General features: G+C 37.4%; 6 protein-coding genes across 8 annotated transcripts; 4 read left to right on the plus strand and 2 right to left on the minus strand.

Moving 5' to 3' along the window:
- The first annotated feature begins 5,034 nt into the window (after positions 1-5,034).
- On the plus strand, positions 5,035-17,506 carry LOC103724247 (amidase 1). Its single transcript, XM_039132854.1, has 9 exons — positions 5,035-5,265; positions 5,656-5,808; positions 6,094-6,218; positions 9,579-9,704; positions 11,620-11,802; positions 11,907-12,054; positions 14,509-14,677; positions 16,614-16,748; positions 16,888-17,506. The coding sequence occupies exons 1-9, from the start codon at positions 5,147-5,149 to the stop codon at positions 17,038-17,040; spliced, it is 1,311 nt and encodes a 436-aa protein (XP_038988782.1). The 5' UTR covers positions 5,035-5,146; the 3' UTR covers positions 17,041-17,506.
- On the plus strand, positions 17,293-23,271 carry LOC103698415 (exocyst complex component EXO70B1-like). The gene is made up of 2 exons (XM_026801582.2): positions 17,293-17,372; positions 17,563-23,271. The coding sequence occupies exon 2, from the start codon at positions 20,883-20,885 to the stop codon at positions 22,923-22,925; it is 2,043 nt and encodes a 680-aa protein (XP_026657383.2). The 5' UTR covers positions 17,293-17,372; positions 17,563-20,882; the 3' UTR covers positions 22,926-23,271.
- A 2,123-nt stretch (positions 23,272-25,394) lies between these two features.
- On the minus strand, positions 25,395-63,125 carry LOC103723615 (preprotein translocase subunit SCY2, chloroplastic). Of its 3 annotated transcripts, none has more exons than XM_008814578.4 (15): positions 62,997-63,125; positions 62,363-62,464; positions 61,785-62,282; positions 55,066-55,154; positions 50,380-50,459; positions 50,169-50,258; positions 46,342-46,433; positions 38,224-38,307; positions 34,533-34,674; positions 29,932-30,051; positions 29,667-29,796; positions 26,699-26,822; positions 26,472-26,578; positions 25,963-26,083; positions 25,395-25,844 (listed from the first exon to the last, which is right to left on the minus strand). In XM_008814578.4, the coding sequence occupies exons 2-14, from the start codon at positions 62,424-62,426 to the stop codon at positions 25,994-25,996; spliced, it is 1,710 nt and encodes a 569-aa protein (XP_008812800.2). In that variant the 5' UTR covers positions 62,427-62,464; positions 62,997-63,125; the 3' UTR covers positions 25,395-25,844; positions 25,963-25,993. The 3 variants fall into 3 exon arrangements, with proteins under 3 accessions (XP_008812800.2, XP_026655968.2, XP_008812801.2); XM_026800167.2 differs by having other exon boundaries at positions 25,953-26,083; XM_008814579.4 differs by having other exon boundaries at positions 62,363-62,475; positions 62,997-63,107.
- Positions 40,703-43,260, minus strand: LOC120112875. The gene is made up of 3 exons (XM_039132855.1): positions 41,257-43,260; positions 41,050-41,180; positions 40,703-40,971 (listed from the first exon to the last, which is right to left on the minus strand). The coding sequence occupies exons 1-3, from the start codon at positions 42,986-42,988 to the stop codon at positions 40,843-40,845; spliced, it is 1,992 nt and encodes a 663-aa protein (XP_038988783.1). The 5' UTR covers positions 42,989-43,260; the 3' UTR covers positions 40,703-40,842.
- A 3,962-nt stretch (positions 63,126-67,087) lies between the features above and the next one.
- On the plus strand, positions 67,088-90,589 carry LOC103723614 (ARM REPEAT PROTEIN INTERACTING WITH ABF2-like). The gene is made up of 19 exons (XM_008814576.4): positions 67,088-67,453; positions 67,650-67,819; positions 75,286-75,458; positions 75,542-75,662; positions 75,751-75,825; positions 79,039-79,133; positions 83,340-83,415; positions 83,533-83,640; positions 86,739-86,867; positions 87,031-87,099; positions 87,204-87,263; positions 87,398-87,521; positions 87,647-87,786; positions 88,203-88,266; positions 88,427-88,506; positions 89,608-89,672; positions 89,749-89,866; positions 89,947-90,071; positions 90,228-90,589. The coding sequence occupies exons 1-19, from the start codon at positions 67,156-67,158 to the stop codon at positions 90,310-90,312; spliced, it is 2,175 nt and encodes a 724-aa protein (XP_008812798.2). The 5' UTR covers positions 67,088-67,155; the 3' UTR covers positions 90,313-90,589.
- Positions 90,590-96,163: 5,574 nt separating this feature from the next.
- LOC103723613 (peroxisomal adenine nucleotide carrier 1-like) lies at positions 96,164-111,786 on the plus strand. The gene is made up of 5 exons (XM_008814575.4): positions 96,164-96,501; positions 101,964-102,195; positions 102,333-102,479; positions 110,711-110,880; positions 111,112-111,786. Exons 1-5 carry the CDS (start codon positions 96,356-96,358, stop codon positions 111,389-111,391), a joined length of 975 nt encoding a protein of 324 aa, XP_008812797.1. The 5' UTR covers positions 96,164-96,355; the 3' UTR covers positions 111,392-111,786.
- Positions 111,787-113,448: the final 1,662 nt, after the last annotated feature.

Below are 113,448 nucleotides of genomic sequence, written 5' to 3' on the forward strand. Positions count from 1 at the left end.
GGCTAAATGTGAACCCAATTAAACTCAATTCAGCTGGGTCCGAACCATGTTCATAACAGGTTGACCCCAGCAGGCCCAATTAGCCCTAAAACAGGCCCAGACCAGGCCCAATTAAATTGGCAGAAGGCCAAATTGGCTAGGAAAAAGTGGACTTAACCACAAATCAGGCCCAACCTTTCCCTTAGAGGCCCAATCAGGCCTGGTAGACTCAAATTTACTTAAATTGAGCTAAAATTTAGGATAAATAGAGGATAATGCAGGTCTTATATGGTTCTAGGAATTAAAGACCCGCCGTCTGGACTCAAGAATTGACAACAACTTATTGTAAGTAATCTGTCTTAATCCTATCGTAGATCTTGTATTACGTTTTATAAGATGAACCAGTGTTTTTTTTTTATACAATTTGAATTACATACATGATTTGTGAAGAAAGTAAGTAACCTGTCCTAATCCTGTTATGGATCATGTCATTAATGTTTCCTACGCATTTATTTTAAGTATATATGTACAATGCATAAGTAACTTGCATGATCCCAGAAGCTATGTCTATGTATGCAACATGATGATACTGATATTTTAATCATGCATGTAAGTTTATAAAGTCTTAGCTAGCCCAGAGGCACTATAATGGGCTCAAAGATGCTACTGAGAATGACTGAGCCGCCAGTGGCTGAATAGTAACTGAGCTTGCCCCGCCAGTGGCTGAATAGTAACTGAGCTGCCCCGCCAGTGGCTGAATAGTAACTGAGCCTGCCCCGCCAGTGGCTGAATTGGAATTGGGCCTGCCCCGCCAGTGGCTGAATAGTAACTGAGCTTGCCCCGCCAGTGGCTGAATAGTAACTGAGCCTGCCCCGCCAGTGGCTGAATAGTAACTGAGCTGGCCCCGCCAGTGGTCGAGTCTGACTTCGCAGTAGCATCCGAGAGAAAAAAGACCACGGCATGCCGGGGGCACGGTTTTATATGCATATATTATGAAAATTTTGTGATTTGCACTACTACCTTGTTTAAATTGCATACATATTATACCATAATGATTATTAGATAAACATGCATGTCAGCTTCTCAAACCCTGATTTACATGTTTAGCCTACTGGTTGATCCGGTAGGATTATGCAGGATTACTTACTGAGCCGTGTAGCTCACATCTGTTTATGCTTCGTTTTCTTTCAGATCCTCATCAGTGATCGCCACCAGATATGTTTTTATTTTGTTACAGAGCTTCGTATTTTTGGAGAAGCTTATATACTTTTGTACATTTGAATAGCATAGAAGTTCTGTATTTTTGGTTTCAAACTTGAAGGTTGTACTGCAAAACTTTTAATATATATATATAAGTTTGAATCCTTTTGGCTACCTGTTACCCCTGTATGAGGCTGCGTGCTACTGTGGGCGATAGTCGGCAATAGCACGGCCGTGTCACGGATCCGGGTCCGGGGCGTGACAACATATGTTGCAGTCAAAGATGCAAATTGGTGTGGTAGAGAAAACTGTCCTTGTAGCTTTTGGACAAGCAGCTGTGTATTCAGAAACATGTCCGCCACAAGCCGAGCAGGGCACAAGATATCTCAGGGCTTAGCAGGAATCATTATTTCTAAGACTAGTTTTGAATTATTTTGTTGGTCTTTCTGGGAAACTTGTATTCTTCATCAAATTTATCTTCTGGCACAAAGCATATGTTGCTTTGTGGTGGATCCTTGGGGTTCTAATGAAGCTCAACCAACAAGAGACCAGCAAGAGACCAATACATGGTCCTTGATTCTGGTAGCGACATTACCTGGGTCCAGTGAGAGCTTGCAGCCAGTGCTACCACCAGGCCGGCTAAACTGCAAGTCACAACGTCTCTTATGGGGACGGGTCCCACACCAAGGGCACCGTTGATATCTGGGCCCACGGAGGTCCGGAGCGTCAAATTAGGTGGCGTTACTGCAGCCATAGGCCCTTCATTGGGGCCGCAGGTTTTATTAGGCCTTGGTAGAGGTCCAGTGTCCTTTATCAGCCTGCTCAGCAGGCAAACCGATGGTGCAATCTAGTTGGGCCTCATTTTGGGAAACTTCTGAAGGTTAAATAGTACTTTTTCACCTTCAAAAAATACTTTCTCCTCCTTCAAAAGTAATTTTTAGATGAAATAAGGATGTCTAGTAAGAATTTTGGAAAACTGTTTTAGCTTTTCTAGAAAGCTAAAAATAACTTTTTGGGAGAAGCTTCATTTTGGAGCTTTCCGGACAAGTTTTTTTAGACCCCATCGGAAAACTATTTTTTCGACCAAAATACCCGTGATAAAATATAACAATTACACAAAATGTCCATTTATAATTCTGAAAATCTACAAAAGAGTGAAAAATTAATTTATACTAATAATTATAATATTTTATACTTTATTATCGTATTATACTATAAATATAATATTATATTACATTATATCATAATACATTGATATGTTATATTAAACAATTTAATATTATATTAAATTATTATGCTATAGTATACAATATTATATTACTATATTATAATAATATTATATTATATTATAGTAATATTATACTATATTATATATTTATGTATTAATGGATATTATATTTTATTATACTCTGTTGTATAATACTATGCAATATCCGGTCGGAGCAACGTGCCATCGGACGTTCAACAGGCAGTCTCACGATTGGGCATGGTCATTTTGTCATACCAAAAGTACTTTCTCAGTTTGTTTATCAAATACATGTTAAAGTGTCACAAGACTTTAGTAATGTAGTTACCAAACAATAAACAGCTTTTTATAAAAGCTCTACTTCAAAAAGCTTTATTTTTAAAAGCTCTACTTTCAAAAGCTCTACTGCCAACAACTTCTGAAACGGGACCTTATTATCCCAAGTTTGTACTCCATTGAGTTCGGGGGGGATTCACTTGTCGGAGAAGGAGAGGTTTTTGAGCTTTTGGAGTTGGGGAAGAGGAAGCCGCTTGGAGGACATGATGTGCTAGTCTTTGAGTTTGGTCATGGGAAAGGCATCGTCGGAAGGACCAAGGCCCTATTTTTTTTTTTTTTTTTTGGTAAAAACGGCTACTCATTCAAATAGATCTAATATGAGTACAACCCGCCATGTCCGAAGAAATAAAAGACAACAAAGGAGAAGGAGCGTCTATAGTAGACGTCCACAAAACATCCCCGGAATGCCGGGCCACAAAAGAGGCGACCCAGTCGGCGGCCCTGTTCGCCTCTCTAAACACATGACCAATCTGGAAACCGACCATCATCTGAGCCATCCTCCGAGTCTCCCGAATAAGGGGGTGACCGTCACCGTACCTGTCCATCCCCCGGATCCAATCGATCACCACCGCAGAGTCTCCCTCGAGGAACACTCGCTCGGCTCCAAGGACCTGCCTGGCATAGGATAAGCCCTCCCAAGCAGCCCGCAGCTCCGCACCAACAACTGTGATCCCAGGAGTCCGACGCCCACCTGCAGCCACCAACCTACCACCGTGATCCCTGATCACAAAGCCGACCCCTCCAGTCAAACCGTCTAGTGACCTACTGCCATCGAAATTTATTTTGAGATAGCCAAGGGGTGGGGGTACCCAAGAGACAGTAACGAAAAGGGGCGCTGAAACAGCGTAAGAAGTACCCCAGGTGTCCCTGACCATCCCAGAAGAAAACTCAGTGGCAGCCGCCATAACCTCCCTCGCATGTCGTGCCGCTCTGTCCACCACCATCCTCGGAGGCACCCGCCTCCCCTCAAATATGCCTGCGTTCCTATCCAACCAAATGTGATAAGACAGGTACGCCCTCAGTATACCCTCCGCTGCCAGCCTGACCAAGGCCCTATTTGGGGGAGCTTTTGGAGGGCCAAAAAGCACTTTATGACCCTCCAAAAGTACTTTTAGATAAAAAATGGTGTTTGGTAAAATTTCCGAAAAGCTGTTTCAGCTTTTGCGGGAAGCTGAAAACAGCTTTTGGGAGGAAGCTCCAATTTGGAGCTTTCCGAAAATGTTGTTTTCAGCATTGTCGAAAAGTTATATTTTTGACAAAAATGCCCATATTAAAATATAATAATTACATAATTTGTCCCTTTATAAATCTAAAAATCTGCTGGAGCCAAAAACCCTAGCTGTCAAACTCCCTTCCGCAAGAAAAATTGTTAAAGAGATAAATGGTCATTCGGAGGATGAAAAATTAATTTACACTAATAATTATAATATTTTATACCTTTATTATTGTATTATACTATAAATATAATATATATTACATTATATCATAATACATTAATATGTTATGTTAAATAATTTAATATTATGTTATATTATCAAAAATTAATTTACTCTAATAATTATATTACTATTATGCTATATTATAATAATATTATACTATATCGTATATTTATTAATTAATATATGTTATGTTTTATTATGTTCTGTTGTATAATACTATGCAATGTCTTTTATGGTAATTTTGTCATACAAAAGTACTTTCTCAGTTTATTTACCAAACATATGTTAAAGTGTCACAGCACTTTACAAATGTATTTACCAAACAGCAAACAGCTTTTTATAACAGCTCTACTTCAGACAGCTCTACTGCCCACAGCTCCCCCAAACAGGGCCCAAGTGGGATAAGATCGGAAACATCGAAAGAATCAACTTACTTATAATATTTTTTTTCAAAATAATATTATTTTTAAAAATATTTAACTAACTATTTTTTAAAAATATTTAAAAAAGCACCTCTCATTTTGTATCAGACGAAACCTTCTCTCCGAAAAAAAAAAAAGAGGCACTCGCTGCCTAATAACATTTGCAGGCTGGTAAGACTGTAAGAGATTGTGGCTGTTCATACGTGCCCAAAGACCTTCTTTTATCACTCAATATTTGAAAGAGCTCTTTTGGATATGCTACGTAGCTGCCCATTTACCTTCATGTCATCTTCTTTCTTTCAATTCTATTGATTGCATTCATGCCGGAGTGGAGCTGTGCAACCATTGTAATAAAAAAAAATAAATAAATAAACAAATAATAAAAGAAAAAGAAAAGAGAGAGAGAGAGCGACAGAGACCACTTATCGCCACCGCGCATCGCGCCAAAGGGTGACGGTCTGGGAACCAGAAATCGGAGATAATACGAAGTTGGGGGAACCAGAAATTCGAGTGCTGGGACGAGGATGGAGGTGAAAGGAGACGATGATTACGGAGCCTTCATCGAAAGATTTGAACTTCGCCCTCCGAATCACTCTCCTCCTAACCAACCTCTGCAGGGCCTCACCTTCGCCGTCAAAGATATGTGCGCTCCTCTCTCTCTCTCTGGGGTTTATCCGATTTTTCTGAACCACATTAGAATCTTAATTTGTGTTAAACTTACAAACATCCAGGTTTTTACTTCAAATTACATCGTGTTATTCCCTTGTTTTTTTTTTTTTTGTAATAATTACTTTCTGGTACCGCTTCGAAAAGTATCAGTCATGATTTCACTTCTGTAAATCACTATGGCAATGAACAGCACGAACATAGCCCTTGGATCAACTAACTAGTTTCACTAATTACTGTGGAAATGGGAGAGTTTATTTGCTAAAGAGCTCAAGTTCGAGTTGTTTCTGATTGTTAGTCCCGTTGCAACACTCTGGTTTTGTTCCATAGTATTTCAGTTTTATTCAATGTTATCTTTAATTTGCAGATTTGATATCAGTGGTCATGTCACGGGCTTTGGCAATCCTGACTGGGCAAGGACACATGGTCCAGCTACATCCACATCTCCTGTTGTTTTGGCAGCCATTGATGCCGGCGCAATCTGTGTTGGTAAAACTGTTATGGATGAGATGGCATACAGGTTGTAATTGTTGATCATAATGCTTTCTCTTGTTCATTTATCGATAATTTCATAAGTTGCAATCTTATCTCATCATTTTTGCCACGAGTTTAACCTGTTTCCTAGCTTCTCATACTGCACCCTTTGTAAGAGGGGCACAGTTTAATGTGCCCTTGCTATATTATTATTCAAATCAGTCTTGTAGGTTGATGTTTTAGTCTTGGGAATTTTTGTTGAGTAATAGATTTTTAATACTATCGTACCATGGGAAAAGCATGCAATTTATTATTATAATTTTTGTGACAGTATAAATGGAGAAAACGTGCATTATGGTACCCCTACTAATCCATGCGTTCCTGATCGAGTACCTGGAGGATCATCTAGTGGGTCCGCTGTGGCAGTTGCTGCGAAGCTTGTTGATTTTTCTCTAGGTAGTCTTGTGTTACTAAAATTCTTAAAGCTTGATGAATTTCATGTTCTTTATGTAGTTTGTTGCCTCATGATAATATTTTTATAAATCTCAAATTCTAGCTTCTATATCTTTGAGGAGTTATAGCTTCATATATTTTCCAGTAAAATTAACTACAATGTAGAATTTCTTCTTTTCACCGTCAAGCATTTGGACCCATCTACATTCTTTCTTTGCTGGAATGGTGCGGTGTTTCATTGACCATTGTCTTCCCATTTGTGTTAGTTCTTTACAAAGTTTAACATCGATTAAAGTTAGGGTGGTTGCATAACACCGCAATAGTCGACTAGAGAAGGTGCCCATTATAAACAAAAAATGGAAAAAGGTACCATATGGATAGTATGCGAAATACATAAATGATGTATACTTATACAAGATGATAAGCATGTCTTAGAGGATCGAGAAGTTTCTGAAGAAGATAGGCAAGCCTATCGTAGAACGCTTATTTAGTATTATTGTAGGTTTCGATTTTAAGGTACGGGTAGGCAAGAAGTAAGATGAGATATCAAATTCACCCTTGGAAGAACACACGGACAGTGTATGGCATGCATACCATAGACACCAGTGAATTGTCTTGCCATATGTACTGCATGTTGGAGTTGGTCAAACAGATGAAGCAGCCCATGAAGTACTTAAATTAATTTATATTTTCATGTTTGAGAATAAGGCACAGACGCAAATTAACATGTGTTTTGAACAACTTCAAATAATTTATCATAGAAATTAATTTTACATAATTATTTTGCAAATTAACAAAATGAATAATTGCAAAACTCATGACAACTACATGAGTACATGTAGCAATGTTTACATATCTAAAACAAAATTTAAGTGTTATATACATACTGTTGGTACTATCAGAAGGTCATATTATTGGTAGTATCATGGGAAACTTGTTTGTTGTGGATAAGCTTTAACTCAAATCTTCTTTTTGATGCAAAACGTGTTACTGCTTGGCTGCCTATATCAATTTACGTCAAAGTGATGCCCATAAGTAAGAGCTAATAAACATCAGTACATTCTGGCTCACACTATATGTAAGGACACACCCTCTACTGTATCAATAACCTAACTACACATTTCCTAGATATGATATAGTGTGTGTGGGTAACTTCATCCTTGGGGGAGCTCATATAAGATTGTTTGAGTTTATCAAACTCAATTGTATGCCTCTTTAAAGTTCACCATGAAGAATTGCATTCTTCAGATCCATTAGATTCAAAGGACAACCCGGGATAACTGCAATGGTGTAACACACAATGGTGTCTAACCTCATCAATGAAGGTCTTATCATATAAGCCTCACAATGTTAAGTTAATTCATTGGTTAATTGAGTCTTGCATTGCTTACTTAGGCCATCGGACTGAACTTGATTTACTTGTGAACAATAGGACTTTTCCCCAAGGAAGAGAAGATAATTGAAAAATATATACACCAAATATTTTAAAGCTCCCTAACCATGGCAACTTGCAAATTTAGATGGTTGATGGGTATGAATGACTAAAAAAAGAAGTAAAAATGAAAACTTTTGCTATCTAAATCCATATACATGACAATGTTAGTAATAAGAGGTGACCAGAATGACCTTGGTTGTGTCGAAGTATTAGTAATATCTATGAAAAGTGCTTTTGTGAATAACATTAGTGCAGTACCCTTTCAAAAAGATGTCATCTGATAGGTTACTAAATGCTTAGGTGGGGGCCATAACAATGTAGGATTGGCTCTCCAGTCACGGTCATCTGTCATGGGGGTGACAGCCAAGATTTGATGGGGCCGACACAGTTGCATAAGACATGCTGTCCTGTGTACTATGTGGGAACCATCCAATTACGGCCTTTGCACCAATCACAGACAGCAGTGTTTGGAAGACTGCCTCCCTGATCCAGGTTTAGGTGTGATAATGAAAACCACTACAATTATATGTGCAATCAATGCAAAATGCGCTTAATATATTCAGGGGAAAGCTTAACTTGTTTCAAAGTGGTGATATGAATGAAAAAGCATGTAAACCTATTGGAAGTTTGCAATAAATTGGAGTGCAGCAGAGCCACTTATTAAGGAGCAACCATGTAAAACATTAATAGGGTAGGCAATTTTTGAGATCAATGTTATCAAGCATGAACGCTTTAAAAATGCAAGCAGAACAGGGGGTTCTCAGATAAAGAACACCTGAAAATTTGATGATATTTATACCATTTTACATGTTTTTAAGAGGAAGCATTTAATAAAGGGAAACTATTTAGGAGAAAATACATCAACAACCATGGTTAAAAAAAATCCGTGAGCAATACAAGAACAAAGTTTTCACCTTCCAAACTGTTTACTAATAATGCTTCTTGTCAGGCAGAGGCAAGAGATGCCAGTTATTTTACTCATAGAATACCTCTTGATTTACTGGGAATCCTCATTGATGAAGTACACGTAGTAATAAGTAATACTGCAAAAGTGGAAATGGAAGCCCTGATCATGCCACCTGCCCCCCAAAAAAATTCACATTTGACTTGGTTAAAAAACCAAAGAACTATAGTTTATCACATGAAAAATAGATGCTGAAGTGCCTTGCCAACAAGCAACTTACGTAGCTTAATAAACTAGAGAAGGAGATAGTATACGTAAACCTGATCGCAGGAAAAGTAACATGCAATTAATAACCTGAGATTTAATTAGGATACCAAGGAGCTGTTACAGAAATTTGATGACTGACTGTCAACTAGTTATCCTATAATTAACAATGTTCACATTAATTGCTTTCCTTATTATGCTTTTCCCTTTAAAATAAAACATTTGATGTAATTAAATAAGTATAACATACTATTAAAACCAAATTCTATGAGTTGTATTATCAGCAAAATTTAGTATTTTAATTTTTTGCTTTTATTTTCTGAAATTTCAACCTTCAGTGGCAGGATAACTTCTGGAACTTATTCGGGTGTCTCTTTTATTTTGATAAAATTAGCAAAAGAAGAAAGGTTTCATTATATGTTTTACTATGTAAAAGTAAAACGTTTAGAATTTGATTCGACTTCATATTTAAGAAACATCTCATTTAGCAGTATCCTTACTCCATCTTTTCTATTATGAATACATATTATCATCCTTTAGAGAATACATATGCAAATGACATAGATTGTTAGTTAATGTCAATGAGAAGTTTAATACATAAAAAAAATACATGCATACACGTGCACAGCACATGTTAGTTGAACCATCTTCAGGGATACATTGACACATTCAAATAATCCTCTTGCATAATCCCAATTTAGATAAACTTCGATCTTTGTTCTAATGTCTCTCCTGTTTGGTTTATGAATGATTTCAATAGGTACTGACACGGGTGGAAGTGTTAGAGTTCCTGCAGCATACTGTGCTATTTTTGGGTTTCGTCCTTCACATGGCATTGTATCTACAACCAATGTCATTCCTATGGCTCAAAGCTTTGATACCATTGGTAAGGAAGAATTTTGATTCCTAGTTATCAACTGATTGATAAATTTGTAAAACTTCCCTAGTGACTTCAGTTTAGACTAGATTGTACTTTGAACTGCAGCATCCACTTACATCAAAAAAATTTGGTAGCATAATGCTTAACCAAAATTCTTAAGCAACAATTTTGTGGTAGCCTTTTAGGGACATCAAGTAAGGATTTATTTCATATTCTTTTCACTTGGTGCCAAGTTGTAGGGTGGTAACAGGTATAAATGGGTTAAGTGGGATTGCTCCAACAATTAAGTGGACTTGGACTTGAGCGACTTGTCAACTATGTTGGTCCTTAAATTGGCTCATTATTAGGTTGGTTTTGAGTCTAGCAATCTAACCTAATTCAAATTTTACATGTGGAGTATTGGTTCTCTAATTTGCAATTCAAGCATGTGTATAGGTGGAATGGGTTCTTGCATCTATATGGGTGTTAGTGTTACAAACTTACAATGGACAATATCTTGGAACAATTAAAGGGTTATTTCTCTACCCATTAGAGGGAGACTCTCTTTAACATGAGGTTAAGTTTCATGCTGTATGGTTAAGATGGAGAACCCACATCATTGAAACAATAATATCATTATTCTTTAAGTATAACGTATATGTGGTCCTTGGAGATGCGAGCATGATCATCAACAAATCTTTCCATGTGATTCACTTTGAATCCATTTATAGCATTATCCATAACATATAATGATGGGCACATTGTGTGGATATCAAGTAGAAATGGGATATTCACCAAAGGATTCTTCGGTGTGATTTATTTATATTAGGCCAATGACATGATAAGACATGTCAATCTTTGATCCAAGTTTTTGGACTTTCTTGACATATCTCAGAGATACATTTTAGAAATAATTACTTATGTGAAGTTTTCTTTCAATTTTTAAATTTAAAATTCAGGATCCAATCTAATCATATTGTCCTAATAACCATTTGTATTTGGAAAATTATGAAAGGCATGAAAAGAAAAATGGAATTTGCTGGTTAGATGCTGCTCCTTAACTTTGACAGTTTATTGAAGTTAGGTGTCAAGATTTCATTTTATGTTTGATATTGGCATTTTTCTAGATAATGGAATATCAGTTATAGTGTTATGAAAATAACTGATTCATTTAAAGAAAAAGAAAAAGAAATTTAGTTCTTAAAATGGTTCCAGAGCCTTTTTTGTGTCTTAACTTTTGTTGGATTGTTGATTGTAACATTAATGAATTTTATTATTTGGCCAGTCTTTTCTTCTTCTTACAAGATTAGTAATAATGATGATACCTAAATTCATATGAGACTCTGCCATAGGTAATAACATAACAAAGCCATATACTGTTGTCATCTTTCATAAATAGTTGAGAAATTTCAGGTTTTGATGGAGTTCATGCTCTTACTGTAGTCCAAGCTGATTATTTTTGTCTCCTATGAAGTAATTTGATACCACTTGGATCGATTTGCAATCCAATGGAAGTGGGAGAAAAGACGAACATTTTTTTTGCAAAGGAGGAAGATAACTTTTATTCAAAGCTTGGATGCCTCCTTATTACAATTCATGACTATTTATAGGCAAGTTAAGGGTAACATGAAAAGACAGAAGAAAATGACATGTCAAGAGTGACCTTAATATGGGTAACTCACACAATAAAAGACGTCAAAGCCAAAACCAAATTTTCTTACAGAATTTGAAAGGTCAAAAGACACCTGCCTCTTAAAATACCTATAACTAACTCTGATTCTAATGTTCTTGGGCTTGTTGGAAAGAAGAGAAAGAGACCTGAAACTTTCATTTTAATAACGTTTTCAAATTCGGCCATTTAATATCCTGAAAATGGCATGCAAATTGTATGGCGTCCATGCACATGCACCTGCATCATAATTGACAGAAGCATTTTATCCAGGTTGGTTTGCTAGAGACCCCTTTACCCTAACTCGAGTAGGCCACGTATTGTTGAAAGTACCAATTGAAGCTACCAAGCAACCAACTCGCGTTGTTATTCCCGAAGACTGCTTCCAATGCTTAACTTCTCTGAGTGACCAAATTTCTCATATCCTCAAAAAAACTATGGAGAAATTATTCGGGAGTAAGTAATTACATCTTTATTATATCTATAGATACATTGAGTACTTTGTTCTCATATTCTCGAAGTTGGTTTGTTTCTGACATATGGTTTTGATTTTTCTACAGGCCATATTATAAACCATGAAAACCTTGGTGACTATATTCACCATAAAGTTCCAAGTTTAGGAAAGTTCATGAGTAGCATATCTGTAAATCAAACATCTGCAATACCATCCTTGGCAGCTCTTTCACATTCCATGCGGCTGCTTCAAAGGTCTGGCTTGTTCAGTTGATTTCGGTATATTGACTGCTGTTGATTTCATTAGTTACTTTTTCTTTTTCCTCTAAAATTTGAATTTGAGGAGGAAATGGGAGACTGCGAAATAATGTCACGGCAATTCCCAAATATATTGATTGAATTAATGACTAAGGAGAGGTAATGTGCCGTGATGGAGGCACATCACTATTGTCCCTTCCCTGGTGTTGGGGCTGGGGAGGGAGCTATCAGCAGCTAGGGAGAGATAATTGTGTAGAAAGTTAGTTATCTAACAAAATATATCAGCTTTGGAACTTTATAGTAGAAATTATGATGTTCTTTCCTTTCCGGTTACCAACTATTAGGACACTGGTTTACTTTGTTATCATAATTTCTTATTACATTCTCAGTAAGTCATACACATTCTTATGGTGTTCCGGGGCTCTGGGCGATTGCTTACGAACCATGTTGCTAAATTTTACTTTGCACTATTTCTTCTCTTATCACTTTGCTTACATTTTTCAAATGTACCATTTTTTCCTAACTTCAGCTGTATTACTTTGTACTAACAGCGAACTACGTAGTAACTTCATACTACCTAGAATCATCTATGTGCAAAACCTTGTATTGCATGGCAATCTTTCTTAAATTTGAACTCCTAGTTGTAAACTCAACAAAGAAAAACCATTGTCAAGGCCCACTCCTTATTTTCCTATCCATTTGGATGATGTAGTACTGCTGGCAGTCGGGACAATTCCCATTGCTTGATTTCATGCTTTCTTTCTCTTAGTCACAATGTACTCATAAATAAGGTTGATATTGAAAAAGATTTTAAAACGAAGTCTTTTACATATATCTTTTGCATAAAGGAGAGAGAAATACAATGACAACTTTAAACTCACTATATAGTTTGGTCTTTGTTAAGTATCTAGGAAGAACAAATATTCCAAAACACCAATCATGGCTGTATGGGATACATATCAGATATTGATACATGTTGGATATGGCCCCAGTGTGTCCAATATGGCAAATATCCTGAATTATTTTATAATTATAATGAGGTTTGGATACATCTACACATATATAGATGTATCCATAACTCAATATAATTATATATATATATATAATGTATCCTTGTTAAGATTTGTTTCAAGATTTGTTGCTTCAGCATATGTTTATCAAGTTGTATCTATGTCCAGTATATCCTTGTCAACCACATAAGCAATGTAGCAAACATGAGTGGGAAAAATTGATGGTCAGTCTCAATGACTAACTTCTCATGCTTTTCCCGTATCTTGCAGAATGACTATTCATTTGACATTCTGAATCAAGATAAACCTGGTTAAATCAATCCAATACTTGATAATTGTTTCTATTTGAATAAATTAATATCTTTAGTTAAGTGTGATGCATATTTTTCATATTTGTACTTTCTCAGGAGCACATGCAGAATTCAATATCTGAGGCCTGAAGTATTGGTGACACATATTGCGCTAAATCATGCATTATAGCACATCTCTATACACATCTTGCATGGATGCTTGTATGAATGGATGCATGTACAAATTTGTTGGTGCATGTTGACATGTGTAGACAAACACCCATGCATCTGCCAATGCTTGTTACATGATCACCTATATTGAAGCTTATGTTTGTTCCAGATGGTGAGACCATACATTTTATAGCACTAGCTATAATGCATGTCTGAATGCCTGTGGCTACTACTAAAGATTTTAGATATAAGATAAATTTTAAAAATATTTTAACATAGATTAGATGCTAACACACCTTTCTTGTAAAATTATTTAGAACTTACTTGGTATGTTATGTTCTTACTCTAAATAAGTTTAAGCTTTTGCTACAACTGGTCACTATGAATTTAGATTTTCGACTTGGAATTCTTATCATGCATATAATCATGGAACTCCTCCCTCAAGGAGAGTTCCTCCTTTGGACTATCTGTCACAGTCCACCCCCTTGGACTATTTGGAGTCCATAATTGCTTGGAAAGGGTTTAAACACCTAAGAGAGATATAACTAATTGGGGTCATTATGGAAATTGAAAAGTGGGAAACCAAGCTGCTTTTATATAGTATTAGTATTTAGTATAACTCACCAGTGGTTTATCCATATTGTTTTAAAAGGTTACTTAGTGAAAGACAGATGCCATTTTGACCATTCCCTTCTCTGGTTTCCTATAAACATTTTAATTGCACAAATTTATTAACTTTTCTTAGCAGGTCACATAGTTTTTATTGATTGTTCTTTTTTTGAGAATTTATAAATCCTTTGTATCTCCAACATTATCATAACTACCATATAATGGTCAAGTCCATCCTCATAAAAGTTACTGCAGAAAAATTCTCTTTTTAGTTTTGCTAGACTTTGTAAATATTTATTATACTTTGATTGTACTATACTACTACTATTAAGTTTTTAATGTAAATGCTAAAGTTTCAGTTTTATGTGTAGGTCTGAGTTCAAAGCTAATCATGGGGAATGGGTCAATACTATCAAACCCAATTTAGGTCCAGGGATATCAGAAAGAGTCTCAGAAGCCCTTTCAACGACATATGAAAACATAGAATGGTGTCATGCTGTAAGGACTGAACTTCATGCTGCCCTGTGTGCTCTTTTGGAGGTATTGCTTTTCTCTCCGTTTTATTCCTAGCATTACTTTTGCTTTATTATTTTATTGTTCCATGTATGAATTTCTTATCTTTTCTTTTTCTCCATTATTTCTGCTTCTCTGTGGATTGTGGAAGCTACTATTTTATAGCCATAGATAGATGCACAAATTGATCTAGCCACCTTGACCTTCCCAATACTTTTCTGGTGAGTAGAATCCAGGTCTAAATCCTACCAATTTTCCAAATATTATCCTGTTTAATGCCTAGAAAAGAGCCATCCGGACTTCAGTAGCTTAGAGTTGAATTTCTTGTCAGAAAATGTAGCCATGGGCTCCCTAAATTCAGAACCAAAAACTAGACCAAAATGAAATTTACAAACCTATTAACAGATGAAATAGCTTGAAGACAAATTTCATGTACAATATGTCAAGATGTTATGAATTTACTTAAAATATTTTCCGAGACATTAACTTTCCTACCAATATTGTTATCAATTTGTTGAAAATATTTTCCGAGACACTAACTTCGGTGCCATATATGTCCATATCTTGAGAGACTTATTGGCTCATTGATTACCATGCCAAATGTTAAATGCTGATTCTCCTGCTTTTGTGAAATCACTATACCTCTTAAAGATGATTGTTTGTGCAAAGGTAACAACTTTTGTTTTTTTTGAGAGACAGAAGCTATTAAAAATTCAAATTTTGTTCAAAACATAACAAAAAATTGTAAGGAAACAAAGCATATTAATCTTAATTCAGTGTCATCAAGACAGGACTGCATGTATCTATGCAGGTGGTTGATCTTCAAATTATCTTCCCTCATAGATACATTTAACTGACAAAATAACTGGACTTTGTGCCCAGATCAAACTTTTACATGCAGGACCCATTAAAGCTCTTGATTGATCTTTTATAAACACAACTGCCTTCATTTGAGAATATATCAAATCACATTTTCTTAGTCTTCCATATGTTCAGTTGTCCACATTGGCCCAGCTGTTGATGGTAATGTGATGAAGAGCAAGAAGCTTTGGCCTACAATGTAGTTAATTTTCATGCAACTTTGTCTTTGTGATTATGGAAAAAGAAGAAAGAGAAGAGTCTCTTTTTTTTGAAAGGTAAGAAGAAAGAGAAGGGTCAAGACTACTTTGTTGATCATTTACAAAATATAACATCTAAAAGAGGATTTCTTTAAAAAAAATAAAGAACATCTGAAGCAGGAAATAATATCCAGCAGAGGTGCCGCATTATCTTGGCATTGAAAGAGAGAAGTGGCAAAAAATCATTTACGATGGCAAAGCTATCTTTTTGCAATGTACGTCTTGAAGTAAAATATATATTTGTGTCGATTTAGATTTGTAAGTAAGTTATGCAATGTGGGATATATAGATTAAACCTTTTTTTCTTTTAGGGTAAGAAGATACTGAATGAACCTCGATAAATTTCCTTTGATTATTCATACAATATTTTCCACTTAAAGCATGGGAGGTTTATTTCATATGCAGAAAAATAAGTATGGATTTTTTTACTTATGAACTAAACCTTTAGCATCCCTTTACTGTGAGTTTTCATATTTACCGGACTCATTTGATAGCCAAACAAGCACTTCAGTAAAAGTGATTAATTTTGTACCAGGGTCCGACAAGTTCATGAACAAGCTATAATTTGCTGCTTGCGATCTCTCCACTTCTAATTTCTTGTAAACAGACCTGCTTGACTCTATCTAATGATATTTAAGCTAACAGGAGATTCAAATAAATTGAGATATCTTTTGAAAGATGCAATAGCTTCAGAGAAAGTTGATGAAGAATTTGATATCTAGACTTCCTATTTTCTACCTCTGTCAATTTGAGTACTCAAATTTTCATATCTAACTGGTTACGGTCTCTCTTTCTATTGTATCTAAAGTTTGCGACCTTCAATTTCTTTTCTTATGTTTCTGTAGGATCATGGGGTCCTTGCAATTCCTACAGTTCCTGGACCTCCACCAAAACTACATGTGGAGGCTCGTACATTGGAACTTTATCGTGCTAAAGCTTTTAGCTTGCTCTCTATTGCTGGAATGTCCGGGTTTTGCCAGGTATTCATTTTGTTGTTGTTCTTCTTGTTGTTGTTGTTGTACTGGTATTTTGTAATGTATAATTGTCTATACCAATTTATGTTCAGTCACAAATTGATTGCCTATATTTCTTATACTCTACATACTGTATTGTTTACAGATTAATATACCACTTGGAATGCATGATAATCTTCCCGTGTCAGTTTCTCTCTTAGCAAGACATGGCGCAGATCATTTTCTTCTTAATCTTGCCCAGACTCTTTATCCTACCCTTAAAGAACAAGCAATCATTGCCTGGGAATTGGGTAACTGAAATAAACCTTAGTAGTGTGTTTCGTACATATTAATGCTTTATCTTTTCCTTAATAATTGGTCTCTTCCCTGTTCTCATTGTAAATTGAATATAACACTTTTAAGTGCACCATGGAGCTCAAGGGTTTAAATAAACTCTACATGAAAAGCTAATGCTCTTGTGGAATGGTAAATAGAAAAATTGCACAAATCAGCCAGTCCAGAAGCTCAGATGAGATATTTCTTTGCTGATTAAGCTTGTTTTCTTGGAACGCTGGAATGGTGAAAAGGATTAGGTGAGAAATGACTTCGCTGGTTAAGCTGGCTCTCTTTGATTGCTGGAGTAATGAAAAGGTAGCTTGATTATACTTTGCTATTGTTTCACTAATGTACAAAATGGGCTAGCTGAATTAGCTGAAAAAGCTGCTAGTGCTAGTTTCCACACTGACATAAAAGATATGTTTCATTGTGCTGCTTATTAGTTGTGATTCCTTATGTTACTTTTACAAAATCACTCCCACATGTGCTTTCTTTTGTCCTACAGTAATTGATTGCTCTTGTGATCATTTAACAAATAACGAGGGTCATCAAACAAAATTTTTACCTGAGATACCAAAAGGTGATGCGTTCTTTTCTTCTTTTTTCTTTTCTATTTGCATGTACATAAGTATGTCAGAAACTAATTACATGACCAACCTAGGGTATTTAGAAGAGCATATCCATTTTCACCAGCTTGCACAGTTCTTAAATGGATCTCAGGCTCTACTGGCTTCGTCTATGTTCTTGACCATTTTTAGGCTAGTCTTAGAAGACCCATGTACTCTTTGTTGTATACTTCTCTCTGTATTTGGTCAAGCTAGTCTTCTTAATAGAACTCTTATGTCTAATGAATGTCAATAATTTGATAGAATCAAGGATTTGATGGATGGCTATTATGATACTAAATAAAGAAATTGCCATTACCATGTATAAACTTGCTCTTCCCATTCCTAACTAGATAGCAGCATTTTTGCCATGGCTCATGCATCCTCTTGTGGCTGCTGCATTTTGTTTATTTTCCTCATTATCTACCTTGTAATTGTGAAGGGGGTGTATGTCTTTCTATTCCATCTTGAAGTAATATTCATCTTTATACCATTATAGCTACTCTTATTTTTGATAAACATGTATGTATAACCTGAGCATTAGCTCAGTGGTCATACCTCTCTGTGTTAGACCAGCCTAGGAACTTAAATATGAGTAGGAGATTTCTCTTAATGGAGCAGCCCATGGCCCCCCTTCCTCGGAGTTTGATATATCTGAGCCCCAGCTTACTTCTGATGGTGCAATTCGATGGTTATCTGTGTCCGTTAATCTTGTGATCTCTAGCTTACATGAAATGGTTTAAAACCACTTGTGGTTTCCTGTATTGCTGCCATAAACATGACCCTTTCTTGTAAACTCTTCTATAATTGGTGGATGAGTTCTCAGGAAAAATTTGCCTACGTACCATGATCTCCTTTCTTTTTAAATTTGAACTTCCAGATCTTGTAGGACTCTCTCTTTCTATTGAAAATAAGATCAGATTAATAGGAACATTTATTACCTTATTTATCTCCTGTATCTCGATTTTATATTGTAAATCCATTAGCACCTACAGGTTCTTTCCTTTTAGCTCTCAGAACATGCTCATATGGTTCTGTAATAAATATGAAAATTGATTATTTCTAAAGGAATAAAAGTAATAGCGCACCGAGATTTCTCTTAAAAAAATTGTGAGATTGTTTGGAAATTCCCAGTGCTCGGATCATGAAGACTAAAGTTTGAATCATGTAATGGTTACGTTGTATGCACATTATTTGTCAGATTAATAAGGTCCAGGGGGCATGTATCGTAATTACGATCGAGATGAATGAGAGGGATGGCATCGGTAAACTATTTCACTAAATTAGAAAATATTATATTTCACTTTATATTCTTTCGCTCGATTAGTGATATTGATAGATCCCCACAACAAATCAAATCAGTGAATCAATCTCTAACAGCAGCAAACGGGGGGAGGTCCTCAGGTAGATCTATTGTATGGGGAGGGATTTATCCTGCTGAGTTGAGGCAGTTGTTAGAGACCTTGCTCCAAAAAAGTGAAAAAAAAAGAGGTTTTTGTAAAAAAGAAACCAGAAGCAGGAAAATAATGTTTGCCCTAAACTTCATTTTGTTTATAAGTTGCGTGAAGCCATACATTGTGCTGCATTCTGTAAACCTGTGCCTAGCTGCACTTTGTTGCTTGCATTAACTAATCTCAGGCCAACAAGAACTAGCCACCAACATTACTCATCATTGGATCTCTAGGGTACCAGTGGGGGATTCAAATGCAGTACCTCCTATACTGCAAGGAGGTGTTCTAAGAGGATTTTGAGGTGCCCACATCATGAGAAAGTTGAATATCTACAAATACCTCAGCAATTGACAGACACTAGATCTCTCTTTGCTCCTAGGCAGGAGTTTTACAAAATTGATTAACGTGACAAAATTGGTTAACATGACAAATTTTTGCGAGCTCATGATCCAAAACTTGTTCATAATATTGCATATGAAATCCCATAAGCACCCTGTTCAGGGAGCAACGAGCATATAACGTAGCTTCAGATGACAATCGACAATGTTTGCTATATCATGCACTCTCTCCATAGATTATGAAATATGAAAGTCCTTTCATATTTAGATGCAGAAGTTGATACCAACAATTCTGCTTTGCTCCTACACTTTGGAGGATAGAGTGCGTTGCGCTTAATCACCTAACCTTCGTATAAGTAGATAACCCAATCATCTTTTTTATCTATCCTTAGAATCGTATTTCTTCATCCTTTTTAAATGATGAAACCATATGAACTCTTACGTGCTCAGCGCCCACCACATTATTCTTCTTCAAAGCGGCTGAGCTTTTGAAACCGAAAAAAGCAGTCAAAGTTTTGTGATGAGGTCTGTTTTTTCCATATGGTATTGGGAGAATGTGAGTGTTTCTACGGAATGGTTTGAGACATTTGTGAATGTATTACAGGTGAAAAGTTATTGTAAGAAGATCACAGATGTATATGTGAGGATCGTTGCCAGCATTTGTTTAGTCCCATATCGACTATGCACTAGATTGATTTTGGGTGCTTATATAGGCTAAAGAATCCAAATAATACCTTTTGGCAGATTTTTTTTGGTGAGGTCCTAAGTTGTTAGAAATTATATTAAAGTAGATCCGACTCATGGCTTGTATAGATTAGGGGACACTACAACACAAGCCTGTTGGGCTGACAATGGGCTAATCATGGTCCGTTTGTAATTAGATTTTAATGTATTAGAACTCTTAACCTGGAGAAGACATCAAAATTTAAATGGAGGGAGAATGTTCGGATTTGTGCATGCATGTATTTAGTCCCACATCAACTATGTACTGGGTAGCTTGTACAGGGTAAATAAATTTAAATATTACCTTCCGATTATAAGGTCATTAGTTGCTGCTATACATGATTTGTAGTGACGCCTGAAAGATAGGCATGGGTCAATATTTCAAGCCATAAAGTTCCAGAAGGGCTACTGCTAAACCAGCTTTGGTTCGCATCCCGCTGGTCATCCAGTTGACTATATTCCAACGGCACGTGTCTGCAACTCCTAACCCTGAATCCCGAAATAGCTTCTTCATGCCATGCAACGACCGTTTCAATCCCCCCTCCCTCCTCCCCACCTGCATTTCCGCCATCCCTCTCCCTCTGTCTCTCCTTCTCTCTCCGTCTCCCATCTCTTTCCTCGGTCTGTCCTCTTCTTCATCTCTCCTCCCCCATTTTGCTTCCACATTCCTGACGAAGAGATCCACAAACACAAAAGAGAGAAATTTGAATGGAGAAAGGCGAATCTCCTCTTGTTGAGGAGAAGAGCAGGGAAGAGAACCTCGAGGAGGCCAACAGAAACCTCAAACAAGAGGAAGAAGATAAGGAGGACCAAATAAATCAGGGCGGAAAAGAAGAGAAACCATATAAAGAAGCAACAAAGGAAGGAGAGCAAGGTGACAAGAGCCGAGCCTCCCATTCAGATGCCACTATCATCTTTGCCGACATTGACCGTTTCCTTTCGGTCACCAGCATCGACAGAGATGGCCAGAATCAGAGTCATCATGATCCCCCTGAAATCCCGGAAGCTGCCGTCGGGCGATTGGTATCACTGGTGGAGGAGGAGATCACCAGGTACGAGTCCATCGCCGGCGAATGGTCACGTAAAAGTGACGAGCTCTCGCTCCTGGACGCCATCGATCGGATCTCCAAGCTTTCTGCCACAATCGCTACCATCTTTCCATCGGAGACAAAGTATGGGAAGGCCAAGAACCGTGCCGGCGCCATCGTCGAGCGAGCCATGTCATTCCTCGAAGAGGAATTCCGATCGCTCCTCGAGGATTCACGAACCAAACCAGAGCCAAGGAGCAAACTTTCCAAGTCCAAGAAGCCACACTCGCTGCCGGGGCCTAATCACGACCATGGCAGCTCCACCTCATCGGAGACAACATCCGGCTCAACTGAAACCGATCCAATTTACCCGCCTGCTGTCGTCGAGAAGCTAAGAAAGATCGCCGGGGCGATGATTGCCGCGGGGTACGAGACCGAGTGCTGCCAGGCGTTCATCATCACCCGCCGCGATGCCTTCGACGAGAACCTGACCAAGATCGGATTCCAAAAGATGAGCGTCAGTGATGTTCAGAGGATGCAGTGGGAGTTGCTGGAAGGGGAGATCGCTGCATGGATAAAAGCCTTCAAGCATTCCGTCGCCATCTCCTTCTCCTACGAGCGGGAACTCGCCGGCTCGGTCTTCTCCGGCCATCAAGCCATCGCCGGCAGCCTTTTCAGCAACCTTGCACGAGGAGTCATCATTCATCTACTCAATTTCGCCGAGGCCGTCGCCACGGGCAAGTGCTCGGCGGAGAAGCTCTTCAACGTGCTCGACATGTACGAGGCTCTGAGGGACATGACTGCGGAGATGGACAGCCTTTTCCCTGCTGAGCCCGAAGGCTCCTCCTCCTCCTCTCTTCGCACCGATCTCCAGTCAGAGATCTCCTCCGCCCGGTCACGGCTCGGCGAGGCAGCAGTTGCTATCTTCTGTGACCTTGAGAGCTCTATCAAGGCTGACAGCAGCAAGATCCCGGTGCCGAGTGGGGATATCCATCCTCTCACTCGCTACGTCATGAACTACCTGGAGTATGCCTCCGAATACAAGAACACTCTGGAGCAAGTCTTCCAAGATCACCAAAAATCTGTCAACAAGAGCAGCAGCAACGACAAGAACAGCAGCAACAATAACAATGGAGGTAGAAATTTTAGTCCATTTGCTATGCAATTCATCGAGGCGATGGACTTGCTCGACTCGAACCTGGAGTTGAAGTCGAAGCTCTACAAGGACCCGGCATTGAGCTACATTTTCTTGATGAACAACGGGAGGTACATCATGAAGAAGATCAAGGGCTCGTCGGAGATTCGCGAGCTGCTCGGAGACTCTTTGATCAGGAAGCGGTCGTCGGAGCTGAGGCAGTACCACAAGAGCTACCAGCGGGAGGCGTGGTCGAAGGTGCTTGCATGCTTCAAGGATGAGGGGCTGCAGGTGAAGGGGAACGTGTCAAAGATGATGGTGAAGGAAAGGTTCAAGAACTTCAATGCCATGTTTGAGGAGATTCACAGGAGGCAGAGCTCATGGGTGGTGAACGATGAGCAGCTGCAGTCGGAGCTGAGGGTGTCGGTGTCGGCGGTGATAGTTCCGGCATACCGATCTTTCTTAGGGAGGTTCAGGCAGTACGTGAGTTCAGATAAGCATGTCAAGTATGGACCGGATGACTTGGAGAATTATATCGATGAGCTCTTCAGTGGAAACCCTTCAGTTGGGATGAAGAAGAGGACATGATGTTTTTGGAGTAATGGATGGCAGAAAAGTGGACGTAGGCTAATTTTTGAGTGGTGCTGCTCCGCTCTTCTGCACTGCTGCTGCTTGTTAATTGTTCTCTTATCAACGAAGGTGAAGAACGTATTCTGTTCCGGACGCTGTCTATAACCTTGTTCTTCTTGGTGCATATATCTATATAGATATATAGATATATATATATATAAAGATTTTACATGATTAGGATTTAGGATTCGTTAATTTGGATTATTTATTTCGTGTGATTTACCGTCTCAGAAGATTTTGGCATTTGGTGTTTGGCCAATCCAAGCTTTAACAAGTATTACAACATACTAAATGATTTTACTCTTATGCTGCTTGTTGATGTGCATGGTGTATAGAACTTCTATGAGATGGAAAGCAAAAGAAAGAGAACTAAGTACTTGAGGGGTGAATTGTGATGGAAGGAGCTATACATTGGTGAGTTAATTCTTCAAACCTCAAACTTAATATTGGGGTTACTAAAAGCTACAATTCTTGAAGCTTATGTTGGAGGTTTTTGAAACCATGAAACAAATTTCAGCTTCTGTTTCAGCTTCATGGAAACTGAACCATGTTACTTGTTCTGCCTTTTTGTATCCTTTTTGTTTAGACTTCATTGTGTTTAATTATTTAAGTATTTTCTTTTCTGCTGAAACTTTTGTTTAGTTACAATCAAGAAGACATAATATAGTTAAATTAAGTTGTAGAAGCCCCTCAACTGGCGCCTATAAATGGGGATTGCAAGAACTTTGCATGAGGACGTGAGTTCAAGTTGTGAAGGTGTGCTCCACCTGTGAAAGTAGCACCTAGCAGCCTTGTTTCCAGCATTTATTGAGTTTGGGAACTGTGTTATTCACCGTTGAGTGAATTGTAACCATGTATCGGTCGGTGCTTTAATGGTTTTTCCGTGCTACAATTCTCCTTCAGTGCTTTAATAATTTAGCGGTGCTTCAATTCATCTTTCTCCTTATTTCTAAGTAAAGTTTTTTTTTTTTTTAATCATCCGTGTCCCAAGCTTCCCCGATTGTAGCCTCCTCGCTTCAAGTCCTCTAGCAGGGAGGTGACAACTTACTAAGTACCTGTAAACTGAAAATGATTCATAGTACTAGAGGAGCTGGCTGCATCAAAGAAAAAGTAGCCCAAATCCCATAAATTTATTTTTAAAAAGAAAGAAAAAAAAAAAACATCCCAGCCTATAACACTTCAACCACTGTAAGGCTGAGCAGCATGTGGTACTTCAACCACTGTAAGGCTGAGCAGCATGTGGTACACGCTGTTGCGAAGACGGCCTTTGGCCGGAGCCTCACACAACAGCATAGCCCACATTTAGCTAGCAGAGAAAGAGGACTGCGTTCCTCCCGAGGTATTATCCGCTTTGGACGCTCCGGCCCGCGCGTCCAGCGCAGACGAGGGAAGACTGGTGCCCTCACGGTTTTGTTCCACAAAAAGGCCCTCGAGAGAAAAGGATTTCCACCCCCCATTTAAGGCACAGAACCTTTCCGCTACTAGCCGATGTGGGACTAAATTCAAGATCCCCTCCCCCCACACAACATAGCCCCCCCAGCGGAAAAGTCCTATGTCGGATTTTACCCGCCAGCCCCCCAGGCAACCTGAGGGGTAGTCAATAGAGAGAGGAGGCGCCCCTACCTGGCGCGTCATCTGTTGCGGGGACGACCTTTGGCCGGAGCCTCACACAACAGCATAGCCCACATTAAGCTAGCAGAGAAAGAGGATTACGTTCCTCCCGAGGTATTGTTCGCTTTGGGTGCTCAGGCCCTCGCATCCAACGCAGACGAAGGAAGACTGGTGTCCTCCCCCACAACACACGAAATCTTACCCGTATATTAGAAAATCTGTTTCGAATATACAGCACTTAGGTCACAATGAAATAATTTCACGGTTGCACCAAGTCCAACCTTTCCAAATCCCATAACAGGCGTAGACCATGAGCTGCAAATTTACAAGCTGGTCCTTAATTGAATCTAACATTGATTGGTCTGATCCCCAATTGACCCCTAATGTCGAACATCTTTTGTGTACGTGCAGGTCTGTTGGGGAACAAAATTGAGCTTTCTCAATATTCTGAAATATTATAATACTCTACTTAAAATTTTGTTAGTACATGATGTCATTTAGATTATTTGTCGATTTACATTGTTCACTATTTATTACTAGTTGTCATTTTTGAATAAAATCAATAAATAAACATGATTTTATTCCTCCCAATTTTGGGTTAATCAAAAACTGAAATGGTCTTAGATTAGTTCTTTCGGTTTCCAATATTACTTGGTTTGATTAATATTGACCACTAGTTCTTCCCTTTTTTTCTGCGGGAGGGAAGCATACATGGTTTTATCTCTTTTTTTTTCTTTTGAGAGTTAGGAGGAACAAAACAAAGACTTTACAAAATTGTGTTTCATATGGCAAGAATTAAAATATAAAAAAAAAGAATTCAATAAAGAGTACAGCTTCTGGTGTTATGGCATTTTCCTCTTCACCTCAATCGCAACAGTCATACATTTTTTGATACTTACAAAGCAATTCCTACTCAGGAAAATAATATATGTTACAAAGACACTAGTGCACAAAAACAATGAAGACAAGAAATTATTACCAGGTTTGCAAATGCTTCTAACAAATCCCACAATAAAATCCTTTATACTTGGCACAATTGTGTATCATGTTGAAGTCATAGCTCATCATGGATGCTCAACAAAAGAAACCCCAGATTCTGCTGCATCTTGAACATTCCTTCTCATCTAATCAATGATGCTTACAACTCTGTTTCTGGCAAATAGAAGTTGAAGGGCATCCGTATGGCAACGGTAGCTTGAACTTGCCGAGCAAGATTGTTGCTTCCAAGGGCCTAAATTTCCTCTGCTGAAAAATACTGCAATGCTTCTGCAAAATACCAATTATTACTTACCGAACATTTGGGAGCATCAAACAGCACATTCACAGTTGAAGCGAAAAAAATCTTGCAGTTAATAAATATACAGTAGGATGGACCAAGTATCACCTCATTCCGGCACCTATCCACTTCTCATGTCCTAAGCACCATATCTCCTCAAAACCTTGCTGAGGGATGGCATTACGTTGTATGCCTGATAAGATCTTCTCAACTCTATAATCGAGCCCACCTGAAATAATAGGTTTTGGAACAGTATGATAAACTTTAACTGTCATTAATTTCAGCCACTGTAAATGTCTATATATGAGAAATGTAAATTGAATGGAGCATAATGGATATGACTAAAGGCCCACAATGCTTTAAAAATCTGCCATTGTTGGAGAATATTAATTACTTAAAGAAGAATTACCATACATCAGCAAGAAAATGCATGCATATTTCATCTAAAACAAAGTACACATGCCACACAGCTAAAAAATGTTAGCACTAGAATAATATTTTTATATCTATTAAACAATCTTAAAATTGACAGACAAGATACATTAAATTGCATTGCATATTATGCACATTGTTGCATGCATAACCAAATGGACTAGAATGTCACGGAATGCACTCACAATGATCAGGACTGATGTAAATCCCACTGCAAATCCCTCATTAATTCGTTGTAGATAATGATCAAGCAAAGTAGAGGAGGTAGCTAATACACTTAGTAGCAATCCACCTGCAACACATGAAAATGATGTGAAGTTGTTATGCACAGAGAAGTTAGTAACCACTTAACTCCCATCCCCAGACACCACTCATGAGAAATACTGATTTTGATGGCCATGGGAGAGGGTACCCCAGAAACGTGTTGAAGCTTGAATTTTTGTTAAATATTCTATCGTTGCCTTTCCAGGCTTTATGTTTGGTATTCTAGCACCCATCTTTGTCATGTAATCAGCGATCTCCTTGGGTAAGTTTGCCTACAATTGGAGAACACGGTTAAGAAAAAAGTGAAATTCTAAAAGACAACTCAAACATAAGAGCAGAAGCAATTAATTTTGCAAAGTGCAAGATGGAAAATCTTCAATGTGCAATTTCTTCAGTTATGTAAATGGGAGATAAAGCTAATACCTGGCTTTGTTTCCAAGCTAGGAAATATGTTCCAATACAAAACTTAGCATGAACTACTATAAGCTAACCCAGATTTAAGAGAGACTAGTTAGACAAAGCTTCATGGGAATGCCAACAATTATGAAAGGGCTAAAGTGAATGAATCATAAGTCTACCAAAGGTTTCTGCAGAAATGAATTAGCTTTTTAACTATATGAGGAGCCTAAACAAAGATGTAAAACCAATGGATGCATACAACTACAAAGTTCTGCTACACATTCAATCCCATGATCCAACATGTGATGATCCACCTCGTCCGGCAGATAGTCGGATGCTTTGGGAACAATGATTGAGGACCACTGGAGCGTCCAATGCAGTAGTTCGATCATAAGAAACAATTATTTTGCCTTCCTGATGAGCTGGTGGTGAAGCAACATATTAGAGCTCATCCTGATAATCTTGGGGATGACACTGAATGATGAAAGCGAATTGAATAGATGTAGCCCAGGGTTTGCATTTTCAATTTTCAGACATTTATTTTTGCTATTCTTCCTTTTCAAGTCTTTGAAATCCTTTATGTTTATCTTCTGTTATAAGAAGGTTTTACTGAGTTAGATTATTTGGATCTGATAGTTAAGAGGTCAACAGTGGTTCTTTATGTTATCTTGGCTCATAACATAAGATATTGAAACCACTAACTGATCCTAGTCTACCTAGGATGGCTGAAGACAATGCCAAACCCCATTTTCTTCTTATTTACGCCATAATAAAGAAACAGCATCCCCCCCCCCCTCCTCTTTTTCTCCTCTTTCAAAACAAGAGCAAGGAGTGCTAAAGGAGGAGTCAGAAATTATAGGAGAATGCAAAAGAACAGAAGAAGAAATAAAAGGAAAAGAAAGGCATAAGAATGGTAGAAGAGAAAAGAAATAAATTAAGAAAAGTTTAGAGTTGGCTGCTCTTCCAACCAATCTCCTCTTCTCCATCTTTCGTCTCTTTCTAAAGATTGGCTCTATTACCTATTCATGCTGAATCTAACATAGGATTAACTACTGACCTTAGATCTGAAATGGGGTCAATTTTAGCTCAGGAGAAGTGTAGTTACAGCTTTTTTAGGAGCAAGATAACGGTTACTTTATTATTCACATTTTCTTGTCCATTGCTTCTCTCAGACGGGTCAAGCACATCCTCAATCTTGAGAGAAACCTTCAGAAACCAGGACAAGTTTTTCTACATCAAAATCTGAACATAATTCAATCTTACAGCAGATTTTCAGATCTGAAACAATTTCGGTATCATAGTCTATCATCAAATCGGTCCAAACATTGATCTCTACATCACATGCACATGCATGCATTCAGACATTGGATAGCCAGAATATCATATACAATTAATTACTTCATACAGTTATATAGTTGTTGAGTTTGAGAAGCAAAAATAAATGGAATCCATGACCATTGTACATCAGGTGATCTACATAAGGCCAACTAATCATACTGCTAGTAGTGACTTTTGGTATTCGTAGGATCTACAGGACAGAAGGTCAAAACTGTTAGTTGTATCAAACGACAAAATCATTGCATGCATTTAAATTATATAGTGGACAAAAATTAATGGGTAGACAATCTAGCATTACGCACAATAAACAAATTGATGCATTATAATTGTAATGTACACAATTAGACTTATCAGCGCACACATTTATTCATATGCACAAAATCTGCATAAGCTTATGAATCTCAATGGTGCACACTATTTAACTAACCAGTGCACATATTCTAGCATGCAAAATCTGATTATTGGATGCATATATTTATGCAGATGGTGTCAGGACAATTTGGTCAGAAAAATTGGAAAGTGCCTATCCTGCAAATCTAAAAAAATGGCCAATCCTGCATATATGAAAATGTGCACAGCCATTTTTGCAAAATTCCCTAATTAACTGTCATTTGCTATATCTTAAAGCCTTAGTTTCTTGCAAGCCCACAATATCCTCAAAGATCTGGGAGGCGAACAAAGTTTAATTTTTGAGAAGAGACAATGCATTTGCAGTAATGTTCCGTGACAACCATATTTTTGAAGAAGACTAACCCTAATGCCATATTGATAAAACTACTTACAATAAAGAGGTGAACGTGCAGAATAAAAAACATTGTATAAATCATATTATCATACTAGAGTATTACAAAACTAGGAAAGGGAAATACAAAATTGAGGCATATATGAAGGAGCAACATGTCATATCACAATCACTTAAAAGGATGCAGCCATTGAGGTTATCCTCCATGCATAACCAATCCAAGAGGAACCTCATATTCACATGTATTCTTAAAAGTCTGAGTTGATGGCAGAATATCTTAGAGGAGTAGGATAAAGAGGTGAGAAGTGATCGGAAAAGATTGATCTTAGATCCAAAATGGAACAAATAAAGCAAAGACGATGGTTCAGTTATGTAGCTTCTAGCAGTATTCCTTTTTCCCTCTAACTTAAGCATATGATGAATAAGCATCCACTATATTTAGTAATCAAACACTTGTAACAAAGCTTTGAGACGATCTGATTTCACAAAGATCAATAAAACAGTAGAATAACAATTCCAAGAGCAGTCAAAGATTTAAAATGCAGTCGAACATCAGTAAAAGGAAATCAAGTATAAAAAGGCAGAGGATAAAAATTTTCAATAAGGAAGCAATTAAATGAGATGAAAAATTACTTACAATGTCAAATATGTTGAATAGAAATACAAAAAATGCATAAATTGAATAATAGACCCATGGCTCTGCACCAATAGAGTTCTCAGGGTTCAGTATCTCCTTTAGGTTTTCCCAAAATGGCGATCCAAAAATGCTGATAACATAAATAGCATATTAGAAAGATGGAATAGATTGGGACCAGGTTAAAGACATTATACCAATGACAGTGCACGCTTTTTTCACAAAAAATGGATATAACTAGGACAATTGAAAGGACAGTGGAACTAACCCGGCCATAACACTAGGGAAAGCCAATAGATAGGTTGTGGTGAGAACAGGCTGCATTCCTGTAGGGTTAATGTTAAAAGGGATATATGGCTCCACCTCCGTAACTGGGGACCCCCCATTTCTAGGCACAGAAAATGAATCACTTTCAGTAGCTGTCTTACAGTTCAAAAATCGACAAAGTATAACAATATATAGGAGTGCATGTAGTAGAAGAATGATAGGTGGATCAACATTTCCAAGCAACAGTAGTCAATAAGTGAACCAACAAATAGTTTGATACTCCGAGGCGAAATATATTCTATTTGTGTAACAAAGATGTTGGACAATCACAGGCACAGTAAGAGTTGAAACAATTAGGAAAGTTGACTTGTTAACATGTTCTAAATCATTCACCAAATATGTGGAAAGAAAACAATCAGAAGATAACTAGATATTAGCTATTCATTCAAGAAAATAACTAAAAGGAATGTTTGCATCCTGTATAAGCTACGTCCTTCAAAAAGCACGCAGAAGAAGGCCGATCTTCCACATGTAAACAATTAACTTATATATCTAAGAAAATCGACTACTTCTACCATATAAAGGTTAGACAAAGCATTTAATTTGACAATTACAGGAAAAAAATTCTGCAGTTTTTAGGCTGCCTCTCAGGCTTAGTCATGTAAGATAGACAGCAGTACTTTAGGATCAAAGAATGCCTTTCAAACATAGACATACTTAATTTAAGCATGCAGAAGTCAGCATGCATTGGCTGAATCCTGGTTCTAACAACATTTTTCACCGTTACCAAGTCCTATAGTACAAGAAGTCCTATAATTTTTATGTGGAACCATCAAATTCACGGTTAACCATATTTGGAAAAAAGGGAAAAAACAAAGAAGTCAGAAAAAAGATGATAAAACAAAATAATAACAAGTTTCAGCATTCACACTGACAGCCTCCAACTTCAACCTGAAATACATTATTATGAGCTGAACTACCTCCAACGATCCTCGGTAGAGCAAGCACAAACTACTTCAATAATAAGATGTACAGTGATTCATAAATCGCCAAATGAAGGCTGGACAATTATGGTTAGTATTTATCTAGTATGGTGCTGCAAATTATTGAGTTGATTATTTCAGCATTGACAGCAAAAGCTACGAAAAAAGGTAAATATGCTATTAATTGGCATTTTAAAGAGAGGAACGTAAGGAAGTGGAATCTCATGTAACATGAAAGGAATGCTAACGGGCCAACTGAGCCTGGTCGTGTGAGTGCTAACATGCAACACATTGTGCAACCAAACCACAGGTTTGCCTGTTGAATAAGATGTTCACACAGATAAATGAAAAAAACAAATAAGTTGATATCTAACAATGATAAGAAGACTGCAAGGGTAGGAAAAAATAGATAGTACGAAGGATATACAACTGAAAACATGAAGACTACACAGATGATGAAAATAAACAAGCAAAACCATCTAGATGGAATTAAGATTAAATCAAAATCAGAATATATATTTAAAAAAAATATATGCATGAAGAATGCACTCCATGCTAAGTTGCATCAGCCAAATGTTATATCAATCCTTCTATGCCAAGCATTTGTTTAGACCAGAAAAGTAGGCTGATTAAGATACTCTGAGATCAGTATTGATCACTTTAGCGATAAAATTATAGTCAAATTCAACTAGAATCAGTTTACAGACACTTGTGAAGTTTTATTTCTGTGTAAGAACTAAGAATGGCTTTTAATAAATTTAAATTAACTACAAAGTGAAACATATACCATGATTTATCTGCATCACATTTGATGAGAGGCATTTCTCTGTATTTTGAGAAATAATTCATTTTTCAGAGTAAAAGTATAAAGCTGATTGCCAGCTTAAAGGATCCTATCTGAATCTCATAAGGGATACTTTGACCATCTGTTACACTGTTACAGTATAGTAAGTCATAAGAGACTGTACATTATTACACAGAAAACCTAGGACTCAAAAGGTAGGCTAAGAGATTTAATGCTGAGAAAGTGCGCAAAGTTGGCTGGTAACCCACTCATCAACCATCCCCATGATAGATAGACCAAGATTTCTACTTTCTTAAATTAAATTATATGTCTTCAATTCTAACGCATCAAAGTGCCTCTTATCATACTATCTATTGAATACTTCTCTTATATGTTACCCTCTCAGTTATTTCCAAGGTTGTCAATATGCCTAAGCAAGGCTATGATGTGGACCTTCTATATGGCCTAGGCAGGTGCCTAGGCACTTAGGCGGCTGCTTGCGGATGAAGCCCTCCAAGCTAAGGATGGCCCAATCATACCGAACCAGCCAGTTCAAGGTATATTGAACCGAACCGGTTGGGGACCAACATGGTTCAACTCACTTCAACCTATAATTTTGAGACGAGGCCGGTCTAGGTTTAGACCTCCCCAGTTCACTTATTAAACATCCACTCCCTACCCCACACCCCCACACCCGGCGCTCGCACTGGTACAAGAGCCCCCCTCCCCACCCCCCCACCCCCCCTCGCATTTTCTGATAAATTCTTCCCTCCAACTCCTCTCTTTTTCACTCCGCTGAAGTTAGGGTTAGGATTTCCCCCGGCCCTCCTCTTCCCCCCCCCCCCCCCCTTCTCTCTCTCTCTCTCTCTCTCTCTCTCTCTTGCTCCGCTAGGGTTAGGGTTAGGTTTTGCCTCGGCTTTCCCCTTCCTTCCTCCTCTCTTCTTTTCTCCCTCTCCCTCTCCCTGTTCTCTATACGGGCACAGTATAGACCTATACCATAACGAACTGGTCACTAGTCCATTGTACCTCTAACACTAGTTCAACAAACCAAACTCCAAGCCTTTTATTATGCATACCTTTAATCATATGCATAGATAAGTATGTGCATATATCATAAATACACTCTTTCTTTACTATATATGGCATCATGAAACTTATTTTTCATATTTTAAAAAGTCCAAAGATCAAAATCTACAAGAACGAGAGAAGCAATAACATTGTTGTCACTGCAGCAGCCAACAGGCGGCAAAATACAACCAAGCAGCCAGCATCTAACAAGAAGCTATAGGAGGAGGAGGGTAGGAAGCAACAATACAGTAGGCTGCAGGGCCACAGCCAGCAACCATCAAGAAGGTGGATAAGGATGCAAGAGGAAGATAAGCTATAGCAAGCAAAACAAAAGGGGCAAAAAGAAGGGAGGAAATGGCTAGATGAATAAGAGATAGAAGAAGAATACAATGAAGAAAAAAAAAACTGAGAGGAGGAAAAGAAGATGAAGATTTGTCCAAGGAAAAGAAATAAAAAATATACACAAACCAGGAACTCATGCTACCCAATATAGCTGCCTTGCCACTTGTCACTGCAATGGTTGGCCTGTTGAAAGTCGTTAATCAACTCACTAGCTACTATAGGTTGCTGCTAGCCTTTACTGCCTTCCCATATGTCCCACACGAAGCTCAAATAGGTAAAGAATGGACAAGAAATTATTAAAGCAGTAGGGTTTAGGTAAGGCAACCCGACGAAATTAAGCATGTTTACCACCTAGGCACCTAAGTGGCCACTTTTAACAACATTGGTTATTTCTCTGTATTTTCAAGATCAAGCAAGATCGGGGCCAAAAGTACTGAAATAAAGGCTATTAGACATGCAGTAAAATTGTAAAAAGCTTTATGAGGATTTAAACACAGACTTAGGGCCTTTAGAGCTGTTGGAAGCCACCATCTGGAATTTCTGGTGACAGGCTGATGATGAAGAGCTCCACTTTAATGAACCGAAGGAAGGAGTTAAAGAGAATTGAGCAGCTTGTAATCTCCACCATCCCAATTTTTCTGGAATAATAATTCCCTTTCCAAGATTTTTTTCATTATCTCCAAAAAATAGGATTTAAGATTGGCAGGATGCTCTGATCCCTCTCTAACTCCTCCCTTCCAACACCATTCTAAACCAAAGCTCCCACCAGTTGAATCTTTTCACACAGAATTTCTAACGTCCAAAGAGACCCATGGTGTTAAGGGGAATTTACAGTCCACAAACAGTAGCAAATCTGACTTGAGGAACGAAAAGGCAAGAACATTACAGTAGATGGCGAAACTTGAGAAGCAAGCATCGGACTGGATGCACCTCAATCAGTAGCATGAAGAAAATACTTCACATCAAATCAACTTTACCACATTAGGATTACGTGCACATGAAGAATTTATACATAGAGCATGCATTTTCTCCAGAGTCCCCACATCAACATGAACTAACGTGCATATAAGTACGACACTCAGTTACAGGTCTAAAGGAAGATAATTTCACGGGACATGGCAACTGCCTCACACTGAACACTCATATCTGAGCTCATATAACATAATATAGAAGAGATGAATACATTAATAGCAGCAAAAGAACCTAGGGTCCTTGTGATGCATATACACAATATAAGAATTCTAAGCTGGCTAACACTAACATAGTCATATAAACATTTTGAAATGGCTCAATGTCTTGGTCAGCAGAGTTAGAGCACAATAAGATATAATAATTTCTGAAAAATCATTCTACATACATAACTTCCAAAATATCAAAGCAAAAGTGGAAGTCCAGCGTAATCTAAGAAGTATGAAGTGAGATTACCGTGCGGCAGAAGCCATTTTAAAAGCATAATACTGCAATTTGATCTTCCTACAACCTTCAGTAACAAGAACAGCCCACATAGTGACAATTGTGAAAATTCCAAGTACTGCAAATATGTAGGGCCACCAGCTCGCCACATTTCCTGATTTTAGAAGTACAATTAATTTCAGGAAAAGAAACAAAGTGACAGAAATACCATAATTTATTGCATAGACTTCACATGGTAACAGTTAGCATATTATTATTTGCTAAAGGTTGGACAAGACATAAAAAGATAAAGGGTATCATATCTTCATTTGTTTACAGAGATGAATACGAATTAGAACATGGCATAACGCCCACCTTTTCTCCGTATATGAAACAGAAACTAATCAACAACATGCAGCATCAAGTCACATGAATGTCATGCTATGTTTTTCATCGTTTACTTCAAGAAGATTAGCAAAAATTGAAAAGACAATGTGAACACAATAAGTTATTCTTATTTTGCTACTAGAAATAATTTGGAGGTATGAATTCAAACTATATATTTATTTGCAAAAGCTGTCCCTCAGCCCATAGCAAAAGCCCCACCCTCTATCTAAATATCAAATGCAGACCCTTGTCGAAATACTCCCAATTCTTACCCTGCCAGATGACCATAACAAGAATCTGATCGAGAATGGGGTTTCCCAAAATCGACCAGCTAGGAGGGTAAGTCAATGATCATTCTGGATGTAGAGAGTGGAATTGGGTGGAAACCTGCCTTGGTAATCCAAAGAGCCCTTCTGTTCTGCATGCATACTTGTTTCATGCAATGTAACCTAGATGCTCCAAACTTTGGCTTCTCTAAAATGTTGGACACTTGGACACTCGGGATAGTAATGATACTTTAACACTTCACAGTTCATAGACTTCATACCATCATATCATAATGTTATCGTCATTAAAAGTCTACCTATGGCACTTCTATGAAAGCTTTTGAGTCTAACATAACCACAAGCAAGTGTTTTATCAAATTTTATAAAGTCAAGGAGCATTGATCTAGCTTATTATTCATTATACGCATATATTAGTGCATATACACAAATATAAGTAAGATACAAATATGTCCCTATGACCCTCTTGTAGAAGACTCCTACATCAGATTCTTCTATACACCTGGACATTTGACACTAGGTTCACTTGTGCAAGTAACATTTGTTTCATGGTCTTATCTCAAGAAGATTTAGAAAGGTGAAAAACAATACAGATACAACATATTAGCATTTCTTCCAGCATAAGATTTAAGGACATAAGAAGTCAAACTCTGAATTTCATTTTCTTTTCCTTTCTTTGAAAAACCTAAAGATTTAGAAGGATAAAATTTCATAATATCTTTGAGTGATAGAGTGCTCCAAACAGAAAAACAAACAGAGAAGTAAACATACAAATAATCCCGTACAAGAGTCAAAAGTGACCAAAATGCCTGCAAGAACATCTTCACATTTTTGCACAGGTCAGGAAACATAATAACTACACAAATTTTCTCTTTTGTTTGTCAATGACAATATTGAAGCATAAAGACAAAGGTGAAGTATCTGACAGAGACCTCAGAAATTATAATCTGAGATTGATAGGTTTCTCAAAAGATTCAAGCTCGTCAGACCCATTGGCTTGCAAATCATCAGTTGAACTAGCAAATTATATCAATGAGGTTTAATTTCCTTACTCTTAAAGCATATCAATTTGCCAAATCATATTCGCATATTGGTTCATACTCCCTCATAATCGAAGGGCGTAGAAAATGTCACTCATAAAACAGGCCAAAGAAAAGCTCTTTCATCACAGAGAAACACCCATGACAGAATTCTTGCTTTAGTGAATCAAAAAATGAAAATATTCAGTCATTTTTTTAGATGGAGAGAGGAAGTTGGGAGGCAAGATGCTTTCTAGAAGTACTCACTAGTCACTGCTCTATACAAGCCCTCAAACAGAATTAAGCATCAAAATGAAAATAAATTTTACAAAACCAGTAGAGTACACTTAGAACCTCAAAATTTCTCAACCAAGAGCACATGGGGATACTAAGGGAAAAAGACCAAGCATTCAAGGACAAAGTTCGGTATCAGACTATATGTTTCCATCATAAGGAGATCCCGCTTGTAGGTCAGATTAGGGCAAAACGGGAATGACCAGCAGAAGCCTATCTCACTCAGGTGATTCCACTGCTAGCTATTTGTTTCTTAGGTTCTTTAGATATTTCCTTCTTTATTTAGATTAGTCAAAAGCACAACATTAAATTTTTCATTCATAATTTGTTTATATTGCTGCCTATAAATCCTACAAAAAGTATTAACTTTAAGCATTATTTTGACTGAATGATAACGGAACCATGGTATGCCATACCATACCGAACTGGACGGTACGGAACGTACCATACCATACAGATTCGGTACCGGTACATGGTATAGGGGGCATACCAATACTCAATATGCCCCCTATACCCACTGACTAGCTTTATCCCACTGGCTCTCCTGTCCCCCAGCAACTCCCACAAAGGCTGAAGAAGACTCCTACCCTCTCTGGCTCACTGACTAGCACCAGCCCCATACCAGACGTACCGACACCATGACAGGATGGCACCAGTACGGACAGAACCGAGATGGCATACCTTGAAGAGAGCTAATATCATCAGGATTTTTTAACTCCCAGAACATACAAACACAACAACATCAAATTAGTTTAAAATATTATTCGCTAGCATTTGACACATATTATACCCATGATTGATTAAAAAGATGTGGATCAATTGATGGATAGTCAAGATTCCATCAACAGCATTTTCACTTTAGGAGTTGATATAGATGCAGCCCCATTCCAACTTCTCATAGATGCATTCTCTTGTTTCTCTAAAATATTGAATGCCAAAAGTGAGTTGGGAATGTATTTGAAATAATCTATTTAATATTATCAAATGGTGGAGATGTGGAGTAGGGACATGGACCTGCAGCTTTAACTGTGATGAGAATCACTAAGTCAAATGAAGAGGTCAACAGCCTCCCAGTTACATATCCATACTAAATTGAAGATTTTAATGATAAAAGAGATGGCCCAGATTGGTCAAATGTGACCATACATACGCTTTCCCTTTTTATGACAATAGATAAATGGGCATCCCAATGCACAAAGCTCCCACCATTGCAGGGTTCGGGGAGGATCAAGTGTACCCAGCCTTACCCCTGCTTGCGGAGAGGTTGTTTCCGCATTCAAACCCATGACGCCCAAGTCAAACAGAACAACCTTACCATTGCACTAAGGCCAGCCCTCGAATAAGCTAACTGAAAACAAGCCTTAAATTATATTAACTTCACTTCTTTAACTAAAATAAGGTTATTTCAGTCACAGCAGTGAAAACAAAACAAAGGAAGAAAGTACGGAACAGAAAAATGTAGTGTATTTATCCTTTAATGTAAGAGTACCTAGTTCATCACTGCCTGGGCAGTCTAGGCTCTCTAAGCACCTAGGCTGCTCTTTTGACAACAGTGACTCAGAAAAACACACCCCCATTTTGCAGCACATGTGCGTAACTGTTTTTGTTTGATTTCCGTGCACTAATATGCGCACAGAAAAAACACTTAAGTCATACCTCATATTTGCACTTATTAAACTGTCGGGACCTGGGAGTATTTGAATGTAAATTAAAAATATTGATTAAAATATCCAAACCAACCTGCAAACTGTGACAACATCTTATACAATGTATCTGTATAGCCAGTCAATATGCCCGCACAAATTATTAATGAAGAACCATGACCTGAAATACACAGAATTACAGTGAGACAAATGTGCAGTCCAACAAAGTTTAGTTAAAATACTGCATTTCATATAATCTAGTATGGCCATAGTATAGACATGAAAAGAAAACCACAAGACCTTCCTTCATAATGATGGCCACATTGTTATATTAAAAGATTGGATATTGCTATCGAAAGTTTCTCTTTCTTTGGAAAAAAAAAAGAGAAGAGGGGGGGAGGGATACCTTATTCACTTTCATTAAGAAAATGACAGGTACATGGGGCTACAGTTCCGAAAGAAACAAGATAAAGAAATCAAATACAGCAGTCTTTAAAGCCCAAAAAAAGCTTCTTTTCCAAATCCAATCTGGTCCAGTCAATAATAAGAAACTTGACACTATCCAAATTCCAAAAATTGTCTTTCAGATTGGATATTGCTATCAAAAGTAAGGTGAAAATGTAAAGTTCATTTCCGTTGATATAACAACTGTAGCCACAATTAATCTGACATAGATAAATAGACACTCACATTTGCACATATGCATGCTTGTATATGGGTGTAACTACGTATGTTATATTTATTATACATATACATGCTTGCACAATATGTATCCGTGTGCATTTATTCCTACAGCTTACAAATTTATGCCTATAGCTTACAACTTGATATAAATGCATTTATGCATGTGCATATATGCTTGCACAATATGTATGCATGTGCACTTATGACTACAGCTTACAAATTTGGAAAGCAAATAGTCACAAGAGACTGTTAGAGATAAAAATTGCCTTGACATCCTGCTACCATAAAGTACATCCTGCGCCATTTAAACTGAAAATTCACATCTTTACCTATGATATACATCCAAAATATCTAAAAACAGAAACCAAGTATTAGGGGATTTTCATCTTTATACCAAGTAAACGCAATGTGTATTATACTAGTAGTTTTAGTTTGCCAAAATGGATGATGCCAAGGTTCGCGGTACCGATCGTACCGACGTACCGGTCGGCTCCGGTATCGGTACGGTACCGTTGCCGAACCGAGCCGAACCGATACCGTACCGATAGGGTACATTTAGCGACCCATCGTCGTTTTTTTTTTTTTTTGGGAGTTTTTTGGATGTTTTTATGTTTAGGTTTAAGGTTAAAACTAGATGATGCAACTTATTACTTCCAAATGATTCAAATAATGAGATGAAGAACATAAAAAAATTTCAAATTAAGATACAATCAATTACATACGTTTAAATCACTCTCGAATATCTAAAATCGGGTCGAATGGCGATGCTTCTCGTCAATATCTGGATCATCAGCATAATATGGAGGCAGATCAACCCATCCCTCTAACCAAGCGGCATTGTAGTCTTGTATGCTCAATCCTCGAGGAATGCGCGTTGAATCATAAGAACTCTCGGATCTCTCGCTGAAGCTCTGGCTCTGAGAGGTGTCTTGATAAGGGGCCCATCCGAATATGCCGGCACTAAAATCCGATCCGTAAGATCCTCCGGGCTGCGCAGGATAGTAGCTACCGGAAGATGACTCTGATGCACCATATCCATAGGCTGGCTGAGGCCGCGGATAATAGGAAGACTCGGAACTTGATACATCAATGGATTCGACTCCATATGGAAGGTCATCTGCAGCTGCATCCTGGCCTCTTGAACGACCTCGAGGAGCTCTTCTTCGATATGCAATGGTATCTGATCGGCCTATATCAGACGGCCTACCGTGGTCCGTATCTTGTGTAGCATGTGTAAACTGAGACTCACCGGTGTATCGAAAACCTCCCTCCGGCTGTGTCTCATAACTAGTACCATACTGTCCTCCACTTCCTCCATGGCTAGTAGATCCATCACCACCAGAATCTTCATCGCTGCTGGTCCAAGTCTCCTCCTCGACACTCTCCATTGGGGCCCTTTCCTTTCCTTTTCTTGTTTGTTGGGATTGACGCCCTCCTGATCGAGTCGACTGGGTAGTAGAGCGTCCTCGTCCTCGTCCTCGCATGAGAGGATCATCTCTCTGAACGGGAGCATCGGACCAGTCATGCGGTGACTGGCTCCCCTCTAGCCACGTCATATCAGCTGTAGGAGTGCGTGGAATGTTGCGCTCAGCCCATTGCTGTGGATCGACCATAGCCTCGGTGGCTATGATACTGGCTGGTCGTCGAGGTGATCCCGGCTCATCAAGCTCGGGCTCCTGCTGCTGGGCCGCAAGCCAGTCGAGCATAGGATTATCATCATCATCTGTAAAAGTTCTATAGATGGGATCTGCATACTTGAGCTCCACTTCCTCTTGAATGCATTTTAGCCTCAACCGTAGATTGTAGTGCACATAAACTAAGTCGTTGAGGCGCTTTTGTGTCAAACGGTTCCTTTGTTTGCTGTGGATGAGGCCGAAGGTGGACCAGTTGCGCTCACAGCCAGTCGAGAAGACCGTTTGGGAGAGAATCCGGATAGCTATCCGCTTAAGATTTTTTGCGGATCCGCCAAAATGAATCCATCATTCAGCTGCAAAAATATTGAAGATAATTACATTTTATATATATGATGGCCTCATAGTTGAAGATAATTCAGATGCAAAAATGTCTTGCAGATTTGTATTGTACCTGGATTCATAGTTGTCTTGCTCACGACAGCTGGTCGCTGTCCAAAGCTGTGGCTACCCTCTCTAAATAATTTGGTCTGTGGAAAGAAGCTTGTTGTAGTATGTCAATAATATAAGATCTGATATATTTACATATGTTACTAAATCATAGTTACCTCTTCTATACATAACGCGGCGACTTCTGGATCAGGCTCCATCTTATAAATAACATTACGCAGAGCATGAAGAAGTTCATCATCCATACCAATTCCACTCTCGTACTGAAACCGGGGATTCAGATAGTATGCTGCACATAGATGACACCATCTTAGTATAACTATACAAATATATCAATCAGTATAATTATCAATATTATCGCTTACCTGCTAGATGCAATTTCCTACCCATTTGGGCTCCCCACCGCCGCTCAATGATGTCGATGTACTCCTGGGCATGGGCTACATCTGCCTCCATGATCTGAGCCTTTGCCTTCTCCATCATGTGATACAAAAAGCCCATCTGGGGATACCTCTCGCTATCCACGGCCCGCAGTACTTCATATAATGGTTTGATAGCCTTGACTATCGCATTGGCCCGCTGCCAGAATGACTGCCTGCTTACCAAGTCTTCCATCCTGCTTCCTTCAGTGCCGGCCTGGGCATATCTACTTTCCTGCCACTCGGGACTAACAAACATCTGACGTAGGGCTCCTTTCTTCTCGATAAGGCTATCAAGTGTAATGTAATTCGTAGCAAACCGTGTGACTCCTGGTCTAAGAATTTCTCCCCCTGCATACCTTCTCATTAATGAAAGAACCCAAGTATGGCTATAAATATACCTGGTGATGCGTTGGGCTATCTCCACCGTATGTTGCACCCTACGGATCTTTCCAATATCCATCAGGATGAGGTCGATGCAATGTGCAGCACATGGGGTCCAGAAAATTTGTAGTCGCCGCTCCATCAAGACCTGCCCGGCCAACTTATATTGCGGTCCGTTATCAGTGACGACATGCACGATATTCTCCTCTCCAATCTGATCAATCACCTCCTCCATAAGTCTGAGGATGTATGAGGCGTTGTGCACCTTATCTGAAGCATCAACTGACTTGTGGAAGAAGGTCTTCGTATCACAGTATGTCAGAAAGTTGATGATGGCCCGCTTTGTCGGACCGGTCCAACCATCACACATCAGAGTGAGCCCATATGTGGGCCACTTGCTTTTATATGAACCAATCCAATTCTCTAGCTCTTCCTTATTATTGTCAAGAAGCTCACCGTAGATGTCCCTCGGACCTGGAGGATCAACACCGGGACCGGCAGTCTGTATGGCAGAAATGGCAGACTTGTAGTATGTATTGTCTGCAGCATTTGCTGGAATGTGGCTGAAGTGGAACCAGGATCCAATAGCTCGCCACATATCCTTCTTCTTCTCCTTCTTCCACATTGTGTCTACTCTTTGCTGCTTCGAATCTCTTCTGGGGAAGGCATGCGGATCTACATCATAGATTGACGCACCTGGTGGAATCCCTCCGGAAGACTTCTTTCGGCTACCAAAACCACCCAGGATAGATGCAATCCGGCTACGTCCTCTGCCCTCGCCCTCCCTGACTGATGTTGTCCTTTGAAACTCTGGATCTTGTCTGCTTCCACCAGAACCGGCGCCCGACTCAAAAAACGAAGGCCCAAATCGAGCCCGATGCCTCGCCACCTCCTCCTGCTGCCATCGATCATCCAGACTCGCCCGCATGGCAGCCTGGATCTGTGCCTCCTCCTCATCTGGACCCTCGGCCTCCTGTGACTCCATCAAGTGATAGGAAGGTGCTTCTGCAGCTTGGCGTTCCACCTCCGCTTTCTGCTTGGCAGCCCTCTCCTTGGTTGCTTTGATCTCAGCGAGGTTTTTCCTCATCAGCTGACGGATGGTCGGTGGGCACTCCGAGCATGCAGATATCTCACGAGAATTACCGGCTAAGTGCTGCTTTAATCTGGTTACTCCTCCTTCTTTGAAGCACTTGTGGCAATAATTGCACTGAAACTGGTGACGTTCACCGAGCATCTTCCCATGCTCCCAGCCAATATTACGCTCTTGGGGTTGCCCTCTCCTTGATGGCTCCATTCCTACGACCACATTAATTTTTTTCAATTTTTATTTTTTTGTAATGAAAAATTAATTTTTAAATTTATTAATTAAATTATAAATTATATAAATTCTGTAAAAAAACAGTTCATGTCATTGAATCATTGAATCATTTCCTAATTTTTGGCAATTAAATTAAATTATATATCAACAACATATAAAAATTTCAAAACGAAATGGAATCATTGAATCATTTCCTAATTTTTGGCAATTTTTGACTTAATTTTTTTAAGCAATTTAAATGAAATATTAAAAAAACAATGTAGGGGAATTTTACCTTATTTTGTTTTTGCTGGATTTTTCTTCAAGAAAAACGACGCTCCCTTTCTAATTTTTTTTCATGCCTTTGTCTTTTCCTTTCTCTTCTTTTCCTCCTCCTTTCTCTTTGCCTTTCCTTCACTTAAGCTGATGCACTTGTGGCTTCAGCCTTCAGCATTCGGTTGGCTTTTATAGCCAACCGTTGGGTCACTGTGGCACTTTGAAAAGTGCCACTGTGAGCCACAGCGCGGCACTTTCGAAGTGCCGCGCGAAGTGCCGCACAAAGCGGCACTTTCGGTCGCATTGCCTCACAAAGCGGCAATTTAAACCTCTCGCTTTCAAAGTGCCGCATAAAACGGCACTTTGAAAGCTCAAAGTGCCGCACAAAACGGCACTTTGAAAGTGCCACAGTGGCACTTTCAAAGTGCCTCTGCCAGAGGCACTTTGAACCAGCGCTGTGGCACTATCATAGTGCCACAGCGCTGGCACCTCATTGCCAGCACCGAACCGGTTCGCACCGGTTCGATCATGTACCGGTGCGAACCGAGCGGTTCGCACCGGTATGGTGCTCGAAACCATCGGTTCCGACCCAACACACTGGAACCGGACCGGTTCCAGTCGGTACCGGTCCGGTTCGGGCTGAACCGACCGGTACAGGTCGGTTCAGCAGACCCTGGATGATGCCGTATAATTGAAAATTTGCTTAGTTAATTATAAGTAGCATATATGAAACTGCATACAAACCAAAAAAAAGGAAAAAGCTGGTTCCTATAGTTCTAACTATGAATTAAATTAAACAATATAAATCAAGAATGAAAGTTGTTCTTTTGAGACCCCTTAACACGTTGACGAGTAGTACAAAACATTTGATTTTTTGTACTAAGGTGTTATAGATGTTGAGATGCACAATGGCGAGATATTGGTCAGGTATATGTCACTATAAGAGCCCACCATGAACTATGCAACATTAGAAATTGGACTTGCAAACTCATTTAATAGCAGCCAAGTGCATGGGCATCTGCTGACTATCAACAAAGAGTGGTCATCTAATTTATAAGAAGATGTATGACATTATAGTCATTTTGAACAAGACATTGTACATGTGACCTGGCCCCATTCTTGCAGATAAGCCGTTCTACGGTTCTACCATTTTTTTATGTAAAACAGGATGTAAGATAATGTAATAGGTTCAGCCCAGTTGGTCTTCTGTTTTTTATGATTCAGTTGTGTACCTACCATCAGACTTGGGACGAATACTAGACATCAAAGTCATTATACTCATGTTTGCTACCACTCAAATTTCTCAATTTCATATTTTAATGAGTATGCTGTCCCTTTTGATTGCTACACTGATAATTATAGAGTTCTTGAGGTAATCAATCAACTGCATATAAATTAACAGATCTTGTCTATGTACTCACACCATTCAGTCTAGTGGAGTTGACTGCTGATACCCTGTTTATAATCTCATTCCTCTAAAATTGCAATTCTTCATTTTCATTGTGTTCCTACAATTTTGGTTTCATTTAAACAAATTCTATAACAAGATACCAATTTGAAGACAACCATGAGTGGGTTCTAGGCCTTGGTTCGTTTCCTTGAAGGTATGGCTTTCAACTGCAATGCAAACTTGAAGTCCCAAAACTACTACCAAAGCTAATCAGAAGGACCAAACATTTAAAAACTAGCAAGACAGTATGGTACTGCTAGTACTTATTTGACATGAAGCAGGCATCAGTATGTGTGTCAGGAACACCGAAACCATCCATACCGATATCGGTCATACTGGTTCATACCAATGTGTACCGATGATACCATACTGACTTTGTACCAGTCAATATCGATAATTTTTCACCATTTTGATGCTGTCAGCATTGATATGTATCTTCAGTGACAGTATCTTACTGTTCCAATAAAAAACGGTATAGAGTTTGAAGTTTGAACCATTATATCAAACCTTAAAAGGAGATCCTCAAATGCCAATTCGATGCAGTCTAAATGCCAAGGAAGGCAGGACAAAAAATTGTAACAGTCAAAGCATCACTATGTATGTAGATCTGGGAATCATTATCTAGAACAATATGTATCAAAATTAAACAAAGAGCTACAAGGAATCGTTCACAATTACTGTAAACATAGGTTGGCATTAAATTGGTTAAAAGAGAGGTTTTAAATCCCGATGGGACAAGGGGCGTTCTGACTGTCCCGTCCTATTCCTGTGAGAAAACAAGACCAGGATGAGGTTAGGATTCCAAAACTCATCCATGCAAGGAGAGAAGAAGAAAGAGGAAAGAAAGAACGAAGAAGAAAAAAGAAAAAAGAAAGGAAGGGACAAGAGAAAAAAGAGAAAGAAAGCAGGCAGAAGAAAAATAAAGAGAAGGAGAGAGAAGAAAAAAAGAAAGAAAGAAAGAAAGGAAAGAAGGGGAGGGAGAAAGAGGATATCTACGACTAAAGGACACCACAGCATGGGCCTTTTTGAAATTGACCATAAGCTGATCATAGTGATTGTGATTGGATCATTGTTACTGGACCCTTGGACTGGCAAGCATGCTAGGGCTTAACCAGGAAGAAAAAATAATTTTAGCACATCAGATACAGAAAGAAAAAAGTCCTTTGGAAAAAATATACAGCTATTTATTTGAGAATAAAGTTTCAACCTTTTGTCAACAATGAAATCACATCAATTTTAGCCGGAAAACAATGTTCGAGGAACAAATGGGAATGCAGGTGAATAATCCACAAAATAGGAATCATGGTCATTTCTTAATTATGATCAAACTGCAAAAAATGAAGACTGACCTCTAAAATCCAAAACTACTTAAAATAAATAGAGCTACTATGAAGATAATTTTAAAATCAATAGAACTACTAAGAAGATAATTCTTAGGTACTGCAAAAGTACAAAGGGTATCCATAAATTGAATGATACAGTTCGATGGTGAGAAAAGGTCAAAGGGCATGATTAGTCAAAAAAGAAAGAATCAACAGCACAAATTGACCAGAAGGAAGTGAAAAATGCAAGTCTGCCTACAGAGTAAGGCATAAGAGTATGAAAATGTTTGATAAAAAAGTACCAAATCCAGATTCTGATATTGTATCGCAGATCCATGTCATAGACATTGCACCAAAAACCAACAAGAAGCATGTCACAACAACATGTTTGAATCTGAAAAAAAAAAGAGAACAACTTATTGATAACAGAACTTTAAAAAAAAAAAATCAACGAAATATATTTTTTCCATATAAACTGAATATTTAGTATAACTTAGCTGGAAAAATTAGTGACAGCATTTATTGAATTATGAAAGCAAGCACAAATAAGCATACAAACAAAACAAATAGCAATTAAAGAAGAAAATAGATAAGGCCCAAGAAACATAAACACAGATAAAACCAAAGGCATGACCTATAATTTAGCAAAATATAACAAGATCTACATGGGGAACTTCAACCTCCACTCCCTCTATGGCGAAACCACATTATTATATTCTTGGGAAGTATAAAATCTGGATATATTTCTAATAATATGAACTTCTAGTCAAATCCCTGACTCACTCTTTATTTACCATTTTTCATTGGAAATTAATGGTAAATAAGTTGCATTGCCAAAAGATAGCTCGCATAACCTAAATTTTAGAAAAATATAACAAGATCTTCACTGGGAACTTCAACCTCACTCCCCTCTATGATGAAAACACATTATGTATATTCTTGTGAAGCACAGAATCTGGAAACATTTCTAATAATATGAACTTCTTGTCAAGTCCCTGACTCGCTCTTTATTTACCATTTGTTAATGGAAATTAGAGTTCAATAAGTTGCATTGCCAAAGGTAGCTTCAAGCGTCCTCATTTATCTTTTACGGATTAATCAGGACGGAGAGGAGACGCCTTTTTAGGACAATTGACTACACTTAACTGTTAGGACTCAGACATCTTTTAATATTTACTTTCCATATGCTCTTCAATGTAGTGAAAGATGGGAAGCTATCGATGTTTTGCTTGAAAATAAGTTGTCCATAAGAAGTTAAACATTTAAGATAAGATAGTGCTAGATACTTTCTTTAAGATGAAAAACAAAACAGATTAAGTCTGTGCTCACAAATAGCAAATTTACTTGTAAAGTGGGAAACTCGTTAAATGGCTCTTATTTATCAACAAAAGAGAGTGAACTAGTGAAAACAAGGTGATTTGGTATCAGCAAAAGGAACTGATTAAGGGAGGTTGGAATTACTTATAACATTGCAAAAAGCAAGTAATATTATGGGCAAAGTTACTGGGAGAGAAGAAAATGTATGCATCCAAGCCATCTTATATTCAGAAATGGTCACTCTATGGATCCAAGCCATAGAGTATGCATCCAAGCCATCTTATATTCAGAAATGGTCACTCTATGGACTTCCCCTTACAAATTAGACTCATGTTAAAGATCGAAGGGAAAAGGAAATTTATGGCTGACACTAGTGAATGCTTACCAAGATCCGTATAACAATTGGCTTTGAACATAATGCCTTTGGTTGCTAAGAAATTAAGAATTATGAGAGCAAAAGAGAGCCTAGAGACACTACTAACCACATTTCTTTCTAGTTGATGATTTTTGTTTGTAAGGTTCACACATATTGTTATATAAAACAAAATGTAACCATAAACAAGAAGTCAGCTTGCATTTTTTAGGGTCACCTTTATGGTTCCTACTTAACCATTTACCGTGGCACAAAGTTTACTCCTCCAAGCATGCCATAAAATCTTTTGTTATCAAAGTAACAATGTAGTAAAATAATGGAAACAGGTTGTTTATCACATGTCTGTTGATTGCAAATACGTAACAGATCATCCCACACATATAAAAGAATATTTCAAAAAATTGAGCCTTCAAAAGGTGAAACCTTAGGTTAAGAAATCCTTAAGGAAATCCCCTTAAGATTGCTCTGTGGTTCCCACACCACCACTAGGGCCAAAAAAAAGACCTAGAGAATGATCAATCAGTGTAAGGCCTTTAAGCACAAAAGAACTTTTAAATTACAGTCATTCCATCTTAGCATATATGTGAATGGTACCATTTGAAATACACATATTTTGACCATTCAACCTAAATATGACATGCCTCTTAATGGTTTCATCCCATGCAATACATGCCGAAACCATCTTAACCAGTTTTCCCTCACTTGATCCTAATTGATCTACTCAATTTGCTTTCAACAATTCCAGTTCAACATTCTTGTCCCAGCTCATCAATCCTTCTCATTAAGTTATTAACTAATATTTTTTGTAACAAAGTTGGTCTTCACTTCTTCAAATTTTCATCCGACCTACTTTAACTTTGCCATAAGACATTAAATCTACTTCTCTCCATCCATTTACATAATAAAACCAAAATATTGTCAAATAAATTGTTAAGGGAAATCATTTGTCCCTTCATGCTAAATGCATCCTTTTGTTAAGGCACAATTTGCGGTTTAAGAGCTCCATGGTTTTTGACAATGTGAAAGTTAGACTTGAAAAAGGAGGCAGGAATTACTCAAGTTCTAATCTTGCAAAAGCAAAGTTTCAAATATAAATTAGAACTCAGATTATTGGCAAAGCTCAGCAGAAGTTATCCAGCCATAAATATAAACCAAGGCAGATCTGACAAAGAAAATAAGCAAATTTGTTTATGAACCCCCATTATTTTATGCAAGGAGAACTAAACATTTATATCTAAGATAATCAAATCAAAGCCCCACTAATCCTATCTAATCAGATCAGAGTTGCATTTGCCTAATATAAGGCTTCCCGTGCTCAATCAGAGTAGCATCAGTTATCACATAAGGATACTCCAAAATTGCATAAGTAGGAGAACTGTAGAGGTTTCTGAGGTAAGTGAGAAGTCACAACAAAGCAACAGCAGAATCACACCACGAAGAACACTCTCAAAGAGCATTCAACTCAAATAATTGAAAAGTTATTTAACAAATTGACTCCTAAAAATCAATTTGTAAGCTCTAGAGCCTTCCTGATGACTTAGGACTTACGGGCCTTAAATTTCCTGACAAAATAGAAGATGATGAAACAAACAGTGATTCGGCCAAAAACATCATATATGTGGATGAATATTAGCCCTTCTAATAAACAGCCATATCTCCTCCGATCTGATCTCCAATTTGCTCAACTTTCAAGCCACTCAGGAGCACAAGTAAGCTAGCTCATGGCTATATGATTACCAACTTTCATACACATCCAACAAATGATACTAAAAAATTACATAATAAAGGAAACTGACTCCAAATACATGGCACAAGTATGGTTAAAATTTCTACCATGATTTAGAGTTAGCTTACCTATAGCTGCTATGTAAAAATCATGATCCCCAAACTTCACTTATTAGCTCATTTGCATTCTAAAAATTGTGAAGCAAAATCCAGTTGCTACCCAATCTATTGACCTGATGACAAGCTTTGAGAGACAATGACAATTTAAAATCAAAAATCCACATCATCACCCAATTTGACACAATCAAGAATTTGGACCAGATACATACCATGGCTTTAAATACCGATACAGAACCCCCTATTATTTTTTCCCTTAGCACAGTACAGTATTAGTGCAATGCCACAGTCCGTAATAAAATTGAAAGTGTCAAAACAAATGAAAATTGTTCATATTGGCTAGAACAGTCAATACGCATCAATATGCATAAATATGGAATGGCATGGCTGGCAGTACCAATATGGGTGGTTTCAGCATCCCACCAGTCATATTGGTGTAAATTTCACATCAGCATGGTACGATACCAACGGTAACATCCTGTTAAAGCGGTTTTTGAATCCATGATACATACTATAGTGTGGAAGTGAGAAAGACTTATCCCAATATACCATGTGAGCATAATAAAAAATTTCAATCATGAGTTTAACTCATCTTACCTGTGGCTAGCAGCATATATCGAATATTGAAGTGAATAACAAGAGACAGTAATAGCCCCTAGTATTGCAAAGCCCAATGAGGCCCACCATCTGATAGTCAAATCACAAAAGTTTACATTTTTCAGTCATGGCATGTCAAACAAACAACAATGTAGTGTCATTTACAGAATAAGAATTAGTCTCACTGATCGAGATGAATGACTACACACACATATAGCCTTTAATCTTCTCATGGCCATCCAAACCTTCTTTCCGTAGCTTTATTAGAGAAGGAACAATGTGGCAAAGAACCTGCACAAGATCAATGAGTTCTAACATTTGATATTAACAAAAGAAACATCACAAGCACCAAGTTTATTAGCAGGAATTAGCAGGAAACTTTTTACGGGCCAAATATCAAGTGATAGATCTAGGAAGTTTTGAGTGATTACCAGAGCATGATGAACCTTACATCAAAGTTAAGTTGTGTAAATCTAGAAAGCATCTATTGACATCTTTAAATTAATAACTAGCATATGGAAGTGGTGGATTTTCAAGTTTCAACTAATAGTCAAATCACTGAAAATCTCTTCATGGATAGCCCCAGAAAGAATTCAAACTATAGCTAACAAAGTAAATTCATGAACTGCTCTACAATCCTTTATCAGTCTCAAAGGGCCAAAGCAAGGATTTAGGTGCTGGTTTGTACCAGTACATGTGACTGGCACATGCTGTGTTGGGCCATGCCAACACTAGCAGGGAGTTGATATTGAGAATCACGCAAACCGTGCAGTATCATTTTGTATTGCCCCATATTGAACCAAGCAAATGACTTCTTATACTTCTTATTTCCATTTATTTTAAATAAGGAAGTACCCTACATTTGGGTCTAAATAAAATTAGTCTAAAATTCAAATTTCATCAAAAGAAAAAGGTACACTTTGCAACCCAAGAGTAGATTTTTAGCTTGGTTCCAAACAGTGACTTTCAAATACTAGAGAATTTCTCAAATCTTGGAAGCTCATAAATTTAGTCCATCCAAAATTGCCAAAACCAGAAGGTCTAGAAGGAAAGTTTTATATCTTAGTCTTCAGTATTTTTCATTAAATGTGACAATGAGTAGCATGAGCCACTACATGCTTATCTTAGTCCTTAGAAATTTTTCATCCAAACTTTATGAATTATGGTAGTTCTAATGCTTTGTTAGGATTCATATTAACTTAAATGACACATTTTACAGTATTCAACACACATACAGGCCTCTATCTTGATTGTATGACTCCCATATTAGCATATAACAAGCAGCCCTTGGTACTGACATTCAGTTCAAGGGGTGTATCAAGTATTAGTTCCCTTCTAGCATGATGTCATATGATCGATAGGACTAGTACGGTCTGGTACTTAAATCCCTGTACCTTTTTAACCATTGTTTTCATGTAGGAAACAACCCTTAACAACATTTGAAAGAAGTTTGCAATAAGGATTTAAGACCCAGCAGCACTGGGCTTAGTTTGGTCTCCGGACGGTACAGTATCACAATGCTCCTGTCCTAGATCGATGGAATCCCGATGCTTTACAGGATGCCTCCAAACCCCCCCCCCCCCCTTTTTGGTTTTTCTTATTTCATATTTTTTTGGTTTTTCTTATTTCATATTTTTTTTGGTTTTAATGGTTTTTAAAATATTTTTGGAGCCTCTTAAATATGTATGGCACCGAGACACCCCTTCATGTAGGTTTTTTTAATTTTTCTAAAACTTTTAAGCACTCCCCCTTCCTCTCCTACGTAAGCTCCCTTCCCATGACTGACCCAACAAGACAAAAGAGCCAACGATGTTATGACCTAGAACATGGCTCTGCCACGTCCTGATTATGATTTTCAACAATTATAGTCAATCAATGGCATGAATTCAATTCAATTAATTGGTGTGGAAGGACATAATTTTTATTTCCAACCTCACGTCATGTAATCATAAATAATTGGCTATTTGATCATACAAAGAAGCCTATCAAAAAGTCCTTTAAATAGTGCTCCAAATCAATGAAATAAAACCACCTTCCCTCTTTACACGAAAAGAGGGATGCACGTCACTATTTCACGCACAAAACGGAAGCAACACCTATGTCCATGCATAAATAAGCCCCTAGACCATGGTTTGCCGAACCGGGCTGAACAGCCCAATTCAAACCGTACCGAGCAACCTGGCGCTGGAGCAGGTCAATTCAGCGGTGGGAGTCGGAACCGGGCCCGAACCGTTCAGAACTGGTCTAAACCAGCCGGCTCGCACCAGTTCGAACTGGTCCAAATCGGTTCTCTCTTTCTCTCTTTTTCATTGTTGGAAAGGCTTTCGTTCAAGTTTTCTTCAAACCCCCCTCCCGCCAAACAATGCGACGATTCAAGACGATTCGAGGATCCAACCCAAAATAAGGTATGCTTCCCCTCCCCTACCTCATTTTCTTCTTTTTTTTTCAACGCCAAAAAATGCCTTGGAATTTCCAAAATAAAGAAAGATCGTGCCCATTTTTTTTAAATTTTGGCATGATTTCTTGATACATTGTAGATCTAGGAATGATCTACAGTCGTATTATCAGTCAGATGATAGCCCTCAAAAACAGAGCTTCAGTGAGAGATCCAAGAATGGATATAACCTAGAGCACGTTCCTTATGGGATGAGCGTACAAGACTATAACGCCGCTTGGATAGAGGGGCGGGCTGATGTGCCTCCTGATTATGCTAATGATCCGGATATCTACAAGAGGCATCGTCACTCGATGAAATTTTAGATATCAGTATGTGTGTTATACTTTAAACATATATAATTGATTATATAATTTTATATTTTGTATCTCACTAATTGATTTTAGAATATTTCATATTGCTTCTTGTAGCATACAACACTTCACTAATCATTTTATGTTTTGCATCACTTTATAACAACAAGATACATCATTTAGGTTGTATCGGAATTATAGAAACATCAAAAAACATCAAATTATACTTAAAATCATTGAAAACTTGAAAAAAATTGATTACCAAACCTAAAAAGCATTGTGAAAAAAAATGGCACACTAGTTCGGAACCGGTACGCCTCTACATACCGTGTGTCGGTACCATACTGAACCGGCCGCCAACCGGTATGGGTCCCAGTACCGGTTCAGCGATCCTTGCCCTGGACCCTATTTTATTTGGATCGATGGATCAGACAATCCACAATTAGGATCACACAATCCAAAATTAGATGGTCCGATCTTTCGCAAACTCAGACCTATGATCTGATCCACATCGATTTATGGTCTGTATAACTGGGATCATGGATCACATGATCCTAACAACACAAATACTAGAGGACATGTCGGTACCATTGGGATGGGAATTTTTGTGTGATACCCAATGTAAAATTACAACACATACAACACAACGAAATCTTTAGCTTTAGAAATGAAAATTGAATTTAAAGTAATTTTAAAAAAAAGTTGTTATGCCTACATCAAGTTGGCACATGCCAAAGTTTCAACACTGACATTTTATTATGCATAGTATTATAGACTTTCTGAGGCCCCATTTGGTTCCCCAATAACATGAATAAACCTGAATAAAGTCCACTTTTTCCACTTTATTCAGATCTATTCAATCGAATAAGCTTTTTTTGCCTCTTTAACAAAGAAACAATAATTAGGGGTACTTTAGGGGTTTTAGAAAAATTGAAAAAGCATCTTTTTGGTACTTTTTAGTTTTAACCAGCTCATCTTTCTCTCCTTGTTGCCTACTTATCACTTCATGGTTCCATGCAAGGCGAAGAAGTCTGCATGCGCACCTCTAACCGATGGATTCACTATGCACTGTTATTTCTTTTCTTTATGTTTCATTCTGCTCCACCACAAATTTGTTATTTTTCCTGTTATTATTTTGTAGCTTTTGATTTCCCCTTTATGAGGCTATTTCACCTTTTCTCATTCTTGCATGCATGTCCTCGTTGACCTAGCCTATACCCATCTAGTCTAGATTCCTCTTCCTTATATATGTATGGATTGTAAGTTGCACCCAATTATCATGTGCAGCATTGATGATTTATCATACGTTTTAAGGCCAAATCGTTAGACTATCTAGTGCATGAATATCTACACCCTCTAGGCAGTTACCACAGTTGCAATTTGAATTAATTTTCTCTCCAAGTGTATACTTTTGGGGACTTCTGATCATCCGAACGCTAGAAAGCTATCTTTCTAATTTTTGAGGCTCCCAATTTCTCCAACAATAAATAGGAGGGTGCCTGCACTCCCTAGGCACATCACCTTTTCATGATCTTCAGAACATGTTTCACAATTTATAGTACTGAACTACTGATTGCTCTTACATTTTATGAAAAATGATGAAAAGCTTCACCTCAAACATGTACACCATCCATAATCAATTTAACTCACAGGAAACAAAGAAACTAGACAAATATGAGTTAGTGGTCGTAAACTGCAGCTTTAGATGAAGTGAGTATAACATCAAAGACAAGTGTCTTCCTTTCCAGTCATACAAATTTCTAATCTATTGATGTCAAATCTTCAATCCAGCTTCCAAAATCTTTTTTTTTTTCTGAAGCGGATGTATCATACATGTCGGGTACGAATACACCCAAAATACAAAATCTTTCATGAGACGGTGGGAGGCCAAGACATTTGAGGTTAACACTTCTAGCAATATATCACAAGGTGACATAACTATAAGACATTCTAAGTGTTCATTAAAATCAAAATGAAGATAGTTTGATGGAAAACAATTTTAGGAGCAACAAAATTCTGAATTCATCCTAATTTGATGGAACATTTTTCTCCTTTGTTAAAAATAATTAGGGTATCATCAAAGCACAATAACATTATCTTCGGTAATGACAATAAATAAAAAAACTGCAAAAAGGGTGAGAATACAAACCTGCATAAGTATTGATGCTGCAATTTGATGGCTGATACCAAGCTGGAATAGTGATAGCTTCAGCTCAGCTGTTAAATCACCAAGGTTATCTGTGCAAGATGCAGCATAATAACTGAGTATTGTTCATTTACAGCCCAACAGTTTATATAGTCAAAAAGTCATGTAAATCAGGATAGGGAGGCCAAGACCAACAAGCCACCCCTTGACACTTTTGCATCTAAAGATCTGATGCATCAGTTTAAACATGTTGAAATATCTTAAACCATTTAAGAAATTCTTTGAAATCAGTAAACCTAGTCAAAGTTGATCATCATTATTTAATGAAGTTAGAAAAATCTCTTGTTGACAGTCAAGGATGTTGATAAATGTGTCATTCAAGAGCCAGAAAAGGTAGTTTATTAAATGCATGAATACCAAATTGTGGATTCAAAGACGTTATATTTATGTGCAACCATACTGTAATTTGAGCTCAAAATCATCATATAGCTGCCATGCCACTTGTTCAGTTAATTGTCATTTTAGTTATTTTACACCTAATTCAGTGGCTGTTGCTTTGATGAAGTTAAGAATAGCTAATGGTTCAGAGGTCACTATTCAAGGATTATTGGATCAAAATTTATAAGTTCTGCAAGCTAATAATCCTAAATTAAGCATGAGAATAATGACTTCCTCACGGAAATGAACAAAATATAGCCAAATAGTGGTCTAATCTCATGGGCGCATTAGAAAACTCAGAAGCCAACTGACCAAAACAGCAATAAGACAGTCCACAAGCAATCATGCAAGTTGTAAGCTAGAATAAAGGAGAGGAATAAGGCAGGAAGAAAGTGTAAAGAAAGGGAAGAGATAAGAAGAGAAAAGGCACAAGGAATAACCTAAATAAGAAAAGAAGAGTTTGTTTTTCCTTTCCCTTTTTCAGAAATTGAATTCCATCTCAAGAAAAGACCCTTTCATTAAGAAAATCTATAACACAATTTATTTTCCCTAAGACTGCCAAATGTGGGTCTTAGAAAGAAGGAAGAGAGCTCATGCAATTTGGACACAGACACCTAGAAAGGAGAAAAGGTGGGGCATCCACCTAATCCTTTCTTTCTCTTCCCAATATGCTCCACTTATCAAGTGATGCCAAGATGGCAAAATAAGGAGGTATTAGTTAGTTTTTGCCGCATCATGAACTAATCTAGTCATCCAAAGAAAGTAGAAATTTAAATCCCAGTCATGCATTAGATAAACTCCCTACCATGGTTTGCCGAACTGATCCGAACTGGATATTTCAACCCACAGCGAACCAAACTGAACCGACACCAGCTCAGAACGGTTCAGTCAATCAGGTCGGTCCAGCCTATATAAGCTCCCACTCACCTCTCTGACACCTCTCTCGAGCTCTCTCAAAGACGGAGAAGACGAAATCTAGCTCCCTCTCAAAGATGGAATCGAGAAGGTAGGTCCCTCTCTCTCTTGACCACATCCGAAAGGGCTCCAAGTGAGGGTGCTCCCTCTCCCTCGTCTCCAGCATCCCCCCCCTCTCTCTATCTCTCTCTACAGTTTCCGAATGAGTGGTCGAAGCTTTGAAGGGCTCCAGATGGAGGTGCCACTCCAACATCACCCTCTCTCTCTCCCCCTCTCCTTCTCCCTCTCCCCTTCCCTATGCCATTGTTTTTTCCTCTCCTTCTCCCTCTCCCTCTTCTCAGTTCACTCGAAAATGGCAAAGTAAGGACCTGTACCATGCAAACCGGTCGCCGGCTGGTATAGTCTCCAGCACCTGCTTGGCGAACTTTACTCCCTACTAACTAAAATAAAGGAAAAATTAAAATTAATTTATAATGAATTCAGTTTCACCAAATAAAGAATTTTGAATTCAAATTTGACAATCAATCCTCCCTATACTGGGCATCCAATGCTGAAGATGACACTCCCATGTGCTTCGCCACATAGTTAATAAAGAACATGTGCCGCACATACAAAAGAATGTCCTTGTGATAACTCTAATCTCCCTCTCTTTTTTTCTACCAAGCCAACATACTCTTCTCTCTTTTTCTCTCTTTTTATTCTTCCTTCCTCTTCTCTCTACTTTTTTCTCTTTTCTCTCAAATTTTTGATACTGTTATGTGGTAGCATATAGCAAGCTTATGGCCTTTCTTCTTGATTTTTTTCAAGATTATTGCGAAAGGAAAATCCTCTATGAGCATAAAGATGAAAACTTATCTTCCACCCCATACTCTCTTCTCAATTTGTAGATCTGTGGACTCCTATGCATGGAGCATATGCTGCCTTTGCTTTTCAACAAAATCATCATCAAAGCACCACATCAGTTTAAGTTCTTAAATAAAAGTGGTCTTTCATATATGTGGAATTTGGCAATCTCATATGTAAAACTATTTCTTATGAATGGACTATCCATATTTCAAGACAAGGATCGATCTTACAAAACAAGAAGCTAGAAACTAGTATTTCTACTTTCTAGCTTCTCCTAAAAGTGCTTTTTTGACTTCTACTTCCTCTATAAGTAGTTTTCAATGATATTACCAAACATTTAATTTTTTAATAAGTATTTACTATAAAGTTGCACAAGGACTTTTTACAAGCATCGCTAAATGCGACCATGGTGGTTGATGGTTACATAACATATTTCTTCAACCAAAGCAGATGCTCCATGAAAGGGGACTATCTAAGATTCAATTGTAGTTACATCATGAAGGTTCTGACTAAAGCATGATCATTTCTTGAAGAAAAAGTTCTGCCACCAGATGCCCATTTGGAGTCTCTTTTCAATTTCAAAGCAGCAAGAGTTGTATGGGATATTTCAAAATGCAGAAATTATCATGTATGCTGCATAGAAGTGCAGTAATCAGGATGATCGCGACTTTATTGACTTGTGCAAGTTCTTTTAAAATCTTGTTATTTGTTGGTCCTGGGACTGATTGTACTAGCTCTTGATAGACTATTATTCTTCTTATTCTGCATAGTTTGAGTAATTATTAGTACCAGGGTGGGGAAAGAATGTGGGTATTGCAATCATTCTTGGTGAGTCAAGATTTTCTAAATTTTGTAGCATATAAATGTTTGCATCTTTTCTCAAGGATAAACAAAAATAATGTCACTATCTTGATTCACATATTTCCACACATAAAAAGTCTAAAACCATACATTTCCACTCACTCCTTAGTTCTATATTTTACATTTAGTTTCTTTTTGGCAGATGTAGACTTTAGCTTATAAATAGTCCAAATTCTTCTTTTTTTTTGATCTTTTTGCCAACCCCCACTCCCAGATTCCATTCCACCTTTATCCCCTGCTAATGGTAGTAGATGGACCAACAAGAAATTCATCACTCATGTATCCAAATAAGGAAAATGATAAAACAAAGGTACAGATGGTTTGTTGCTTCTTTCATGGTTTGATGTGCTTGTGTGTGAGAATGAGTGCATATGATGTATCATTTGTGAAAGAAAGCTCATATCAGTGACTATTAGTGTACAAGGTAACAAGAAGGAGCTAGCCCTATTGATCTATTTTTCTCCAAGGATCTAGCTCTAAATGGTGAATTAACTCAGTAAGTCCATCTTAGTGATTGTGCTGTCAATTATTTATAAATCTTTGGTCACTTCCTAAAGAAGAGAGTCCTCCTTGTTGAGCAAGGGATTTATTCAACTCCCCTGCTTAAGGAGCTGTGTTGTCTCTTTACTAGAGGTATGAGACTGGCATAGAGGCCCACCACATGGTGTCGCAGTAACCTGATCCCTTTCCCTCTTTCTTGATAGAGAGAGATATAGAAAGAGGCATCCTAGTACCATTTGGGCAGTTCCTGGATTGCTAGAAGCCCTTCGATCTTTTTCCCCTGTTTTATCATGTTTATTTTAAACTCGTTGATTACCTTGAAATAAAAGTAGAGCACCAAAACACAAATGTACAGCACCAAACTCATTTCTCACACGAAGGTACAGCACCAAAACACAAAGGTACAGCGCCAAAACGTATTGCTTATCTCCATATAATTTATATGCTGAAATGTGACCTTATGATGTGGTCAATCAATTCAGTCACAAATGGCTTTGCCAGAATGCAAGTTTATATGATTTCGTGTGATCAGACATGTAATCAAACAATTAAAGAATTAATTTCTGGTACAATATAACCACATATCAATTAAAACATATTATTAAAGCATCTTATCAAGAATCAACTTCGAGTGGACAATTTAAAATGTGAGTTTGTTTCATACACTTTCAGCATATTGGAATTCCAGACACAATAGATTGATGGTTTTGTTTTCCATAGTCACAATTAGGCCATCTCAAAACATTGGATATATACAATTAGAATTTTATGCACAAAAAGAACAAACATATAAAGTATAGACAGTTTGGTCTATGGAACTTTGTTGTGCTAAATTCTTCTGGACAATTGGCGTGCATGATGTATGCCTACATAACATTATCAAAAATGATACTAGGGTTTGCTTGAAGGTTTTAGAATTTAAAATCATGATTCTACTTTTTTCATGAATTTGAAATTCCTGAATTTTAAATGCAGGATTTTTTAAGGAGGTCTTTGGTTGTTAAAGAGAAAAAGATGACAAATGGAAAATTTTGAAGATAAGGAAAGAAAAATGTCAATTTGAAAAATTCTACTCAAAGTAAAAAAATTTCAACTTTGTCATTTTAAGCCTTTTTTAATTTGATATCACAACCAAACACCCCATTTTACAAAATCATGATGAATAATTTCAAAGAACATGAAATATTTTGATTATATAGTGCATCCAAACACCCTCTTGATAGATGAGTTATTTCTCTTGATCCTAATTATACGATTAACAAGTTTCCACCAAAGTTGCACTATATGCAATATATTTTGGTCTGAAAATTCAATTTTAATCATCATAATTTTCCCAAAAAAAAATCACTTCATCATAAACATCAACAAGTACTATATTCGTAATAAAAAGAAAAATGCATAACTTATTTGTGCTGGTATTGCAATCAAGAATAACCAAGTCAATTAATAAGTAGATTTACATGTAAAATCCCTCCATACACTTCACCATATCAAAGTTTAACATTTGATATCATTATTTTCTAAATAAATTTTCCACTACTTGATCATCTGTTGTTTTCTTTTTCATACGACCATGAGAAGATGCATCTATTTCATTCCAAGTTTTTCACTTCATGATTTTTATTTGTACATGCATTGCTGTGTGAATCTTACAAAAATTATATTAGTTGAATATACTACTAATGATTGGCAAAGAGTGGACAAAAATCCAAAGATGATATGGAAAAATATTTTAGCATGAAGGTAACAGAAGGATTCTACAGAGATTGATGAATTTGTTATAGATACTTAAATATAGGCTTAACACTCCATGAGATGTTCCCGATGTTGCAACCAAGTAAAGCAAAACCAAAGGAAAAAAGAGCATTGTTTGAACCTAAGATCACAAAATTAATAGCATACATACTAATCTTGCCTTTGTCAAGCTTTTATTTCCAAGTAATAGTTTGCCAAAAAAATCTCTGTCCAGATTTAATCATAATTCTCTCAATAAAGTATACATTGACTAAGAACAATAAAGGTGCTTCTATGTGTTTTATTCAAGTTTAAAAATAACAAATGTGGTATTTTATGCCAATTTGATGTATCATGCACATAGGTAAGCATTTGTTGGATTTACATAAATGCTACGTGAAAAGTTTCTACTAAACAAGTAGCTACAGTTTTCATATGCCCGCTCTTGATTGATTTGAAAAGGACTTGAGTTGCACACTTGTCTATATCTAATTCATAAATCCATGAGTCCTGATAGTAAACATTATTTACTTTCAGAAAAAATGGAAAGCAAATCAAATTTATGTAAAATTATAGATGACAACATGATGCCAACGACCTCCAAGAGAGCTATATTTCTTCATATTTAATCTCATATGATATGACCATGTATTTTAGTCACCTAACACCACTTCAATAAGACAGAAAACTCTATCTGTGTTAGCAGCAACCTACATTTCCATAAGTACAACAAGCATGTCAACCAGATTATATTATTCTCTTACCTTCCTTTTTTGACCTAGCTCCATGATTTCTTGCAAAAGCCTCATACTACAGGGACAGACAGCTGTGTTTAACAAGAGAATTTTCTTAACAAGTGATCTTAGTAGAATTTGAAAGATTGGGTAAAACATTCTTGTCTTGTATATATCCCGCAACGGTCAGTAGTCCTACTCAATTCTTGGACCGCATAATATAACAATGATGCCATCATGATGAAAAGTGAACAAGGCTTCTAGCCTCAAACTTTATTTAAAACAAAAGGAGGAGGAAGAAGAAGAAGAAGATGATGACGACGACGACGACGACGACACTGACGATGATGATAGAGCAGAAGAAAATGAACAAGAACAAGAAAGGTGTCATTACGAACTGTAAGTTGATCATTCATTCAATGAGAAATCTGTTATTTATTTGTAGTGATAGTTAATTTGAAACAACTCCAAATCAAACTTTGGTCATGACAAACATTTGAGACTAAATTATAGAATTTGGAACACATACCTGAAACTTTGAGATCATAAGTGGTGCAAAAAAGCAAGAATTATTATACAAAGCCATGACCAGCACAATTTATCTTTATATAACAGAAAAGTCTAAATGCAGGGTATAGAAAAAATGAAACTACTTAAATACATTAAGAAATTAACATGAAGAAAAGGACAAACCTGCCGAGCCAGAAGCAAAGCTAAGGTAACTTTCTGGTATCATTCTGCGATCATAGCCTGGCAATGGGATGAAGTAGCCAATGCGACTAATCAGAATCAGCACAGCCGTCACAAAGAGCCTCCGTCGGATCTCACTCTTGAAAAAAGACTCAGCAGCACCATCAACCATGGAACTCAATCGAGTCAAATTCAATAACCTATTTTTGAACCTCTTGGGCCTGGCTGTGGAGGCATCAGTCTGGTCGATTCCTCCAGCCAATTTCACTGAAAGAGGCTCAAACTGGAAAGCTTGGACTTGCACTGCATCATCGTTCAAATAGCTACCCTTGGACTCATCCAAACAATGAGTATAGAATCTAAGGCCGGAGTTTGGTGGCAAGCGCCGGGGAAACAGCACCGACTTCCTCCAGAGCGAGAGCAATCGAGTGCTGGATACGGAAACTTGTGCCTTGTTATATAAGACTCGACTTGCCGAGATGCGGCATTCAGCATATCCTCCTGTTAATCATAGGGAATGAATTAAAGAGAAGATTGAAAGGAAAAAAAAATTGATTAGCAGAAAGAGAGAAAAAGCTCACCACAACATCGAGCTGGAAATTTTGAGAGGGGAAAGTGGAGTGTGCTTGACGTTGCCATTTCCATGGGGAGAAAAAAGAAAGACGGCAAAGGGAATCTGATTGCTGCTCGGGTTCTCAGTGTAGAATAGAAAAAAATCAGATCAAAATTATATATAAATATGTATAGAAAAATAGCACAAAAAAATAAAAATTTGCTAGCATTTTTCTTTAGCACTTTCTATTCTCACATGGCATTACCATAACGCGAGGCATCATCACATTTATTCAAGTTTTTAATAAGAATTGACTATGTAAAATGGGGAATGGGAATCAGAGAGAGATTGAGAGAAAAAGAGAGTATGAGAGAGACGGTGCTATCGGGGGGCTGAGAGAAAAGAAGGAGAGAGTACCCAAAAGACAGAGAGTGAAGGGGGTGCTGCTCTCGGCCTGCCGCCGGGCTCCGGCGGCCGAGGGGAATGAAATAAGCGATCGAGAAAATACTGAGATATAGAGAGAGGGGGGAGGAGAGTGATTGCTGCCGCCGCCGCCGGGCCCCGTCAGCCAAGGGGGCTGAAAGCAGAGAGGGAGAGAGGGACCGCCGGAGAGGGAGAGAGAGAGAGAGAGAGAGAGAGAGAGAGAGAGAGAGATGGCATACCTGGTGCCGCGGCGCCGCCGGCCACCGTTCACCGGCCGTCGTACTCCGTCCGCACCTTTGGAGAATGAATGATCGCAGCGATATCGTGGGAGCGAGAGAGGGGAAAGTGCTCTCAGCGACGCACAAACATGTGATATTTATAAATCACGAAAACTCTTTACCAAAAAAAATTAATAATAAATAAATCTCGAAAACCGGCCGGTTCCTTCAAAAAACAGACCGGTTCGTTCGAAGCTGGAACAGTTCGAACAAACTTCATGGTCCTTCGGTTTTCTGGATGTATTCGGACCGACGGTTGGCAATTCAGCTGGTTAATTGTCCGGTTCAATGCGGTTTTTATATCCTTGGAGTTGGAGATCTCCCAAAACAGGGCTGAGGGCTATGTGGAGATCCGGATTTGGGTTCGACGAATTTTAAGCCAGACCCCGGCCCAAATAATGAAGTACTGGGTTCGGCCCGGTTCCATGCCCAACACAAACACGGGCCTAGTTCTATCTTGACACATTTAATAATTGAATCGAGGTCGAGCTACCCAAGAGCAGCTCGTTTAAAACTCAAGGGAGAGTTTGAGATCAGTTGAGCTTTCATTTATATAGTTTAGAATAAATTCTGATTATATTTTAACCTCCTAGTTGAAATACATTCTGTCATACAGTCTATATTTATTTATAACAAGTAATTATAAAAATAATCATTTTATATATTATATATATGTGTAGATATTTGCCATGGTATTCTCTCATAATTTTGTCCTTCTCTTTTAATATCTTAACTATTTGTCCATCCTCCGCATCATCTATGTGTATAAGAAAAGGAAAATCAATCAAACTCTTTCCATAATCATAGCCCTTCTCTCTCTCTTCTCATCACAGCTTGCCAAAAAAATACAACTAAACAAATATGTTCTCCTTAATCTTCACCATCCACCTCTTATAATCATATGTATTCCAAAGAAATGATGCAAAAACTATAGCATCTAATATGTTAGCATCTCCATATGTGTGCGACAAACATAAATTATTTATATTAAGTTGCACCTAGACTAACCAGTCAATCTGGATGCGGAAGATTTAATATAATTATCCAATAGAGTACACTAAACTATACGCAAATGTAAAGAGGACAATTGTTTATTATATAGTACCATATCGAGTTTCAGTGCATTAGAGGTTTGTTTTAGTTTTACATGGAGAAAAATTACGTGAAACATTAAAATGGGAACCTTAAAATAATTTTATAAAATCTTAAAATAGATTGCTTGATACTTGGAGGGTCTTTTAGTGCTCTAGGAGGTCCAATCATAGTGTTAGCATTGCCAGAAAGTTTTTATTTTTCCTTTTTTGGCTACTCCTAGTTGGTCATCTTTCATACTTAGGCTTTGCTTTATGTATATTTAAACTTCTATATTAGACCCATGAATAGCATAGCTTTCCAAGGATTTCTTCCTAGGGGTTTTAAGGGGAGGAAAAGGTGCCCACACCCTCTCACTTCACCACAATCCTCATATGTTAATATGGGTAAGATTCGTCTCCATTTTTTCTTAATTCTAAAATTAGACTTTATTCTAATTCTGTAGGAAGCCTTGGCACAATTAGATGGTCGGATAAAGTATGCCCTAGAGAGAACTTACGTTACACATCTCTCATAAGTGATGTCCTAATAGCCAATATGAGAGAAGTGTCAATTAGTGATCGAACAACTCTTATGCAGTGGAAAGATTTTATGGCAAACCTAATCAATTAATATATCAAGCTATGATCATCCATCAATGATTAGGGAGCTATGCAACCAGACCTACACTAGATGATCAATTTAGAAGGCTTGCTAAGATGAAACCTGAAAAAAGGAAAGTAGACTATAAATCAAATTACAAAAAATGTATAAATTTATTTCCTTTTTCTTAGAGATGAATCAACAAAATATAAGAAAATTTTAGATTTTAGGGGGGGTAAGTCCCCTAGCCCTGTGGATCCATTTTTTGTATGTGTAAACAAAGATAAAACTAGACTTAGAGAAGTTCACATGACTAAATTAATCATAGAATATAGATAAAAAAAGTTACAAATAAACAAAACGAGCTTTCAATTATATGATGACAACATATAGAACTCCATGGATATCAGTCATAGAATGTAGAATGATATAGTAAAAATAGGAAGCCCGATGAATGCAGACCAAGAAAAAGGTATATAGAAATGTTGGAGAAATAAGCAATGTTGGATCATTTGGTAGTGGAAAAGATGAGTAATAGTTTTTGCAAGAGAGGTGAAAATCTTAAAATATTGGATTAAAAAAATAATGTGGCTGACCAAAATAAACAATTGAACTATACTATGTATCCATTTTACTATAGAGGTTACAAAACGAGATACTGCATTCATTTCTTGTGAACCACAACACATTTTTGTCTCGTTATCTCTGTCCTATCCCATGTCACATATGCAACTATTATAAGTACTGTTTGATCTTTAGATATGGAATAGATGTTTCCAAATTGTTTTTCCTTCGTTGTCAAGCTACTCTAAAAGTTTTAGAGGCTTATTGTTATGTTATTCACTTAAAAAACAGGGACCAATATATTCTTGGAACATTTTAGGTGTTAAGTATTTTATTTTCTCTGCCTTCTTTTGTTGATGGACTAATGGCATCTTTTGTTCCTATCATGGTAACTTCCTCATCCTATTTAAAAATAAGAACAAATTTGAGATAGATTTTTATAATCAGGTCAAGTTCTTGTTTGGGCCTGAAACCTGGCGAGTCTTCAGAACCTAGTCTTAAGCCTCTAAAAAAGTGCTTATAATGTAATGGATCACGGGTTAATCAAGAATTGTCCTATAATTTTTAAGAAGACTAAATTACAAAACTCCCTCTAAGATAAGAGGTGAATTATAATATTTTCAAAAATTTATGCTTATTCCAATATTTTAATCCACAACTTAATAGAACGTTAGTCAAATCGCCAATTTTGAATGGGAGCCGGATGCCACATCAAAAAAAAAAAAAAAAACTTTAAGAGACATAATAATATCCATCTAATAATATACGAAAACATGCATATCATCCCTCCCACTCAAGGATAACTTCAACTTTTACATGAGATAAACAATTTCATTTTAATTGGATGTAAGCGTAGGTTTTACGAACTATTTGATGTTAGTGTAATCAATAAAAATCTCAGAGGAGTTTTTGTAATTTATTATTTTAAGAAATATGGTGGAGACGCTATATCGTGATTATCCTTTTATCTTTTGGCTTTTATGTAGTTTTGTTTGCTAGGTTAATTTGTAATATTTTAAGATCTTGTATCCATAATTTTTTTTGTTATGGCTAGAATCCAAGTATCCACCTCACTACTATGCTTCAAAAGTCCTTGGCTTCAACCCATGGTCTAGAATATTACATGTTATGCACTTTAAAGGTTACATAGAATTTAAATTTTAGTGTACTATGTCGATCATGCATTTCTTGTTTACATTTGTAGTTAAAATTAGTCTAAGTGTGCTTCCAAGAAATTTTGTTACTTTACAAATTTAACTCATATGAATGAATTTAGCATAAGAGATGCAAGGATGATGCGGTTCAAATTTCAGGTTGAAATCAACAAAACTTTTCCAAATCATGGATCAATTTAGCATACATGCAACTTTTTTTTTTTAGTATCAATCAAGTAATTTCTTAGATATCAATCACTGGTGCAACACCTAGCCATTTAGGTGCATACAATCTCCAAAAACTTGAGCCTCAATGCCATATTCAACACGCGCAATGATTTAACTGCAAAGACAACCCACCCGTGCGCGACAATCACCGATTTGTCGGGGATTTATATCTGATTCTGGCGATGGCGGGACAGCTGGGCGGGACCGCACCGCCCCGCCGTCTCCACCCATCATCCGCCGTCAACTCATCCTCATCCGTCCGATCCTAGCCGTTCAATCCAGAGACCCAAATCTAGGATTTCAAATTTTTTTCAGAATATCTTACCGAGGGCGCGGGGCAGTTTGGGAATTTTTTAATTCCGTTTGGTGCAAAGCCGACAGGCGGCGTCCCCACCTCCCCAAACAATCTCTCGTCTTGAGGAAATTTTTTTTTTAAAAACCCTTCTCTCTCTAGATCACTCTCTTGGGTTGTCTTGGTACAATCTCTCTCTTCGTCGGCCATGGAGGAGGAGGAGCAGCAGCGGCAGCAGCAAGCGGGGGCGGGGCAGCGGAGGAAGGGACAGAAGAGGAAGCTGGAAGAGGCGGCGGCGGCGGTGGAGGCGGAGGAGGAGGAGGAAGAGGAGGAGGAGGCGGGGGAGGAAGGGGAGGAGGAGATCTGCTGTCAGCACTCGCAGCAAGCCCTAGCTCGCGAGGTGAGGGCCCAGGTTGAGGTCCTCGAGCGCTCCTTCTCCTGGCGCGTCGCCGATCGCGCCGCCGCTAAGCGCGCCACTCACGTCCTCGCCGAGCTCGCGAAGAACGGTGCCCCCAAACCCTCACCCCCTAATCCTTTTATCTTCCCCATCTTCTGTTTCTTGATTTTTATTTTTAATTTTTGGATCTGAACCAGGATCTTGAACTCTTGCTGTGGATTTCTTTCTCTTTTGCTTTTTTTTTTTGATCATTTTGTGGGTTTTATTTAACTATAAAGGATCTATGTGTTTGATTAATTTGGCAGAGGAGGTGGTCAATGTGATCGTGGAAGGGGGAGCGGTGCCGGCGCTCGCGAAGCATTTGCAGGAGCCGCCGCCGCTGCTGCCAAGGGAAGGGAATGCTGGCGGGGACCGGCCCTTCGAGCACGAGGTCGAGAAGGGGAGTGCGTTTGCTCTCGGTCTTCTTGCGGTGAAGGTATTGACTAAAAGTCATAACTTTTATGATGAAAATTGAAATACAAAAAAGCCTGTCATTACTATTTTCAAGATTAGGTAATTTGTACAACACCAATTAGTGAAGAGCAAGCCTCTGTGAGAAATTGGATATGCTGACACCTCTATAAATAAATTTTGCTCCTAAAAAGAATGAAATGAAAAAAAATGTGTTTTTCTAACAACTGCGCACTACATAAATGTAGATTTTTCATCACTTGTTGGAAAGAAATAACACTAAATATTTTCTTGATTTCTGAGTATTAGATTATGAAAACTCGTCTTTGATGGTTGTTGCAATGACATCCTCAGCTTTTTTTTTTTTTTGGAGGGAGGGGGTATATTGAAGAGATGTAAATCAAAACATCTGACACAAATTTGCAGATAATGAAAACTTTTATATTTTGGCGATTGTTGCTTTGGATATTGCTCGATATTTAAACATCAAAGAAAATAGAATAGAAGCTAATTGAAAGGGAAACAAAATAAATGCAGAAGCTGTAGGAAGTTACAAAGAATGAGGAATTTGGAACTAAATTGGTATGTATAAGCAAATCATCCAAAACCAATGTAAATTTAAATGATCACGTTTTCTGCTCTAGTTTATTTCAAGACCAGGGAAACACGGACGTCAAGATTGTGCACAATCAAAACAAATGGTTTTATCATGATATCCTCTTTTAGGTCCTTCAAGTGCCAATATATGTGGACTTCGGGAACAACACTACTCGATATCTCTTCCTAGCACCTCTTCTCTTGCCACGATATTGCTACACCATAGATTTGACCCTTTCTTCATGCAAGAGTTCTTCATTGACTAAAGTGAACTAAGGAAGCCTTTGAAAAGCTCTATTCTCAGCTGAAGTGTAAGGATATAAAACAAATTAAGGGAAAAATAATAATGATCCAATTGAAAAACAAATAATAGATGTCATGCATTAAATTGGGGAGCTATAAGGTATGTTCTTGCTCATCGTGATTGCTAAACGGTTGATAGAAATGTTTAAATTTAACGATATGGTAAAAAAAGTTCGCTTAATGTGCATGGATGAGTTATATATGTAGCCAAGGTCATCATAGTGGCTAAATGATTGTTTCTTGAGCATTGAAATGATTTTATGTGTTTAGACAGAACATCAAAGGGTTAAGACGTTAGGAAACTAATACCAAAGTTTTTTAGAAAAAGATAATTGACATCAAGTGGCAGTTAGAGATGAAAATATTTAAGCATCACATCTTAACTTTTTTTTAAAGAAAAATAATATGGAATAATCTTCTCATTAATGTCTAAGAGAAAACCCAAATTAGTAAAGTGGCATCTAAATCAAAGATTTATATTATAGCATGGATCATGATCTACACCACTAAAAATGTATAAAAATCAAAAGTTGCATGCTTTGGTGATCTCTAACTTATGGATCAACTGGGTACAACATGGATGATTAAAATGATATGAGACTATGCTTTGTTATGATCGTTGCATTAAAATCTATTATTTTTCAATTTATACATATTTTAACGTATGTGATCATGATCGATAATGTTGGTTCTCAATTAAACACTTTATCATGTATTTTAGCATATTAGCATGATGAAAACTGTTTATTTTTATGTGCACTGATGCATATGCTATAAACTCACAAATATGTTATTTTTTGGTTTTTAGGCATTTTGGTGGTCTAGATCATAATTAACGGCGCAGATCTTAGATTACATGTTCCATTATTGATTTTGCAATTGAGAGGAGTGGATACCCTCTCCTCATCCTTTCCTCTTGAGAGGAGCATAATCCATTTCTAGATACACATACGTGTGTGCGAGAGAGAGAGTACAATTGATTTTGTTAAATTGTTGCTCATCACCTGGAAGTTTGCACTTACTATTCGACATCCATCACCGTCCAACATTCGTTGCTTATTTCTTGTTGGATTTCTATCACTACCCATGGGAGTTAGTGCTGTTAGAAGGATGAAATGGGTAGGAAAGGAGAGAGATGAGAGTAAGGAAGGAGTGAGAGAGAGATAGGGGAAGTGCAATAGGCTTGGCCGTGCTATGTCTAAAATTTAGTTAGTGCTGATGATTTTTTTCTTCCTCCTAAATTGTGTTTAAGCATAGCTACAAGAGTATTTTATGCATGGTTCGTTGTACCGTCCCGAATCGGGCGGTACGAGGTGTACTTGATATGCCAAAAAAAAACTTGTACCGTACCGTACTGACACTGTGCTAGTGTGGCATTGGTACGGTGTCTGGTACCAAGATGGCGAATCTTGATTTTATGAGATGATAATCACACTCTCACTATTTGGTTGGTGCTCTTGTATTAATCTCTTTTCTTTCTAACATTGCATTCTTCTTGAATACTTAAAAAGTTTCCATGTACATGTCATGCTACCTGTATACATTTTTTGGTTTCTTTTTGCCCAAGTCCCTATCTTGGAATTTGAGGGGTTGGATGGATCCAACTTCGCACCCACAGCTGATAATTAATTCCTGGACTAGTAGCGAGCTAACAAAGGTTACCTCACATTAAAAGGTTTGCATTTGGCTTTAGCTACAATTCTCGAAATCATAGTTTAAAAACATTTTTTTTCCTAAAAGCAATGTCATATGTACAATATTTTTTAGTAAAAATTGTCAATGAAATTTCGAAGTTGCCATAAGTTACGCATCGACCTCCTTGACAATTAAGGTAATGATTATTATGTATAGATGATTTATTTATGAGTTGTAATTAGTGCCTGCGATTCAGTTTGGACCAAGATAATTTTCATGGGGCATCCGAGAACATCATCCACTATAGATTAAAAATACACTTAATAATAAATATCTGGATTTTTTTTCGTTTATAAACAAAAACACAGTTCGTATTTTAGCAATTCATTTTTTTTAATCTTCTAATTATTGTGATTATGGTATGTTGGATTCACCTGTACAATCTATTGGGTTCGCAGACTAGCACATATTAATGATATGATCTGCTTTTGGAATGTCAATTAGTTTGGAAGATCATCCATCTAGCTTGAAGCTAGAGTCATAGTCTTCACACATCACTCACTACCTGCTCTGCATCTACATCAAAACAGAAAACAGAAAAACTCTTTCACAATATCTGGGAAAAATATTTGGAAAAGAAACTTCTTTTATCAAATTTATATGATTGCTTTAGCAAAAGCAAGAAAAATTTATTGTATCATTAACTTGAATGATTAAATTTTAAGGATATAATACTGGTCAGCAAGAACAAGAGGAGCAAAGCCTTATTTTGGATCATCCATTCTGACAACACCCTCCTTTTTTACCTATATAATGTAAGATCCTAGGTACAGGTCCCAATAAATAAAGCAAAATGGGGCTGAGACAACTATAATGTAGAATCAGTGGAGGAGTTTACTATTTTTGCTAAGCAACAAAGAAACTGCTTGGTCCATCAGAAACATCCATATGACATGTTATAGTTCTTTGTTTTATATTTTACCTAACACGACAGTCAAGAGTTGTGAATTACTGTGATGAATGAAACCAACCATTTCATAGGAGTGTGCATTTCAAAGGAGTTGGGTTTGTTGTGGATGATATTTGCACAAGAAATAGGAGGTATTGTTTGCTTTAGTGCCAGCTTGGTATGTAAATCATACAATATATGTATATATATGTGCACCATGAAAGGGAGAGAGAGGAGTGTGTACAAAAAATCTATTTTTTCTCAAATCCCAAAAGAATGGAGATATACTAAATATGGATACTTAGATCTTAGTGGTAAAGAAAGCCAAAGGAAGGGAAGAACATTTTGAGGGAGGGAGGGAGGGAGAGAGAGAGATGGTTGGCAAGTGGTTTGTACACATGGATGGCTATAATAAGAAGTGAAGTGGGTGTAGAGAGTGATTTTAAGAAGGATATCAGTGTAGAAAAGGAAATTGAGGCATAACAATTTATGGAGGAAACCGAATATGGAAAGAGAGAGAAAGCTATAGATAAGGTTCTAGTTATGAAGGAATCTAATCCAGAGAGAAATTTTAGGAATGGGGCAATTGGATCCTTGAGGATGCTGGATGGATACTAGTTCGAGAGAGGAATTTTCGGGAAAATAGTGACAAAGAGTAGGGATGCTGTTTTGTCACATTGGATTGTAATACCACTTAAATGCTGATCCATTAAGGGGTGGGAGTCTTAATTTTGACGTCTAAATTTTGACCCAGCCTTATCCATTCAGCAACTGGATTGGATCCAGCTCTAGGTAAGAAATTGTAAGACCTATCAAGTCTATTGACCAAATAAGGATTGGCTCCATAGCAAACAGGTCTATGTATGAAATTTAGAGAGAATGAGGGGGGGAAGGTCTGATGATAGTGTATGACGGACAGAGGTGGGATTATGGTGATGAAACTTTTAGAATGGCAACATGAGGGGCCAGGGGGCTGTGGTGATAGGTGAACTTTGATATTTATTAATATGCTTTATAAAGATATAATAATGAAGTTGTATAATTTGTTTATGTATGGTGTTTGGATCAAGTTAGGTATGTTTTTACCGGACCTTGACCTGACACAGTTCTTTATGAGTCTATCTTTGACCATACACACCCCAAAATTCTACAGGTGCATGGCGTGTCTGAGTCTGTGGGTTTCAATGACAGCCCCAACGAATGGGCCATTCTTGGAATGTTGCAGAATTTAAAACTGTTTTTTTTTAACGTACAAAAAATATGGATTAAGTAATTGCTAATTTAGTTTACATTGTAGTTGACATTGCAACATTTATATGAAAAATTTAACTCATGTTTGATAGATTACTGGCAAATATGCATTGCCATGCATGCAAGAGGAAATGATTTAAATGGACTACAAATATAGATAAAAAAAACAACTACCTGTTTGGTACTTGTTGGAGACCATATTTACATGGAACTTCTGCCATTCCTTGCTTTTATTTTCACTTTTATGAAAGCAATAAATATTTGATGCCAACATTTCTGTTGGTTTTACAAACAATTTAAAAAACAAAGGGTTTTCATGAGACATATTTCTTCAGTCCAGTTCAATTTTGTTCTTGGATTTTTGAAAGCAAAATAAGAAAACAAAAGCGATACTGAATGGGCCCTGACTTATCATAAAATCAGGAAATGTTGAAAGATATGTAGCGGACAAAAATAAAATAGTAAATAACATAGAACAGGGAAGAAAAAAATCTTGGTTAGGTACCAATGCAATCTATAACTATTTTTTGGGGTAAGAAGCATCTATATTTATTGTAAGATAAGAAATTAACAAAATCTTGGTTAGGCACCAATGCAATCTATATCGAGGCACCATATCTTTTTCAGTATTCTAATTTTGGATGAGGAGAGAAAGAGACTTAAGATTGATAGTGCAGGGATGTTTTTTTGTTCGAGGGCATTTTGCAGAAAAAAGTGACATGGAATCTTCATAACATGTTTAAAATTCATATGTGGTGTTAATGTAGTCACAATTTGTGTATGTAAACTCTATTTGTAGTTTTACTAATGGGAACTATCCTACTACTGCACTGTTTGAATAATTAGACTATTCATTTGCCTGCTATGTTAAACAGAATGTTAATAGTACATATCATATTTTATGTTTGTAAGCGGTAAGGTTATGGTTATGTCTTGTGTATTTCAGCCATTTCTGTTGATAATTGGCAATTAATCATCAAAAGATGCACACACATGTTAGTGAATATTCAAGATTCATATGTTACTTCAGCCATTTCTGTTGATAATGCAAATCTTTCTCTCTCTCTTGCTCTCTCTCTCTCTCTCTCTCTCTCTGTATCTCTCCCTATTTCTCTCAGACACACACACACACACACACACTCACTTACTCAGGCATACACAAACAATCTAGAGTATGTTGGATAATTTACAGTGAAGGGCAATTTGAAATTTAATGTGTGCATATATATATTATGCTTAAAGGACTGGGGTATGTGTATGACTTTGTTAAACATTACTGAAGGCATACATATTGGTCCATCTTACAACTGCAAAAGCAAGGATTATCATCATACTCACTATATCAGGGAAAAGCTAGATTAACAAAACATTCATTAAAAAAATATTTGGTCAAGGAAGTATTAACTGTACTGGTGCTGGTGCAGCATCATACGCAGATCTTCTTATCTACACAGTATGCTATTATGCGAAGCACTAGAATGCAATGTTGAGTGATAGTCACTGATGCAAAGGTATTAAGATACCTGGGTCTAGATTTGTGCTCGTACTAGTTTTGTTTATATTATAACAATTATTCGTTGCTTGTGTTAGTTTTGTTTGATGTTAGATTGTGGCTTATATTTTAAGAGATTCATATTACGTGTTTTATTACATGCATATCCATTATAGTCCTTGCTATAAGATATATTTATTTAGTATTTAAACATATACTAATGTCTAAGAGATGCCTTTACTTGATATATGGGTTCTGTTTGGTAGTCAAATTTGATGTGCTAGTGCTTACAATTGCGCGGTATAACAGGATAAAATATTCATGGGTCTGAAAGATATATAATATTTTTGCAGATTTGCTACAGATTTAGTTGTAAAACAAATAATCCTCCTATAAAGCTTGCTTTAAGCCTGATGCTAAGAAAATTTCTTTTATATTGTTAAATAAACAATTTTTCCAGAGGCGTACCCTAATCTTCTTTGTAGTTTGTGGTTCCAAATTCTGGGGAGCTACATCAAATGATATTGGTAAATGAACTTTTTCGCATACAAAACTTTTGGCTACTTACATATTAGCCAAAAATGTGAATTTTTGGAAAATGATCTCATAGAGGGAATAACTGGAACTACGATTGTCAGTGCATCATATTTGTGGATATTGACATGCCTACATTGAGGTTATATAAAGAATAAATCCAAACCTCCTCCCCTCAGGAAAAAAAGAACAAATCCATAAAATTGCTTAAATTGAAGAGCTTCAAACTCACTTCTTTGTTGGATGTTATTGCATCTTCTATACTTTTTCTTCATGTCTTGCATTCAGATTTTCTTGAGTTTCTTTTGAACTATCTGAGAGATTTCCGATTGCTCGTTGCTGTAGTCATACACCTACTTTGCATTTCCAGCTTTTCTTTCAGTGTCTAATTATTACACTTTATCAGTGGTATGAGTTCTACTTTAATATCCTTGTCTTGAATGAAAGTTTTACATAATAGTATTAGCTTTCCAATTCTCTATCGTTCACTTGTTCAGTAAGAATTTTGCTTGATGCATTTGTTTTGATAGGAGGAAGATGCATGTGGAGAAAAAACATTATTTCATTTTTCTGTGTCCGCAGTTTATATGTGCTAATCAGTTATTAGCATCTGGTGCTTGTTAATTAGCTTCTTTTAACATTGATGCCATTTCCTGTGTTTTGAGTCATTTTGATGATTCTATTATGTGAACCCAACTGCTGAGAGTGCCTTTGCTTGTTATTGCGACAGCCTGAACATCAACAGCTCATTGTTGATGCTGGTGCTTTGCCTCTGCTTGTGAATCTCTTAAAAAGGCGCGGAAAAGGTTCCAACTCTCGGGCAGTTAATAGCGTGATTAGGAGGGCGGCTGATGCAATAACCAATCTTGCTCATGAGAATAGCAGTATCAAAACCTTTGTTAGGTATTCTTGCATGTGAACTTCTTGCCTGCTTAATATTTACCATTAACATTCTCTTGCTGATGGTATACTTTATATTAATTTAGGATTGAAGGTGGGATTCCTCCTCTTGTTGAATTGCTGGAATCCATGGATCTGAAGGTGCAGAGAGCAGCTGCTGGTGCCTTGCGGACATTGGCATTTAAAAACGATGAAAACAAGAACCAGGTCAGTGCCTTGTTTGATATTGTGCTTATACTATCAATACACAGATGAGTCTAACCAGTCTTTGTTTGTTTGTAACTTTGTTTTGCAGATTGTCGAATGTAATGCTCTTCCAACACTTATTCTAATGCTTCGATCTGAGGATGCTGCCATTCACTATGAGGCGGTGAGATTCTATTATTTAGCCTAAGAATCATAAGATGATTGGTTGTGATAATACAATGAAACTTGTAGCTCAAACCCAACCCCAAGTGCCCCCTGCAAGAGTTACAGACTAGAGCAAAAAGGAAAATCCTATGATTTGGAAGCACCTAGGGAGTTTCTATATAAAAGTCATCTTATTCTTGTTAATTTAGGGATTCATAAGTGACACATATGCGATAGAGTTAAGGTTAAAAACGAGTAAAATCATAAAATGTATAGGAATACATACAACATGTGGAAGAACTAGAGGGTGAAGCATGATGAATTTGGGTATGTGAGTAGTAGCAAGATTTTTTTATTAGGTGGTGCACATTAAGTAGAATAATTCAATTGCTAAGTTTCTAAAGTACCTCATTTGAGAAAGACAATTGGGATGTTCCTGCGAATGAACCATATTGTTTTAAAGCATATGACCAAAGAGCATTCCATGGAATAATATAAGAAACATCAATGCAAATGAAGAATTGTGAGTGAAGTGAGCTCGACCATTATGGCTTGGTGAATCTATTTTCATGGTGACATGGTTTTAATGCTAAAATTAGGTATGTGGAGCTAAATAGGACCATTTGGATGCTTGAAACCATGAGGGTTTATCTAGACCAAAAGATAGTTCTTGTCCATTTGATAAAGTGGGTAATTATAAACATTGATAATGACCAGCCATGCATGAATCCTTGACAAATGATGAATATGGGTGTCATTAGCTGCATCTTTCTTTCAGGTGAAGATTCGAGAAACTTGATGAGATTTAATGGTGCTTTGTCAAGCCATTTGAGATAGTCTTAGTATTGTACACCCATGTTGTCTGCATGTTTTTGATAGTGACCTTTTTCACTGCAACGAAAACAACACCATAGAAATGTGGGTGCGCTGAAGTGCTGGAAGCTTCAAAGCCTTGATTGCCAAGTTTTGGAGATTATGCCACATGGTAAAACACTTGGGCTCTCAGTTTGTATGAGTTTCTGCATGGAACCTAGATTGACATGATCATCAGAAAACTATCAGGTGCTGGACTTTTATATAATGGGATTGCAAGAAGATTAAACCATGACTTCGTAGAATGAGCACATGACCTTATTTTAGTAATAAAAATCAGGGGTCAGGTGCCTTATGCCTAAATCACATGCATTTTGATTAGTTATATTAGTTAGAATAAGATATTATGTGCGTTAGGCTTAAGCTTAAATCAGAGATTACTTGTTGGAAAGCCAATATCCCAGCAGTGAGGTTCCCCAAATTCTTGGATGTAGTGAAAAGGACAATGGCACATAATCAAAGATCCCATCATTTTGGTTTTATCTATTAGGAAGTTCATCACAATGGGGTACTTGACTCTTAGGATTTTCATCATGGATGCATCATTGAAATAGTGGTTCCTGAAAGGGTTTTATGTAGGCAAGGACCCTTAATTCTGGGCCCTTTGCCCATGATTAAAACCATAATTTATCTTTCCCTCCCTAACAAAATGTATGAAGGTTCAACTATACCAAGTTTTTAAAAATAGCAGGCCAAACAATAGGAAAGAAATGAGATATGGTGCTTCTGATAAAGGAGAGGAGAATGGCATGGTATGCATCTAGTTTGTGGGAAAAATCTCATTAACAATTATTATAGTAATCAAGGTAAGTCAATTATTTTAAACCTCAAACCCACAAAATGAATGAAAATGATGGAAATAGCAATATTGTGAAGAATTTGATTGTATTGTAAATTGTACGAGGGGTTTGATTAGATTGGATTGTAGATTGTAAGCTTCTTTCTGGTTCCTTCTGACCAATAGAAAAGGGGTAAAATAATATAACAAGAAGGAAGCATGGTTGAATTGTAAACTGAATGAATAATAGTAAGAAACCATGATATAAGGACTCGGCAAGTACACCTTATGACATTTATATTATGTTTCAGGAAGCAAATACCATGTTTAATTGTTCAGGTTAGCTATATCCCACCAAATAAGACCATTAGTTATCTTAATTTATATTAAAACTAATATATGTAGACACAGGCCTATAGGATAATGAAAATGATAACATTATGGTGTCATGTTCACCACTGTCATTATTAGATCTGATATACATAATTGCTGAACAGACTTTTCTTCCTCATCCACTGGTCGAACATTATTCAGCATCTTGATAATGAGTTTGCTGTATTTCAAACAAAATCCTAATTTTGTACCTGACCAAAAACAAGATTTCTTCCCCTCCAAATGCATCAACTCAAAAGTGGTAGAAGTGAGATGAAAATTCAGCTATTGGGTCTAGTTCCTAGCCATTATAAAAGTGAAAGAAATCAATGGATCTTAAAGGTTGGGGATTTTATTTGCTTAAATATGTAATAATGATGATCTGGTTCCTGATCATACAATCCACAATCTAGATTGTAAGAGATTGATCATTGATCTTTATCTGGTGATCTGATCTGGATCACCGAAGGCCATTCTGATCCTGAATGTGTGATCTAATCATAAAATCATGACAACAATGTTAAATAGTTTGTTTCATGTTGAGCTTACCATAAAATGAACAGGTAACAGCATTTTTAAAAGCCATTAGGGAAAATTCAAAGCAAAGTGATTCTTCAGGTGAAGGCATAGGTGTATATTAGCTCCATTCACTGGAAGTAAAAGGGAATTATGACACCCTCTACTCCTTGGATGATTCAAAGATCTGTACACAAATACTGGAGCAAAATAAATTCCAATGAGATGCACTTCTCTGCTGTCTAATCTGTGCTGTTGTCAATGGACCATGCCATTTGATAGAAGTTGGTGATGTGATTGCATCAGAAGTTGGAGATTGATAATGGACATCCAAATTTGTCATGTTCAGAGTAGCAATCACAAGTGCGGGAAGGCAATTGATACTGATACACTGAAGCTTAAATGATTGTTGGGTAATTCAATTTGCAACTGCAGGAAGACAATTCTCAGAGCTGATACAAATAACTGGAGTACTTGTTGGAAAACTGCAATAGTCCCTAATACAGACCTGTACATTTGTGCACTAGGTCATACTTGTATAATACGAGTACACCATGAATTGGTATCTATATATCCACATATACAACATACTATAGGAAGTTTGCATCAGCTATCTGTATTTTCTTTTGTTTAAGATTGGATATCTGTTTTAAATAGTACACATGATCTGATTTTCTGTTGTTGATTTGTTAGGTAGGAGTAATTGGGAATCTAGTCCACTCATCCCCAAACATAAAGAAAGAAGTTCTTCTTGCAGGAGCTTTGCAGCCTGTGATTGGATTATTAAGGTACTTCTAGATTTTAGAGTTTCGACATTCTCTAACAAATTGGTGGAAAATTGTTGAAACATGTCGAATATATTAGGATTTATTTATTTCTTACATGATCTACTCTTGTGCACAATGCTGATTATGGTTTGTATTCTGTCATTCGCTACTTAATCATGTCTACTATTAAAAGAGAAGTAGAAATCTGAAAGGTAGCTCTCACCTAAAACATGAAGCTGTACCATCTTTAGTTAAAGGAGGAGAGAAAACATGGAAGGAAATTTTATTCTTCTTTGAAAATTAGGAAGAAAAAGAAATCAGGCCTTTTATAGATTAATGGCTGCTATGTGATCCAATTTTTTGGGAATGGTTTGTAACGTAGAATAGTCTCTTAATCATTTATGGTGGTAGGAGACAATCACTTATGCAACAAAACATGCCTTGTGGTTGGTTTCATGCAAATTCAACCACTTGAAGGCTCCAAAAAATGCTGAAGCTCTTAAAATAAGAGGAAAAAATTATTACTTTTATTGAAAATATTTGCAACATTTAGGACTTCAATTTGCTGTCTAACTGTACAAACCATCTCATAACAATTGATGATAATTATGCTGGGACTTGCCTTTTGGTAGACCTATGGTCTCTCTTTCTTATTCGACAAAGTTATGAAAATGCTTCTTAATCAGTTTGTAAAGAGTTTATCAGTGTTACCATTGTTCTCTATCCAATGTACAAGATCATATCGAGTAGAGATGGGCACTGGGCCGGGCCGCCCACGGCCCGGCACGGCACGGCACGAAGCGGGCCGTGCCTGGCACGCCGAAGCGGGCCGTGCCTGGCACGGCCCGCCAGCTACAGTGCCGGGCCGTGCCTGGCACGGCCCCTTTGATAGGGCCGTGCTGGGCTAGAGGTTCCTGGCCAGCGGGCCGTGCCAGGCACGGCCCGCTTCGGGCCTGGGCCGGCACGGCCCGGTCTAGGCCCGCGGGCCAAGCACGGCACGGCCCGCGGGCCAGCACGGCACGGCCCATAAGGGCCTGGGCCGGGCTGGCACGCGAGCCTGGCACGGTCCGGGCCTGGGCCCGGCTCGGCCCGATAAAATTTTTTTAATAAATTAATAAATATTGAACACTAAGAAATCTTGATTTATGAATATAAAGCCACCTTAATGGTGGGGGGTTTGGCATAGACCCCTACCAGTTTATTAATTTAAATCAAAATGGTACATGAAGGGAGGTTTGGACCTTGGTCTGACCTCTAGATTCTAGAATACAATAAGAAACTAAGAAAGGGCCGAGGTTTGGACCTTGGTCTGACCTCCAGAATATAATAAAAATGTACAATTATAAAAAATTAAGAAATCTTACTAATCATCAGTGATTCAGTGAATCAGTATTCACTCTTCAGTCTTCAGTCTTCAGTCTTCAGTAGTGTTTGTATCATCATCATCAGAGGATGTTGTATTATGTCCACCTTTATCTTGAAGTCTTGTCTCAGCATCCAGCCAATCCTTGAAGCAGAGAAGCATCTCCACCGTTTCGCCCGTCATCCTACTTCTCTTTTCGTCAAGAACACGCCGACCTGCACTAAAAGCGGATTCCGATGCTACCGTGGACATCGGCACAGCTAAAATATCGCGTGCAATTGCAGACATAACAGGATATTGATTTCTAACACTCTTCCACCAAGATAATACATCTAGATTCTCTATTTGATTTTCATCATATGCAGACTGAAGATCATTTCGTAAATAAAATTCTAGTTCACTACTTAAAGATGAAGAAGATGAAGAGGAACTTGAAGCATGTGTGTGTCTTCTCTGTGCAATGAATGAAAAAATAGATGACGAACGAGAACTACTAGAAGGAGGAATAGAGGTTTGTATTTGTGTTCTAGATCCACGAATTTTTTCATCATATATAGCATAAATATCATAAAGAAGTTGTCTTACCTCATCTTTAGCAGATTCAGCATCTTGATTCATATTTTCAGCGTATGCATCAAGTAAAATTAGCACGCCATTTAATTTAACTATAGGATCAAATACAGCAGCTAAGTTATGCATAGGACATATCCTGTCCCAATACTCATTCCATTTACATTCCATTAGGTGAATAATAGGCATTAAAACATCATCATATCTATGTTCTGCAAATTTTTGACTAATTATATATGCTTGTTGTAAAAATGAACATGAAGTAGGGTAATAAATACCAGAAAGAACATTGGTAGCATTATAAAAACTAAGCAAAAAATCTTCCAAAATTTTTCCTTTATTCCAATCAGTTTCAGTCAATGTAAATCCTAATCCACGATCATTAATATATGCACTTAATAAATTTTTATATGGGTATGCATCATGTATCATGCTATATGTGGAGTTCCAACGAGTAATTACATCAAGTTTAAATTTTTTAAAACGTTTACCATGATTTATGCATAATTCCTTAAATTCTTGAAGTCTTGATCTAGAAGCATGAATAAAAGAAACTGCATTTCTAATTTTTGAAATCACATCTTGAATCATGCCCATGCCAGCTTGAACAGAAAGATTTAAGATATGACATGCACATCTAATATGCAGTAAATTTCCATCTAATATGGGATGCAATGAGTCTTTTAATAATACAACAGCAGAATTATTATTAGATGCATTATCAAAAGTAATAGACATAATTTTATCATTAATATTATATGAACATGCAGTTTGATAAATTATATTTGAAATTTGTTGCCCAGAATGTGGAAAATCAAAAGCACGAAAAGCAAGAATACGTTTATTTAATTGCCAATCATTATCAATATAATGAGCAGTAATGGCAATAAAACAATTACTACCTACAGATGCTGACCAAATATCAGAAGTTAATGAAATTTTTACATTTAAAGTAGAAAGTGTTTCAATTAAATTTTGTTTCATTGCTAAAAAATTGGTCATAGCTACTCTTCTAAATGTACGCCTACTAGTTCTTTTGTAAGCAGGTTGTAGGTTTAATTGAACATATTCTTCAAAATTAAAAGATTCATATAAACTAAAAGGTAATTCATCCTTAACTATCCATTTTACAAGTGCTTTTCTTTGATTTTCATGATTATATGCAAAATTACCTACAAGTAATCCCCCTTGTATATTAAGGCTACTTTGAGTTTGAGCATGAGAATCATGCATCCTATGACTCTCTTGATGTCTTTTTAAATGCCCTGTTCCCCCACTACTACTACAACTATAAAGTTTGGCACATTTTTTACATTTAGCTTTCCAGACTCCCTCAACCATAACTCTATCAAATTCATTCCATACAGTACTAGTCCTCTTACAAGAAGAGGTTTGACCTTCACTCGGTTCACCAGTTCTAGAGGAACTAGGAACAGGGGGTTGGGGATTAGTTTCTTCTCCCTCAGAAACAGGAATGCCAAACTGACTTTCCTCAAAAGATGACATATCTATGATTAATTCAAAAAATAAAAACTAACCGCAAGGAGGAATTGAGTAGAGGGTCGGAGGGCAGAGGCAGAGCCGAGATTCCGAGCTTCCTCTTGTGCTCTCAACAGAAGCGACCTTCTCTTCTCAACAGGAACCTCCTCTTGTGTAGCACTTGAACAAACTAAAAATTAAATTGCTAGAAGAGCACTTTAGAGGAGAGAAATAATAGCAGTAGAGAAGGAGAGAATGAGAGGTTTGGTGTGGTGAGAATGAGGGAGGAATGGGCTATTTATAGAAGCCCAAATTTTTTTTTTCCCAAAATACCCCTCCATTCAGCCGTTATTGGACTGTTGGGAGGGGTAAAATCGACTTTTTTCCGAAAATAGCCGTTGGAAACGGCTATTTTCCCTCCCCCTCTCCAGACGGGCCGTGCCAGGCACGGCCCGTCTGGAGCCGTTACGGGCCGTGCCAGGCACGGCCCGTTTAGAGACGTTGCGGGCCGTGCCTGGCACGGCCCGTTTGCGCCCGTTACGGGCCGTGCCTGGCACGGCCCGTGCCGTGCCGTGCCCGGCCCGGCCCACCAATAGAGGGGCCGGGGGCCGGGCCGGGCTGGCCTTCCGTGCCTCACGGGCCGTGCCAGGCACGGCCCGCTTAGAATTTGGGCTCGGGGGGCCTGGGCCGGGCCGGCCCGGCACGGCCCGTTGCCCAACTCTAATATCGAGAGTTGATTCATCAATTTTTGACTGCATTATTTTTTGTTTAAATTCATCAACTAGTTTTTTGTCTGACATAATGTTGAATGGCAGTTCATGCTGTACAGAAAGCCAGAGGGAGGCAGCTTTATTACTGGGGCAATTTGCTTCAGCTGATTCAGATTGCAAGGTGATGTGTTACTTGCAGCTCCTTTTTCACTTTCCTTGATCTATGCATAAGCCAATATGATTTACGCCAAAATTTGTCTTTTAGGATCTTAATGCTAAAACTTTGAAATGCCCGCAGGTGCACATTGTACAGAGGGGTGCAGTCCGGCCTCTAATTGAAATGCTTCATTCTCCAGATATGCAACTTAAGGAGATGTCTGCTTTTGCTCTTGGGAGGCTGGCCCAGGTTTTACATCTGTCTTACTCTACAACATATCTTTTCATAATTATATAATAACATCGACTTCTTGATGTCTCTTACATTTTAAACAGGAAATTTTTGCCCCAGATTTGCTGGTGCTTATTGTATTATGAAGCCTCATTAGTATAATTTTTGTCAACTTTTTTTTTTGCCACTTCATTTCAACTGTTTGTTTTGCCATTTAATTTCACAAATCAAGTTATCGTTGACATTTTCATTTTGAGCTTTTCATATGTTTGATTCTTTTGCTATTCTTGCCATCATCTCCTCATTATTGGGTTTTTGAATGAGGACGATGAATAAACCGCATGTAAAGCATAATTAATAATTGATAATTTCTTTCTTTCATTAATATACTATGATTCATGCTATACTATTTTCAGAACTTATAGTCATTGAATTTAGACTATAACATTATTTCGACAAGTCAATAATTAATTCAGAAAAAAGTTATAACTTAGGAAGTATATATCATAAGGTTATCTTGACATTATTCTTCCGGTCTAAGTTTGAAATTATAGACTTCCTGTGTGTTATTCTTTCAGTCCCTTTGCTAGTTTCCTACCTTGTGCTTGGCTTCCAAATATGATTGTCAGAACACTTATTTGATTTAGGCCCTGTGTACTTGCACCATTAATGGTCCAATGTTGTTTAAGATGAAGCTCTATCCAATCGATGGTGAGCATACCAAGAACTCCAGGCAGTATCATCATGATGAGCTGCTTTGTCCCCTTGACTATGTCCTAATGAATACTGTGCCAGTTTGCCTGTTCATCATTTTGCTCCTTGCTCTCAATCATGCAACTCTTCTAGTTTGTTCCACATGCTACTGTATTTTATTTAGTGGTTCTTATTCAGCCACACATTATGATGGCCATTATATCGTGGGAATAATGATTTGTTTGGTAATTTCATTGTCCATCCAATTAAAATAATTGTTTTAAAACTTCAAATATCCATACTTATTCAAAAAAAAGATTTTTAATCTGAGAACAATGACATAGTTATATAATTACTGTTGTTTTTCTGTTATTGTATACTATCTTCCATCATAAATGCTAATAATAATTATAGCCAGTATTCTGTTCCAGAAAAATCCACTCAAAAGCTTGACAGGGAAAATAGTGACCTTTATTTCCAACCAGGGGGGGTGGGGTGGATGGGTGGGTGGGTCCATTATCAGGAGATATTGCCATTTACAATTATTGCCTGACAGGAACTTTGAGGCTGCATTTACACAGATCAGGATTGTGATGTTATATTATCAATTATCTGTTACAAGTTTTTTTTATGTCTTGACATTCCCATTTTTGAGGATGGCAAGAAAGAATATGTTATCTGTGGCTAAAATAATGAAGCTTTTTATTGTACCATGGACTACATTATAATGAAGTCTACACGGATTTCATTGTCTTCTTTGGTTGCTCTTCCCTTATCCATGTCATCTTTAGTTTGATCCAGTAATCAAGGTTTTAAAAATCGGTTTCTGTCCCTTAAGTTGTGTTTCGGTTTTGGCAGTTCTACTAGGTTTGATAGTTTTCCTTTGCATTTTGGATTTTCGGGCAAAAATGACAGAATAAACCAAAAAACAAAAAAATAAGGAAAATAATTAAAATTCAAGATAAGTTTGTTTCATATTATGTACTGTGTTCTAAATTATTTAGGGTCATTGTTTGTGTAGTATGGCTAGTTTCAGGCTGAAATTAAATTATATTGAAGCTGAATGTGTTATACTAAACTTTCCACTCACTATAAATGTATTATGTTTTCCTACACTTGTCGCTAATTGTTGTAACTGAACTACACATTTCTCTATTTTCTGTAAATTTTCCATATTTTCTTGTCTTTGTATAATGTTAATTATTCTCAACATTATTTCACTCTATTTCATTTTAATAACTAGTCTAAATGTGGGAAAACTCATCTAAATGTATTTCATTTTATTTGCATTTTAAACTGATTTAAGCAAGGAAAAATCCATCTAAGCATGTTTCATTCTATTCATTTTAATAGCTAGGAAAGAGGAAACCCATCTAAGCATGTTTCATTTTATTTCATTTGAATAACTCATCTAAGCAAGAAACATCCATGTAAGAATATTTCATTCTATTCCATATTAATAACCGATCTTGCCATGTCTTGTTAACTGTTAGATCACATACTGCCTTTCAATAATTGTCTGATCTTGAACCGTGTCCTGATTCCTTTTGGTTGAGTCAATAAGAAAAGACCTATAGTTCACCATACAAGACTGGGCCAATTCTACATTAGTCTTTAGTCAGCCTTTTGACAGCTACTCAGTCTGTTAAATGCCATGTCTAAGTTGCTTACTGGTTACTCGGCTTGCCCTTGGTAAGACTGAATAATGTCAAAGTTTTGGTCTTATTTGGCTTAAGTACTTGATTCAAGACCTCCCTTGATTTGAAATTCCTTTCTTATTCCGCCCTGGAGTTGCCACATGTACAATGATCCTTGGGTGTAATTTTTTTGTAGTATAAGCAAAGAATAATAGTATTTTTTTGTATTTATTGGTTTTATTTTTAGTTTGTTGTAATTTTTTTTTAATCTTAGGTGTTGCTTTCATTCTGTCTATCCTTGTGTTTTCTTAACTCTGGGAGGCACATGACAAGGTACTCATGCATTATTTTTGTAGAGCCATTTTTATTGTTAGGCATATAATTTTGATCTGTCAAATAATACTTGCTGCTCCTTGGAAATGCTTCTATAATTGTGCTTGAAAAATGAAGACTAAGGTTTCAAATAGCACCAAAATTGGATGGTATGGACAGTACCATACCATTCCAGCAGGCTTCTGGCACTGGCACATAGTGCATATGTATGGGATGTAGCCCCGTACCATATGTCAGTACCTGCTATCATATCATTTTGGCAAAAAACTGGTGCACCTTGATGAACATTGTCATCTTCCCTAGTCACGAGATTTCAATTTGTAAACTCAGGTCAATTTTTCCCTTCTCCATATGGGTAATTTCTTGCTCATCATATATTTCTGTGGAACTTGCTACATCCTTTGCATGATCAATATGAGTTACAATTCATCCTAACATTAATTTCTTTTCTAGGACACACACAACCAAGCTGGGATTGCTTACAATGGTGGCTTAGTGCCTTTGCTAAAGCTTCTTGACTCGAAGAATGGCTCTCTACAACACAATGCTGCATTTGCTCTTTATGGAATTGCAGACAATGAGGTACGTTTATGTTAAATGGTAAATGGTTATAAGTCGACAGTTTTGGTATCTAGCTTCATTGGCAGTCTGTTTTGATTTCCCAAAATATTAACCTTTTAATGTTTCTCTTCAATATTGCGCACACATAGCTGGGGATAGGCTTACTCTTTCTCTCCTTCTGTAGGATAACGTCTCTGATTTTATCAAGGTGGGAGGTGTTCAGAAGTTACAAGATGGAGAGTTTATTGTCCAGGTATGTTGAGGATAGCATTTTGTTATATTGATGCCATCTGTTTTGAAGTTCAACTCATTTTATTGAGCCAAGATTTCTTGAAGATCATAGAAGTTCAATGACAGGCAACTAAAGATTGTGTAGCCAAGACACTGAAAAGATTGGAAGAGAAGATTCATGGACGAGTGAGTTCTTTTGCTTCAGTTTTTTCGCAATTCACATTTATCAATTTTGATCTCTCACCCCTACTCTTACTTTCAAGTGATGAATTCTGTTGAAATTGAATGTAACCATGTTATACCTTCCTTCTATGTTGCAGGTATTGAAGCATTTGCTATATCTGATGCGAGTGGGAGAGAAGGCTGTTCAAAGACGTGTTGCTTTGGCTCTTGCTCATCTTTGTTCCCTTGAGGATCAAAGAATCATTTTCATTGATAATAATGGTGCCATCTCTTGCCTGTGTTCATTTTCAGAGGCTTCCACTTAGCTTCTTTTGGTGTTCTTGTCTTCTTGTTTTTTTTAAAAATAAATTTATCCAGATTTCTTCAATAATAATTTGTAAATGTAGGGCTTGATTTGCTCCTTGACCTTCTGGCTTCTGCAAATATAAAACAGCAGCAAGATGCTTCCGTTGCACTATACAAGTTGGCTAACAAAGCCATGTCACTCTCTCCCATGGAAGCAGCGCCTCCTTCCCCAACACCACAGGTTTTTCAATTTAGAAAAATATTCAATGTCATTGTCAAGCAGTTGGTTAACAAATTATTTTTTGGCTGAACCATGCCAGTGCAAGTTACTTTTTTTTTTGATTCATTTCAACACTTTCAAATTTGACAAATTTGAAAAATGAAAAGACAATGGAGGAAACATCTGTGTGTCTCTCTTTGTATCTCTGAGAGAGAGTTTGGAAAAAAAATATGGCATTTATGAAAGTATGTCTTTGATCCTATAGTTGCTAATATTTTAGTATAATTCATGGAAATATCATCTTGCCTGTGCTTTTCAACCTCTTTCTATGGACGCTCTTCAACTATTTGTTCTTACTGGAAAAAAGAAAGCAACTTGGTTTGTTGTTATTATCAGATGGTGTTTTGCATGTGTTCACCGCCCAATTCTTGTTGCAGGTGTATCTTGGAGAGCAGTTTGTGAACAGTTCCACACTTTCAGATGTTACCTTTCTAGTTGAAGGTTGTAATTTATGGTTGTAATTTATTCCTTCTTTGTACAATTCTTTTGTTCAAAGAGGCTCTCAAATTATCTTTATCATAAAAAAGCTTTTTTTTTTGTTGTAGATGTTTTGTTATTGATTTTCAAACAAAATATGATTTGATACACTTTTATCTTCCAGGCAAGCGTTTCTATGCACACAGAATTGCCTTGCTTGCTTCTTCAGATGCATTTCGTGCAATGTTTGATGGTGGATACAGGGTGAGCAAATTCATGTCTAATCTTGTTTGTTTTTCCATCCTAATTGGCTCTGAACTGACACTTGCCTTAAAATAACGTAAACCAATCTGCTCTATGCTAGCAAAACATTTTTTTTTTTTGAATACTGAGAATGAGCATTGAGGAAGACCCACATATCTTTCAGAAAATTTTTAATTATTGTAAATAAGGTATAATTTCGAAAATAATCTATTATTTAACGATTGCATGTTCATTATGATACATGTAACAACATGGTCAGCATGGTAAAATGAGATGTCATCACAACAATTTGTTGCTTTGGATGTTTTCATTGAAAATCATATGATAATTGATTTTGTTTACATGGTTCAAAATCAATTAATGAGGTTTAAATTGAGCTGATCAATCACAAAAGGAAAAATAATGAGTCGCTTCAATTTACTTTTTTGGACTCAACTTTTATGCAGCAAAACAAGCATCGGCTGTGATCAAATATTACCAGATCTCAGATCAAAATGCAATGCAAAGACTTCTGCTCCGAAACCAAAATCATTTGATTTTTTATAAAAAAATTCCTGGTTTCTTATTTTGTATCTTTTAATTGGAAGAGAGAAGAAAACCCTTCATCCGTCTTTACTGTCTTGGGCTAAGATGTCTTGGTTAACTGAAATTTTCTGTTGCCTTTTATCATTTACTTAAAAGATTTTTTTTTTATGGAGAATTAAATAAATTTTTTTTTGTCTAATTTGATTTTGTGTTTGTTTATAAAATGCTAAAATGTCACATGTATGCATGCACAAATGTTGAAGGCAAATTGACACCCTGATTTGTATGGAAAAATTCGAGAGATTCATAACAAGGAGGCTTTTTGTTTTTTTGCCACACTAATGTCAAGACAACTCCCTCTCCCCATATTTAGGGAGTACAAAGAAGAGCAGCGAAGGCATTTAGCCTACTGCTTAGCAGTTGGCTATCCATCTCTGCCATAGAATAATGATAACTAGTTTAGTTGGTATCTTCCAAACCAAGGATATGCTTTTCAAAAGTATTGCATATTGTTCTTTTCATATTATTGTCTAGTAAGATCCGATCCAAATACCGTTGCCTTTTAAATCATTATAGGAGAAGGATGCAAGGGACATCGAGATTCCAAACATAAGATGGGAAGTATTTGAGTTGATGATGAGGTTAGTGCATTTATCTCTTTTCTGCTTTCTTGAATTCGTTGGTTGGGAGATTTGACATTCAGCTTCTCTTCCGCAGATTTATATACACTGGGTCAGTTGAGGTTTCTACTGATATTGCACAAGATCTCCTTAGAGCTGCCGATCAATATCTTCTAGAGGGTCTTAAGCGCTTATGTGAATATGCCATTGCGCAGGTGGGGAAAAAAACTGTTGTGAATCGTTTATTAATTTGAGGTCCTATTAATTTTTTATTGAAAATTCTTTGCTTTTGCAGGATGTAAACCTGGACAATGTCTCCAGTATGTATGAATTGTCAGAGGCTTTCAATGCCATGTCATTGAGGCACACCTGCGTCCTGTATATTTTAGAGCAATTTGACAAGATAATCATCAGACCTGGGTATCTTCCATCACTCATCAATCATCGATATAGTCAGAAAAAAAATCAAACTCTCACCCTTCTTCAGAGATTTAGTATAAGATAGAATATATTGTCTGGAAATAAATGAAGTGCTTATTGGGTTTATTCTGAATTTGCCTCTCATGGATTCTGCAGGCATTCTCATCTGATCCAGCGGATAATTCCAGAGATTCGCAACTACTTCTCTAAAGCTCTTCGGCCAAACCACAGGAATGCCTGACCATAAATGTTCTTTACTGACATCATCATCAACTAACACCTGTTGCCAAGGACTGTACAGTTGGAACCTTTGTGGCATCAAATTACTCCTTTTTTTTTTTTAATTTTCTGGGGATGTGGACGTGTGGGAATGGAACATAAGTCTTTGAACCAGTAGTTCCCGTTTGATGCTGCTAGTTCATCACTGTAACTGTTGGATTTCAGCCAATAACACTTCACAGTATTTGAATATTAGAAATGTAATCTGATGGTTGTGGAAGACCCAATGGCTTTTGGCATTTCGGACCATTTAATATTACTGATGGATATAAGAGTCTGTGTCATCTGGGGATAGCGTGCTGTTTTTTAAAAAATGAGTCCGTGCCAAGTGTTGGGTGAATGCGAGGTACCTGATGACTGCAGGCATCTTAACGAACTGGTCTTCTTCTGGATGAGAGTGTGTTTTATGATTCTTTAGGTTTGTACAGGCGGAAGTTGGTCGGATTTTGGTTGGACTCTGAAAATGAACTACATTTCTAGGATCTGAAAGACTAAAACTGGATCAAAATCAAATTGCATGGTTGGAGTTGGAGTTGGAGCCAAATCTGAGATGCGAAAATTTGTTTGTAATTTGGTGTTAGTAGAGTTGGGCACTGGCACGGCCCGATAGCTACAGTGCCGGGCCGTGCCGGGTCACAGGTTACTGGCCCGCGGGCCGACCCAGGCACGGCCTGCTTCGGGCCTGGGCCGGCACGGCCCGCTCTAGGCCCGCGGGCCAAGCCCGGCACGGCCCGCGGGCCAGCCCGGCACGGCCCATCAGGGCCTGGGCCTGGCCCGGCCCGATAAAAATTAATGCTTCATAAATTTTTTTAATAAATTAATAAATATTGAAAACTAAGGATTTATGAATATAAAGCCATCTTAATGGTGGGGGGTTTGGCATAGACCCCTACCAGTTTATTAATTTAAATCAAAATGGTACATGAAGGGAGGTTTGGACCTTGGTCTGACCTCCAGAATACAATAAGAAAGGGGCCAAAGGGCCGAGGTTTGGACCTTGGTCTGACCTCCAGAATACAATAAAAATGTACAATTATAAAAAATTAAGAAATCTTACTAATCATCAGTGATTCAGTGAATCAGTATTCACTCTTCAGTCTTCAGTAGTGTTTGTATCATCATCATCAGAGGATGTTGTATTATGTCCACCTTTATCTTGAAATCTTGCCTCAGCATCCAACCAATCTTTGAAGCAGAGAAGCATCTCCACCGTTTCGCCCGTCATCCTACTTCTCTTTTCGTCAAGAACACGCCGACCTGCACTAAAAGCGGATTCCGATGCTACCGTGGACATCGGCACAGCTAAAATATCGCGTGTAATTGCAGACATAACAGAATATTGATTTCTAACACTCTTCCACCAAGATAATACATCTAGATTCTCTATTTGATTTTCATCATATGCAGACTGAAGATCATTTCGTAAATAAAATTCTAGTTCACTACTTAAAGATGAAGAAGATGAAGATAAACTTGAAGCATGTGTGTGTCTTCTCTGTGCAATGAATGAAAAAATAGATGACGAACGAGAACTACTAGAAGAAGGAGTAGAGGGTCGGAGGGCAGAGCCGAGATTCTGAGCTTCCTCTTGTGCTCTCAACAGGAGTGACCTTCTCTTCTCAACAGGAACCTCCTCTTGTGTAGCACTTGAACACTTGCTAAATGCAAACTAAAAATTAAATTGCTAAAAGAGCACTTTAGAAGAGAGAAATAATAGTATTAGAGAAGGAGAGAATAGTTGGTTTGGTGTGGTGAGAATGAGGGAGGAAAGGGCTATTTATAGAAGCCCAAAATTTTTTTTTCCCAAAATACCCCTCAATTCAGCCGTTATTGGACTGTTGGGAGGGGTAAAACCGACTTTTTTCCAAAATAGCCGTTGGAAACGGCTATTTTCCTCACCCCTCACCGTTGCGGGCCGTGCCTGGCATGGCCCGTTTGCACCCGTTACAGGCCGTGCCTGGCACGGCCCGTGGCGTGCCGTGCCCGGCCCGGCCCGCCAATAGACGGGCCGGGGGCCGGGCCGGGCTTCCTTTTGCGCCCGCGACGGGCCGTGCCGGCACGGCCCGCTTCATAAGCGGGCCGGGCCAGGCACGACCCGTTAGACCTTGGGCCCGGTGGGCCTGGGCCGGGCCGGCCCGGCACGGCCCGATGCCCAACACTGGGTGTTAGAGCACTTTTTCTCCTAAATGATTAATTTCTTTAGTTTTAAGTTTTTAGGAAACTTAATATTGAAGTTGCTGTCCCATTAAGGTGAGCCCTAAGTGCATCTGGTCGTCCAGTCTCAAAAACCAATTCCTATAAAAATCACAATGTAGTGTAAATATGTGATTTAAATGCAAACAAATAATTTTAAAAGCACTGAAAAATAAGAAAATAAAAATATCAAGATATACGTAAAAATATCTCTTCATAAAGCGAGGTTGATGGAGGAGAAAATAGAGAGTTGCCACCTATATTTCTCTCTAGATGGGATTAAGATAAGTCTAAACTAATAAAGGTGGAATGACGAGCGTCTCCGCTACCTCTTTTTTTTTTAATTATTATTTTTAACTCTATCTTTTTTTCTAAATATGTTGAACATAAAAAAAAAAAGCTGAATATAGATTTGCATATAATGTGTGTGAATGATATAAATCTTACTTCTTTAAATTAGATTATTGAACCTTGTAATATTTATCATGCCTCCAATCTGAGATCACGAGTCAAAGTTGCGGCAACCTCCACATATTTATAAAAAACTCTTTTTACAAGCATGTAAGGCATTTCGTTACGATATTATTAAATAAGGATGGAATAAATTGGAATAACGGAATTTCAAACTTTAAATTTAAATAACTAAAATTCTAATTTTAATGTCTTTCAAATCCAACAGTATCAAAAGTCTTACATCAAGTTTTATTGAGATCTTAATCCACAATAAAAAAACTCAAATTGTTGTCACTAATCACTCTCCCATAGCAAAACCCCATGCTAAACTAGTACTTTGAATCTAAAAAATAGTAAAATATCGAATAATGAGCTCGACAACCGAATATACAATGAACAATTTAACTAGATAAAATCAAGTAATAACAATAATTTTATAGAAAATAAGCATATGGAACACATTACTTCAAAAACCAAATTCAGATACGCACTATTATCCAAACATTATGCATGCAAATCTATTTTTTCTCAAAATTCAAATTTTGTTTATAAATCCAATTTCTTTTAAACTATCAAGTTTATCTTGATAGTCACGAACTATAACCATACTTATACTCTATGACTGGGCCAAATTATGAGCTCAGAAATAGTCAAAGTGTCAATGTATAAACCACATTAGTAGGGTATTAATGTACTAACGCATAACCCCTATTGACAGGAACATGTAACCCCCACTGATAGGCTATCAATATGCCAACATATAACCCTACCGGTAGGGTGTCAATGTATCGACACATAACTCTCAAGTAGGATATCGATGTACTAGTGCATAACCTCCAGGGTATTGATGTATCTGCACACAACCTTCACTGGCAGGGTATTAATGTATTAGTGCACAATCCCCATTAACGGGGTGTCAAAACATAGTTGGGTTGCGAGTCTAAATCCATCTCAAATCAAAACTTTTTTTTCTCAAAAACATGTTTCATATTCCAATTCATGAAATACTTAAAATCATACAGTATCGAAATCAATCGGGCAAAATCTATATTGAAATTAATGCATTAGATCACAAATCATGTGATATTCTAGAAAAAAATATATTCAATAATAAACACCATGCATTAAGTTTATAAATTATGAATAGTATGATGTAGAAAATATTTTATAGTTTCCTGATATATTTAGAAACAGAGTTATAATACTTTGTCAGTACAAGTCTATCCCTAAAAATCTCTTCTAAAGCCTAATATTTAAAAATTATTTTTTAATCAGAAATTAGCTATGGTTAATTTAAGAATAAAAATTCTAAGTCCCAGTATCCTTGTAGGCCTGGTCAAGCAGAAGTGCCCAGGATCTCAGTCGATCCGATCGCGGTAATTTCATTTGATATGGTTGGACTAGGGCACACAAATTTCTCCATCGGGATGGTTGAAACGAAATTTAATAATGTTGGATGAGGACCAAGATGGAGGTTGGTACGCTGCTCAACGGCCATGGGCCAAGACACTTATGGTGGTCAACCTGTCCTGCAAAGGGGTTCTATTGATGGGGCCTACAGGTCATGAAGAGTAGATAGAAAGAGAGAAGAGAGTGAAATATTTTTTCCCTTTCTTTTTCTTCTTACTTCATCTTTTTTGCTTTTCTTCTTCCTCTTTGGTCTAGTAGGGGAGGATGCTCATGCCCCTTATCTAAAGCAAAGGAAGAGGAGAAAGGGAAGGGGTGGTGGCACAACTGGAGGTCCGATTGCGGTCAAGCAGAGGAAATGGTTGACGATGGTGACCGGAAAAAGAAAAGCGAAAAAAAAAAAACAAAGTGAAGCAGGGGATGCCTCGGTTTGGTTGATTTAGGGTCGAGGAAGAAGGCAACTCCCGATGGGAGTCCGCTTCCCACCCCCAGCGCTTGCAAAGCGCGTGTGGAGCTAAAAATCTTTTTTTTCTTTATTTTTGTTTTGGGTCATCTTGCGCTTACTTAGATAGATCGGATCCATTTCGTTACTAGGCCCAAATGAGCTAGGTATTACAAGTGTATCATATATGAACTTAACCATAAAAGAAGTATGAAGAAATTAAAAATTAAAAATACAAATAACAAGCGAAGAAAATAGAACTTCTAAGTTACTACTTGGCAAGTTATCTTGTAGTTCTCTATCGTTTGTATTTTGACATACCAATCAGAACATCGAAGTAATCCCAAGTCATCAACTAGTACTCGCGAATGCAGGTACCATGTGATGCACACCATATGGTTCGTGTGCCGGATCATCCAACTCTTGTCATGAATCATGCAGCCGCAAGTTTGCATGCAAGCCAAGATGTGACTGCAAGAGGAGACTCCAGGATCGCAGCGTATATCGCATGCAATGCATATATGGCATGTTTATCTATAACTATAAAGATGCAGAAAGAAATGGCCCATGGGCTAGGCTACTTGCATCTAGGGGTGCAAACGGGTCAGATCGTGTCGGATCATAAGTGACTCCGATCCAATCCAATTTCTTATTTAGATTCTAATTTTGGACCCAGATCCGACCCGATAAGATCGGGTCCGATCAGGTCTACCACTATAATTTTTGATCCAAATGGTCATTTGGGTTGGGTCGGGTTCATGTATAACCTGAACCCAATCATAAAAAATTGAGTCCGGTTCGAATCTGGGTCGGGTCCGATTTGGGTCAGCCCATCCATGACTTCAAAACTTGTGTTTGCACTCTTGCGGGCTGCAACCCAGCCCGTGGGTCTAAATAATTTTACAGATTTGGATCAGGTCGGATTGGGTCGTATGATAGAAAACCTAAAATTATCTAATTTCAATTGGATCATATTAGGTCGGATCGGATCTGAATTCAGCAAACCCAAATCCAACCTGAAAAATGAAATGGGTCCAATTTTAGGATCTGACCCGATCCCATGGATCCTCCAAAATGAGTCGGGACGGTTGGACTACGAGCCGGCCTGACCATTTGCATCCCCTACATCCGGCCCACCCTTCCACTCATCGGTCTTCCTGCGCTTCTCGGGACGAGTTAGGGGCAACGGGCCGCCACACGATGACCAAACGCCGTTCCGTTCCTCCGCGCCGCTCCCCGCCTTCGACCTAAACGTCGTCAACTGAATTATAGAAAAGAGAACGAGATCCGCTTCGCTTTTCCTTCCCACGTCACATTCTTACGCTCCTCCTCTACGACGTGTCCTTCCTTCCAGAGTACAGAAGTCCATTTGGTCTCGAATCAGTTTTAAGTGACTTTGGCCGTGTTCGTTGGGAAGAGAAGAGAAGAGGGGAAGAAGCCAAGGCGAAGGCTCCTCCTATTAAATACTCGTAATAGAGAAGGAGAACGAAGTGATCTCGGGGTTTGGTGGATGGCGGGCGTGGATTGGGAGTCGCTGACGGAGGCGACGTCCGGGGCGGTGGGGGCGCTGGTCAGCAGCACCGTGCTGTACCCCCTCGACACCTGCAAGACCAGATACCAGGCCGAAGTCCGATCCCACGGCCAGCAGAAGTACAGGTTTACCTCCTTTTTCCTTTCCCTCTCTATCTTCTTTTGATTCGATTTTTTTTTTTTTTATTATATGACTTTCAGTGCAGTTTTGAGTTGTGGAATTTGATCTTCAGACGCCAGATCAAAAAATTGATTCATCATATATTTATTCTTTTGATCCGTTATGAATTTAGAGCTGGGTTTTGAATCTGTTAGTTTGTTTAGATTAGTTGTCTCTTTTGGAGATTTGGAGAATTCCTTTGTGTTCTTGGATGGATTTATGTTTTTATTTAAACTTTGTAGTTTAGAGTGGTATCTTGATGCTTTCTTCTTTTGTTCTGAGATGTAATCGATTATATTTATGAATATTCTTGATTTATTGGCAAGTATGGGATCTTGTCCAACACGAAGGAAGTGTACGTTGCCTACATGGTGGCGTGAAAAAGAGCTCAATCTGGTGTCTAAATATGTGGCTGCTTGATGCTACTGTGGACAGTCTATGACTCTATGGTCTAAATCTCAGCAAGATTTGGAGTCTAATTATAGTACGATTGGAAGAGATGAGGATAATTAGTACGATTGGAAGAGATGAGGAGTCCTTCGAAATGTCTTGTTTCGAATTTGAAATCCCAGATACACATCACAGGACTCTGAAATCCAGCCTTCTTTGGAGAAGGGTTCCAGATTGCGGGACTAATTCTTCGCTGGTGAGGTGTTCTTTTGCTAGGGAAAAAATTGTTTTATTTAGATTGGAAGGGTCTAGAAAGAAGAGGGGAAGACCTGAACTTTACATGGATGAAAGTTGCAAGAAATAATTTGAAGAAAAATTGCAAGAGCTGCCCCTGGGAGGAATGATCAGAAAATGCAGACTTAAAGCTGACCATTTGTAATTGATGCAGGGCTTGATGGTTAAGGTTCCATTTTATTTAAAGACCTAAGCATCCATTGGGATTTTGGATGTTCCCTGGAGGAAACATTTAAATTGTTTGATTGACTTGAAAAGAATCATTAAGGTTTTGGGAATGAAGATAGCTTTGATTGGATGATTCAGATGGAAATGACTTTCTAGTGGGGCACTGATGTTTCAAAAGACTAGTACACAGTGTCATATGATGCGTCCTGATGCAGTCACAATCTTTCATGTATTTCAGGCTTTTTTGTGCAGTCTTTTTTTATTTTATTTTTGTGTGTGTGTGTGTGTTTTGTAGTGGATATTGTAAGGTCTTTCTTTCTATAGAACTAATCACTATGTTTGCCTTAAAAAAATTATTGGTAAAGTGACATGAAATACTTATCAAATTTTATGTGTCATCGTACATATATACCCTTTCTTTTCTGTATTTAGTGAACCTTCATGTTCTTTAATTTTAATCCGACGATGCTTATGGTATCATGCGATATTCCAGTATCAGTCAATCCATATAGGATCAAAAATGCAGTTTACTGATCGTTACAGACCTTGAACACATCTTCCTTTATAGTAGATAATGGTCTTAACTCTTCATTTAAGTTGCTTAAGTATGGGTTCAACTTGCTATGTTGAAAAGATAGAATTACTTATGGACATGATAGCTTGGAGGAAAAATAGGAAGCTAACATAGTGGTGGCTGATGAAGGTTTGCACATCAAAAGATTCCTCATGTGGCTAGTTAACTGGGGTAATAGACTCCAGATGAAGATCTGAAACAAAGTTTTTTAGCCGGAAGTTCAATTTCAGAGGCAATCATGCAATTTCTTCATAGATAAAGAATGTGTAGCTAACATAAATTCCTGGGACTTACCTCCAAAAGATGGTGGACTTACCCCCAAAAGATGGTCCTTAAGGAGGTCCAACTTAATGAACTTTACCACCTTGCTCGAGAAGATTTTTAAGGACAAAAAGTGAAGCCTTAGAGCTTTGCTTCGCTTTTTTTATTGTCGGTAATTATTTCAAACTTCAGGACTGATGCGATGTTAGCAGTCATGCCATGGAGGAGACATGAATTCACAATGAAACAAAATAAGAATTCCTTCGCAAGATTAATAATGTACCCATAGGAATCTCTTTGATGGAGTTGAACTTTTCTTGGAGTTCAGGGGTTGATGATATTGGCTCAAGGAAATTCAGACTGTGAGCCACGGTGGAATGAAGGGAAAAGGTTGCATGACAATAGGCAAAATGGAGAGAGAGAACATGCTTATCATGTTACCGGACAAGCAGCTGCAAAAGGCTTGAACATGATCTTAATGCAAAGTAGAAATATAAGCTCGGTATATCTGGGGTAATTTCTAGATGTTTGGAGGCAAAATTGAGAATAATTAGAAGCAGATTCTGAGTTAAATTGCTCATTTTCTCTTGTATGATAAAAAGCATGACAACTTCATCTTAGAAATCAGATATGTAGTTCAGATAAGTAACTGTTGTGGAATAGCAACAATCTATCAAAAAAATAATAAAAAAATGCTAGAAGATAGAGGGATAAGTGAAGGATACTCTATATGAATAATAAGAGCATGCTTGAGAGAGATAAAAGCTTGTTTATTTCACTCAATATATCCCTGTCCAAAAGTCCAAAATAGTTGTGCAGGACACCCAACTTTTAATGCTTTTCAGAGAGCCTCAATTAACTACCTTTCCAACCCTAATTATGATTCATAATTATGAAAAACAAAGCTGTCCTAGACCGCTGCCTAATGTCCTATAGTTTATTAACCAATTGGCCCTCTTTTTATCTCCTATTAAGACTCAATAGGAACCATCGTAACTATTGAACCAGTTAATACTTCCCTAATCCCTACTCTGGGATGGCTGATTGCAAATTGTTTCCTTGGTTACGGTCCTCATTAAAAGCTTCTAATAGCCATTCTCGTACCTATATATGAATGCCCAGAACAATCCATTCAGTCCCCTGCTTATAGTTATTGCCCTAAACAACTGATATGTGCACCTAATCAGCTCCTAAAATTTCCCCTAATGGTCAATTTGTCTTTAAATTTGGATATGCTAATTTGATTGGTTTAGGATTTTAATTTCTATGAGCTCCTTGATAGTTCTTTCCTTTCAACGATCCAAGTATTCGGTAAATGCTTAATTCAATATGTATCTTTCTATAGCTTAATGTACTTATTTTGTTCAGCACATGCAGGAAAACCATTAAGCTCTAAACCCTCTTTGTAGTGTGGCCAAGAAAAGACATTTGGTACTAGTATCTTCTTTGCTCATGAAATAGCTTCCACTGCTGGAACTTTGTCTGCCACCCCAACTGGTTTAAGGTATTTGATTTACTCAGAATGACTTCAACTATAGAAGACTGTTTCTACATGCACATGCAAGTATGTTCTTACTAGTTCAAGGAAAACGGTATTTGACTACTATTTTCGTATTATGTAGAGAATCACTTGTATGAATCGCAAAACGACTCAAAAGGAAGTTTTCCTTGTCGTTAGTGCCTTTGACTGCCATTCTGTTTCATTTTAGTCAAGGCGGAACAACCATAGACACTTTAACTTCAGACGGTCTATCAAGACCCAGTCGATGCCTTGCTAATCTGTGCTTCCCAGTTATTATTGGTTTCCTTTAAATTTCGGCGCTAATTAAACCTTTCCAACAATCATTTTCCTGCTCAGATTTGGTAGCCCAAAGTAATGCATATGGGTATCCTTTATTATTCCAATAAGCACTCGCTGTAAGAAAACAATGCAAAATGAGGGGGCACCTAATAAACATATAAAATAAACTTAAATCGAGATAAGAGGTTGGATTAATGTTTAATTTAGCTTGGGTGCAGCTGGTTCTTTTCTAATTTCTGGCTGCACCTATATGAGATCCATGTCTGTAAAATCATTTGTTTGCTGATTATTCTACTGCAAACTGAAATTCTTGAATGTAAATTATGTATTCTGAGTATAGGTGAGGAAGGGTAAGGATTATTTCTTGATGCTTGAGAAGGCTGTTTTCAATTTTTTTTCCTATATATTTGGTGCTACAGCAATATAATTTGGCCCAGGTTGTCTTTCAAGGAACCATGTTCGGTTCCAAGCAAGAGAGTTGAAGGATCTGGAAAGAGAAAATCAGCTCATGTTCTTGCCAAGGAAACCAACAAATGGTTTAGCCATCAATATGGGCCAGATTTATGGTTACGTCGGTATCCTGGAGTGAATGAGCTAGGTGTATAGTCCCTTAGTTCTTATGCAGGTTGCATGGAATGGGCCATTATCTGAACAAATACGTGTCCCAAAAAGTTCAAATTAATTTTCTCTAACAACAAAATATTGCTAAAAAATGGAATCCGTAGTTTTTAAACTTAAATAAACCCTCTTAGGTTTTTTGCCTTTTTAAAAGTAATCCTTGTGGTTTTGGCTATGACAAGAATAGATAAGGTTTAACTGGTTACAGTCACTATCTTTTTTCTTTTTTACAGTTAGAATCCTTTAGGACTCAAATAACAAGGTTTATTCATTACCCAAAAAAAGACAAGGTTTGTGAATTTATTTTTGGCTTTTAGGGCATATATGGAGGCAGGCCAGCATATGGAACTAGGTCAGGTTTAGACTAAAGGAAAGAAACAGGGGAGCAATTAGCATCCCTGCTTACCTTTGTTCCTTTTTTTAGTGGTATCTTTTTCTCTATGGTTAAAAACTGATGAATCAGATAATCTTCCTGAATCATACTTGATGGTATGGATTGCATCTCTATGAGTTCCTGAATCTGCCAGTTTTATGAATGAGACTTTCCACAATGATGGTGCTCAACATGGCCCTTGGGATCAAGCAGTATTCCTGTTGAAACCTTAAGCTTTCCATTGGAATCCTTAGAAAAACTTTTGCAATTACATTAGTTTTCTAAAACTAAATTTTATTCTTAAATGAGGTTTTGTTGCTAAGCATCCATAATCTGGTAATTACAGGATTGTAAATTTTTAGCCACCCTTGATGAATCTTAATGGGCACTGTATAGCAAATAACACAAAATAATTATCATAACACTTGGTAATTAGAAAGCTTATCAGGTCAAAGGACGGATTTTAGACATGCATACTTAAAGGCATATATTAATATAATATATGTTTCTCTAGATGTTGTCTCAATTTAATATTTTATTGGGGGACCACATGCGCGAATGAAATTTGGATAATACATATTGGTAAACATTTAGCTGTTTACCCTCAACCCTCTATCAATGATTGCTTTTGGTTCAAGAAATTGGCTCATGAATTCCTTGATGAATCTTAAGGCTCACTTCCTGGAGTACAGCTTATTAAAGCGCCTATAAACATCTGAGAATGAAATAGCTATGCTTAATTAACTTAAAATGCTTAAGTTAACTTAAAATGCTTAAGTTATCATGGCACAAAGTAACTAGTCTGAATAGAGCAGAAGTTGAAGTTATTAGTTAGTTCTTATCTAATTTTGTTTCTCTTCCAGGATTTGGTGTATATTACTATTCCAGCCGACCATTTTCTATATAGCATAACTTATTTATCTAATTTCTTTTGAATTGTTTCTTCTAGGAACCTTTCAGATGTCTTGTGGGAAGCAATTTCTACGCGCCGAGTTCTTTCCCTGTACCAAGGACTTGGGACCAAGAATTTGCAATCTTTCATATCTCAGTTTGTTTATTTTTATGGCTATAGCTATTTCAGACGTTTGTATTTGGAAAGGAGTGGAGCCAAATCTGTGGGAACAAAACCCAACTTGGTTGTGGCTGCTGCTGCCGGTGTTTGCACTGTTATCATAACACAGGTAGTCAATAATTACACACGAAATTCGACATCAATTTTTAATAAATTCCTGCTTTTTGGCATTGTGGCAATTATATTGAGAATTTTGAGTATAATTCATGTTGCTTTTTACTTTTGTTAATTTTTATCTTTGTTCAGCCATTAGATACAGCATCTTCTAGAATGCAAACGAGTGCTTTTGGTAAATCCAAGGGATTGTTTAAAACTCTTTCAGAGGGTTCATGGAGTGATGCATATGATGGCCTGGGAGTATCTCTTCTGTTGACTTCGAATCCTGCTATTCAGGTACCATGATGAAACTTTTTAGTGCTGAGATCATATGGGAATAGTGTACGAAATTGCGAACATAAATCTAGATTGTCCAGTAGTCATGTAACTTCTCTTATGTATATGCAATTCTTATTAAAATAATGTTATTTTTTACCTACCAATCAAGTAACAAGAACTCTGAATGCATGCTGTGGTCCAATAATCAGATGTAGATTAGTTGTGCAGTAATTTGATAGTTCTCTAGTTCTTAAATTAGTAAGTTCTTTTATGAGATTATTTGGGGGGAAGGTTCTTGAATAATCAGTTTCAGTGATTTGGAAATGAAATCTTAAGTTGCTGAATAGCGCTCTGAGGATGGAATCTGTGTGAAGAAAAGAATAAAAGACAATAGGATAAAAATCTATCAGACTAGGGATTCTCTACTTTCTTTTAATTTTATTTCTTTTGCCAAGTTCCCAACGGGCAAACAGATTTAATTAGTTAATGGTGTAGAGTGGATGCATAGATTGAATCTTCCAAATAAATATCATATGACAATTGCATGCAATACAAGTTACTTCATTGGCTTTCATCTCTTAAATGAATCATGAGAAATTTCTTTGAGGCAGACAATTAAGGCTTATAACTTCATGTGGTGCACAATTTATGAAATCACAATCTTCTGAAAAATCAGTTCCAGTCTTGGTCATGGCAATGTTAAATTGTGAGTATCGTTTTCAGTAGGTCTGCTCTAGTTTCAGCACTTTCATCCAAAAAACTAATGCTAAATCTAAAACTGTTAAACATATGGAAATTCAGGAAAATGGACCAGAATAAAACAAGTCAGGTACATAAATCAGGAATTGTTTTAAAATTTGTTGTATTCTTTGTGATTATAGGGTGTTTTAATGGTTTCATGCTGGAAACATCAAACAATTATAATTTGCTAATACATCAAAAAACGTGTTTCACATCATTTGCATGTAAAGTATCATTTATTAGTCAATGATGATGTAGAACAAAACAGTCATCATGTAAGCCATAGGGTAGTCTGTAATATATCAAAAAAAGTTTCTTCTAGTTTTCTTAAACCAAAATAGCAATGCTCCCAGATCTTGAAACTTCCAAAATCTAAGTTCACTTTTGAGGATGAGCTTCTTGGAATTTGAGGAAATGAAGACATGAGACAAAGGCATTGCACAGATCACCCATATATGTAGCAAGTTTAGCCGTATAAGCTGGTTCCATCTGGAACTTTACAACCAACTCCCATTTTAGATTGGTTTCCAACGAAAATATAATCATTTCATGAGTGGTTTCAGCTTTTCAGCTGATGCTTCATACCAGGGCGAACTATGGTGTTGCAATTTTTTTATATCTTTTTTGGTTGAAAATCCTCTCTAATCTATTAGAGAATTTTAGTACTCAAAATACACACTTTTTACAAACTGCATATTTGGCTCCTTTTGACAATTGTCTTGTCAGCCTGAAGCACTCATAGTGTTTGGAACGTTGGATAAATAAAAACATGCCCTGTTAGCTAAACAAGGTCATTCCCTTAAAACGATGCCGTATTTCCATCCATGTGCTATTGTGTGTTCATGTAATTTGGTCACAATGTCAGCCGGCTACTAACTAATATGTTTTTTCCTAGATTAGTAGGATATGACTGCATAATGCATAATAGGAAAATTAGATTGCCAGCACACTTACCTAGGAGTTAGCAGTGAGAGAAGTTACAATTATTCATTTTTTATATTTATATTCTAATGTCTAGATCACTAAATAATCATCTGTTATTGATCTGTAAATATATAATAATAATACTTTAACATTTAATTCTCAACAAGAATTTCGTCTTATTACAATGGTGCTGACTTTATGCATTAATTATGATCCAGTGTTATGAATATGTTTTACAGCACTTTTCAATCGCTGTCGACTCATTGTTAGTAAGTATTAAGTTATGGCCAATAGAACTTGATGCAAGAGAGAGGTTTGCATTGAAACTTGATTGATCGGTCAATAGGGAAAAAAATCGTTCGGCGCACACTTTAAGCTTATATAAAACAATGCTTCAAGGGTCCTTTTGACTTCTTTTGAGCTTTGGACAAAAGAGGAGATATGGTCTAATGAGAAATTGCATTTATTTTTGAAGTCAAAGTAACAAATTAAGAAAATCTCCTTATTTCATCTCTCAATTCTTTGTAAAGTCTTGCAAATAACTTGGTCATGTTGCAAGTTAAGCTGGTGTCTGATCTCTGCTATTGAATGAAACCAGTAATATGACTTTCAAATGTGTTATGTTGAAATTCTTTTTTATCTTAAACATGTATACGAGCTTTCAGATGCTGCACTGAACATTTGTGATCAAGTGGGTGCAAAAATAGGCTGTTTTAATGACACGATATGATGTTGTGCTATAACATGAGCATTGGAATCTATTGATTTTCAATATGTACATGTTTCAAGATACATGGCAGTCAATCATGATTAACAAAGTGGATTTTCGATTTCAATGCCCTATGATGTATTTTAGTACACTAGCATAATACATTGTCTATTTTTTCACCCACTTGATGCATAGATTAGATATCGTAAAAAGATGTAATCTTTAAACTTCTGAGCATTTTTCGAGGTGTAAATCAAAATCGATAGTGTGGATTTTTGATTTGTATGGCTCATCATTGATTTTGGAAGAACTAAGTCTCTAATTAAAGGTTCAATCAAGGAAGGCCGAATCGGACCGAACCGCCTAGTTTGGCCCGTATTGAGGATCCGGTGGAAAATCGGATCGGTTTGCTTATTGGAGTCGGTTCCGGCTCCAAACCGGCTAGAATTGGTTTTGAACTGACCGAAATTGGCCAGAGAAGGCCCGAACCAGCTGGAACCGGGCCCCCTCCCCTTTCCTTTGTTTGGTGATAAAAGCATGTTGGGAAGGCCCAAGAAGGCCTTCTCAACATCCTTATTGTGTTTCTTAGCTCTCCGGCTTTCCCTCATCCTCTTACGGCGAAAATCACACCGATTCAGCGCAATTGAAGAAATATCCAAGCCTAGATAAGGTGTGCTTCTTCTCTCCTATCTCATATCTCCATTTTTTTTTGGTCTTAAAAAAATAGCTCGAAATTTGCAAAATAGGAGGAGATCATTCCAAATTTTTTGATTTGGGCTTGATTTTATTTTATGTTATAGATTTATGGATGATCTATACGATGACATAAAGATTTTTATTTTTTGGATTATGTATCATTTTTTTAAAAATTAAAATATATATTTAGATCAAATAATAGAAAATATACATAAAAAAATTATTTTTTTAAAAAATATAAAATCAGAAGCATATTTAGGGGTATGCAAGCTACTCTCCAGCAAAATTTGGGGTCTATTTATTTAACTTTTGATGCGATCATGCGCACAATGACTTAGGTCTAAATTTGAAACAAATTGAGAAATATGTAGCTATTGATGCATGCCCACAGGTCTAGAAAAATATATGTAGCATCCATTGTTAGTGGCTACATGGATCTAAGCTGAAATTAATTTTTTAAATATTAATATTTAAAAAATTATTTTTAAATTGGAAAAATAATTAAAAATAGATAAATAATACCAAAATTATAAAAAATTAGTAGTATGTATTACATAATTCAGAGGTAATTTTGAAGTAGAAAACATATTTTTCTGAATTTATGATATTTAAACATAGTTTTAAATTTAAAAATGATTAAAAATATATAAATAAATAAAAAATATGAAAAATTAGTATTATGTATTAGATAATCAGATATTTTTTGATGTAAAATCGTAATAAAATTTTGCTATTTTTAAATAATTAATAAACTGATGTAGTTGATAAATCTACGGAAATAGAGCCATCAAGAAAAAAGAAGCTATAGTGTGACAATTGTTGGGATAAAGGGCAAATGCTCTCGGGTCGGCACCATTAGAAGTGCAACTGGTACAACACAGAGTTCAAGAAAGGAGGGATAACCAGGTTGAAGCAACACTTAGCTGGTAGTTACCCCGATGTATCTATATGTCGAAAATGCCTATAGGAGATTCGGCAGCTGATGAAGAAGCACTTCGCTGATTTTAGAGCAGCGAAAGAGAGGGTTTCTAAGAAGAAGGCGGAGGTGGACCATCGAACGGTAGAGCCACCTTCCTATCTATTGCCCAGAAGACAACCCAAAAGGGAGGGATGAATTGGGTTCTAATTAAAATTAGATTCTTTAAATTTATCTATTGAGGATTATGAAAGTTTTCTTGATTTTAAGCAAATGTTATTAAGTAATCTACAAGAAAGCAGTAGAGAGGTAAAGCAAGATAAACCACAACGCAAACACAAGGTTTTTATCATGGTTCGGAATCAACCCTTGCTCCTATGTCCACTCTCCAAGCTTTCCTTGGGAGTTCACTATAATCTTAAGATTAAAGTCCGGTTGTTTTACAAGCTCACTATCCAACTTGTTATTTTCACAGGATCATAACAAACCTGGTCGGTTTTTCCTGGCTCACTGACTAAAACCGTTCCATTTGTTTTTTCGGGCTGACAAACAACCCTTAACCCCTTGATTTAATCCTCTGATTGAATCAAGTAACAAATATCAGAGAAATAGAGTTTAAAAATTACAAGCTTCTAAATAAGCAGATATAGCAATATAAACAAAATGTAAAGGAAGAAGCTTTCAAACAGAATTTGCTGATGCAAGGCTTTGCTTCTCCTTTACTGGATTCTCTCTTGAATGTGCTGGTATTTGAGGATCCCTTCAATGAGCTTTTAATGTGAGGAGTGCTCTGAAATCACTTGGAATGCAATAACTCCTCTTTTTCGCTTTGAAGGGCTCTAACTCTTCTTTGGTGATTGATTCACTTGAATGCTCTCTATGAAATCTCTCTCTTCTTGTTGTTAATACTTAGAACCATTTTTTATAACTTATCTCCTCGAAAACTAGCCGTTAGAGAGGAGAAAAGAACCGTTCTGACAAATTTGTGTGTTCTGACAAAGTATCCGTTGGGATCGGAGTCGACTTGCCCGTCTTGGAGTCGGCTTGGCTGAATCAGGAGACGCCTCGTGAAAATCTGGAGTCGACTCGAATTCGGGCTCTTATAAATAGGCTCTCTGTCGATCCTGTAAGAGTCGGCTCGAAGGAATCGGGAGTCGACTCGCCCACGACATCTTCAAATGTGAACTACCAGCACTTTTTTAGGAGATGGCTCGAGTAATTCTGGAGTCAGCTTGCGTTCTGGTCTGTGCAAAAATGCTCTCGGCCATTTCCTGTAAGAGTCGACTCGTGAACAGTTCGAGTCGACTTGGCCACTGTGCCGAAGAAATTACTTTGCGGCTTCAATTTGCGGAAGACGGCTTGAAACTTCTGGAAGTCGACTCGCGCACTGTAGCTTGAAAACTCGTTCTTTGTTTTTCTCTGTAAGAGTCGGCCGTGAACAGTTGGAGTCGACTCGAGCACTGTACCTTGAAAACTTGCTATCTGACTTTCCTGTAAGAGTTGACTTGGGAACAGTTGGAGTTGACTCGCGCTCTGCGTCTTGAAAATCAGCTCTCTGTCTTTTCTGTAAGAGTCGACTCGGGAATTGTTGGAGTCGACTTTTGCTCTGTACTTGAAAAAACTACTCTGTCTTTACTGTAAGAGTCGACTCGCCTCATCTGGGAGTTGGCTCGAGGAAGTGCCAGACAGTAACCATGTGCCAGAGTCGACTCGAGAATTCTGGAAGTCGACTCGAGTGCAAGGCAAATACTTTTAATGGTTCCAAACATGAGTAAAACTCATCTTAAAATCCTTGAACCATTTTCTGAGGTACTCTTTCAAATTTTAAAGTATTTTACCTGAAACACTCAGTTGACTTCATTATTGCAATATGAAATATGCTCAAGTGTTTTGGGCTCATCAAAATCAAATAGGGGATCAACAATCACTCAACACTATCACTCTAGGAAGTTAGAAGAGGCGTCTGAATGGTCAGAGCTACTATCCTACATAGTCTGGAGCATCTTACTGGTCGGATTTTACTGCTAGCTTATTCGGATGGGCCTCTTCACAGCTATTTTATCAGCCAGAGGACACCTCTCAGAGCCAGAGCTTCAACGAAAGATCTGAGAGTGTTTATAATTCGGAGCACGTTTCTTATAGGACGAACAAACAAGACTACAACACAGTTTAGTTAGAGAGGTGGGCTGATGTGCCTTCTGACTATACTAATGGTCCGGATATCTACGGAAGGCATCGTCACTCGATGAGATTTTAGATATCGATATGTATATTGTATTTTAAATATATGTAATTTATTGTATTATTTTATATTTTTTACCTCACTACTTGATTTGAGGATACTTTATATTGCTTTTTATAGCATGCAATATCTCACTAATCATTTTATGATTTGTATCATTTTCAAACAATAAGATGCATCATTTAGGTTAAACCAGAATCATAGAAACATCAAAAAATATAAAAAAAATATCAAAAAAAAATTAAATTAAACTTATAATCATTGAAAAAGTTCAAAAAGATTGATTATCACTTAAATCAACTTGAAAAGCTCCATAAAAAAAAATTGGGCGTGCCAGTACGGAACCAGCATACCCAAGCATACCGTGTGTCGGTACGGTACCGGTACCGTATGGACCTGTCCGCCGACCGGTATGGGTCTCGGTATCAGTTTGACGGACCTTAGGTTCAATGTATATATATTGTATGTATATGTATGTACCTATGCACATATGTATCAAATATTGGGAGGCCTACAATCCAGAATGCAGTGTGTTGGACTCATAAGTTTTTCCTCCCTTTCTTTTTCTCCTTCATGCAAGTCACATGGAGTCATAAACTTTGGGTAATCGATTAGGTAGTTTCCAAAGTTTCAACTCCAAACTTTGAAGATTCTAGGCTTTAGAGGCCTTTGTGTGGTGGTTCGCTGTGTACCGCATGTGCAGAATTTTAGTATGCCAGTGTTTTTACGCAGACGAACTGTGTGTGTGCATGCACGGGGGCTTGCAAAAAAGGGATCCCAAGTTAGAAATCCACACACACACACACTCTCCCTCTCTCCCTTCTTTTCAACTCTTTGTTTCTCTATTCCCTCCTCTCTTTTTTCTTTGACCGTGGTCCATTAAATAAATCCTGCTCTGCATTGCCCTGCTCCCCTCTGAATAACTCTGGACTTCAGTTTTCGGGGCACAAGTTGTCCTCTATTTTCTCCCATCATGCCTTTAAATTTTGAGTATTACCAGATTTTCTCCATCTTTTCTCCTTTGTAGATTTGTTGTGTTAAATTTGATGACTTTCAAGCCAAGGCTGGTTTATTCTCCTTAAGATGTTTGCATATGAACCTTCCTGAACAAGTTAATCTTTCTATCCAGTGATTTCCTGCTGTCTTTTTTTTTTCACCCTTTACCTTCTTCAACCCTAGTTTCATCTTATTTGCTCTCTACGCTCCATATCTTTCACCTCTCCCCTTTAAGAGAGCCCCTTGACTTGTTGCCACTAAACATGTCCTATAGCTGGGTTGATCATGCATTAAGTTGGAACCTTAAATGGATTTATATAGGTGAATTTTTTTTCGTTTTCTTGAAATTTCTGCATACATACTGTGAATTATAACTCACAAAAGTTCTGCATTATGCATGACTATGCACTATTGATTGGTTCTTGGAAAATAGTTTGATAAAATAACTATGGAATTCTGATTTCATTATTTTCTTAGTTTTGCTGAACTAAACTTGAAAATTTCAGCAATTGGTCTTCAAAATTGACTATAGGCCACTGCAAAATCGTTAGAAGCTTCTTAAACAAAAGAACAAATGTATAAAGATATTGTAGTCTGAATTTAGAGGTTTAATCTTTTCTGTTCTCATGTTACTGTCAGCATTAACTATTGCTACTGATTTTATTTGTAAGTTGTAATTTACAGTGAAAGAAACCTGACATTTACAGTGGAAAAGATGATCAGCATATGATCTCATTGCCCATCTTTTTGATACAACAGTTTGTGGTCTTGGCCTTTATTTGTGCATCATTAATAAGCTGTTCCTTTTAGTTATATTTGTGTGGAAATTATAGCATATATGCTAAATTTTTTCTTTGCTGTTGAATGATAAGAATGATATTTCAGAATTAGTAAAAATATTTTCCATCCATGGTATATAATTAAAAAAAAAATGGGTGGAAATGCCGAATATTTCTATTTTAATCAGCAGTTTAGGGAAAAGACTGAACCTCCACTAATTTGTTTTTGACTTGACAACATTGCAGTACACAGTATTTGATCAGCTGAAACGAAGACTTTTGAAGAGGAGACAAAGCAATAAGATTGCCCCAGCAACTGCAAAATCTTCTCCAGAAGCTCTTTCAGCCTTCTCAGCTTTTGTGTTAGGTGCCATTTCAAAGAGTGTGGCAACTATCCTAACTTATCCCGCAATCAGGTAGCCAGATCTTCCAAAGATTTTCTGACTCGTGTCAACCATATTATTTCCTAATTCCTATAATTCATTTGTGCTAATAAGAAGCTGGTTATCCTTTCTTAATTTGATATTTCCTGCTTTTTGTTAATTTGCTTGGTGTAATATCATGAAGTCAATTGTTTTCATTCACTTTCTTTTGTTGCAAGTTGGTAATCACTGTGGCAACTCTGAGATCTGAGAACTTGTGAACAGGTGTAAAGTCATGATTCAGGCTTCTGATTCACATGATGTCTCCAATAAGGATGGCCCATCCGGACCACCCAAGACAATTATAGATGCTTTACTTGCTATATGGAGAAAGGAAGGCATTCCTGGTTTCTTCAAGGGGTTGCAGGCTCAGATTCTGAAGACTGTTCTGAGCTCTGCATTGCTGCTAATGATTAAGGAGAAAATTTCAAGGTATACTTGGATCTCGATGCTTGCTCTTCGAAGGTATCTGTTGGTTTCTCAGAGGAGGATAAAGAGCACATAGATATACATCCTTCTATCTTGAAAATAACATGGCTGATCAGTTTCCAATATCTAAGTAAGATTTTTGTTGTCAAAGAAATAGGTGTTAGAAATGAGGCAGCCAACTGTTGTGAAAATTTTCTCTCGAGAAAAAGATGCAAAAATTTAGTTGAAATATTTGGTTTACTTATATTTCTCAAACAATGGCCTCTCAGTGAGGATGTCACATGAATAATCTTGAGGACATTTGTTGGATGTAAGGAGAAACTGAGTTGGGGCATCAGAAGTGCTAATGGTGTCTCTTGCTTTGGAATGCCTTGATTTCTGAGTTTAATATCTCTGAAACTGTGCTCTGTTAAGCAAATGAGCTTGTGATGACTGAAATTTTGTGGCAATCAACTTTGCTTCTTTTGTTCACTTCCTTTTGTATGGAAATTTTCACAGAAATTCAAAATTGACTTCTGCTTTGCTGTATACAAGTGCAGGTGATGGTTATTTTCCCCAATAATGGAATATTGTGGTAATCAAATAATGACTTGTTCCAAGATATTTACACCCTGCACTTTCAGGTGTTACGAACAGCTCTCTTCAGCTATTTCATACTCTTAAAACAGGCCCTCTGTGGCTGCTTGAGGCAGGTTCCAAATCATGGGATCCTATCAAAACTCTCATCTCTCTCCTTTCCCAATAATGGTGCATTGGGTTCTCCCCACCCAGGCCAACTCAAAATCAACTTTGACAGGTCTGTTAAGGGAAACTCTTCTGTAGTCGGGATTGTTTTTTGAGATCATGACAGTGCTTGCGGCGGGTGTATTCCTTTGCAGACTTCCTCTGTTTCATTCTCTGAACTCTCAGCTGGGGCTGGTCTGTAGCGTGTAATAACTCGTTACCAAGCTCCCTCTCTTTGGTTCAAAGATGAATCTCATATTGTAATCTCTTTGTTTCTCGAGGCAAGTATTCAGCGCATCCATATTTTGATTTTTCCCATCTTCGCAATCAAGGTTCCTATTTCTTTTCTCCCGTATCTTTCATGAGGCGAACCAGGTGATCGACCATCTCTCTAACATGGCAGCTTCCTCTAATAATAATTTCATCTGGTTCTCAGACTTTCTTCTTGTGTCATGCTGATCTTTCTTGTCTGGATTTGAACGTTTGTAGTCAAGCAGGGCTTGCCCTTCTCTATTCTACCTAACTAGGAAAATTCTTATTTCTCAATCCCTACTTGTCAATCTGAAAAATAGGGCGGCCACACAATTTCACTAGCTGATATAGACATCGGTGCTGCTCCGATGATGCCATATCTTTTCATTATGTGGTGATTAGTGTCTTTTCAAAGATCATAATGGTATGGGTGAAGCCTTAATTAGATAAGATTGCAGAGGTTACTCCAAGTTCCCTTGAAAGAACCCATATAATGGGGCATCAAAGGTTATAATGACAGTGAAGATGTTTGTGCAATAACTTGGGAAAGAAGATCAACAGAAAATAAGAAAGATGGCTAATAAAACTCAATGAAATTATTCTAAGAGCAATTAATTAAGACCCATGTCTGAAGCATAGGGACAAATTATGATGGAAAGTTTATTTAGTCATATATGCTGGTGAAGAATTTTTGATGCAAAAGCCTTACGGCGTAGCATCACCTAATGACAGAAGAAACATGTAATAGCTTTGTTGTGAAACATTGATTGCAAAATAATCCTTTCCACATAGTGACATAGATCAAGTGGGAAAGTGTTAATTGCCTGGGAATGAAAGAATAGTAATCTATTCCTCATTGTTTCTTCAGGGCCTGTTTAAATGCTGCAAGATCTTATCAGTTCCAATAAGATTTTCTAGCAGGATTCTCTCCAAAAATCCTTCAATGGTGGTTTTTACTTTGAAATTTTCTGGAATCTAAGCGTGAGAAGCGTCAGAGGAACCTCGATCGCAACTAATTTATTTGTCTTGAAAAAGTAAGGGTAAGCTATGATCTGATGGGTTTCCCACCTTTCTAGCTCCTCCTTCCACTGTAATTTTAAATAAAAAGCCAGCATCAGGAAGATCTTAGCGGTCTATAAGATCTCCGGACATTCAAAC

This window comes from Phoenix dactylifera, chromosome 13 (genome assembly GCF_009389715.1).
Source record: "Phoenix dactylifera cultivar Barhee BC4 chromosome 13, palm_55x_up_171113_PBpolish2nd_filt_p, whole genome shotgun sequence".
Taxonomy (NCBI): domain Eukaryota; kingdom Viridiplantae; phylum Streptophyta; class Magnoliopsida; order Arecales; family Arecaceae; genus Phoenix; species Phoenix dactylifera.

Bases quoted from the DNA above. Each gene is read 5' to 3' on its own strand.
- LOC103724247 (XM_039132854.1), top strand. From the start codon at position 5,147: ATGGAGGTGAAAGGAGACGATGATTACGGAGCCTTCATCGAAAGATTT. The intron at 5,266-5,655 runs GTGCGCTCCTCT...TTTAATTTGCAG, and splicing joins ACCTTCGCCGTCAAAGATAT to ATTTGATATCAGTGGTCATG. The intron at 12,055-14,508 runs GTCTGGCTTGTT...TTTTATGTGTAG, and splicing joins TCCATGCGGCTGCTTCAAAG to GTCTGAGTTCAAAGCTAATC.
- LOC103698415 (XM_026801582.2), top strand. From the start codon at position 20,883: ATGGAGAAAGGCGAATCTCCTCTTGTTGAGGAGAAGAGCAGGGAAGAG.
- LOC120112875 (XM_039132855.1), bottom strand. From the start codon at position 42,988: ATGGAGCCATCAAGGAGAGGGCAACCCCAAGAGCGTAATATTGGCTGG. The intron at 41,181-41,256 runs GTAAGCGATAAT...ATCTATGTGCAG, and splicing joins TAGGAAATTGCATCTAGCAG to CATACTATCTGAATCCCCGG. The intron at 40,972-41,049 runs GTAACTATGATT...TTCTTTCCACAG, and splicing joins CCGCGTTATGTATAGAAGAG to ACCAAATTATTTAGAGAGGG.
- LOC103723615 (XM_008814578.4), bottom strand. From the start codon at position 62,426: ATGGAAATGGCAACGTCAAGCACACTCCACTTTCCCCTCTCAAAATTT. The intron at 46,434-50,168 runs GTAAGATGAGTT...TTTTTTTTTCAG, and splicing joins ATATATGCTGCTAGCCACAG to ATTCAAACATGTTGTTGTGA. The intron at 26,823-29,666 runs GTAAGTAATTTT...CTCCAATTGTAG, and splicing joins TATTCAACATATTTGACATT to GCAAACTTACCCAAGGAGAT.
- LOC103723614 (XM_008814576.4), top strand. From the start codon at position 67,156: ATGGAGGAGGAGGAGCAGCAGCGGCAGCAGCAAGCGGGGGCGGGGCAG. The intron at 87,264-87,397 runs GTGAGTTCTTTT...TCTATGTTGCAG, and splicing joins AAGAGAAGATTCATGGACGA to GTATTGAAGCATTTGCTATA. The intron at 89,673-89,748 runs GTTAGTGCATTT...TCTCTTCCGCAG, and splicing joins GTATTTGAGTTGATGATGAG to ATTTATATACACTGGGTCAG.
- LOC103723613 (XM_008814575.4), top strand. From the start codon at position 96,356: ATGGCGGGCGTGGATTGGGAGTCGCTGACGGAGGCGACGTCCGGGGCG. The intron at 96,502-101,963 runs GTTTACCTCCTT...TGTTTCTTCTAG, and splicing joins CACGGCCAGCAGAAGTACAG to GAACCTTTCAGATGTCTTGT. The intron at 102,196-102,332 runs GTAGTCAATAAT...ATCTTTGTTCAG, and splicing joins GCACTGTTATCATAACACAG to CCATTAGATACAGCATCTTC.